Raw genomic sequence first — 107,903 nt, forward strand, 5'->3', positions numbered from 1 at the left:
TACGATCTTTCCAAAATATTCCCGGTGTTTATTTTCATTAGTACAGTAAAAGGCGCAATCCCTCACGTCTGTAAAAACAACGAACTGTTGATTTGCGACTATTTGAAACGGTTGCTCTATCGTTTGCTCTCTATCGATGTATCTCGCAGATAGGGTTAGAGTTCGAAGAACGAGCAAGCTTCGAAGTTGGAGTGTAGTGTTGGCAAATGAATCATTGTTTTCTTTAAAGTATTACGAGAACATTTCTCATGTTGGAAGTTGATATAGGTGACGGCCGTCAACATGTTATGCAACTTCTGGATTTTGCTGACTGATGTCTGTTGTGGTTTTGGGGTTTCCGTTTCCGTAAAAGTAAACCAATTCCGCCTAAAACAGGCGGGGCTGCTTAATAATTGCCAGCTTGGGAATGGCCTTTCTCCACGTACTGCCAATCCTACTAAATAGACACAGTACAACTATTGTACCGGACGGAAATATTACATGACAATGGATTTATTAGATCAAACCGCAGAACACAAAAGAAGAAAGTCAGCAAACGTTTGCAATTGCTACAGTATATTGAACCATTTAGCTGGAAAACTTGTAAAAAAGGGACTTACCATATCATAATCGTTCGAACAAAGTCACGAATGGAAAATTTCAATTTTTCCAAAGTTATCGTGGAATTCCCAAATCTTTTATGTGCAAAGGTCAATGCAGAACAACAACATTACAATTTTGGCCGACAACTACGGAAGGTTTAATTTTTAATTCCATTCTTTAAGCGTTGACCTTTATACGCAAAGTAATTGGGTCAAGTGTTAGAAGGGGTTGACTTAAATCTACAAACATCATCAAGGAAACTTCACCCATGCGTCATCTTACGTAACGTGATGATGATGGTTGAAAATACTTACAGCTATAACCTGCTGAATTACGAGCTACTTAACATAATGAGCGTCATTCAACATACCACTTGATCCGTCGCGAAATTCCAATAACAGCAGAACAAAAAACGTTCCTAACGATTTTCGCAATCAACATGTCTTACCATTTGAAGAAAACAACTTTTTCTTGAATCATTCACGAATTGAAGGGGTTAAGTCTTTGGTAAATATTTTTTCGACCTTGAGCTACCAGCAAACAAGGTATAAGTCCTACACTAAGGCGGGTAGCTTACTTTTTTGTCGAACAGATGTAAAGACTGTGATTATTCGCGCCGTAGCGGAATTACAAAATTTCTAGACAAATAACCGAATTATTTACCTAACGTCTTCGTGACATTTTACACACTGGAAGATTTATTGCTACGACAATACACGTTGGACGTTGGTACCTGAAAGAAAGCATAGAGCTACCAAGCGTTGACTCAAGGATTAAGATGTATTATTATTGATTTAGCTGGAAACGGGAGCAAAAACAGTTTGTTCTGTAGAAACAAACTTACACACGGAGATTGGAAAAAATGGTACTTATGCTTTCTGTCAAGTGAGCATTAACAATTCCGTTATCTGTAACTAACAGCTCTTCCATTAAATATCGTTTAAGACAGGTCAATAATTCCCGAGTGTATGATTAAAATACATCCAAATATGCTGACGTATTATGCCTATAAAGGATACAAAATCAGATGTGTAATTGTCGATGTCGTGAACACTATGAAAAGGTCACAACAATTATGATTTCACAGACTTGCGCCAGAGCTACAGCGACTAGGACAACTTGTAGTAAATACCGAAATACGATACAGTAGAAAATGGTATGTAGTCTGAGTAAATTCCTAAGTATCTGTCCATAGTACATCAAAGCATTCTGGTAGATAACGAAACATTGACACTTTCCGGCGCTTGGAAAAGCTGGATAATAACTCAAAGTTGTTTACCGCCGTTTGGAAACCGGCTCTGTTACAGTACTGACGTCACACGAGAAGGGTAACAATGGAAAAACGAGAAGCGCGAGACACCAATACAAAACTGGGCGACAAGGAGTTTGAAGAATCCAGTGTAAGGCGATACGGTAACAAGCACACATCCCTCAGTAGCAGGACGGCGCAATTTGAATTCGAGGACAACTTTGATATCTGTGATAATACCGATAGCGCACCTGCTTCGTCAGATCAAGAAAACGAAGCCAAGATGACCAAAGACGTGATGGAAGATAAATTGAAAAGCAGCAAGCCAATTAATATACCGAGAGTTAAGGTAAATTTTAAAAGCAGAGTTAGAAGATTTTTGTTTCACCGACAATTTCTTTATTTTAAACTGTTAAAATTAAGTTACGCATAACATGGAAGGTGTATGAAGGACATTCGTTTCTGTCTAAGTGGATTTTATGTTTAACAACAGTATGTTCTTGTGGTGAAACAATGTTTAGAATTAGGATGACATGACAAAATAACGTCGTCAAAACTTTTATAGCAGGCATTAGCGAGCTAGTTACGAATATTTATAGATATCACGATTTCAAATCAATTTTAAGCCTTATACACTTTTTCACGCACAGCAGATAACAAACGTGGATGCACATACGGACGAAAGAAAACCAATCCGGTTCCCAAACCGATTCACCCCGAGCCCGCCAAGTTCTCTAGGAGACACCGTATACGACTCTCCGACTCTTCCCCGTCCGTCAAACGACTTCAACCACGTGATGATAAAGTTACGTCGACGAGGCGATATTGACCGGGTGAGGAGTTGTGAGACTGTTGACGACAGCAGTGATGGAGAGTCCTGCATCAGTTCATTTAGAGCCACTCCTATCTCAATGTCAGTTCCCGAACGCTCAGGACAGAAAGGACGAAGAACGGTGAGAAATCGAACGTATTTTCTGATAATAAATATATTTATAACTAAACTTGGCATCAAAGGTTTCAAATGTTAAATTTAAAGAAAGTTTTCAACTTTTTGTTCGTTACATAAAAGTGTAAGCCTTAGCTTATAACAATTGTTTTTTTTTTCAGGTCCATTTTGATGAAACCACGATTACATTAACTGCAGAACTGGGCGAATCAGCGGCAAGATTTCGATCTCAATGGCGCAAGAAACGAGCGACGAACAATAGCACTCGATTTGGCGAGAGCAAAAACATTAGCATATATCACGACGACAATGAAATGCCTTCGCCTGAACCAGAAAGGGCTAACACTTCAAATGGCAAATCGATTTTTGACATATGTAATTATTCATCATACGGGAGATATACGTAAAATAGCGTATAACCAATGTTCACCTCAGCTTCCCAAAATGGGTTCCAGGAGCAAAGATACATAGATAACTTTAAAAACAGCTGCCATACGTTCGTGATTTGCCAAGAAAACGTCGCAGGTAAGCACTGCATATGGCTATAGCAGGGCTCTGAAGAACTGGCCATGTGTGTTTTAGAAAAACGGCTTCATTTTGAAGTAAATTCTGAATCTCGCACGAAATACAGCTTTATATGGCCACTTTGATGTAGTGTATATTGTTATTTTATCTTTTAGTACGTTGATGTCTGTTAACTACATCGTGTTTTTTACTTTTGCATCATACTGTATTGCGGAGGCATAATTCTGAAGAGCAACAATTTTAGACTCGACAATATCGTTACGAAACGATTACTTGATGAGATTATATCATGCTGCAATTGTATCATCATTGCCCTAACAACCTCATAACGTCCTTTAAAAATCGTTTAAAGCGATTTTAAAAGCTTTCGAAAAGCGCTATTAACGTGTGACTTATAAGTAGCAAATGTCTATTGTGTGTTGCAGTGCAATCCTGCATTTAAGTGTTTAAAAAGTGTTTCATTATTCATTTATCTTCATTTTTCTTATTTTTAACTACCGAAGGCCTTTATTGAAATTAAAATCCTCAACCCTACTTCTATTGATCCAGTCTTGGAGATAGCCAGATCAATTTTAACTGTTCATAACAAAAAAACTACAAAGTTACAGAGTAAATTTCTTACAGGTAAATGAAATTGTTCGTGGTGCTAGTTGAGTTTGACAGGTGCTTCGTCGGAAGGAATTATAAATATATGGTGAACAATAGCAGTGCTTTTACGTCAAAATAAGCAGCGACCATTCAATAAATTCGTTTTTATCCTCTTGGGATTGAAGAGAAAGCGTTTGTATGCAGGAAATTTATAAGCGGGCCCCACAAAACTTACTTCTGTATAAAATCAAGACTCAAGAGCAAATATTAAACGTATTTACAAAACTTTTCTAAGACTTTGCACATAGATTTCATTCGAGCATCCTGAAAAAAGTTGTAGGTGGCTTCATTGTCGGCCGACGCTGGTCTGCGAAGGCTTTGTTGTCCACTCGCTCGCGTGGCGTGCCATATAAAGAAAAGTACAGAGTCTTGTAAATGTGGTTTCTACATGTTGCTTGCGATGTCCGTCAACAGAAGAATGGCCTGTTTCTCGGTGATTGTGCTTATCAGAGTTGTTGAACAGGTTGTTGCAGCGCTGCAAATTGATTACGAGTTGCATCACACTGTGACAATTTGTCAACGCATTCCGACAAAAAGCTTGAGCAATTCGTCCACGTGTAAGGTGTGATGGAGGGTTAATGAAGTTCTACTAGACGGTAGATCTGTCCTGCATCATTTAAAAAACTGGAACATAAAGTCCTTGCCTGACAGCTCGACGTAGTGGTAGAAATGTTCTTCAATGAACGTGAAAACGAGTGTTTTAAGGAGAATTTGGAAAAATCCATCTTGACAGGAGTTGTACACAGCTTGTTGGAAATCAGGTCGACGCGTTTGCAGCGTATGTGACATTTCCTGTCTTTCCGTTCCCACGTTAAACTCCTGGTTGGTTAAAGGAAATATGGTTCCAGCCTGTCTATTGAGACCAATTTCATTGATCCCTTAACCAATTCATTTACAAATCTTGGGTCGTCATATCACCCCCTTCAGAATTTCAACTACTCTGAGCTGCACCTATTGCTGTCACTGAATTAAACAGTGCTGACACTTAAGTAGTAATTTTTCTACTGCAGCTTACATAGGGTTGCAAAAGCCTAAGCGCAAGAGTTTCTTTGCTGAAAGTACCTCCGGTCGGTTCGACATGAAGATCTAACGAACTGTTTTACTTGAAATCACCAGTGTGCCAACTCGGCTGTGAGGTGACATAGTTGATACATAGTTGACATAGTTGATCAATCAGTTGACATACTGATTGATAGAACTCATAACAGAGATGCTTTCGCATCGAGAATCGTATACAAGTGCTATGGTTTATGAACTATGTAAAACAGCAAAGTTCTGTTGCAGCTCTTTTGCCAATGTCTAGAAGATATAACGGTACAACTACGGCTATGATAACAATACGGTCATGTAAAATTCAAAACAAACGTTGTATACACACAGTAAAGCAATTTTTGCTATGATTTTTATTATTACGTTCCGTTTGTGCTTGAAAGTGACCAACAAAAATAAAACTGGCGTTTTTATTTTAAACTACATGTAATTTACATTTAAGCTATATTAAATCTACTAAAGCAAGCTGTGCGTATGCTTTTACTTAAATTAAAATACTTTGCCAGGAAATCCGCTTTTCATCAAACTGCATTTCACCTCATCTGATTAAGAAAAGTCAATTAATAGATTATCTAGTAAAACTGCTGTCATAATGTTAGCATATAATACAAGAATGTGAAATAAAAAGCTGAATAGAAATTTTAGATTGAATATTATGTCTAACAACCTGTAGGCAGCATATCAATGTGAAACGTTGAAATTACGATATAAGTCCAAAGAATCATTTTGAGAAGTAGCTGACCGAATTGAGTTATGCATGTAGTAACATTTTCTATCTGATTAGCAGGACCGATATAGCGAACCGTAATGTGACAAAACTCACTATTACGTAAATTTGCGGCAACATTAGAGATAGTTACAGAATTTGGAGCGATTTTGCAAGAAATAGATAAGTTTTGTTTAATAGGAGATACCTGATTAACTGGAAATATGAACATGTTTCTAAAAACATTTTTGAAATCTTACAACCTTGCGCTTTTAAACAGGACAGAGCGTGTTATGTAACGTTAATATTTTACTAGAAAAAGCCCAATAGTAATAGGGTTAAATGAACAGCGTTCCTGGTGTTCTGGTACGTTTTGACCTTTATACACAAGTTGCCGCTAAAGATCCAGTCGTACGGTACAAAGCTTGCACAGGCAGAACAAAGTCGTGGACAAGCCTGAGCAGAGCCGCTCCGCTGCCCTCCATCAACAAATTGCACTTTAACTTGCAATGGACATAGATTGACCGCAATCCTTTGTCATACATGAAGTTATTGTCTAAAGAATTAAGTGAAATGAGTTATAAAAATCCGGAATTTTAGCAATGTCTAAAACCAAGATAGTATTTTTAAACCACATACAGTATTTAATATAAATATTGGCGCACAGTCAGTAAAAATAACAAATTATTGGATATCACGTCATCGATATGCCAGCGAAAGTTTTAGACATTTGCGAGGTCACACTATAGTCTACGTGTGATGTATTTTGTGAACCTTACACGACAAAAAAGGCTCACAAAAGATAACTTTATCGATAAAAATATGAAAGTGAGAGGAACATCAATTGCGAATACCTTTACAAGCCGATTGTGATAACTTTTGCGATCTTAGTTCAAGCCATACCTGTCCTGGGGCATTTGAAACAGAAAACCAACTCAATACGGGCGATAAATTGTCAACAAAAATGATCATTCCCCGACTAAAGTTCAAAGTTAATTTCAGTACAAAATTCATATTTTGTCTATGAAGATTGAAACCAGACGCGCGTGTAAAACATCGCAAAAGCAGTTTGCTTCTGAATGAATGTAGTTGGAGAAGCAACAGATAATTAATTTAAAGCTTGGAACTGCTCACTCAAAAGACAGTATTACGGAGTGTACTTACGTTTTATCAGAAAGTGATCTGTTAAATTTCTCCAAACGTTTACCACCCGATATCATATTTCCTACTGGAACAAACAATAAAGTCGTGGTCTATGTAGCGCGTGAAGAAAAGCGATTGAAAAAGTTTTTACAAAACAGGTAAGAGTAGGCTACCAGTCAGTGTAACATTTGTAATGTGGGCAAGTTTGTTGGTACTTCGACCCAAAGAAGAATTCAATTGGTACGGTAATATCGTCAATAACAACGCAGATGACGTCATGCTTGAGGATGAACTTGAAGTTTAGCATTGTTACAATGTTAACCACGTTAGCATTCCAGCAGTTTGCAGTTTTCCTGTAGAATTGACCTGACTCTCTTAACATCTTTACCGATTTCACTTAATTGTGTTACAATTAATAGAAGCGTCGTACACAAAGTTAAGATTTTACAACTCACACGAGAGAAAAAGTGAACGATCTACGACCTGCCAATGCACACATACCTCGCATCTAAAAAAACACCATCTGGTACAAGAAATAGGTTGGATCTAATCGATACGTAAATTGCTTTTGGAGGTGAACTCAAAAACGTCAAGTAGGATGTGAAAGCGCTGATACATAAAAATGGTATGTCGAGGAAGAGAAAACCTTAAAATGTATACTTACAGCGAGATAATCCCACCACACAAAAGATAGCTAGTAAAGACAGCAAATTGTCGATGAATCCAAAATTTTTGTATGGCTTTGATAGTTTGGGTTAGCTTAGACATTAGTGTTAAACAACATAGAAAAATGTACCCAAAAGTTTTGATTTGAAGCTTGGATTATTCTGGAGTTGGGATTAAAGTAGAAACCCAGTAAGAGGTTTAAGCGATGATACTAAAAGAGTTATCGACGACGCCCAAACAAGCAAAGACTTGAATCGGTATATGATAAGCAACATGAAGAACGAACGTGAAAGCACATTTTTTCTGCTGATTTGATTTCAATAAAACTTGCTCTGCAGGACCAAAGATTATGTTTACCCAAACGTTCCTAGAGCCATTGCTGAACGCGTAACTATTATGCTACATTCGAGTAATGTCAACAGATAGGTTCGTGACTACAGAGAATTTGCAGAACGCTGGTGTCGGATAATGAGAATTCTGTTAATATTTAGCTAAACCACTCAAATGCGGAATCAGTTGGCTAAAGCGCTGAAAAAACTCACGGAAAATGTCACACTAGGTATAGGGTTGCAGATTGGTAGCTTTGCAAAATTGTGAAATGAGAAAGGAGTAATAAAAGATTAGTAACTGCAAACGCTGTAGTAGCTTGCATAATAAGATATTTAAGACAATTACTGCAATATAGATTTAAGTTAAAGCGGTAGTTAGAGCTTACAGCACAGAAAAAAATTGGAAAATTCGCATTTTGCAGGCAAGTCTCATGTAAAGCACTATGAATTAGTTAAACAAACAAATATTCAAACCTTCCCCTCCGCAAATATACGCGAGCAGTCTCATATCTGTCAGAGGAGATAAAATTGATAATAATGGAGGATATTCTAAAGCCATACATTCCTACTGGTCAGTAAAATAATCTCCAATTACTCATGATATAAACCAGTTAAGATTTGTCGATTTATGTCAAGGGTATTAAAGACAAAACATAATTGTGTATACACGTATTAACTATTCAAAGTTGATAGCTGCAATGCGATAATAACCTCAATAGCAAAATAAAAGCAAAAACAGAATATAGAGTAGCACAGGTATCAAAAGTTGATATTAATTTATTTACACAAGTTTTAAAAGATTGAGCTTGCTTCTTCAGGTATAACGTTGAATGTGGTAATATATACCGTACATAGCTACACCCGAAGAAGCCTATTCCAGCTCGAAAGAACCTTGTTAACAAATTAAAGTTAATCTTTGAGGTGCCAACTTATTCTGCTTTTGCTTTCATTGATACTGATTATAAGCGAGCATAGCATTTCTAGTTTGTTTATACTTTCGTATTGCAGAACTAAGTCAAGTTTAGAGGTACTGTTTTGAAATGTAGCTTTCTTTCTTCAAAGCGTGAAGATTGTGAAGATCGCGATATATCAGTCAATCTGTATGCAGCAACCACATTGAGACTGATCATGGCATCAAGAACAAATCGGAATTCGCAAATAAGTAACATTTTTGCTGGATGGATTCATGTCAAAACGTCCAATGCGGTAAGTGTAATTAACTGTAGTCAAATGCAACGAGTGTTTTTTTTTCAAAAACCTTCAGCATAGTTATAAAGCAATAACTGTTAAAAGCTATAACAGTAGAACTTATTGTTTATGATTACTTTTCACCAAAAAGTTGTAATCACAAAATACAATGAGGCAACGAAAAACTTCACACCTTGCTGTAAAACGTAATGAGGCAAAAATTGTATATCGAACTTTTAATGACGTTTTCATTACTATTTGATAACAACTGTATGTTACAGGACTACAAAAAGTTATTCGGTCAGTTGAAAGGCAAAGAAATTCGTCTTTTCACGAACGAAAACAGAGCAAAAACAGCAGGAAATGGCCAGGTAAGCTAACTCATGAAATTCAGACTTGGCCAAATAACTTAGATTTCGACGAGATTATATTGACCAAAACTCTAATTCTTGATTATTTAAAACCATCGTATTCTTTGGAGTAAATAAAGTTATTAACCAGTGTCAAACCGGTATAAAACCGTTTAAGTTGTTTTATAGCCTGATACTATTGTATCGTTAAGTGATGTTGCGAGTATTGAAAAGGTCTTAACTCAACGTGCAATAAACAAGCAAGCTGCTTTTCCTTCTATTGTCATCACATACAAGTAAGCATTTCTTCACAAGTTTTGGATATTCTAAGCAATTTAGTGATGTATAGTCGCTACAGCAATTAAGTAAGATCGACTCCTTTTATACAAGACAAAAGCTTTGTATCTTGACATAATGGAACAGTACAGATCGTATCGAACGACAAACTTAAACAAAGCGTCCTCGTTCTAAGATGCGAATGTCTTGCCTTTACGCTATAATTGGTCGCAATGTAACCAGAACCGTAAATCATAAAAAATTATTAGGACGAGCAAATGCTCGCAGGTGTGCTTGTTGCACACCTACATTAGTGTACAAAGCTCCCTTATTCCGGTTATTTATCAAAATGTACTTCATGACAGATTTCGTTTGAAAGTGAAGCTACTGTAAGCCCTTGAATGGTTAACAAGCGTAGTATAATGTAACAAGCTTTTGGATATATTGCCGAGTATACCCCAAATTTGACCATAAGTCAATAAAAATGATTACTATTTATTTAACCTTTTTTCAGTCGTGCTGTAGGAAAAAGCGACGTTAGAATACGAAGTCTGACTGCAGGCGACCAAGACAAGTGGTTCCTGTATCTGCAAGCAGTTGGTTTGGTAAGTGGCTAAGTATTGTGCCCTCATTATGACAAAACCGAAGGAACACTGATGGTAAAAATAACCTAAGCTAAGGCGTGCTACGGAGATTTCACTTTGTTAGCTAGTGGCAGCTAGCAATGAACAAAACTTGTAGAACTTAAAAACGTTATTTAGTACGTTACACATCAAAACATTTACATATTTCAGTTGAAAATTCCAGAAGACACAAGCAATTATTTACCCGGGCAGATCCAGGAACTGCGAGACATTATTAACGAACATCAACAGGTATAGCGCAATCATTAAGAGAATTATGTTTAATAAACTTCTCAACCAGAGGAGCAATGTTTGCGATATGTTTTCCTAATAACTGCGTTATCCCGGCTAATTGTAAAAAGATCTAACAAAACCGTGTTGAACTTTAGAAGGAAGTTGAAGGTATGTACTTGGAGTTAGATAATCACGATCCCGCAAGCCCAATAAGCCCTATAAGCCCAATAAGTCCAATAATGCCGTCAGCACCATCCAATGCATTTTCTAACAATAATTCAAGCTTTAATAAACAACTAATGGATCAGCTAAAGAAAAACTTCCGAGAACCATCTCAAGTTCAGATACCAACAAAGGTAGAAAAGAAAGTTTTCAGATACAAGATTTAATAACAAATCGGTTTAAAACATTGATATTATTATTATACATAATAATTATAATATTGTAAAAACACAAGAAAATATTATAAAACAAAAACGTCATCTACTTCTGACTTTTAATTAAGTTTATTCTGAGTAAATTTCTAACTGTTATCTTATTTTCTATCCACAGCCACCACCGCCTGTTCCCCTTGGAGTAAGAACAGATCAACCAAGGTGTGTTGAAATAGCATTTTCTATAGCATTAGCATTAGCATTCTATAGCATTTTAAAACATTGAATTGCAAAATTAGATTTTGAAGTTTGTCTTAAGCACGTCGTCTTCCAGACTATAGTTTAATGCGCTAAAATGTTATACAAACATTGCTTTACTAATGTTTTTAAGGCAAATGTTAAATTACAAGCATAGTTAGCACTTCAAGCTAAAACTAAAAACATTACTGTATCAGTATTTTTACCGCGTTTGTAATTTTACATTGTGTACTGCAGTTGGTTGTTTGACTCAACCGATGTGAGCCGTTTGGAGGCTGAAAGTATTTTGAAAGAAAATGTACAGTTTGGAAACTTGTTGGTTCGCAGGAGACCGAAGACGAAGAATGAACTCTGGGAATTCGCCGTGTCGATAAAAATCTCTGATCCGGACAAAGAAAATGAGTAAAACGTCTTTATCTTAATTTGATAGAGCTGGTGAATGTGTTAAAGTAAGCGTAGTGTAACTAGTAAAACGATGCTGTGTGTTTTAACGGCAATATTTCTTTTCTGTTTTTAATTGAACGAATTATGGACAGTAATAACATTTTGTCGCTTTAATCGGAATTCAAGCGAGTGACGTTGGTTTTGGCTACGTTTAGCTTCTAAATTAGTAATGAACACGTTTGGGATATGTCATTATTCAGAAAAATGCTATTTTTTTGAAAAAGAAAATAACTCGTGGTTTGGACTGACTGCACATTGAGATGTTTCATTTTAGATACAAGCATTTCCTTGTGAAAGAGGTAACCAAAGACGGCGCCAATAGTTCGGAATTTATCATTAACCTTGGTGGGAAAGGGCATCCTCCGCTGTACTCGTTAGAAGACGTAGTTGGTCATTTCGTTGATCAAAGTCAAAGCGGGTATGTGCCCCTGACTGGGACGTGTAACATGTACGACGATACCATAGCAAGTGAGTATTTGTAAGATTATCCCCATTGTTATAAAATGGTTAGCTATAGTTACGCCCGAGTGCCACAAGGAATTCATTCAATTCTTTGTTTTGCAAGAAAACAAAACCTTTTCTAAAGTACCCCGTTGTTCTGATTGTGTTACTTTTGCCCAACTGTTCATACCTAGACACTTGAGCTTTTTTAGTAAACAACAGAGTTCAATATATAAGTTCTACATTGCTAAATTTACTGCAAGTATAGATTTGACGTATAGCCAGCATGTGTGCATATAATCTATAAATAAATTTACTTACTTAGCTATAGTTCGAAATGGTTTCACGGAAAGGCTTGTTGCCATTAAGTCACTTCTGCATACAATGTCTATAGTATCATTAAGTATACGGTATGTTACACTCTCACAGCTATGTCACAAACAACGTAAACCTCGCATAATACAATTAACTGTTTGATTGCTTTTGGGTATAAAAAAGTCTATTACTACTCAAGTATATACACAAAAACATTTTTTATATATTAAATCTAAAATAACACGATACGTTCAGCGAGATATGCGTTAAACTAAAGGAGATTATTTTCTCAGGTGCACCACCTACTGGCGGTAATCCTGTTGTGGACCGCAGCTTAAAAAGAAAAAGTAAGTATGCAAGACAAAAACGTTTTAACACAAAACGTGATGAAAAATACGATACGTGGAATGGAAATGCTTAACAATTTGCAGCAATGTGCTCAATTAAATGCTCATAACGGCTATGTTATATAAAGCGCTGAATCAACCGAATTATCAAAATCATGGTCACGGCAAAGAATATTACAACGTCTCCCAGGACATTCAACAAGAAACGCCTGCCCATGGAGCTTCAAAAGCCAGCGGCAGGAGGCAAAACTATGGTAAAAATACAGTGTTGTGTAGCATACTAGCAGCGTTTGTTACTTTTCCTAGTTTGTAAAAAAGAGTGGGCTGTTGGTGGAGATAAAATTAAGCCTCGAGCGCAACTCCTCTGCATCCTCATCGGCAGCTATGCTTGAGGGTGGAACAAAAATTGAACTGTTTTCGAATTGCACACGTATTTGGCGAGCAATAACACAATGGAATAGGTCACGCTTGGGTTGGTACGAAAACAACAACCTCGCACGTACACAGAATACGCGTAATAGCCAACAGAAACAAAACGAATTGATAAACATAATGTAACATTGTGTATTGCACATAATTGAAGGGAAAAGCAGCAATATTAAACATAAAGGTTTACAAGTAGTTTAAATAATTCACTGACGATGTTTTGAAGCACATAAATTAGTGTGTAATTTGGAACAGTTAGACTAGTATCGTGGCTGGGATAAGCCGGGGAAGCGATCGCTTTTCCTGAGAGTATACTTTTACAAATTTGACGTCATTTTAACTAAACGCTTTCTCAGGTTTAATTCAAGAGTAAGATAAAAATTGATTTTTATTTGTTGTTAAATACGTAATAGCCATGTAAAAACTTTCTGCAGTGATTATTGTACTTCAATTTAAATTTTTCGCTTTGTGCTCGGTCTTCTGCTATGCGCTTGTACCAGCTGACCACGTAATAGGAAAACTACAGCAAAGGCTGACACTATAATTCTTTGCCACCGAACAGTTTCTTTTGTACGTCATACATATACCTAATATCAGCTATAAATCTCATTCATAATGAAATAGTTACTGAAATTTACAGAAGTGAAATACAAGGGAGCATATTGTAACTACAACTATAACTACTGTAAAGGATTTTACGAAACTATTTGTTGAAAGCTGTCCTTTCTCCAAGTCCAAGACCCAAGGCTGTCTCGAATATATTTGTTCCACAATACTGATATTGTGATTGTCTACTCCAGGGTTTCCCAAACGGGGGGCATGAGCAGATGACTCACTAGTGAGCTATAGCGTAGGAGGAAAAGCGGGATACAAGTTTCTCACATTTTGGTGATTGTGCTCGCTGTGCAAAATTAGCGGCACGAAGGCTACTGCACATGCAGTAGTGAAGTAAAAAGTGTTTTGCAATCAATAATAATCTACATTTTTTATTGATGAGCAGAGGGTCACGGATTCTGAGGGTCACTGGAAGGGGGCCACGAACCATGAAATGTTGAGCACTACTGGTCTACTCTATTATGACTGCACTTTTTTAGCATATAAAATTAGGGTGAATGTATTGCAATCATAGTTGCATATAACTGGCCTTTTCTGGGCATATTTTAGCGGAAGCCTCCAAGTAAAACATCGTTTAACTTATAAAATTTAAAATTTTAGTTAAATAAAACCAAACATAAATTATTTTGATGACCAACATATGGAAGAACGACTTGTTTAAACAAAAATTGGTCATCCAATGTCTTCTTTTTTGGCTTTTAATCAAAAAGGCTACAAAACTATTACGTTAAGTCCGCTTTAAAAATAGGCCCACATTATGGGCCATTCGGAAAAAAAACCGAATTTGAATTACAGTAGCTGTTATCCAAATTTCTGTCACTATTCGAAATGTGGGGTGGGTAGGTGGAACTTAAGTAAGGTTTGTAATCTTTGCCCTTTGGGCCAAAATTAAATTTGTACTTATCAGTGTATTACTCCCTCAAACAAAGAGCCCATTAGTAAACATCCCGGCTGTCCACCCAGAGTCTAGACGATGTTAATGATTAACTCTGCAATTCATACACCGTGTTTCAGATTTGCACATGCTGGGAAATCATAGCAGTTCGCAAGCAAACTCTGTTCCCAGACTTCCAGAAGAGCCGGGATACCAAGATTTCTCGTAGTGGTTATCATTTCAAATTTTAGAAGCCCCAACAGGAATAGATATGTCATGAATTCGATTCATGTACAAACTATAACTGAATAGTTCTGATTACTTTCGACTATATTACGTTGGACTTGCTATACATGAAAACTATACCTTAACTGTGTATTACAAAGCCAATAATGCAATCTAGTAAATTATCGGTAAAATTTGAATGGTTTTACCCAATGCATGATTACTGTTCTTTCTTTTTCTAATCACTGTAAACTTTGTACTGTATCACGAATTGTACTTTTTCATTTTGTTGCTTGCAAATTTTGATGCCGCATTAATAACTTTTGTTTATGACAGTGGCATATACATAAAAAAGTTCTGTTGTTTGGCTGTCAAACTTTGCGATATAGTTAACAATTCTAGCAAAACAACTTATTTCAATCTTAACTGCAATTAAAAACGGTAGGCTGTATCCTCAGCATTTTTGATCTTTTTTTTTAACATAGATAAAAACAACTGTCATTTTTAAGACAGCTTCATTTCAAACCAACCTAAAATATTATCACATTTATTTTCCAAAAACAACAGTAATGTACATAACAAAGTAAAATAACACCAGACTCGATTTGTATAATGTTTCGCATATACATTTCGCCTATACAGTTAGGCATCACTAGTCTGTCAAAATAAATAATATAATTTTAAAACGCGATGTTACAGGCCGCTGCTGAATATCCAGAGATCCAGTGTTTGTTTACCTGCTTATTGTATTATTAACAAATTCACGATAGACAAATTTTTGTGTTCCCTGGATCAATATTCGACAAACTTGAGAGAACAAGTTGGGACATGAAACGTCGCAAGCACCGGATAAATGCATTTTTCCAATCTACATCGTATGTGGAAGTCCATCGTTACGAAATCAACCGATCATCTATTACAATTGTTTATCATGGGGTTTTCAGACGCAACAAGAGCAAAACGTGCTTAGGGTAATGCTGTACGTTGAAATTACCAACGAAAAATATAAGGCTTATATTTACTTGGATAGAATTAGGCCTGATAAACATGATGAAGTAAAGATGAACACATCAAAACCACTATATGTTTAAAAATTGAAAACATTATACAACTGAGTTGACACTAAAGATAACGCAACCCAATCACCAAAAGTTATGGCAATTGTAAGTATATTATTCAATAACAAATTGTAAATATATCAAAGAACATGACGAGAATTAATTAATTGAAAAAACGTCTGCTCTGATCTACACAAATCACTTCAAGATGTGAAACCATGACCTTGAAACGAGCAGGGTTGGTCAATACTGCCACCAGAACGTGAGATTTGTACAACGTTCTGTTGCTGTTTCATAACAGCATTAAAAGTTGATAAGCACCCAGTTGACTAATGGCCTTTGATCAGATCAGGATCTAAGCTATATGCGTTAGCAAAAATCGTATTTTTTTATTTCAAGTATTAATTATGTTCTAATAAAGTTACTTGTTAGTTGCTTTTTAAGATCTTGACATAAAAGATTTGAAAATAGCAAGATTAAAATTTGAAAGTGGGTTGCCACTGTGAAAAAAGACAAGAAAAGGAATACTTGCAAAAATAACCAGTTAACTAAAGGTAATGATTAATTAGTTCAATATTATAACGCCGACAAAGACGAAATGCGGTTAACAGAATGAACATTTCTAAACAGAATAAAGCTAAAGACAGTAACTTTTGGAATGTTTACGGAAGGATTACTCATTAATACAGTCAACGCAAAGAGTTTAACCTTTTTCGACTAGAATTAACCTATCTTTAGCGCAGCGATGACTTTAACTGCACTTAGCACAATGATTTGATCGATAACTGGAAGCATTAATTTTGCATGTTAGGTTATAATTTTGATTTTGTTACCACATAACTGCGGATTTGGTTGAAACTTTCATAATAAAAATAAAAATTTTTTCCAAATTTATGAGAATTAGTTTACTTAAAACTTAGGAGAAATAAGAAACATCAGTATAACCAGTCAAAAGCATTGCAGGAACGACGCACAAACTTTGCAATGCAAAAAAAACGCGATAAAAAGACAAAATACATCTTTAGGCTTACGGAACTACTTTTCGGGAAATTTAAACGTCAAAATCAGAGGCGTGAGTATACAAAAAGATCTATTTTCTTGAACTAACTTTAAGTAGATGAAGAGTAATTAGTATTTTGTTGATGTAGCATTATACTGCATACAGTATTTCTTAAAGTTTATTACAGTGTATAATTAGGAATTAATTTTACTTAGACAAAACCAGCAAAGTATTACGTGCAACTGAAAGGTCAACAACTTTGGCTTTTCGAAGACGAAACTCATGCAAACTATGAGGAACCCAGCGTAAGTTTCTTTAGGAAAAGGAGACGATTCAAGATGATGAAAAATACGTATAAATATGCACTACATGTATTGGTATTCTCATAAATGCAAAAATTGCTTTATGAAGGTTGCCGAGAAAATTTCACTGGAAAATGTTCAATCGGTGACCAACACCACAAGAACAAGAGCAATTCCAACATTCACGTCTTCACAGCCACGAATAACAATCAAGTATAAGTAAGAACAACAATAGTATAAGTAGGAGCTTTTTTATTTTAAATACAATATTCTGCTTGGCAATAGATGAACAGTTAATAGCCTTCCTCTTATTAAGTATATACGACATAACAATAGTATGTGACAGGCCAGGCAGCCCTAACAACGAAACAAGCTTTTGGACAGAAACTGATCGTCATGAAACCTGGTATGCTTATATCCACACCGCGGCGCTAGTAAGTCTTTGAGTTAATTTTAAGACGTATCTCAAATATATGCAGGCATATAACACTTTTAACACGTATAATTGCTACAATGCAATTTCCAATATAAGTGGTGGGTCAGTTATTTTACTATGGCCCGTTTAACACTATACATTGCATTTAGCTCAAATTACCAGAGGATTTTCAATCGAAGAATTTTATGTATGGGCAAGTAAAGCTGCTAGATGACATGAGGACAGAAATTAGTACTATAAATGAAGTAAGCGTACTGAATTTATCACGAAGTTTCTACTGTTGACAAACATTCCGTGTGGCATAATGTAAAACGTTTTAAATGTGAAAATTTTTAACATCAGAAAATTCTTATGTTGTACAGATATCCTTGGATATTAGATCGATACAAGTAAAAGATGCAGTTACAACGACACCAGCTGAACCACCAAACGCTACTCTTAATACAGACTCGGTATAAAACACGTAGCATCTACAAAAGAGTTTACACAATATTTGATATATAACACTAACGCATTTCCAACAGTGGTACGCTTTTGTAACACCAACGAGTTGAAATCAGTTCGGGCTAGCAAATTGCTGGATTGTTACAAAACCACAAAAGTTGTTTTGATCCATCGTTTTGCAGGATGACCATTATACTCATATGAAGCCAATTACGCAAGATACAGACAACTCAGCACGAACGTCCGGAATCAAACTACAAAAGCAATTTTCATTGCCCAACTTGTCTCCAACAAATCGGTTATGGTTTGGTGACACTTAATCACGCGACAATTAATCACGCGACGCTTAATCACCGACACATAATCACTAGGACATTTAATCACGCGACATTTAATCACGCGACACATAATCACTAGGACATTTAATCACGCGACACATAATCACTAGGACATTTAATCACGCGACATTTAATCACACATTTACAATATTTTTTTACATTTACAATTTACAGCAATGTTATGCATGGGAAATGTAAGCAACTGCACGAAGATAGACTAAAATCTCGCTTGACAGATAAGGGCATTCTTCCAGAGTTCCAAAACCGACGCTCTGACACAGTTTCAAGTAGCATTGTATTTTACGGTGTAACGTTTTGATGGTACTTTGGTCAAGAGCTTCGGTGACAATACAGTAGAATAATGTTAGATATTACATAGGTTATACTTTCGGACAATATAACAATTAGACTTTATGAAGCTGGTGTTGATTTAAAGAAACATTATAGAGAAAGCCGGCGCAACGGAGTCAAAACAATTGTCGGGGAGTTCTAAAAGAAAGACCAAGGAAGCCTTTGGCAGTCGCATCCAAGTGATTATGTGTCGCGTGATTAAATGTCGCGTGATTAAGTATCCAAATCGCGTGATTAAATGTCCTAGTGATTATGTGTCGCGTGATTAAATGTCCTAGTGATTATGTGTCGCGTGATTAAATGTCCTAGTGATTATGTGTCGGTGATTAAATGTCGCGTGATTAAGTGTCGCGTGATTAAGTGTCGGTACACCATCGGTTATCACCTGACCAGGAGCCTTTTGAAATCCAACGCGGCACTAACAAACCACTTCCACCGCTTCCAGTCTCAGTAAGTTTAATTAGGAATACATTGTGTTCAATATATTCAGCACAAGCAGTTATGTGCTTGTTTTGCATCAAAGTATCGCAGTACACTTGTCAGTAACGTTGTTGCTGCTGAAGACATTGTTCTACGAAAAAACGTTACATACCGGTATTTGATAATTATCTGTCTTAAGTCTTGCGTCAGTTTCAAATGTAACAATAATGCTGAGCAGTTTCAAGAAAATGACAAACACCTCTCTTTTAAATTTTTATAGCAACCAAAAAGTCGAAAACAATCAGAAAGGTATCTAAAAAATTACGTTAAATAACGTTGCTTTTAGTCATTTTTTAGATATAGCAATTAACCTATTTGTGGCCTTACGCTATGTTAATATTCAATACGGTAGTCATAGGCTCTAACTCATTCAATCACATAGTAATAACAAAAATAATTTAAATTTCTAGAACATATCTATAATATACAAACCTTTAAGTAGCTTCAGCTGTCAATTAAATATTTCTATAGGCTGTTTTAAGTTAAACAATTCTCATGAGATTTTTAGAATACTGAAAACGTTTTGTATTCAAAAAGCGAATTTAAATGGTTGTTCGACGAACCGATGTCTAGAAAACAGTCGGAAGGAATTTTGGAAAATTCTCGACATCTCGGAAATATGTTGATCCGACAAAGTGTCAAAAATATTGGCACGTATGTGGTTTCTACGTTAGACGCAAGCAGAACGTGAGTAAAAATTTTACGCAAAAATTTAGCCAAAAGAACTTTATGGACAATGAATTTACCGGGATATTGTTATCAGTGCAGTATCACATTGCAAAATTCCATAATACATGACGGTATAGATTAAGCACTTTGCACAAATTACGGCAAAACCAAGTAAAGTTGTTGAATATAGTTTTAAACACTACCGGGTGGAAGAAGTCAGTAAAAATGGAAGCGAAGTGTATGTGGTGAAGCTAAAAAATGCAGAGCCATGTTTTAAGTCGTTGGAGGATTTAATGAAATATTTCGTCAGTGAGAGCCAAGGAACTTACCAATCAAATGATGACGAAAACACACATGCAACTGGTTCAAATGACGAAGATATATACAGCACACAAAGTGAAACTTTTGTAATTGTAGAAAACAATTTTTTTGATAGTGCAATATGGTTTTAAATCATTTAACACAGCAATAGTGCTTCTTCAATCATAATTCCTTCTTATACGAGGTATTTCAGCTTCAGTTAATACGTTAATAACAGCAAAAACCAAGTACAGTATGACTGTATGACTATAGCATACCGTCAAACTTCCTACGCTAAATGTAAAAGTGATCGATGTCTACTAATGCTTTCCTAGTTTATTTGTTGACCACGAAAGAAAAACATGGCAAGCCTCCTGTGGAAATCGACTTCTCTTGGCAAGTTTCTGCAGTGAGTTCAAAACGTTTTATGCTAACTAAGGTTTGTAAAGCTTCTAACTCCGATAACGCTGCATCCAGATAATAACTAACAAAGGCAATAAAATGGAAGTTTGCGGATGCGAAATTATCATTCCACAAGGAGCAGTGAGCCGTACTTTTTCGAAGATTTGCATGTTTTCCCTATATTTTGGGAAAGCACTTAATTTGGTTTGTATGGAGAGTATATTTTTATAAAAATAACAAAAACATTGCTGTCAAAATTGTCACATTTCACCAAAATGAACAATTGGACATATGTCTATCGAATGAATTAATTCCGTTCTTGTGTTTGACCTTTTTCAATACCCAAATTTTCAAGACATTACTATGGTAAACAGGACCAGAATACGCTCGCCGTTACACCTACTTTGCAATGCTCGCCTTCGCTGGAGTTTAACAAACCAATTACAATTAAGCTTCCAACTTGCTACACACAAACAAGACCTGGTGTTACGGCCACTGTTACGGTAACTGCAAATGTTTTATGAACACAGCAAAATATTAAGGCGATGGTATTAGCTTTAACATGAACCAGACAATAAATTATCAAACACATGTTTATCCATGAGTTATTTACTGTTTATGAAGGCCATAAGCAGCCTTGATGGAACAACATGGAAAAACTTGACCGAAATCAAACATAACAAGGAACAAGTCATCACATTCCAAACTGACTCTTTTGGCTGGTAAAATAATTTGTCTGATAATTTCTTATAAAAAAGTAGTGTGTTTTACGATTGTAGCTTTCTAGGCAATAGCGCACACCAGACATAATTATTAGGTTTTCTGTTACAGATTCAGAGTTACCACTGATATTTCCAATAGAGAAATATTAAAAAAGCAACTTTACTATGAATGCTATCGGAATCCAGATTCGAACAATGGTCCTTGTCTAGCGTGGAAGATCCAGGATAACGTCATGCGTCCTGAACAGGAGCAGGCTGAAAGGGCTTTTTTCGGGAAATTATTTCTGAAGTAAGACTTAAAAATTTACTGCTGTAAACTGTACTGTCCGAATCTAAGCAGAAAACATAGGTATGACAACAGAAAGTAGACAACGTTATTAAATAAACATTTTGGTCCTAGCCGATTTCGGTGTTAATAAGCGGTAGTTTTATTCATCGGCGCACCAAAACAACGAACGTTAATAGTAAAACTGATATCAATAAGTTTTTCAACATAGAAAACTTGGTTTTGTTAAAGTGAAAATGGTTTTCTAAGATAAAAATCATTTTCTGTTATCACAATTAACATCGGTAAACTATACCCATGTCTTTAATACGTTCGAAAACTGTCAGTTACGTGGGGATAAAGCCTTTGTTCGTTTACAAATAAACAGTTCAAACAAAATTCAATGTTATAATTTATGAAATAGAGTCAGGGCTTATTAACCAGGGATTTTTTAATATACTTTAGTTGGGAAAACGTTGTTCCAGGCTAATCTGATTAAACTGACAGATAGATTTATTGTAGTTTGGACTCTTTTTGTAGAAAAATGCAAGTTGTAGATTTAAAACTTGTTTTCCTCTGATACTTAAAAGCCGTTTCAAAGTTTATAGATGAGCATGGCTTTATCAAAAGAAATGTTCGCAGTACTTGTTGCATATTATTAGTAGGTTAATATAAAAAGATTATATTGAAAAATGCAGTTACTCCTGGTGAAAGATGCAATTAGGGATTTGATACAAAGCAAATAAACGTATTTTGTTGTCTCCAGGTGGGACAGAGATCTTTCTTTGAGAATTCGAAGCCAAGAATGTTCTGTCAGTCCCAAAAATGTGAATATCGAGGATGTGTTTGAGCAAGGTTTCCTATATTTAGCAAACTTCCAAGTTGAAACCACAGATGACAACAATCCAGAGGACGATTTCCGTTACGAAATAAGGTACAGTGACACAGAGGAAGCTATCCTTGTAAACACTTTCCAAATTCCTTCTGATCCACAAACAACATTCATGTAACTATCAAAACATTTCAACATACAAAAGAACTTGTTAACCGCTTTATTTCTCATTCGCAATAGCCGCGTTTATACGGACTATTACAATACTTTTGTGTTACAATCTTCGTACTAAAATTGCTGAATGTTTGTGCAGTAATGATGAATGTACAACCTTGCCAAAGTTAATTGCATGGAATATGATTTTGTTGTGTGCATTGTGATTACATTTATTTGAAGATTGTGCGCAGAAATTATAACAATGTGCGTTGCCATCTATCACTAAAAACGAAACTAGTTCAACATATTCAGAGCAAAGTACGCAATTAGCAAATATTATTAACAAAGTAGACCTATAAGTGAGGAGTTAAATGGAAATGAAAATTGAGATAAAATACGAGCTACCGGTAATAAGATGAGAGCAAACATTTTATAGATAAAAAATTTGCTGAAAACCGCATCTCTGCCAAATGGTGGCCAAAAAAATCAGAAAGCCTATCTAATGACTAGGGCAACCAAAAGTCAATATGGTCAATTTTTTTAACCTGCTCAGAATACTATCAAACAAGCACAAAACAAATTTCAGCTTTGTACGACGTGTGGTATAGAAGTTATTAGGTCAAATAAAGTCAAAATGTTACGTTAGGTCAAAATACGGTCAAATTGTTTCTTTAGGTCTTTTTTTTAGGTCAAAATCTATTAAACTTGTAATTTTGTAACCATTTTGTAATATTATTCTTCCGTTTTTCTCTTTTCTTGTACCGCAAACACTTCCAGTGCCCCAAATTATACTTAGAACCAAAGCCACAAAGAGAGGGAAGGCCTTTCAGTGCGTCTGGTGACGTCACGATGTGAAGGCATTGCATTAGAAACTGCAAGTTGTCAATCTTAATACGCAGAAACGAAAAAAAGTCAACACTAGAAACGCGTTTTGTCAATTTTAAATGCAGCTTTAGATTAGAAAGTTGCTGTAGACAGTGTAGAGACTATCAGTTTAGCGTTTTTCAAAATAAGGTCAAAATTTTAACTTGTTAGGTCAAAATAAGGTCAAAATTTAAACTTTTTGGGTCAAAATAAGGTCAACATTTGTAAATTTTAAGGTCAAAATTTAAAATTTTTAGGTTAAAAAACTGGTTGCCCTACTAATGACCAAACGTATGATGAGCAAATGTAACCCAATGATACAGCAATCTCAAAGTTTTAAAAACTGGTCATAATAATAAAGTAGCTCGCGTCGGTAGAGATCAATACTAAATCAAAAAAACTTTTCATGGCTATCACGCAAAAACTATTTTGACAATTTATCATCGTCATGATTTTTAACTTAGTTGTTATTAGCATGCGTAAATGTGTAGGGTGAAAGTGGCACATCGAAAGGAATCAAAACTTACACGAACATAAAAATGGTCATCTTGTTATCTTGCTTATAACAGCTAGTCTGAGGTAATGTTTAAGGAATGAATAAAGCAATAAGGTCACAAGACCAAGTATGCTTAAGGTAAAACCAACTGAATTTCACATTGCGCCAACCCAGATACTCAGGTCTCGCTGGCTCGTGTAAGTACTGTCCAATGTCCGATACAAAAACAAAATTTCATGACGCAACATCAGACAGTTGTAATAAATGCCGGCGAAATCATAGGATTGAAGAACCAACTGCTTTTACAAGCTACAATAGAAAGCATCATTTGTCAAGTTATGTTTACACACTAGAACTAGTATAGGTCGGGAGTGTGCTACGCAAGTTTCTCTCATACCACAGATATGCTTCAGTTTCAGGGCATACTACTGTTTTGATTGTAATGTAAGTGTATATCAGTGTGTCAGTCGCTATGGCCAATAGATAGGGCAGCACTGTGGAACATCAGCACAAAAAACAAAAACCTATCATAGCAGTTGGATACAAAATGCAAGTGGGCGAAGAATCTGCAAACTAGTTTGCGAACTAAAGCTGCTGTTTCCACAACCCTCTTGAGAGTACGGCTTCATAAGCAATTCACGGAAAAAAGCAATTACCTGTTTGGATTAGTAAAAGAGCACGGAATTGTGCAACGTGTCATAGCGTATTTGTGAACAAACAAATACAGTTTCGGTACAAGGTGCAAAAGTCACCTTAACAACATTGATAAAAGTTACTAAGGACCACCTAATAGCAAGCATAGCGAAACATTGTTGTGGCTTAATAGACAAGTGTGTTTTCACTTAGAAACGATCATATTAGTGATGTCAGTGAATAAAATGAATTAGCGATAATATACAGTGATTGCCAAAATTGCCTTCATTGCCATACCTGCTGCACATATTTACATGATGTTTATACGCGTATACTGTACATACCCTAATATGACATACATAACTGATATGAAACACGTGAACGTAGAATCAGTTGCCTATACTTAGGTATATATTGTAATGTTTTTAAAAACATGACATAAAATGTGACCTAACAAAGATTATTTTTTATAGATGTTCCACCTAGTCGTGGTAAGCCTATTCTGGGTTGCGGCTTAAAAAGAATAATGAAATAGTAAAAGTTTCTATGAAAAACATACGAACAAACCTAATATTTGCGGAAATACTTTACAATTTACAATAATGTGTTCAGCTGAAAACTGTTTACCAGAATAACTGTTTTTGTAACTTGCATCTTGTGCTTTTGTGCCCAAGTGATTGCTGCAGTAAAGGTCGAACGTATATGACATTGCTTTATAAAGTAATAACCTCATTTTTGCAGGATTAACTGTATAAATTCTGCTTGATTATAACGTCTAAACAACGGCGTTCATGCAAGAGCAAAGCTGATGCTTTGTGCTATATCTGCGGTGAATTAAGTTTAAATAAATACAGAAGAAATCTAAGCGATAATATCAAACGTTTGTATTATGCCTACTTTGGATTTGTAGATGGTGAACAAGACAAAGATTAGGCTCCACACTTTTGTTGCTTAGAATGCAGTAACAAAACTTAGTAAATGGTTAGCTGGAAAAATCGTTCCTCTTGGATTTGCTGTACCAATGGTATGGAGAGAACAGAAAGACCATATCATTTCTGCCTCACCAAAATAGAAGGGTATAACCACAAAATTATAAAGAGCATTGCATACCCTAATCTACCATCTGCTATTCGTTCTGTTTGCCATTCTGTGAAACTGCCGATACCAAAGCCTCCATCTAGTCTCCCAGTAATAAGCGATGAATCTGCTGAATATTCTGAGGACTCAAGCACTGACTGTGACCCTTGTGTGAATGAAAGAAGACCACATTTTATTACTGAAGAAGATTTGAATGATCTTGTGCATGACTTAAATATGTCCAAAGACAAAAGTGAGCTCTTGGCATCACGCTTACAGCAATGGAACTTACTTACCCTTGGAACAAAGGTTACATTGTACCGATAAAGATCTAAGGATTTATCAAATCTATTTTCTGCGGATGATAAATTGTGTTACTGCAACAGCATTCTTGGATTGCTTTGAAAGTATTGGAATAAACTATGACCCAAAGGACTCTTTGCACACAGTTTGAATGAAGGTATGAAAGCTGTGCTTCTGTATAACGGAAACATTTTTCCATCCGTGCCAGTAGCATACTCAAACACATTATATCCCTTTGCAGCTTATTTTGGACAGAATAAATTACAGCACCAATAAATGGTTGGTTTGCGCTGATTTGAAAGTAGTTGCTATAGTGACAGGGTTTAATTGGAGTATACAAAATACTGCTGTTTCTTGTGCTTGTGGGATTAGAGAGCTTGTAGCGAACATTACAAAAAGAAACACTGGCCCTTGCGAAAAGATATCGAGCTTGATCAGAATAATGTTACCATTAGTTCCACGGGAAACAATAATGATCCTTCACCCTTTGCACACCAAACTGGGGCTTTTCAAACAATTTGTAAAAGCTATAAATAAAAATACTCCAGTTTTCAACTTCTTACAAGCTACTTTTCTAAGTTTGTCAAATGCTAAAATCAAAGAAAGTGTATTCGTAGGGCCGAAAATACGAAGGCTTCTTCTCAACGATGAGCTTCCAAAAATGTTGAAGGGAGCTGAACAGGTTGCATGGGACTGTTTCAAAGAAATAAGCCAAAAGTTCTTAGATTTACATCGAGCTGAAAATTATGATGAAGTTGTGAGCAACTTGTTGAAGAGTTATAAAGTGCTAGGTTGTAAAATGTCCCTGAAAGTGCACGTTTTAGCCTCTACTTTACATTTTCTTCCAAGACATTTTAGGAGATGTTTCCGATGAGTACGGTGAAAGATTCAAGACATTGCTGTCATTGAGAAAAAGAGGTGGTCAGTGGGAATGCTAGCTAACTACTGTTGGTCAATACAGCAAGATAATTCTGAGCTGGAGCATAAGCGACGAAGACGCTGAGAGCAAGCAGTAATAGCAAGTTCATGTGCATAAGACAGTGTTTTGACAATCATGGTTGCTCATAGTAGAGGTTTATTATACAGTACTCTATATTCAGTATCTACTTCATATCACTTAGTGCATTTGCAATCCATACCAGGGCAGTGTTACTAAAATTTCGGGGGTAAATGGATAGCGGTGTTTTGCATATCGCTATCCATGTAAATAGTCGGGGAGAAAAAGGATAAAATGGTAATATTATAGTTGTGAAATGGATAAACTCAATATGGTTGCCAGGCGGAGGCCAGGCGGAGCGCCTCAGAAAGCGGCTGTCCTCTGCACCCGTAATGGGCAGCGGCGACAGGTAGTTTTACATGTATCACATCTGCAGTTTCAATTCTTCCCTTTATAGCAGCACATGAGCGTTTGGAAAGATAACCAAGTGATTTCATAAGTTTGGCTTTGAATTTTGTTGATCAGCCATGTGTGTAATGTTCATAGTGTTGGAATTTCAAGCATAATATCGGAAAAATTAAAAATGTTTTCCTTTCCAAAAAATTCTGACGTGAACGTAAAAAACAAGCCCATATTCGGAATCAGCGTCCCGGAATTTAAATAATACAAACCCACCAGCCCTTGGATTTTTTCGAAGTTTAAAATTTGTTACAGAATGGATCAGGAAGACATTAATTTACTAGAGTGGTGTCTGAGCTTAAAACTTATACAACCGCTGTACTGTAGAGAAATTAGTACAATGCGAACCTAATAGCACAAATAACGTTGAGTGATAAAACAGCCAACAAAGGCATAACAAATACAAACTGTCTTTTTAAAACAACTTTTCTTTAACTCATAATGTATAATATACTTCACTTGTACACGCGTTTCTCCCAACATACCACCTACCAAGCATCAGGCCCAAACAACTAGCGCTCCCTATTCCTTTCTCTGAGGTTGCATCACAAACAGCAATTGGGTTGTGTCAAGCAACGATATATTTACGCTCGTGGCATACGAATTTGATTACTTTAGAACGCTTGCTCAAACAAACAGTGATGAGGAGTCGGTATTACAATATTTACAGACCGGCATACGTGAAGTATTGAAAAGGAATTCAACAAAAAAGGCACAAGGTCAGGATTATTTAAGGCAAGGCATCCCCTTCTATTCAGGTTCCCATTGTTGTGGAGATATTAATCGTCAGCCTTTGGTGAACACTAATCGGACTGGCTCGTATATTTGACCGACACCAAATCCACATTTTAAGAGACATCAACGGGCATGAGTATACAAGCGGTTAGAAACAGAAGATTGAAACACCAACTGTTCATGTTACAAAGGGTAGAAAACATCAACTGTCAGACTATCTTTAAACTCTATTACTGGTTGGTTAGTCATGCACTGCGCAAGCTATTTTAACAAAAATGCAGAAGTGGGCTAAGTTCCTGTCATAACACAGATAAGCTTCAGTTTCAGGGTGTACTACTGTTTTAACTATAAAGTAAGTGTATTTGAGAGTGTCAGTCACCATGGCCAATAGATATGACCAGGACTGCGGAAAATCAACACAAAAAACAAAAACCTACCATAGCGGTTGGATACATGTCAAATTAACTGCTGAGGTAACAGCAAAGCAATTTTTAGTAAAATAATAAATTTACAGTAACGTAGGTAGTTGAGTTTATATTAAAATAAGATTAACTAAATCTGGTTAAAGGTAAACACGTCAAACTACTTGGCTAAATGTACATACAATAACACCACCTTTTTGCATTTGTACCTACGTTATACACAGCAGAGCTTAATCACTTATTATATGTTTACAGGACATATACTCGAAATATTTTGCCCAGATTAAAGGCGAAATACTTCATTTGTTCGAAAGTGAGGTGAAAGCAAGACAAGGAGTGTTGCATCGAGTGAGTATAATGAAGTTGTATGGATCAAAGTTGAATGTTTCAAAGTAGAAGATTTTTCAAAACATTTCAGAAACATGCCATTTCCCTGGACGATGTGTACGCAGTGAAAAAAGATATGACAAAGAAAGCGTTAAACAGAACACCATCCTACCCAACCATAGCTATCATTTACAATCCGTAAGAGCTTTATTTATTTCAGTCGACTTTTGCGAGACAAGATAAGCATATCTCAATGCGCAAAAATACTTTAGCGCGACATCCAGTATTTACAATGTACAACAGGTATAGTGCAGCTTTAAGTACGTTATAACGTTGTTAATCATCATTCCTGTGTCTTTTGAGTGCGGTTAGCATCGCAGACTGCAGTTAACATATAGTGACACTGACAGTTCATGTTTCTGTTGGAACAGGCAAAAAAGACAAAACAATGAAGTCAGAATAAGAGCGAGCGGGGCGCAAGAACAAGAACAATGGTTCCGGTATATCTACGTCGTGGCAATGGTAAAAACAAAATCACGTTTTTCTTTGAATTTACTCTTTACAATACTACCTTGCTTTAAAATCGATAAGTTGAGCCATGAAATCAATGTTAGTCGAACTCATAAAAGGGTTGTAAGCCTAAGCCTCATAAAAAAGGTGTTACGTCATTTTATAATTTATTGGGCAAATAATTCTGTTTATCAACAACATTAAGGGCGAATTACCTGGCAATCGGGACAACATGCTTCCGGGGCAAATCAAAGAGCTACGGGACATCATAGATGAACTTGAAAAGCACAATTACCTGGACATGAATCCGGAAACTGCCGTACCGCCAGAGAGAACAACTTCTCTGCCACAAACACGACAAAGGAAAAGTTCGTTGACTGGAATCGCAACGCAACCGCTGTCGAAACCCGCGCCCTTTAACAAAATGCACACAATGCCTATTATAAGAGTTGGTTTTCAGGGAAGTCAAACACAAGCGGATCACAGATCAGGACCTTCAAATCTGTCGCGACAAACACCACGACAGGTATAAAACAATCTTTTTTCACAAAAAAGATTAAATTGCGAAAAACAACATGGAAAACATTGCGCATATACCCATGCTTCATTAATCGACTAATGAATGTTTATCGTCATGTTTAACGTTTGCTTACCTATCCAGCTTCAAATTTTCAATGTAAAATTGGCTGATGATAGAAATGTCATCATTAGGTTTTGTTACGCTAGGAATAACAAACCCAATATCACGCAAGGTTTGACTTGCGCGGGTGAATAGAACGTCAAATACGCCAATCAATTTTCGGGGGCTATACGTTGGGGATATGTCCTCGCAATATTTTTGTTGTAGGGGACGTAATATAATTTAAGCAAAGTTTTTTACTTATCCACATTTTTATTTAAACATTTTCGTGTCTGTCCCCTCGAATAATAATTTGCACAGATTTTTGCAGCCGGTAACTTTGTAGATTACTGAGATATAAATTTCTGCGATATTGTTGTTTTCTTGAAGATATTAATTAGCCTGCTAGTGCTTAAAACGTACTTTGTAACACGGTTATTTCAAACTAATTTCGTAAACATTAGCTGAAAATTTACACAGGTAATAACAATCAACGCCTTGCATGGGTAGCAAACTGTAAATAAAATGACTTGTGTTGCATAATATAAACGTAAAGAGTTGAGTATAAAAATTTAATTTTTTTGTATTTAGCAGATTAAATTTTTTAAATTGTTGATAACTAATTGCTTTTTTATATTTCATAACTGACGCAAAAAATTCTGTTGTAGACATTGTCAAAACCTAACAATTAAAAACCAAATACATGTTTTCCGTATTTCGCAGGAAACAAAGCCTACTGAAGGAAATCCAGATTTTCATAGAAGGTATATGTAACTGTATAAACGTCACACCAGTATGTGTGTGGACTTTATCAAATTTTCAATCATTCAGTATTTTCTTATTTACCCAAATAATAAAGGATACATGTAGTATCCAACGGCAAATCAAAGACGACCAATAGCGAACCTAAAGACGTTGAAATATTTCCATAAAGAATAAATTACTTCGTGTTGACTCGATTGACTATGAAACCATCTGTGGTTATGTTTTTGTCAATGTGACGATTCTTCAAACGTGGTATCTATATTTATGATCTATAGCTGGTTAATTGACAAAGAAATCGGAAGGACCGAGGCAGAACAAATTTTAGAAACAAACCAAGAACATGGCAACTTGCTGATACGGAGACGACAATTGTCCAATCTTCATGACAACTGGGGTTATGCCATATCTGTTAAAGAGGCATCGGGGCAGTAAGTTCAAATTTTTATGCTATATACCACTGTAATTGTTTTGAAATTATGTTTATAATTTAAAACAGCGGTCTGTAATGTTTTTGCTGAAACGCCCCTCTGTCCGAAACCTTGGATTAAAATCGCCGTCTGTATAGCATCTTATAATTGTCTGCAGTTTTTTTGTTTTTGACAGAAAATAAACATACCGAAAGGCGATGATAAGCAATATTTAAAATCAAGTGATATTAAATGCGTAGATAGCTTAATGGATGCGCTTTGTGTCTAAAAGTGGTACGACAATAATTTTATAATTATTTTGTTTAGTTTTTTTTCAACAATCAATTTTTCTGCGTGGATAACTGCATACGAGTATATTTTCAGCAGGAAACGCCCCATTGAAAAAGTAAAACTGAACTCCCATTTCGGTATTGCCGACCAAGTCTCCTCTTCATAAAATAAGCCCGATCTCACTGAAGAACCATGTTCCATTTTCTGTTTAACTTAGTAAAACTTACTAATTTTTTATAAAACTCTTTGCATTACAAAACCTTCTTAGTAGGAATGCAAACTTTTCATCCCACCTTTGTACGTTACACATAACAATGCAGATCAAATTTTAAATATTTTTCAGTTTTTTATTTTTTTTGGAATATAAATAAATAATTCTGACAAAACATACAACCTAACTCTGACAGGTTTAAACACTACAAAGCTAAAAAGATTACAGACAGAAGTAGCACCAGGTATCAAATCGCGCTGCAGAGCGGCAACCAACCCATTGTTTCAAGTCTCGATGAAGTAGTAGATCATTTTGTGGCTGAAAGTCAACATTTTTACCGCCCTTTAAGCAACAGGCACCAACCAAAAGAAAGTTTGTACGAGGACACTATCTCACGTACGTAAAATAATTAACGATTGTAGATACTTTTTCCTAGAATATTAAAGTTTTTCAAAACAGTAACGTAACCTTGTTACTATGACGTAGTTTGCAATACAAATACTATTTTTTTTACATGCAGCTACTACAAATGCACAAACCACTAACAACGGAGGTAAGAAGGTTTAGCAGAAAACTATACTGTTGGTTTGAACGTACATGCGTAATAAGTATTGACAAGTATCTCTCAACATTTCGACAAAAGATTTCTTCTCGTTAAATACCCAAAAACATTTGTGGCGTCTCATACCACACATCAAAACAGGAAAATTACAGCCGATATTTGGTGTTTTAGATCACGTGTATGAAAATATCGGGATGGACGCAAGTTACTATAATGTACCAGAGAACTAGCAAATATTTACTTATGTGCAAAGTATCAACGAGGACCAAGTGGTATAGGAATTCTTGCTTCTTTTTGGAGAAAATGTAACTGAGCAGGAATTACCTTCCATGCAGCTGTGGTTACCTTCCATGCCTAAAGGTTTATATACAAAAGACGAAGGATTGCAATATATGCTTTTGCGTTATTTCTAAGAAAAAAATTAGCATCAATGGAATTGCAGACGTAAAATTTATATCACATTATGCCAAAGTAATTTGTTGGCTGGAGATATAAAATCGTTTATTCTGATGATTGTACAACATACATAGGCCTACTGCAATACATTGTAACTCGTTGCTGCAAAGTGTTAAACACATTGTGGCAGGACCGGATTTAGGGCGAGGTACAAGGGCTCCGGGCTCCCACCAATTTTTTGGCCAGCTACATTGTGTCAAAAATGAGCAAATATATACTGATGTATAATGCAAAAATATTCACCAAATTTAAAGTTTTGCCTAAATTTAACTTTAATTTTTCTGCTATAATAACCACTGCAATGCTGTATGTATATTAAGTACGATGCTATGACATAAAAGCTTCCGAGAGCATTGTAATAAAATAATGATCAAAGTCAAGAACACAATTGGCTGATCGTGAAACACGAAGGACTGCTTCTTGTTTTGCTTAGTTATCAAGTATCGAGAGAAAAGTTTCTAAAGAGCCTACTTCCAACAATGCAAATTGAGCATCGTAGTTCCTGATACGGGGTTGTTCACTGTTTGATCGAGTTGTAAAAACAGTAATAAGGTTATCCACGTTGTCCACAGTAGATGTGGAAACCGTTCAGAAAAACTTCAAAATCTTAAAAACATTTGTAGAGAGTATATCATTTACCCTCCTAAATACTATTTCATGCAGCTAGCACTAACGTATTTAGGGAGTGGGCATTGTTAGGGAGGGGACATGGGGCACCATAGGCCTTTTCACGTTTTCAGTCTTTTTCGTTTATTACATTTCCTTGTTTGCGACTATACTTGTCAGCTACAACCTTAACAGAAAAGCATATAAGATTAATAAGCGGGTTTACAGCGTTTTAAAATCGATTTTTACAACCTTACAAGTTGTACACGGCGTATCAAAAGTGAAAACAATAGTTTGGCTGCTATTCGTCGACATTTCTTATATATGAAAACACATTTCGTTTAAGGTGTTTTGAAGCGGTATTTGAGGCCCAAAAACACAAAGGTTTTGCGCATCACGCATTTTGGACGGGGTTGACAAGCTCGGGAATTTTAAAGCCAATTTTTAAAACTTTTTGGCTTCGCTGACCTCAACGCAACCCTAAATACGCAGTTACATGCCAACTATACATAGTTTTACTTGCTAGCGCAATATTACAGTGATGGTTATATCGGTGTTTTAATATTTCCACCCTGACACTGTTTTTTAAGTATAGGCTAGTTGCGCAATTCTTTAAACGATTGAACAATATCAGCAGCTGGCCAGACAAATTCGACCTACAAAATGATGTTGGAGTTCATAAAGTTAAACCTGGCACATAAGCGCTTGAATTATAATTTTATTAATGAAAGGACCTTCACTAATTCTAGGCCCCAGGGCTCTCCACCATGTAAATCTGGAGCGGGGTTATGGTGGTGTGTGCAAAGCTATGCCAAGTTCGGTTTCACTTACTCTTTTGTCATTTTCATTGGATGTTTAATTTACTGTTTTCAGATTGAGTTTATTTGACGTTTAGTCCACCTTTTTCGACATGCTCTTTTAAGCTTTCGGTCGTCGTCTGCGTTTCGCTCATGGCGTTCAACAGAGTAGGAAATATAAAAGAAGGAAGTTAATTGCGTCGGTACGTTTAGATTTCAAACCTATAATCTCGTAAATCCGAAGTTTTCATCTGAACTGAAACGGTGCCGAATCATCCATAGATCGATGCTGGTTAGAACACAAAACTGTCCCTAACTAACGCCAGGCCAACACAAAGCTTGAAAATACACAGCGAAACCAACATAGCTATAACCTCTATAACATGGAACGACGAACTTATAAGACTCACAGAACCCGACGTAAGTTAATTATTTAAAAACGAAGTCCCAAGTTCACAATCAATATTCTCATAATATACAGTGCTTCCCCATTCGTTGTTCACACTCACCTCAATAGTTCGACCAAAGAAAATCTCTTTCTTTTCTATAAATGTCCCACTGTCCGCTAAAAGTTCTCGCACTTCTCAGAAGTACAGCGTTTGCCCTTCAACAACGAAGCGTTATCACATTATTATAAGGTAAACGTCTATTGTTTATCCATATATTATGACGTTAACTTAGGTCCACGCATATAACATGCTATTACATTGTGATTTTGCAACAGCAACGTATAATTTTGAGGATTAACATACATTAGCTGCAAATGGAATCCAGTTTGCATGGCTTCCATAAAATATTAAATTACATGCGTCTTTGTAGTTATAAACAGCATGCACAAGCCTATTGTTATTTGCTTGTTTGAAAGGATAATTTAATTGAAATAGCATAAGATAAAGTTCATTGAAAACCTTCATGAATGGATTAATCATTAACTCCAGCATATTAAAATAGAAACACTATTCCAACGATTTCAACAATATTTAAGTTTATACAATTTACACAAGATTAAGGATTGTGTAAGCGGCCGGATGATGCGCACTGCGCAGTCACTTCATATTCCACTTTCAACTTTCAATTGAACACAGTTACGTGCAATTGAACAGGTGGTAACCAGACAAAATACACTAATACAGTGATATAAGTTACAAAGGTGTAATGACCTCACCTATGATTTAATAACAAAGGTGTTTTGATTGCATGAAGCGTGACTCTCGTCATTTGTTTGTCATGTATCGGTAAGCAGAATAGAGAAGCAGTGTAACCTATAAGGATCCGTTTGCACTGATTGCATTTATAGATATTAGTTACTGAGAGAAATACTTTAAGATTCTAAGGAATAGCACAGTTATAAGTTATACAATCTAGTCTTTTTCTTACATTCCTAGTTATTTTTTTAAAAAGGTCAAACGTAGCTTAGAAAAGTTGTCAAACACCTAGGAAGCTCAGGCATGCTTGTACTACCCAGGCAACTGCTGCACCATTATTTAATTCTCTAAAAAACTCCGTCATGAACACCTACGCCATATCAAGAAAATCGTCTTCAAAAGGTAAACTTTACTTCTTCGGATGGCTACACATTAAGTCGTCGAAAAGTTCAAAAACAAGTCTCTACAACAAGGTAAATTCAACCTTTGAAAGGCAAAGGAGATCCTTAGCCAATAAATTATAACCTTTGACAGTTTAAGGTTGGCAGCTGTAAAAGTAATCTTACACCGCAAATGAATCAAATATGGGCAGAAGTAAACGTACGTTTGTGTAACGTAGAATCAGTTTGAACACCGATACTACACACAATTGCGTGGGAATAATCTTGTTTTATTTACTAAAGAAAGTGATGCAGTTGGAGTCTCAAGTCATGTATGTATAATGTACTATAAACGTAACCATTGTAACATGTTTTTCATACCTTTGAACAATGATAGTGATAGCTCATGTTGTAATAATATTCAGCCTAATACGACTTACTTTATACATCACTCGTGTTTTAAAAGGTTGAGGACAAAATTCCCCTGAAACATGTAACGTCAGTGACGAATACGCTGAAAACGAGAACCCTTCCCATTCCTTCTACGACATCACCAAGAGCACAAATAGTTCTAGCATATGGGTAAGAACAATGAAGTGATTTTGATAGCTTGTCGTAGAGTTGTGTAATCTAAGGTGCGTGCCAACATCACACTTGGTATCCAGCGCTTTTTTCGTTTTTTGATAGGCCGGGAAATCCTTGGACTGAGGTCAAATTATGGGCAGACAGCAGTTATGAACAGGAAGAATGGTATAGATATATTCATACCACAGCGCTGGTGAGTAATCCAATCCAATACGTCCCAGTATAACTTATATTATAATACTACATCAAGACTTTAAAAACTTGACCTATTAAATATAAAAATGTACTTGTCAAACAGCTTCAAATTCCTAAAAACATTGATAACATCTTGCCCGGGCAAATTCAAGAATTAGAAGACATCATTCAAGAAATATCAAGGCCACAATCTTTACCAAACCTTTTACATCCAGATCTAGCAGAAGACGTAAGTGAAAGCACACTTGTTCATGCTAACTATAGGTTGCTTCATTGAATTGACAAAGAGTAAAGTGTCAGAACTCATAACCATTTAGTCTAATATAGAAATGATGTGATTTGAAATGCTGTTATCGTACGCAGATGTATGTCGCAATGAATGTAGCCAGCACTACGAAAGCGTCAGCGTCCAGGCGAATAAGTATGATTGATGGACAACCTCCACAAAGGCCATTGCGCGACGATCAGTCGTCGGACATTTACATGGACATGACTCGTCAGTCACATTCTCCACATAGGAGCGTTATTAGGAAAGGCCAAGCATCACCAAGAAGGCCGCCTAGTTTCCGAGATGCGGATAAGCCACTTCCATCGCTACCGGTTAACTCCACAGTAAGTCATACCTTTAACAAACACAAAGCATATTAAATCAAACGTACCTTCAACGCTAGCGTGATTGTATGTTTTCTAGAACTTTTAGGTTGTTTAATGGCATGAACAAACAGTATAACTGAAATTGTCATTCTAGTTTCATTTTCGTTTAAAAAGTAAATATCACCTACCTACGTGCCTAGCCAGTTGTTAGAAATAGTTTGAAAACTAATTAAACTTTGGCTGTATTTACTTTGACCTGCTATGTCTACTGTTTTTTTATTCAGAACATACAGGTACCAAAGAAGATTGAATCGTCAGCACCAAGGTCGCGTTGTATTAACTATATTTAATAGGTTTACGATATTGACTCTATGCAATTTCGTTGTCGATCGCATACACGAAAAATGGAGTATGATCGTTGAACATGTTCATTTTCTTCTTTCAGGTGGATGTACAACCAGGTCATGTCCCGAAGTGAGTCAGAAAGACTCTTAGACCAAAATCTACGTCTAGGGAATTTATTAGTGCGAAGAAGAACTATATCTGACCTAAACAACAACTGGCCTTACGCAGTGTCAATGAAACTGGAAAATGGAAAGCAAGTCCTATAAAACTGTCCGAGTACATAGTCAATAGTTAAACATGATACGCAGAATAGCGTTCGTTCGTATGACATACAATTAAATCTTTTATAATCAATATAATTTTCGTTTCAATAGTAACGTTAAAGCACACATTGATGGTAAAGGTGCTTAAAATAATTTTAGGCTTCTTTGTCACGGTTTCGACCGTTACTTAAGAATAAACTATAAATGAAGGATGGACTCGTGACGGGTCTTGTACTTTCAGGTTCAAGCACTTTCTTGTGAAAAAAGTCAGCGAAGGAGTACAGGAAGAATATATGATCCATCTAGGAGGAGACGTGCATCCACATCTCTATTCGTTGGAAGATGTAGTAAATTACTTTGTGGAAGAAAGCGAAGGAGTTTATAAACCACTTACTGAACACAGCAACCGTCCAGCGGATGAAACGGAGGATTTTTATAACACAAAAAGTAAACTTCAGTCTAGGACAATTTGAATTCGATACAACCTTCTTCCTTTATTGCCTTAACTACAGAACTATTGCCTGTTTCAGTTTCACTGCAATATGCAAGCCAAGATACCAGAAGCAGTGGAACTTTCAACGGTAAGCTAAGAAAAACATTTACAAACAATAGGTTTTTAGGTTACTTTTGATGCGCAAAACTGAAGACCGCTGCGATTGGATTTAAATTAAAATTTTATAAGTGCTTAAAAAGCACCGTTAACGCCACATGAACGAGTTATCCAACGGCGAACTTTCAAGTGTTATTATTGCAAATCAGAATTGTCTGGAAGTAAAACAACTTTAATCGTTTACAGGAAACTATACAACAACCCAATCGAGATTCAGTTCATCACCTGCACTCATGTCGTCACAAGTTAACCGCGACGCAACAATTTCAAAAAATGTCGAAATGTAAAGGAAGAAGAGCAAATATTTTTTTACTATACAACATCCATGCACACCTTCAGTTAATGCAGACCTGTAATGATGAAAGAATTGAACAAGTACCTTGCATAAAAACGACGTTTAAAGTGTTATTTTTTCGTTTTCACGAAGCAGAGTGTTAATTATTCTGATATTGAATAATCTCGATAAATAAATAATTATCTTTCATGCCAGTGACGGTTTCTGGTTATTTTACTGCTTTGTACAACAATGATTACCAGTGACAAAATAGCCTAGGAAAGCGGCATTAAAAGTTAATTTCGAAACGCAGGCTTCTCTATTCTCTCCAAATCTCAATTAATTTCAAAACCCTCATGAGTGCTGAGAGTTAACTTATAGTACTGTGAGACATGCTTGACAAGAAAAACACCAAATATCGTTCCACGTGGCAGAGCGCGGGCGCGTGGCGCAATGGATAACGCGTCTGACTACGGATCAGAAGATTCCAGGTTCGAATCCTGGCGTGCTCGCTTTATTTTTCTTACCGTTTACAAACGTTTAAAACTGAAGCTACAACATTATTATCACTTCAATAAGTTTGTAATCTGAATTTAGATACAAATAGCAAAATACATTGAGTAGTTAAAACATAAATTATACATTACAAGCTTGGCATCAACGTTTAAGGTAGATTTTAGCTGGTAGGCCCAATACATAACCAGAGTAAACTTATGACAGAACTGGCGCTTACATAGCATTGATTCACCTTAAGTGGATTCGACATAAAGATTTACCCGCACTCTATAAATACTTGAGTAATTAAAATTAAACCACAAGTACTTCTGTCGCAAAGACACCATGCCTATAACCAATCCATGCGATTATTTTATGAAGATATATTTTTTCGTTAAGTGACGCCCAGCAGCAATAAAACCAAACTTGCATTTCCAAGCGTAACGCGATAGTAGGTAAAAATGTATTGGCCTACGTCTACATGTCAGTTCACAGAAACCCAGCTAAATTTAGTTGAATATTTTTAAAATAGCTTTCAATATCATAATAGTATATGATCAAGTGTGAGGATTTTAGCTTGGTGAAATCTAAATTTCAGACTTTCAACAAACTGGAGCACTTTTGTCAGCAGCATGGAAAGGTTTATGATATGACTGCGATATCATTATTATTATTATTATTATTATTATTTGCCATTGAAAATTGATATACAAGATCGTTTGTTTTAGGATAAGATTTTTCACGGATAATTAGATAATAGTCACACAAATAAACTAGCAGATTACACGCACTAAATAAAGCAGGCTTATGACACCTGGAGTGGATTGTACTCCGGCTTAAAAGGCTTCTATGATCAGCTAATCCCAAACACAAATACGAAACATAGTAAAATTGAGAGAGTTGTAATCCAACGACACAAATCCGGAAGATCGTGCAGAAATGTTTCATATGAGAGAGAATACGTTTGCAGTGTCCCATTGCTGCCTCGAGCAGCGTTTGTGTAAATATAAATAGCGATTTATCATTTCTTTTCCTTACATGGCGAACAAATTCTATATTGACATGTCGTGCTGCGTCCCGACACGATTCAGAGTTCATCAAATATTTGTGTTTATAAGAAAACCTAAGTCGAACCGCTGATTACTAAGTGCAGATCGTCGGGAATTGGTCATGTCCGCTGCCTGTCAGATAGGACAACTTTCGCCCGATCGCTGCAGTTAACCATTTACGACATCGAGTGTAGCTGAGTTACCGGTTTTCTTTTTTCTTGCTTTCACCAGACGATATAGCTAAGACCGCAGTATCAGTTTCCCAGAACTAGTCAAACGACATAGAAGTACAGGATGAAAGCGTTGCAAAGTAGATGCACAGTAATGATGCCTAAATTTACAGCATAAGCAAATGAAAGGATTTTTCAGAAGAAAGTATCTGTTTGTCAAAACCTTTGTAATAAAATAACCTCGTGATACTGAGGAAACAAGGATTTGCGTAAGACCGTAAGTTAATCGCGTAAGCAAGTTTATACAAAATCAAATCCGCAATTATATAGAATGGTTAATTAAACCATATCCTCGTGAACTACTTTTACATAATCCGGCTTCTGTCAATAGAATGCGCATAAGTAGGAAGTTGGGTAAAACACCACATGCAACTTTCGATATTGCGTGAAGAGTATTATAGATATATCTTGCGTTAGCGATTAGCACAAGGAAGTTAAATTTTAACTTTTATTAACACAAACTTGTCTGCTTGAACAGTTTGTATAATTGCGCAAAAAATGTAAAGAACGTAAAAACAAACTTGCAACTGACGAGCGCCAAAGCAAAGTCATCCGTCCGCTGCCAACACGTTGTTAACATGGCTTAGTTCTTAGTGATACCGCAAGACCGAGTCGCGCAAAAGTGCACATTGTGGTAACTGATTGTCTAAATGAAGTTGCAAAGTACAGGGAATTTCGACGTATTCAAAAAGAGCAAAAAGTTATAAACTGAAAAAAGGAGCTTTTGGCAACATAAAAGGCGTCCAGGTTACAGATTGTTTTCACTTCCCGATTGTAAGGAAGCTTTTAGCAGAACATGCTGGTTTGTGCTATACACTGATGAATGGATAAGAACAAGATAACGCCTTTCACTGTTCGGCTGCTGTGAAAAACGTTTACACGTCTAGCACATATTGCTGGGTTTTGATTCAGGTGCTACTTTTATACAGAGCAATTTACTGAAGCAAACAGAAGTTGAAAGGATGCGGTTAACATGACAAACCCGATTAAGTAAACACTGGCCCATTGTAGTAGCCACTGTCAGACGATAACGAGGTCGAAATCTCCCACTCATCTTTTTATTTTGTCCACTGACCTTTGGGCATTTTAACCATTCAAGCGGTAATGTTCAATCAAAACAAAACTGTTTGTGCGTTTCGGAAGTCAATGTTCCTAATCTATAAGGCGCATGAGATGTTATTTAGTGTAACAGATACTATTGAAGTCGAGGTCTAATTTAGAATTTTTTTCAAATTTCTGAAATATTTATATACAGATTCCTGATAATTCGGCAGGAGTAAAATAGTGCAAATTGAACACTTGTATATACTGATTACCGCAAAAAAGGTACAAACTGCAGCGCAGCACACAAGGAGGAATCAAGTCCGGAAACTTAAATTCGATCCGAAAAGATGCTCCGTCACTTCTGCTTCTTCACAATTTGTGCCTTAATGTTTTTTGTGATTGACTCGGAGCAGTTTTCGGAGGCAGGATGCGCAGACATTAACCGCTGCTGCGGAGGCAAAAGTTCTTCCTGTAACTACGAGTACGGAGGACACGGAAGTCGTTACACAAGAACATGTTACTGTGACGAGTTCTGTCAGAAATCCGGAGATTGCTGCTCAGATTACGAGGAATTTTGTCTAAATCGAGGTAAGATTTTTCATAGAAATTGTAGTTCGAAATTCGAAAGTGTAAACCCGAGCTGTAGGTACCTACATAGGAATCAGTGATGATTATTATGTGTCTTTGCCAACATAAAAAATATAACAGCGTTTTATGGAAATCGTTTTTTGTGCAACCGTGAATCAATTTCAAGATTACATGGTCTGACAGTCATAACTAAAACTGCCGGTAGTGTGCAAACTTTACAAGATCTGAGATTAAAAGTTGCAATTTAAGAGAAACGTTTGCGGTGAAAGCCGATGAGCGTCTGATCGGAAAAGGATGTGTGATCTTTGATCCTTAAAGGATGATGCCATATTTGTATTTATGATTATATTTCCGCTATTATCGCATAAGCTGCATACGGTTGATAAAATTGAAAACAAAATGCTGCAAATACCATTTTATTGGTGTTAAAACATCAAACAACTGTATGAAATTGTAAAATATTTTTGTAAGCTCCAACCGCCAACATTTTGTTGTTTACAAATAGAGTTTAAATACAAACAAACTTTCGGCAAAAGATCTCAATAACCAAAAGAGTCTCGAAACAGCGACGTCTTGAACAATAGATTTCCGCTGAGCTAACAATTTCGAATATTCTTTATGTTCATTATTTACGTTTTACAAAAGCTGGTGAAGTGATCGGTGATAAAAGTTTTGTCTGTTTTCATTTGCGCGATAATTAATCGGCAAGTGTGCCGTGCAGTGAACCGGATTACTGTCAAATATACAAGGGGCAAAGTCGTGCCTAGATAAACAAAGCTCGATAGAAAAATTGGAAGGGCGACGCACCTGTCAGCTTTAGAGTGTTAAAGATTAAAACAATCTCTGCAGGTCGCAAAACTATATCAAACGAAATATAAAGAAAACATTCGAAAACCGCTTTTCAAAAGGTTGGGCAGGTTAAAAGTTGTCTTTCAAGTCATAAATTTTTAACAAGGTTTGGGATTGGGCAATTGCAACTATGTCCATCAGGATATCCTTTAGTTTACTGCGGCGACTCATGTAGACGTAGTATAACTCTAAGTTTAATTGCAACTTCGAGCTTTCAAGTTGCGAGGTTGTACAATATTGAACAACTCGAGAAACTGTTAAAAATATTGAGCAAATGTATGTAGTTTTACACTACTTACAGTAAATTTTGTAAGGGTTGCTGTTTTAGCGAGATTAAGGCAAACGTACAAGGTACACACTTGCGCTATCACCCGATCCCCAAAATATAGAATACAGTTTTTCCGTATGGTATTCAACACACACTGATTGGAAGGAGGAGTGTGTTGTGTATGAAACGCAGGCACCTTTATTCGTACAGTCAAAGCGGTTGGTACAGCAGCACGTTTTGCTGCGCGGAGTGCGACGCACACGAGTTTGGTCAATAATAATCAAATAGTGGGTTTGTACTAGGTTTATTATTAATACCATGGACTTGTGTCGGGTATATAACGCAATTGATAGGTACTCATTGCGTCTTAGCTGAATTGTTTAAGCAAATTACAAGTCATCCTTTGCAAACACACGGAATACGGATCGTCGTCTACAGTCGAAAGTTGCCCACGGTAGCTTCAATCCTAAGCAACTTTCGCTTAACCGCAACAGGATGAAAGTAACTTTAAAAATTTATTTTATTTCGGCGTTGCAGCTAACGCATGTTAGTCACCAAGCATTAGCTATACCTAACACGAATGCGTATTAACAACTATCTACGGCATCAGTCAGGTCAAAGTAGGTTTAGTTGAGGTTATCGTGGGCTTCCCGGTGCGCAAACATGGAAGCAATTGGTTGTCACGGAACGAGTGCATGCTTATGGGTAAACAGGACTTAGCTCCTTTAAGACGTGCTCAAGCCGTATGTGTCTGGCGTTCACTAGCTGGTCGACCATTAACGCGCCATTTGCCAAGTTATAAATCGTTTTAATATCGGTTTGTTTTATCGGCGTTGTTTAAATGCCAAGCCCGACGCATTAACCGCAGTGATATTTGCTCGAAATATGATTCCCTTTCACGGACGTTCTTGCTCCGCGGCCTTTTCGTGCAGGTTGACTGTAGCATAACGGAAAGTTTGACCCTTTTAGCTGAGGAAACATTAAATTTTCCGAACGGAGCTTGAAACAATGCCTTATTCGGACGTGAATAACCATAATAAAGTTTACAACAATGTTGGAAGGTCAGAAGTAAACAAACGACGTATGAGCATACCAACTGCCGTTACACTAATTCAGCCTGAAAGACATTTTAAACGACGTTTTACAACTAGAACGACCTTCATCGCCAGTTGTGTCCGAAAATTGATCACTTTTTTAAAATATCAAACTTGATGAGATATACAGCATCTTGTTTTAGTTATTGCGTTTAAGTCAGAACCAATTATGCCAGAGTTTTTACAAAGGGTTTGGAGCAACAAAAGTTGTAAACTCAATAATATGCACAGTAATATACGTATCGAGCTTCAAGTCCTGTTTAGGAAATTGACAAATGAGAAAAATGACATAAAAGAATGTCGGTCAGTAAATAATCATATGTGAGAAACATTCGTCAATATTCTATTATTGATCATTTGAAGAAAATTTCTATTCGCCATTTATTTAGATTCGTAAGCTTTAACACCGGTAAATAACCATACCACCAGGAGAAAAACATAGTATGGATTACCAGGTGCTGCAATAAAATTTAAAGAACTACATTGACCCGTGATCAAATGCGTCATGAATAAATACGATCGTAGTGTTTTTGCGATATCTAATCGCTTAAAAGCGAGGTTTGGTTTGACATAGTTGTCGATTAAGGTAGATGCGTATACATGCTATAAAGTATTGATGTTTAAATAACGACCGCTGAAACCAATATGTAACCTTTTTGAGATGCGGTCGGTTAGATACACCTGCAAATGTGACGAAATCCGTGATTCATTTATAGTGTTGTCCACTCTTAATATGCGTCATTAAAAACAACATTTATACTTAAGTGGACATCCTCATTTCAACAAGGATGACTTAGCTAATTATGTTTTCCTCTTAAAACGGTTAATCCGTTATTGTGGGAGTTAAAAATATACAATATCGTTATCGGTTTTTAAACAACTGTACGCTATGCCCTTGTAGCTTTTTGCTGACTAACCACGATATATACACGCTTTTAAACCTAACACATGATCAAAGAAGGAACACTGAGTAACATTAATACCATTTCCAATCCTTTGGTCGCATCTCTCATGAGAGCAGGGACACACTGCGCTGTTGTGGGTCCGTCAACATCACTTAATCGATGGTTTTAGACGGTCCTGTTCGAAATTAATAATGAAGCGAATTATCAGAGTATTTTCTACCTATAATCTTCATTATTTCTCAAAAAACTCTTTCGTAAAGGAATGGAGAGTAGCAAATTTCACCCGACATGTGTTGGGAAATTTCAAAACGTCTTACAAGGGGTCGATGTCTTACACTGCTATCGATGTCTAAAAAAATGCATACTTGTTCTTGAAATAATACGGTAACATAGGCGTTGGTTTGTAAAATGGGATAGTCACATTAAGAGGATTTGTTGGCAAGCGTTATGCTTTAGCTGTGCTGAAACGAATAAATCTTAATCTAACGTAGCAAAGCCTCAATACATGATGATGCGATAGCTGCTTTAAATAATTAACAGTCACTTCATCTCAATATCCTGCAAGTTGTGGATATATAATTACCTAGACATGAATATGGCCTTTGTGATATGCCGTAAACCGTATACACGTTAATTATTGCACAGTAAAGTCCATTATTGAATACGGTTACATCGTATTCATATGTTATTGGTACGGATAGCATTAAATAGGAGAAGCATTTTCTTATAACACGGATTAAACCTGCGCATTTGTTCAATGGACATTACCGTAACTCGTATGGTGAAGCCCCTGAATTGCACAAAAAAAATCTAACTAAAGTAAGTAGTAACCTATTCGTTGCAAACCAATACACTTAGCATGACCGTTCTATAAGTCGACAAGATAATTTTGTAAAGTGGACGCTATTCTTTTTGGAGCATGTTGGGTGCATTTAACCTTATCAACTATATGGTGATTGAGCTTTCGGCACCCTTAATGTGTACATGATAACATGCTGTTCATGTGTTTAGCAATACTCTATTGGTGTCAGTCAAAATCGAGTAAACTCCCTTCTACACTGAGAAGCCACATTTCTTAATACCTCGTAAGAAAAATGGTTTTATCTAAGAGCAATAAATTACGCACAAAAATTTATCTTGCACCAAACAGTTTCGTGTAAACTTACGTTATAATTGATTGAACTTTAATCCTGTATAAGACAGGAAGGATTTTAAGATAAATCCAATACAACGCACAACTCAGCTCGGTCGTGGGTCATGATATTCTTAATAAATATTGAGTATAAGGATCGCGCCCAAAACGGTATCTTAAGCGAGGGGCGAATACGATTAAGGGTGCATGAAAGAGGAGCCGCAAAACCGGACACCCACGCACTTTTTCTCAAACTGCAAAAAAACAACGCAAACGAAAGCTTTTTCACATTTCAAATTGAAAACAAGCTGTTTTTAGAATCCATATACGACACTATTATTGGTCCCAACCTAAAATGGTTGTGACTTATATCCTAAGAATTTTCGTTTACATTTGAAGTATAACATGCGGTACGTTTTAAGTAAAAGTTGGTAGGACGTCAGCGGTGGAAAAACGTTCAACTCAGTCATGTTCAGTTGTTCACGTCTTTGTACATTTAACCACCGCGACAAATTTTAGCTGCTCTTACTTCGGCTTCGTTGGTACTCGACCTAAAATGGAATCAAATAGGACAGAAATCGTTTACAGCGACATCGGGTCAGTGACTTGTCCAATTTCGTGACAGCCGTGAAAGTAGTATTTTGACCTAATATAGACAAACATTTAAGCGTATGCCAAGTTCAAAGAATTTAATACGAAGATAGAGTTATACCGGTGCTGGCATATCGTAGCTAAGTGGGGTTCAGCAAACCAATGGGGTCTTAATGCAAACGAGCGTGAAAACTTGGCCCCAACAAAGTCCATACGGAGAGTTGCTTCGTTGTTGCGGTTTTATGCCATATGCTGAGCAAATATTTTTAGTCCTTGTCTGGGCTTGGCTTTTCTCAAAGTCTTCGAAAACCAAGTGATAAAAGATCTTGAAGTTTCTAATCCAAACGATTAGCATCTCGTAGATAAGGTTGTCTTAAGGTTGGATCTTGGGAATTGGTGACCGACAACATACGGCAATATTTGGTCAACCACGTAATGCTATAATTGGAATTCGCGTGGGTCCTTTGGCATAGGAATAGCAAGCATTCCATAGCATAGGACGTAATGATCAAACGTTGGGCGTGCTCTTTTATATACATGCGTATCGCATAACGGCATAGCAAGCAGGATAGCGTGTCAAGGCAGGCGTTACAAATTTATATCAGCATCAATCCACTCCCGGGACAGTCGCGTAGTAAACGCACTAACAACGGCTATCGGTTTCCGGGCAAAAACATGAAACGATTCCCGGTCAAACCTGATGTGTTCATCCGATGGCAAATGAAACGACACTACACGACGAAGCAAACACGCGTCGTTATCCGCAATTATTGACACTTCAAAGGCAAATATGACAACCTACGGCACGAGATATAAAGAAAACATTTACGATTATATCACTTTGGGATGACACAAAGTTTCAACGTTAGTTAGTTGCTGGAACCAATATACTGCCTATACCTCATTTGGTTAAACCCAGCAAGGTTGAGCTATGCATCCACATGCAGTGTATTATGAATTGTAAAACACTTGAGTTGATGGAACTTCAAGATTTTAATTTCCTTACCTATCCAAAAAAATAAGAAATTTTCGGTCTTGCTTAAAAACAGTGACAGCGGCTCGCCATTACTAATAAATGTGTGAAGTAGCCGTTGTAAAACCTATTCACTTGCTTCTGTAAATAAAACGATTGCTTTACGTGATGTAGTATGACTAATGCCACAGAAAACAAGCAAGTCTTTTCTTAACGAACTTATACCGTATAGAAAGATGAAAGGCTTATTTTGACGACCTTTAAAACGTCACCGGTGTAAATAGCATCGTGCTTAAGTTTAATAAAGATAACTTTGAGAGAGCCACAATGACAACGTCTTGTATAGCGTTTAAAGCAGTTTTATGCGTAATGCTGAATACAATGACCTTTTTGAGAAAGATTTGGGAGAGCCAAACGTAATAGCGAAAACTACATCTTTTGTTACGATGACGTAGCCAACTGTGGTGAGAACCGATCTACTTTTTGCCCAATTGTTGTTGTTTGCCCAATTGAGTAAAACCGCCTAACTTTGCCGTTAAAACATGTTAATTCAATCAACAAGTTAATTTTGGGAGTAATAACACAGCCGTTTCAATATTTTTGTAAAAGCGCTGAGATGGAAAAAAGAGTTAGTTATAGTCGTTGACTGCCGTCTCCTAAGAAGATTAATCAGAAGTGGTTAGTGCAAAAAACAGCGTGATTTCTACTTTTCTAGGTTCTTAAAACCGAGTTTGTGTTCTCTAATTAATCTTTTTGTGATAGCAAAGCGTCGTTATATATCCGATCCGCTATCTATCCCGCTATATACAAATAAAACAGCGATTGCTATAATTTGAACACAATTATATTCGGGCAGGAAAATTGTTTTTCACCTACACGCATAATAATCGACGCGAGTACTTGTCTCAAGCAAACGCTATTATCTAATCATAGCCCGAATTTCACAATTTTTGTTGATTCACAAAAAACATTCGGTTCATTTGTGTGGTGTAAAATTTACCACTTCAAAAGATAGCATATACTGTAGTTCGACGATTTGCCGCAAGTGTCAAAACGTTCGTTCGCACCGGCTGTGTATATATACTAGCGCCGTGGGTGGCCAATTAATTAATAAAGAAACACAAAGGCAGAAATTCCTGTGTTTTCAGCCTACATAAACCAATTCGTCACAATGTTGAGCTAGAAATAACATGAACGGACGATCCCGCATACGTTAAAGAAAACATGCTGAGAAAGTTTCGATACAAAACTAACTGAAAGGTCTCGGTGTAAGATTTGCAAAGAAGCTGTGTACCAAGTAAAAGTATAATCGTAAGATACTGCAGGAAAATGGTGAAGTTCGAACGTTTTCGTACCCACTAAAGTATTACGCAAACATTTAGCTTTGTGAACGCTTTAGTTGTAAAACCCCTGGTAAAACTATAGAACCTTTGAAGCAAAATGAAAGGAAATCCCATACCGCATCACCTCACGTTTAACCTTCATCGTTTTCACCAACACAAGAATAGAAAAAAGTAAACCATTAACGTGCACTTTCTCATTTTAACATAAGGTCATTTTCACATGGTCATTTATTGTTTGTGACAATATTAGTCATAGAAGGAAAAGCAAACTTCGATGTTGAAACGGGGCGCGGCCGGAAAACAGGAAGAAAATTAGACCAATTCAATGCTATGTTCAGCGATACGTCACTCACTGCTTTTCTTGTAGTTATACCTACGTTATGGTCACGTGATTTCTCTATGATGTTTTAGATTTTACTGAAGGTTGTTTACTGTATAATCGTTACCGTATGGTGCGTGTTGTTGACGAAATATGAACAAAATGTCCGCGTTTGTAATGTCGGCATTGACCTAGGTGTAATGTGATACCCTGACATAGAATGTCTTCAATTTCACGAAGCCCGTCATAGAAATGAAAAGGTAAATCTAATTTAAATATAAGAATAGGTTACGGAGCATCCGATCAACGCAATGTCGCTACAGATTAGAATCCTATTCGTTTGAAGGTTAGTTGTTTGAATAGATGTCCTGCTGTTATAAACTACGGGGAATTGCGTAGGCTTAAACGATTGTCAAGTATAAAACAGCGTTGTGAAAATGTCTTTCTATTATGCGGCGAATCATTTCAATGGTAAGTTCCCTGGCCTCATCTGTCTTGTTTCGTTGTCGTTTACTTGGCGGTAAAATCTTTACACGGTCGCCTGTAGGCTGATAAAACCCACCTTGATGCGTGATCAGTCTAGTGCAATACATCAAGTTTGATTTGAAAAACGGTCTTACAGTAAAAATGGTTGTCAAATGCTTCCGAAACGTATACGAATGATTCGGCATAAATTTGCGGTGTTCCAAACGCTCGTTTTACAGGATTTTAATTGTAGTATAGCGTGTGTTTCTACACCACAGTGACTATCCTGTCATCTGTATAGCAATTGTCTACAATTTAAAGTCTGTGTTTAAATAACCTCAAAAAGACTTTATTCTTCATATGTCATATTATGAAAAACTCTTACGCTGGAAAAGTACGTCAGAAAAGACAATCACATAGACACGTGACAAAGTTGCACTTACAAATCTCATTATTTTGAAGCACAAGACTGCATTATGACGTACTGGAGTCACTGGAGCCATTGCACAGCCCGATGTGGACGAGGAACTCGCGAAAGAAGAAGACAGATCCACATCCAGCCATCCGGAGGAGGAAAACCATGCGGGTCAAGGAGACAGAGAAAAGCGTGTTATCACACTGACAGAAGATGTAGAAACAGTGGTAAGTTTAACAGAAAGTGGTGACAATGCAAAGAGTTTCCAAATTCCTAGGAAAGTGTAGCAAATAATGTGTATTTGAATTATAAGTGACCAGCGTATTATGTAAAGTAAGTTGATCTAACATTACGTTAAAGACGTATAATATTTGCTTCAGTATATTATGAATCATCTGGATGTGCTTCAGAAAATTCGCCCTTTAAAAATTTATAAAGACAGCGCTCAATATTTATAAAAGATAAGATAAGTTGCCAACAATTATAGCAAGTTCATTTGATGTTTACTCTTGCAGAGATTGCGCAGTTACTGCCTGCAAACTTGAACAGAAAGCGAAACGAACCGGACAAGTGGGAGAGGCCAAGCGTAATGAAAAAGATAGCTGCTAGAAAGAAAAGGTAATTTAATTATCCAATAAAAAACTGAGTCACAGCCCTTTATTAAACGTCCAATGTATTTATACACTCTTTGAACTGTACGCTTACTCGGTGAGTTAACTCAACTTTGACTTTCAAGCGTTTTGAAAATTACATTGTGAATGACATTTGGCACATGGCGACACTTATACTTAACTATATAAACCTTCTGTATTTCCATTATAATTCGCCTAGCCGGTTTTGGCATGATTTGAGTGATGCATTTTTTTGATTCTTTTCAAACACTTGAAAATTATCTTATCAGTTTACGTGGTTTATGCAATGTCACGCTGCTAAAATCAAAGAAAATGTTGTTACAGTGTACATTGTTGTAATCACCAGCTATGTTCGTCTCACTTTCTGATCATTTTGTAGCTATTGCATACACTACCGGATAACATACGTGGCGTGGTACTGCCGCTATGCGTCGCCCTATCACGTACTCAAGCCTGGTTCGGAAGTCTGCGCTGAATGTCACGATACAGCGATGAACAAAGAAGGACATTGCCAAGGTAAGTGTAATTGTTCAGAACGGTTGGAGAAATTTCTTTTTTGGCATTATCTGAAAACTATTTTCAAAAAGAATGGAGACACAAATTTCATTTAAATAAGCTTGTCAGACAATAGTTAGGCCTATAGAGTCTGGAATAGATATAGGTCGTTATAATCCTCAAGATTAAAAATACATGTGAACCCCGTTGGCACGTAAGAAAGTTATGATAACCATAACATTACTCACGTTACTGTAAGAACCCAAAAATCTCCAAATTAAACCTTACAGCAGCAACGGAGGTAAAGCTCCCGCTTACAGCATTCTTATATTGTGTTTTAATTACAGGCGCGACGGTGGGCATGGTAAGCCGTTGGAGGGCGATGTTGGGTCGATCTTGCTACGGATCTTGGGAGAGTATTGGAGAGGTGGAAGAAAATTGCACGTGCGGAGAAACGCAAGGAAAAGATTTTATTTTTGTTTGAGAAAAGGATTTTTTTGCAGTTTGTTCCTATTTTCTGTACGAAAAATGTGTTGTTCTCATCCGGAGGTCCTTTGCTTAAGTGTTAGACGAAATTTTTCATGATAAAAACTTTGCGAATTCAGATGAAAATCAAGTACAGTTATAATTGCTTTATACCTTTTTTGGAATTTATAATTTTGGAAAAATTTATACTTTTAACGGCATACAAGCTAATGAAACCCACAGGCGGGAAGCACATATCTTATCAATTTCTACCTCTATCATTCTAGTCTGCCTTAAACTTGTAGCATTAGCACAAAGCAATAACATTGTTGCGCGACATTGTTGTCGACACGAGTGATAAAAAAAGTCTTGAATCATCCCGAAATTCGTTTGCATTGGTGTTTTTCCAATAAGGTGTAGGCGATATGTGAACGTGTGTCAAGCCCTACTTCGGTTTTTAAAGGAAAGTTTGGATACCGCTACAACAGTGACAACCACGACTGGCGATATCGTACTTCTGATGTTATTGAGTGTTGCTGAGCTTTTTCGTCATTTTTTGTTTTTTTGTTAGTATAATATCGTTACAACCGATATAAGAAACAAGTTACGCTTTAAACATTATATCTTTATCGCAGTGTATTGTTTCTCTATACTTTATACATTTTGCATCCCTTTCATATACTTTCGTACGAAGAATATAGCTTAAATGGCTGGACCGAATCCACCAGTTTCCCATCACCCTATCGTACAAACTCTGTTTGATTTCGTTGTTGCTGTGCATTGTTTGTCCATACCATCAGCATACTATTATATTACTTTTGCCTTTTTCTGTTTATTCAGTAAACGTTTGCCTGTTTTTCTTAGAGAGTGCCTGTATTTTATAAGCTGACATATTGCTTGCTGTAAGTTGAGATCGCTAAAAGCGTCACCAGCAATTCAAAATATTTGGTCAGTTTTCAAATTAATGTTAAAGGAGATTTCTCCATGTTGTATAGTTGCAATTTGCTGATACCAATGTCCTATGGGATAAATTAGTTTCGTAAAATAAAACAAACAGCCTTCATTCGGTCAACCTGGCGTCTGCATTTATCAATAAAACAAAATACAAGGAAAATTCGTGTTTTGTTCAATCAAGAGAGAAAACACAATCATAACAATCAGAATTATGCATGATATGTGGATTGATTTATAGATTGATTGATGTCAGCTATGACAAATCAAAGCAATTAAACGAATTCTAGTTTAGATTTGATTTGCAGTAATCAATCAACAGAGATAAATACAATTAACAGAACAATTAGTAATGCTAGTGCTACAACGTGGTCTGCTCGTTTAGGTTTTATAAATTTCGTCGAATAAATCCACCAAGAAATTGTCGATTATTCCATCGCTAGGCACGACAGACAGCATTCCGTAAATTGCCGAATTGCCTTGCTTTGTATCAGTGCCATGAGCCTACAAGTCAAAGAAATCGTGTTTTAAGTTCGATTGGAGAGAAAGGAAAATGTATTCGATACGACTAACGTCAGAAAAAAGGCACATGCCCCAAGCACACTTCCAAAAACAATCGATTTGTACAAAAATGTCATAATACCCCAAATTCACAGTCAAAACTGTCACACAAATGCTGTATACAAAGCACCAAAACCATCACCATATAAAATACGGTTTTCATCTCGGTTTCGACTTCTATCGTATACATTTTTGCGCCAACTAACGCCTAATATAAATCTCTTTTTCTCAAAATGTTAAGTGAAGAGACAAATGGTGAGTGAAATAGACATACCCGGATGTAGTCGACCGCTTCTTTCAAATCTGTTAACCACTGACTGGCGCTCTTGATATGTCCAGGAAGAATAGTGCAATGGACTGAGTCAGGATTACGTTGCACCTCCAGTTTCCAGCCTAACAACAGTCAGGCGTTACAAATGAGCTTCAGTGGGATGTTGTGTCACATTTTATACAGAATATTCTATTTTTCTATTTCAATAATTTCCTTTAAGTTTAAATAGCTCATTGGTGTATAGAAAACAAGGCAAAAGAGACAGTTGCCCTGATGGCCAAAATAAAGCGAATGTTTGAATTGGGGCCATCTTTTGCTGGTGACATACTTTCATTATTGGTGACATACAAATATAAAAGCAATTTTTCAAATTTTGTTAGTTAATATTTTGGTATACAGGTGTCTATTTGTAACGTAGTCTAATAAATACACGACAACAGGATAGTAGCTTGCTAATGGCATGTGATACAAAAATGCCCGAGATTTGCGAAATAAACGCAATTAACAAACTGAGAGACAGCAGATGGGTCGGGGCAGAGTACAATTACCATGTATACGAGCAGTGGTGCATTTTTGTGTCAATGGAGAATCATCGATTCAGACCAATTACAAGAAAATATCGTAAAATTTATGCTTTACTTATGAGTTATGACAAAACACTGTTGTTTCAAAAATTGTCGTTTGCATCAAAACAACATATCAATTATACAGTTTGTTAGCATGAAAACAACATATCATTGCTGTGCAAGACGCAACAGCACGTCAATGAGCTGCAAAACGTGCAACTAAATTCCGGATCTACGTAAAATCCGATAAATAATCGAAAATGTTTCTACCTTGCGGTTGTTTACCGTTTTCTTATTGCAAGTTTTAGCAAAAATTGCCAAGTTGTAGACGTCAAAAACTGTCTCCGAAATCTCTGTTGTTAGTGTAATTTTTGCAGCCATCAAACTAACATTTTGTAAAAGTCATAAGCGTGGATCTATGTACGGCAGGCCACTATTCGTTCAACAAACATACAAATAGGATACAAAATCTGTTTAGCGCGTTCTATCCAGTAAACTTCCATAGACAGGAGATAAATAATAACGCGGTTAAAAATGGCTCCGTAAACTATGTGGATTGGAAAGACCGTACATTTATCAGAGTTTAACGACACTAGCTTTGATGAGAATATAGATAATATGTTTGGCAGAGAGCTCAGTAGTATAGTAGTATAGTAGTAATATAGTATTCAGTAATATTACTCAAATATCGCCAAACGCGCAGGTTACCTTAGGTTCGACAAATTATCTAGGGCCAATAGCAAACAAACAAAAAAGTTTGGGTGAAGTTTAGAAACTTTAGATAATCCCAAGTGCTGACGAATGACAATTATACATATAATTCTTCCGCGATAACCATACAGTTTCAAGAAAAGCAGCTAGTTAATTAATGCGGTATAGTTGCGTGAAAAGAGTAAACAAAGCAACATCAAACTATCGTTTCGTAGAATGGTCTCGGGGAACTAGGCAAGGAAATTTGATCCACCCTACAAGAAATAAATTAGGAAATTGTGTGTGTTCGTTACATCCTGCTGACTGTTTGCTACTACTGTAGATGCTATAGGTGCTAAGCAAGCTATAAGGGCTTTGCCCTAATCAACAAGCAAAAGTGGACATATAGTAGTAGAAACGTATATGATGCAAATATAAGACTGGTATCACAATAATACAGAGATACTGAATTCGCAACGCAGAAATGCTAACGTTTTTGTTACTCAATTTAAACGTGTAGACAGCGCTAACGAAGAAAAACCTCGCAAAGGTGCATTTTCGGCATCAACATTAGAGGTAGCAGAAATATCGCCAAAAGGCAAATATTATATATAACACAGCAAGGCCTTAAAAAGTTACCATTGAATTTTTAATATTTCAAAGAAAATAATGGTCGCCCGTTAAACCACTGTGAAGATTATAACAAAGCAAACGATAATGTTTCAGAAACAACTGAGCACGCAGTCGGAAGAGTAAACAGCTAGGTTGGAGTCTTCAACAAGACACGATAGCGAAGAAAGGTAACGACAGGTGCCAAGAGACTTAAAAGGTATTGCAGCCTACAGGCGGAGCAGAAACAGTTTCGAAGTGACTAAAGTTAATTTTAAATGTTAACATTGAATTCAAATATTTTGCACTTTTTTCAAATACTATAACTATAATAATCTTGTTCTTCATAAGTTATTCTATCAGCAGTAGGCAAAGATATATGGTAGGGACATGCTCATATTGCCATTAGTAATAATTCATGTCGCTACAGCGAGTTGTTTTTCTTTCAATGCGACTTCGAGTAAACCTAAGAGTTCAGCGACACAAACCAAAGAAGTCGTGATGGAAAATCCGAAACTTCTCACTGAAGGAAACAAGACGAAAAACAACAGGAAAATAAGTACGTGTCTGCGGTGGGGCGATGAATGTTTGTTATACCACGTAGGCGTGTTACCATTCATAAAAAAAGTTGTTTTGCTCAAAACAATTGGAAATTAGGGAATAATTCCAAACCACCTTTTTGCAGAGAAAATCTGGATTGAGTCAGTTATGCTAAGACATATACTACATTGGGATCCTGTTTCACCTTCAAGTCGTTACACTGTACTTTATCGAAAGAAGTAAATACTTGGTTGGGTACATGCATAGCGCCTTCCTAACAGCAAGTGTCATGGCTGAGTATTATTGTAGGGTATTTAACAAAAGAAAATTATTATTCGCACATAAAACGCGAAGCGACAAGGCCGCCTATCATTTAAAACGGCTCTGCACTTGCACACAAACGCATTTTTCGTCGGTTGCAACTTGGTATATAAGCTTGCTTCTTGTTAGATTTGGTCAGACGAAAAATTGGGAAGAGGCACCGACCTGTTCTAAGATCAAACAAACTACCTGCGATCTCAGCAGTTATCTGCAGACTCCATTGGAGTATATCATCGGGGTTACCACTGAACCGTTTAAAGAACAATACGTTGGAAACATTTCGTTTTGGACAGAACGTGACAGTAAGTAATGGCAAAAGGTAGTGGACCATTGCATCTGATGCAGTGACTTTTCGGTAACAGATTACGGAGTACAATATTCGTTTCAGCAATCTTGATACCACCGACGTTTAGTGCTATTCGTCGGGAGAGCAAAATACTTCTTCGAATGGATTCTCCACGAAACCATGGAAAGAATGGAAGCATAGCAAAAGATCTAGCGACGCTGAATTTCCAGGTAAACTGAAGCATAAAAACGATCCAGAATACCTTTTCTGTCTGCTGATTAAAATAATTGTTTTCGTCAGGTGGATTACTGGCCCGGTAATGATACAAGCAAGACAAGAACTCAATACTTGCAAGTTAAACAATTAGAGGAAAGGGCGGAGTTTGTTTTGACGGTATTAGACATTAAGTAAAATGGCTGCATAAGAACGGCCTATTAGCAATCATAGTTTTAACACAAACTGCAAGGGATCATTGTTAATGAATCGCATTACAAACGCGACAGAATCTCTCTAAATGGTCGGAATACTGCATAAAATCGCGGCTGGTCGAGTTGTCGTTCATGAGGTTAAACCAAACAACCGGGAAGAGCAACTGGACAAAAGTTTTGTGCCTAAAACCGATAGAATTTTTAACGTCAACATCTAACAACAAACAAGTTGTGCTGCTAACGATTGTATCTTTAGCTGCTATTTGCGTAGCCCTTGTTGTACTTTTCCTAGCTTATAAAAGCTGGAAAATGTATAAATTTATTCACATGGTGGATGACATACCAGAAGAACTGGTGAGTAAACAATAATGCATCAATCTTTATAAAACTAAGTGTTTAGCTGTTTTTTCACAAAGCGATTAATAGCGTTTAACAAACTGAACAGGAGCGAGCTCTGCATGAAATGGAGTGCAGCAACGAAGGTGAAGATTCTTTGAAAAATACAAGTCCAATTTCGGAGAGAGTAGATGAAATATTGCACAGCGACGTTGAAAACCTGACATTGGAAGAGAAAGAGTTTGTGCGGGCATCATGTTTTTGCAAATGCGAAACTGCGTGCAAAGCGCAAGACACTGGTAAGATATACGTTACTTCTTTAGGACAATGGCCAGGGTATTTAAATGTAAATTGCAATACACCTGCAAACATCGTTGAATCTTCATTGTAATTCCTCAGACGCAAGGGTCTTAGAAAATTCAGTTGACACCAAAAAACATGATTTTATTAATAAATTACGACGACAAAGAAGTAGAAGCCGAGGATATCACAGCGCATCTTCCGAGAGCACACTGAGCAGTTTTTCGAGCGAAACCGACTTCGAAAATCATCTTTTCATCTCATCTCAACAAGCTGAAACCAGCGTCACCTCAGAGATTAGTCGAGAGAAACCAATGGCCACAGAAGTCAGATACGTACAAGAATTATCCTTCCACGTCTCAGATGATGATGAAGATCAGGGTGCTTGGAGTAGTGCTCCTTCATTTCCAAGCGCAGAAGAACAAGATTTTCCTCCACTTCCCGACGACGTGTATGTCACGGAAAGCGACTTGCCAAATTACGTTCAGGCTGGGGAGAAACTGTTACACCAAACCGACATTTTATCAACGTCTGTGATAACGAGTGACCCAAATCGTAGAGGGGTGCAGTTTCTCAACTCAGCAAACTTTTACGTGCTTTCCGACATACCGAGGCGCAAATTTCAATAACTTAATATATGTTGGCTTTTTTCAAACACTAATTTTACAAGCTCTTTTTAAAAAACATCATACATTTCTTTACCGCCTTTCGATTATAAGTTGTGCTTTGCTGTACATTGCATTGTACTACTGTACATATATACTGAAAATATATAGCATGTTCAATACAAGTTGACATTTCGTCGAGAAAATTGCGGTGAAGTTACAACATTCAAACTGACATAAAGTGTACGGGATGGGCAATTACATAGAAAATAAGCAAACCTATACCAAGAGAATTAGATTATTTTGCGCCTGGTTGATGTTTTGTCTACACTACAGCAACTGTCATTTTCAGTTCAGCTATAATGTATACGTGACTTTGCAGCAGCCAGATCGACATAATTAACCATTTCCTCCAGGTAAAATACTGCGCTTGCGCAAATATCTCATCGGCTAATGGTTTTCATGGTTGTCGAAAACAGAAAATAAAATAAGCCAGAACAACCCGCCGAACAACAAAAAACTTGAAAAACTTCAAACGTAAAGGGTCCTAATTTAGTGAATCAGAAATTCGTGGAAACCGAGCGGAAACATAAGCCCAAGACACTTGAGTAACGGTTGCAGTGAGTTTAGCATGTTGAAACAACTATCCGAAGCACGAACGCGATGGTTAGTAAGCCGCAAACGAGAAAAATTATAATCGCTCAAAGACAAAATCGGAAAACAAACAGGAAACTGCAAGACAAGTAACAAGATATGGGTCATTTATTAGACTGTGGGTTGAGTTGAGGTCGATTTGACAATTTTTACGTGTCTGCAGCAATGTAATTAATGCTCAGTGTCAATGGCTTCACTTGCAGTATAGAGATATTTTTAATCGGAATTGCGATTGTGCTGTTGAACAGCAGATCAAAAATATCTGACTCGAAACGTGTTCGTGTCATTGTTTTTGATAAGCAAAACTCAATTCTCTCCTGTTCACTTCGAAATTTGAACGAGAGAACACAACATCTACTTCAACGAAACTTCTAAAAATAAAATCACATTCAGTGAATTTCATCGTGTGGTTTTTGTATTGCAATAGCTCTGTCATAATAATGAGTAGGTATAACAACATCGCAAGCATATGAACAACAAACAACGCGATACTAACGCAACGCCAAAACCTTTAAGCTACAAAACGAGCCAATCAAGGCAAGGAATACCGTCCCAACTGTAAAAACACCAACGTTTCTGCAAAATGACTTTTGTTGCAAGAATAGTTTTCTACGTATTTAAGAGTGAACGTTGCATGTGCTATAAGCTACTAGGGAATATAAGTCCACCGTTCTTATAATCTTTCTGAAGCTAACACGGTGAAATTGAACTTCATTTTGGGTAGTATATTGCAGACGACAAAGCAGCATATTTACAAGGTTTACACAAATATCGAAAAACTTGTTAGTAAGTATCACAGTATCGAAAATTAAAAAAAAAAAACAAAACCGGAAACACACGGAATGATATGAGATGGTATTTGCATTGAAGATCAAACGCAAGCAAACAAGAGCCAATTTACCTGTTGAAGCATAACATAACGCCATAACGTTGAAAACAGGAAATATGTCAAACGCGAGCTCTGTGTCACAATAAAACGACAATTTGCTAGCAGGCTATGACGATTTTCAACAGAATATCTGGTTCTGAGCTAATTGATACCTCCGACTCAGATTATAGCCTACACACATACTCTCGCAAAAATTCAAGGTGAACGTTTATTAGTTGCTATTCCTATGCATTCATGCCTCGCACTCAAAGTACGCTTTGGATATTTGAACTGGATTTTACTCGGAGCAGTGAAATCGGTTTATTGTTAACATTGATAAAGTTTACATAACACGGTGACATCACGGAAACGCTTCCACTACAAACACAACATCTTTGACGTTGCGCAAGATTTTTGACATCGTTACATATGCGATGAAAAACCACTTGACAGGAAACTAGAGGCCATGTTTTTGTCTAAAGTTACGCGGTGAGGTGCATAGTAGTTAGCAAAGTTCATGCTACTGTATAGCGATGAAATGGCAGAACGTCGTCTTTTACCGTCACAAATGAATTAACGCTTAAACTGTACGCGTGACAAGAATAATGACATTATCCGTCTTAACGAATCGGAATTAGCAGCAGGAAAACGTCTTCTCATTTTACGTGCGATACGTTCCCTGCAGTTGTTTTTATAGCATTATAAGCAGCTAAAAGTAATCGTACATATCTAAACCGGAGTCTGGAGAGTTGGGCGCACGAACATAGTCTGCTGTAAATTCGTACTGAAGAGGAATTTTAACCATCATCTGCGGCTTGCAGGGAGCGGACCTCATTTGCACGTACGATGTGCTCGGATCAGGCTTGAGTATTTTATCCTCAGTTTCGCGCCCATCATTTACTACCCTATCTCCTAAGGCAAGCCTATGATCTTCTTTCGTTCTTGCATTAGCAGAGAGTTTCATCACATCCACATCTTTGTCTTCCACTCCGAGATCAATCAATTCCGCATGTTTTGCCAGATCATTTAAACTCCTTATTTCATAATTGCAAGAGTACACGTTACTGGACTGTCTAAGGACGTTGTCCTTGCCTAACGGTTTGTCAATTGTCAACTGAAAACATTCGAAATTTTATAAACATGACATGAGTAATACTGGTTATTTTAGGTTATAAGTCTACTGTAGCAAAACAATGTCAGGTTTACCAAAGAAATGGGAACGATGCTGTCATTCTTTCCTTTGAAGTAATTCACCAAACGTTTGACCAATTTCAAGGTTATTGCTAAAAACGCCAGGAATGATAAAACTCCAATGGTTGCCAAAGTGGCATAAAGCAAAACTGGTATTGTTGATGAATCCGTGACGGCGGAATCTGCGCAAACAACACGTCATAATTTACGTCGATTTCATTCTTTCCTGGAATATCAAAGTAATTAAAGTAAACCATCTGGTTTGCAACCAAGAAGTTAGATCTTAACACGATCTTCCAACACGACTAACAAGCGACACTTTTAACGGCAACAAAAACGTTTGTCGCGTAGTATGACTAAAGAGTAGGTTGATAGTAGGAGAAGCCGAAAACACAAATACCTTGAACACAAGTGGGTGTAGACCATTCACATGGGTCCAGTGAATTTGAAAGGAGACGCGTTTGCACACAAATTGAATCCGTAGGTTCGGCGACGACTGGAAAACTAATTCCATCTGCAATCGATTCATAATTCTTCACAAGCTTTTCCGATGTGGGGTGAGTTTTGTTCTAATAAGAAATATGAATATAGAAATAAAAGCAGCAGCATCACAAGAAAGTATCCCTCAAACCAATATATGCATGTCGATATAACATTCCTTCGATTGCTTACTTGGATCCAATATTTGGCCTGATAGCCTAAGTCGCCTTCCAAAGCATCAATGAGTAACTCTGACGACCAATACGCATGCGGAGGGTCAATGGATAGCCTGACATAACTTCCATTGTAACTAACTGTAAAGTTAGGCGCTCTAAACAAACCTAAAAATATACGAAAATATATAGAACTATAATAGCTCAAACTATTATAGTTATGAGTTATGATCAATTGAATAACATAACGCAAAATATCATAAACATTTCTTGCCTTACCGTGGATATAAGGTACAAAGTCGTACACAGCATTCTCATCGTAAGCGCTGATATGGTCATCAATTTGTGACAAAACGGTAAAAAAGTTCGACTCAAATGCGGAATTTGAAGTCTTTAAAATGCGACAGTAACGGTGGGTGATGTTGGTGCAGTGCGGCATATGTTTCCAACTAAAGTGGTAGAAAAGCAAATGAGTCAAACACTAATGTGCATTTTTGATAAAATGTGATATCCTACAAAATAACTCGTGGAAAGTATCCAAACGTGAAACAAAGAAACTTTTCCTGCAGTATAATGTATATATTAAACACCTTTGGTTCAATAGACAACCATAACACAAATACGCAATACTGCCTTGTTAAACTTCTAAACGAGCTGCATACTAATTTACAAGTCAGAAGAAGATCATTTAAACTAAAGCATGTAATCTCAAAATGTAGTGTGTATACTCATACCAGTACACGTGAGATAGTGATTAATTATTATTTGATCATATAAGGCAATAGGGAGTGTCAAATGTGTTTCCTTGAGAGGAGTAACTCACATGTAAGCTTAATACAATATAGGAAATAACCGATGTGAACGATAATTAATTAGAAGTATGGCAAATTACTGTATATGAAACGACCTACTAAAACGGTTGGTCAAGTAGCCGAAGTTACACCATCCTTTGGTAACACGTTTCCTCGGGCAATGTAAGCTATGATGACATTGACAGCCTATAAATTATTATCAAAAGTTGAACGCGCTTAGACCAAATGCTTTTAACCAGGGGTAAATTTATCAACTGGGGCTAAAATTAAGGGGTAAAAATTCCGATTTAGAAGTTAAAAACGGCATTTCCAATTATGAAAATAAGTGTCTTCATTTGATTTTTTTTTCTCTTGCCTTAAACATCACAATAATGACGTTAATTTTGATTTACTTAAATGTTTATGTTGTTTTATCGAATTTATCCGTATGCATTCATCATAAATTTAGTGTCTGAGAGTAGCACGAGGGCTGAGGGTAATGATAAAAAAATGCTAATGATCTAGGCCAACTATCAAACTAATAATATAAATCCACTGGCATCTGCCTATCTAATACATTGCTATGTGTTATCTAAAACGATGCCCTTCAACCTATAGTTTTAAATGAACTCTGACATTTTAAATTCAAAACAAACCATTTCAAACACATTGTATTACATGACAGACATACGGGCTGGCTCTTTCCAGAACTTAGCTATAGGCGTTACCTTTAGCTACTAAAACGTTTATTTGGGAACAACTAAAACACATTTCATAAGTTATTCAACCGCATAATATGTCAAAAACAATTAATGGTTATATATTTATGTAATACTATTTATAATGTGTTAAAGCTTACTTCCAAACTTCGTCATCGTCATCCATTGCCCAGTAAAGGAAACGATAACGAATCACTTTTCCGTTGTATACGTCAACCCCGCCCCTTACGCGGCTGCCGTTTGGCGCATTCCACGCAAAAATTGTGTTCATGTTGTAGGATTCAACCAAGTGAAGATTCTGTGGGGGCGGGACATCTAGAACAAAAAGCTTTTTTATGTACACCAGCCAACATCAGACTAAATGAATTGCAAAGATATTTCCTATTTCGATAAACAATTGCCTACCTTGCTCGTGGAGCAGTTCAGTTGTGTTGTCCAGAAAAGCAGAGACAACCAAACAGAAACAAGTCGAAAAACATGAGAAGCAAAACAGCTTTCTGGACGACATTTTACATTAGATCAAAATACAACGAATAGGTAAATTCCTGAGACAATTAAGCGGTATCGTCAGAGGTGAATATTAGGGAACATATTTTATCTGTAGCCTAGGCCCTAGAGCAAAGAATGCTAAATGGACAGTAGCCTATATCATATTCACAAAGCCACTAATTTCGTTTCCACTGAACCTAGACTCAACATAATTGTATCTGTATCTGCCGTTATCTGTAAAACTTTTGCAGTCGCTATAGAAATCTGAAAAGTTTTCATATCAGTCAGACTCACAAATTTAGCGGAAAGATTGTAAATATTCTTCAGTTTCTGACTTCTGGGAACAGCTCAAGAACAAATACAGCAATGATAGCTGTCGGTATGCTTCTTCAAAAAGCTGACGAAAACCGCTTGCAATGAAGGCTAATGCTAAAGATATATTTTAAGACTATTTTCTGTTGATTTCTGCGAAGGCGCGACTGACTGCTTTTTCTAAAACGACTGTAATTACTATGACGTTTCCTGAACTGGGTAACGCGATCCCCTTCAAGCGTCATGCAAAGACAATTTCGGAAAAACGAAATTTATCATCAACAATAGGAACTATAGCAAAACGCCTGTGACGGATGGGGCGTTCTAGCCCAAACTAAATTCGAATTTGTGAGGTAATAATACTTCAAACACGCGTCAATTCTTTCCGGGTGGCTTGTAACTATACAATGGTTGCCTGCATACGGAGATCACCTTGCACAACACAAACCCGCTAACAGGTCCACTAAACAATCAAACCGCTACTTTCCCGGTTCTTATGATGTTAGACGCCGTATTACCAGACTTTTCTGCCCGCTGCAGCAGTGGCAAAGCGAAAACAACCGTATATTGCTTGTTGAACATTTCAGAAGCTTATTAAACCACTTCCGGTGTGGGCTTCTGAAAGTGTGCAAATATACTTAAGTGCTTAAGAATGGTTTAAACTTTAAGGGATATATAATATCTAACAATGTTACAGATGTTGTACAAACCTGCTATAATAAACCTAAACGGCAATAGGAAGAAAAATAGTAAAACTTCCTTCATATAGCAACCTAATTACATCAATATTTTCAGCAATATTCTAATTTTGTTCAGAAAATATTTAAACTATATGATACCAAACGAGTGTGGTAGTGCAAAATAACGAAATTAACCCGACACGCTGATTATTTTATAGCATCCGCTTTGCCGCTGCGAATAACACGGTAGCAGCATCAAAACATCTTATTATGATATGCAATTTTGTATGTTTATCGCAATTTGCGTAACACATGTAAATAAGGTAGAGAAAATACCTTTCTTTTCCATGACGTCAGCCACACCAAATATGCTAACGTCTTTGTCATTTGAGGCAAACGCGAAAGCTGACATAAGTGGTTTGCCTAACACTTGCAAACCCTGCAAAATATACAGTTAGTGTGATACGTATTCTTATGGTACTGTTTGACAAATTACATAACCAAGGTATTAATTGAATGCATTTATTTTAAATGATTTACAATTACATTGTCGACTACAGTATTGCTAATGTAAGTGCAACATATTGTGATGGAAAAATTTAAGTTTACAGCTAGACAACTCGTTGAAAGAAACACGTTCATATTGCTGGACAATCTGTACAGCTAAACAAAGTACCTGGATACGATTTATGCCGTCTTTCATTTTATTCGCAGTGTCCATAAGTTGTCGAGCCATATCTATAAAACCGTCCTGTCCCATAGCACGTAACGCCGCCCAAGCGCCCGCTAGATGGCCACCTAGAAAGGAGGTAAGTTTATGTGAATTTAGACAGCGCTTAGCTAGTACAATTTATCCAGAACCTGCTTACTTAATCAGAATGATCATAAACTAAAATTTAATAGAATTGAACACTGATACATTTTACTGCGTCGATAGTGCTTATATTTACTGCATTTTTATCTATTTACCTATTTATATGTTTATTATTTTCTTGGCTTGATGTACCTGGTCTAGTTCCAGCCATGGTCGGAGAAACAAACAGACCACCTGACCAACCGGAGAAGGCAAAAAACTGGTGCTTTCGAATGCTGCTATTTCTGTAACACACTGCACTGGCACCTTTGGTAGCAAAACCGTATTTATGAAGATCAGCAGATATTGAAGTAACACCGGGAAGTCTAAAATCCCACTTCGGGATTTTTACGCCCAATTTCTCAACCCTAAGAAAACACAACGATGTTTGTTGAAATTAATTGCTATGGTTGCTACATCAGTCTTTTTTGGGCTCGGTAAAGACATGGAGCCCTGCAACTCTGCAAGGTATCATGCATTTATGAAAGCTTTCTTCCAAACTCGAAAATATACATTGTACACATAGTGTGTGCGTCCTAATCTCAGCAGAACTTTAGAAACAGACTTAACGAATCATACCATGGTAACATAAAGCCTCCGAAGCATGCATCGACGTGTAACGGCAAGTTGTGGCGCTCGGCAACGCGTGATATTTCTTCTACGGGATCGAGGATAGCCTAAAACGTCAAGATCACTTCAAATTACACAAGTTTGCCATGGAGTATTAAAAATTGGTAAGTAAGTGTCAATGTGAGGAGCCTACAGAAATAAGAAAGTCAAACTACAAAACTTGTAACTCTCTAGCGCCTACGCGCGAGACCAAGGGCTCAAATAGCCCTTACATGGTGGAAGCATGAAAAAGTTTTCAAACTCGCCTGTGGGTATGATGGCGCAGATGCCAAGAGAAGGATTGTATTTGAGTCAATTTTCTTTTCATACTCTGCGACGTCACAGATCAAAGTTTGTTTATTAACTGGGACATGTTTCATTGTCATGTTGAAGTAGTGAGCAGCTTTTTCAAATGCAGGGTGTATTGAAGCTGGAGCAATCTGATTAAAAATGAAATCTTTCATATAGCCATTAAAAAATAACGATCAACTAAAAGATATAAGCTAATCGAAACGGACAGGATCTGATTAAAGCACTTCACCACGTTAGGCTGTGTTATTTTCGGCTTCAAGGATCTGGCTCTATCCCGATGTGTCTTCATCGCCATCAGTATGCTTTCTGTACCGCCCGATGTTATGCTTCCAACAACCTTGCTATCTCCGTTTAACATGTTTGCTGTCATCGACACAACTTCGTTCTCAAACTTCCTGTAAAAGATTATGCAAATTCAACCAGAGCGTTTTAGACCGGAAAAGAGACGTTAGCACATGCTGTACAGGCAGCAAATTATATACTGTGATTAACTAATTAAGTTATATTAAATGTAACAAGTACAGCAATCGTGCTTATTGCTTGGGCGCCTCCGCCGAATCTGTTTGCAGTGCTCGGAGAGCTCGCTGTTTCTCGTGCTCATTTGCTACCAAAACTTTTAGTTATATGGCAGACCATTGATATTTGCACAACTTCACTTTTATTAACCCCGCAATCAATGTTAAAATTGACAAGGCTGCTTACTTATGAGTACTTTATGCGCGATAATATAATGGTTCCTGCCACAATAAGCATTAGTTAGAGGTTACTAGAGATACACACCTTTTTCTTAGCAAAAACTAAAAATTGCATCAGTGAGAAACAAGATAAAAACCACTGCTTCAAGTATTACCTCAGCGAAGGGAAAACCATAGGATTGAGAGCATTGTCGTGCATAAACGCCTCCACATAAGCATTAACAATGCCAGCGTGTTCACTGTTCGCATCACTCAGCGTCATGTTAGTAAACATGCTAAAAGCTTCTTTCTGTAAATCGATAAGGTTGAATTAGTATGATAGCATTTAGCAACATCATTACTGACAACATCGCTGAAACACATGCAGACGTTTAACAAGAAAACAAAGCGCCTTATCGCCAATCATTACAGGGTTAGGTTTTGATTTCGAGTTTCACAAATCCCTGGCATACTTTATACATATTTAGTATTGCAAACTGCCATTAACACAACCTAACCGCAAGCGATTTGCACCTATCAGTGTCAATAGATGTAATTTTATGTTAATATTTCGCAGACTGCTGTAAATAACCGGTAAGTTGACCGTGCACACATTTTTCAGATCATCAGAAGTACTATGGCAAAAATGAGAACGCTGCAACCCTTAAGCGGGTATTTTTGTAGAGCAACACCTATATACACAAAGGCGGTAAATAATAAGTTGAAAAATGCGGCGAAGACTTACTAGCTTTCATTGGAAGAAAGAAAATGTTGGTTTTTTGCGTTTAGTGCTATACTACAAATACACTAACCTGCAACTCCATGCGCGGACCCTCGGTGGTATAGACGTAAGCAAAGAGTCTCCCATCCTCGACTTGTGTACCGTCACCTGCTTTCAGAGCCACCAACTCTTGTCTGAGTTCATCGATTGCTATCCCTGTACAATTTCACACACGGGATAACCAACTAGTCAAGCATTACATCATAGTCTCGTAGACTCATTGGGTTATTTCAGTTCCAAAGCTTCACAGCAGTAAGCACACAGTCATACACAATGCACATGCTCAATTAAAACTTTAATGCTTGCTTCCTTTTTCATTCAAACAACAAAAAATGACGCTACAAAAACCTCGAAACTGGCGGTTACTGCTTTGGGTTTTACAATAACTGCCAAATAATGGAAATTAATATAAATCGCTATCTGACTCTTAAGAATGATTAGAAGGTTGCAAATTCTGTCTAGAAACTCCTAAACTTCAGTTGAATAGCTTATATAATTTTAAACGCTGAAATTCTGATTAATATAGATTTTAATATTATTCATTATTACTTCAAACAAACACTAAAATTACAACAATATTATTATTATACAGAAAAGGTTTTAAGAATTATTTAACAATAAAGGCGCATCACACTACATTTCATATCGACTTAAAGAATTATTCACAGAGTTATTACGATCTATAATCTATATCTTCTCATTAATTGAACTTTAAAACTCTAATTGTATACTGAAGAACTAATATTTAGACAACTAGAACCAATCTAATACTGATTCTGAATGCCTCATTACATAGCATGCAACGGTAGATTTATACCCTGAAAAAGATAATAAAGAAAGAAATTCAACTTGAAGAGCAATGCGTTTTTCAATGACAGGAAATGATTTGGACTTTTTAAACTCGAAGTTTACGCTCAGGTGATAATTACAATCTGGCAATTTTCAATTAAGGGAAACAAATTTCAATCAATATGGTCTATTTTTATATTAACAGTGTTGTTAATACAAGGTCAATCGTGCAGTTAAACATTTTTACCGATTAAGTTGTCAATCTCATAGGGTAATTTCGCATTTTGCAAACTCATAATGCAATGTGAATAATGTAACATGTTTGCAAAACATAATGACAAATATGGAGTTATCATATTTTGCAAAAAGTTCAAAGGTGCAATGCAGATAGCATGTTTACGGAACTGATTGTCAATCAACTATTCTTCGATAAGTTTGTAATTATACCGTGAACTTAGATTGAACTTATGGCAAGCATGACGTTACGTAATAGCGCGGTAAATATCAGAAATTTAATTATAATGATACAACTTGGAAGACAATGGAAACAGTGTCTTCCAAAACCAATACAAAACCGTTTTTACAGATTTCTTTGGTACAAGTGCAACACGTAAGCTGAGATTTAATGATTAGTGCCCTCTATGCTGCTGTGATAGCCTGCAGCCCTGCACTTGCAGTTGCAAACGGAAAAGACAAAACATTTAGCCTTTACACTAGAGACCACCGTAAGGCAAAGTATACAACAATCATGCATGCAAGCTTACAGCATATTGACCATTAATACATATTTGACTTGATAATTTACCTTTTTGAGGGATGGTGACTACGTCTGCTGCTTTCTGCGTATTCTTTTCAAAGGTGTTTGACATAAAACCATCTACTTCTCTTTTAGTAAAAGCCCTAACAAGTCGGTCAACTCCGGGCAGGCATATTATGAACTTAGCTAAAGCTTTCAGCACTCCACTAAACCCATTTCTCATAAACACATCCACCAAGTGGACTGCAACAAAAGCTGTTACAACGTAAGGTATCCAGAAAACTGCTTGACATTCCATTGCACTTTATTAAAGCTTTTTATTACGTTCACTTGTTTTAATCGCGGCGTAACACAATAAGTAGCAGCCGGCAAACTTGCGTTTTGCGAGTAATCGATGTTTACTCAAGCAAGACGGGTTCGTTAAGGTCCACTGCTTTTTTCACCTCTCTGGGTTGGTAACTTGGTATATGTCATATTGTGCAAACAACATCAACTTGTTTTGCGTACATCGGTGTCTGGATTAACGACCACTGCATGTAAAATGAGCAAGACATTACCTTGCTTGTGAAATTGTGATAGTTTGTGAAATCTTCATAAATAACTGCAAAACTTGCAATTGTGATGAGTGGTATTAAAATCTTATTATTTCCGAACCGAGGAATGTCTTTGCAGTTTGCACGACTTAAACTCGGCGCCGCTTGAATGCCGGTTACTGAATTTAACTTTGTCCAAGTTCCGATAGCAACATACTGTTTTATTTATGCACTTTAAACTGTACGTATGAATTTTAACTGTATCACAGAACAAGGGCATAAAAACCGTACTCCTAATAGGTATGGAACCCGGATTGTATTATTGCGAGACCAGTGTTTTAATCGCACCGCCACCGAGGGTTGTTGCATGCGCTTTTCTTAGTACCCGAAAACTGTATTGTAATGTAGTGCAACTTTGCACAAGTACGCAAAATTGCAGATGGTGCTATCTTAATTTCGGATCATAAACCATGATATCAATGCCAATTTTCCTGTGATTATAAAATATATAGAAAGTAATTGTTGCATAAATATCATCTGCAGTTTTGCATCCTTATCATTACTTTCAGGCACGCAAACAAGGTACAAATAAATTATATCCATCAATATCCGCCTGTGTTTGGTTCACAAAATACGGTTGTGGTCGCTCGTGGGTTGTAACGATATGGGACTTTGGACAAAACTTTAGGCTATACCTTATTATCTTCACCAAATAAATACCTACGCAGAGTACAGTACGCAGAAGATAGCATTGAAAAATTACAAATTTTGTCGGTAGATCCGAAATTATACAATAATAATTTAAAAGTTTGATTTTGTTTTGGGAATAAAAGCAAATAAAGCTCAAGAAACAACCACAAATCATGTTGTTAGGATTATTATTATCATTAAATGTTTTTAGATTATGTCGATCTGGGTTGAGTAATGTTATTGGTTATAGGCACCTGATGTTATTAATGTCTTGGCATAAACTTTTTCTTTCTATATAATACACTTTCCGCTGCAATCTGGAAGGTTTAAGTTGTAAAACTTTCAACACCAATGTTTATTTGCGAGAATTTAGGCCATATAATGTTTATTTCTTTAAGAAAATGAAAACTTAAGTTCTGTGATAGCAGCATTTGCAACGCCTAACTACGATAAGGTTTTATGTGGAAGGTGAGATGTGATATGCCAGATTTCTTCTCAAAAATTAACAACAGAAACCAGCAAAACAACGTCTATAAAAAATTAACTTGCGTCAAGTAGCAACGCACATAAACATATTCACTCGTCCGCGATAAGGGGTTATTTAAAAACCAAGATAAAAGCGATAACCTGTTTTGGCCTGTCTAGTGTTGCTAAGGATACTTCAAATACTAACGAATGGCAATCAATGGCTAGAATGGGTAGAGTTTTCCTCAAACTTGTGATGCTTCATTTCATATTGCCCGCAAGATTCAGGAAGTCTTTGAGAAGACCGCTTTCTAGATTTGGTCTTAAAGCAAAGTTTCAGTGAAACTGCATGCATATTTGATAACCTATTCACATGCTGAACAGTGTGATAAAAATAGGGCACTAGCATTTTGCAAAACGTGGTTAATACTGCATGATTAATTTGGCATGAAAAGATTCATTTTATTTTTGATTATGATGTATACCACATTTGTAAGAGAAATCAGACCAACGCGTGTTGAAATTCTCCCACAATTGAAAAAGAGAACAGTCCAAAAAAAGTAGTAATGAAGGTAGTGCAAAACAGGACGCTTTTATTTAAGCTTATTGGTCTACTGAGATTCTTTCTTTGAAATTTGTGTACGTTCGGATACTACGTTGTAGGCCTACCTTTTATTCCATAAACTTGGCCGCACTGGTAAATCGCTGTGTTCCTGTGTCGGTTACCATAGCGAAAAAACCGCAACGCTAGATAGGCTTTACTCTGTTCAATTTTATGAATCACGCGCTACACGGTAGCTAGCCAAATCTATCGTGTTGTAACACACTGCGCTAGACTTTTAGTGTTTCTTTAAACGCATAATAATGACAAGGTCTCTGCGTGAAATATGCGTGTGTACAATTTGAAAGTTGTTCTTTCCGATTATAATTTAATTGATCAAGCTGGGTATATTGTGGTTTCAAACGCTTAGGTTGAAGTAACAGATTCATCACTGTCAATTTAACTGTGAGTTGTTTACTCAATGGTTCTTTAATTAGTTTTATCAGTTATTTCATCAATTCTTTAAATGTCGTTTTATAAGCTTATAGGCTAGTTGGCTGACTCGATCAAAGTTTGACTTCATGTACAGTAATAATGTTGGATATAGTGTTTGTCTTAATTTGACGTTTCTCGCATACAGATATAGGTATCAGCGCAAATGCGCAATACAGGTAGTAGCCTACACTACATTTACAATTGCAGGTACAATACAGGTAATGAGTCAAAACATATGGCCATGGTTATTATGAATTTTCTCTGTGACTGCGTGTTGGGTACACCAACAGTACAAAGTAATAGTTCGCAAGGTATATTTTTAGAACGACGGAATGCTCTTTCGGTTTCATATTACAGTGCCGTCGTTTGCGCAAACAGATTTCATAAGTTTAAAGTGTCATGTAGTTTTTTATTGAAGATCTAATTACAAGCTGTCGCAAGCGGAACTAACGATGTTTACCCCTAGCTAAGGTCATTGTATAGATTAATTGAAAAGATGCGTGGAGCGTAGTGGGTCAGGCAATTGTTAATTTGCTAGGATCTAAGACTTCTAAGCAGTCGGTATTAAAATTTGTGGAGGCAATACGGCGTCTGACTTTACAACACTTGAGAGTAGTTTCTGTACAAAATCGATCATTGAGTTATATACTGTAATGGATTACAATATCATTTCAGAATCCTCGGCAATATAGGCCATTTATTATCTGACAATAATAATGGCTGAAACAGCTGGTGATAAACGATACGAATTCGTGTCCGAGTACGTGCTCCGGACACTGAAGCTAAAAAATGATAAATGGCAAAAATGTATTGGAGTCGAAGATAACAAAATTTTAATCCAGGAGTTTTTCGACAAGGGTGACAACATCGCCCTCGTTGTTGGGGCAAATGCTGCCGGAATTCTAACTCCGACCTACGAGTTTCCTCTTTCCGGAAAAACCAAGGCCGTTTATTTCATCAAGAGAAGCAGGGAATCTTTGCTCCCGGATACCATCCAGAATCAAGTTATTTTTGGAGATTTATCTTACGCTCCATTGGATCAAATGTCATCCCTTGTAGATGATGTAAGTTATTTTTTGTTATACATTTGCAATTCAGGGTTTATGTATCAGTTTCGTAAGTTTATCAGCAACCGTTATCCAACTCTCATGTTAAATTTAGTGTGATTTATATTTGGAAAAATTTCTTTCACGCAAAAACTGTATCAACTAGCTAAGTTTAAAGCTCGTCTTTGTTTGCGTTAGCTCAAACTAATAGAATAGAAAATAAAACGCAAGAAAATAATGATTGAACGCCTGAGGTTTTCCAAGGAAAGCGGCTTTCTTTGCTATTGTTATCGAACAATAAATTTTCTCAATAATGAGTCTAGACTTTAGACTTAGTAGGTAAAAGCTTTATGCGACTATTCCTCTTTCGAACAGTACAAACGGCATTATACTGTATAGCTATACTGGTGTTTATCTGCCAACGGAACTGAAGCTTAATAAAATATTTCCGGTTTTCGTAATCACTATACATACATGGTGACGTCTGGAATGGTTTTCATGAAGTTTTGGGGCATAATTATTTTGAATGTTGCTGTAGTCTTTGCAGTCGCTATCGGTATGTTGGTTTAAGTGCTGTTTGGTAAACCGTGCATGCGTCAGTTTTTCGGGCAGGGCGTAAGTTTTTAGGGCATGAACTGCGAATAAAAGCTCGAAACACCTCTTTTATAACGTGAGCACTCCGACGAAAATAAATGTCATGTTCAGTCAATAAAATCGGCTACCGTGCACCTAATAATTTAATCAATTCCCCACTTTGTATTTGATCTATGCCTAAAGTTTACTGAAGCTCATTCCCTGACGTCATTTGGACTGTGACTGACCGGTAAATCAGTTCAAGGCGCGTCGTTTAACACGGCAGGTTTATTTACTTTTGTTAGGCAAGTACCTCCTTCGTTTACTTTCATACCCCCCATGTTTGGTCAGTAATCGAAATGCTTCTTAATTCTTTGCGCAACTATAGCAACTTCATCGGCTGAAGAGTTGATTAAATAATTTTTATCGTGTTCTAAGTACAAGTTTGTTTGGTCTCATAAAGTTAACGCCGGAATACACACTATTATTGAAGCATTCAAATTACTTACGCAGAGTTGACATACGAACTTTTTGAGTTATGCCTTGGTACTGCTACCTCAATACAGTATAAACTGACATGTTTAAACGCACCCAGCGCAGTAGCTCTAGAACAGGGGTGTTCAAATGATTTCTGCCATGATCCACCACAACCAAACCTGACAACATGATGATCCACTAAATATGAATAGTAAATATATTGGACATGCTTTAATTTTTATGGTGCTTTATTCATGAAAAAGTACCCTACAACATATTAATAACTTTGTAATAGTCAAAAGTGAAGTGTGCTACAGCTCCAAGATTATTTCAGTGAGAAAAATGATGAGTTGGTTTAGATCTCACAATAGCGTCGAATCGGGGCTTTCTGTCACTTACTGATATCCTCATAAGCTCATGAAGATGAGCATTTGTGAGTCTCGTTCTATGCTTGTTTTTTACAAAATTCATTGATGAAAACAACGACTCACAAAGGTACGTAGAAGCGAAGCAAGTAAGGATCCTTCTAGCCAGCCTGGTTATAACTGGGTACCTTTCCAAGGTTACAAGTGATAACCAAAACACATTTGGATCTGCGATACAAATCTCATCTCCTTTAAGATTACAAAGTTCTACCTGCATTTTAGACACCAGCAATGCATATTCAGTGGAAAGTTGTGTTTTCCAAGTGCCATTAACATCAGCAGACAGTGGATGTGAAATTAGTTCTATAACTGAACTGATTTCATAAAATTCCTTGAACCTGTTACAGAACTCAGTGTCCAAATTTTGCAGAAATTCGACAAAGCATGACCAATCATTATCACAGCTAACTTCTTGTAGAGTCACTTTTAAGCATGGAAAGTGGAGCATGTCTTTGGTGATATCTGAAACGAATAGCAACAGCTGTTGCTTGAAAGATTTCACTGCTGACCACAGCTGAATGATAGTGTGCCCCTTGCCCTGGAGCTTCAAGTTCAGAGTATTTAGATGGGTAAAACAGTCAGCAAGAAAAGCCAAGTTACATAGATTGGTACCTTCAAGCAGAGTACTAGTTTGACCCTTTTCATTCAAAAACATGACCAAATCTTTACGAAGGTCCCACAGCCTTTTCAAAGCATTGCCCTTACTTAGCCATCTCACGTTATTATGCGTGAGTAAGTCACAAAATTCAGCATTATGCTGATCTAGAAAGTTCCTTAGTTGCCGGTGCTTTTGCTTCACAGTTGTGTTTCGCCAAATTAAAACAAAAAATTGCTGCAATTACGAGACTAATGAATGCTCGTTAATGATTAACAGTATTTCGTATTTTGTTTCAGATTGTAGTGCCTTTGCTTTCAAACGGTAGAAATCATGACACTTGGCCTTACGTTGTATCTGGTGACGTACTTCGTCACGTGCATAAATTAAAGAGTAACGTCTTCGTTGTATCGGGACAGGTTAATAACTATTTATTTTTTTAATAGATAAAATCACATAAAATGACTAAATAACAGGTAAAGTAAGATTTTCTCTTAAATGTTTTATTTCTCTTTTGTAACACACTTTATGAATTTCACATAGCACATAACAGGTAATGATGACCTTCTTACGTGAATCCAGCTTTAAATTGCTTTTGAAACTCGTAGGTTAAAGGCAAAACATTACTTCCACTTCCACCAGGAACAGACAGGATTCCTGAGGAAGCCCAAGAAGATGTAGAACTGAAGTAAGCTGTCAGTTTTGCTTCAAAAAAACTTGTTTAGCAACAATCATTTATGGTTCAGACTCTTTCAAAAGTCTGCAACTTTACATTTGTTTTCATTTTTTAATGCTCAGAGATGAACTTATTGACCGTCAGATTTTGCACACTCTCGAATCTGTGGTCATTGAATGGAGTCATCAAGTCCGAGACGTTTTGAAAAGAGATTCGTCAGAGTCTTTGTTACAGGGGCATAATCCTCTACCCAATGCAGAACTTACATTCTGGGCCGATCGCTATCAAAATCTGAAGTGCATTTACGATCAGGTACACTAAATATGTTTGCGTAAGCCTACCAATTATTAGTTTTTTTACATGCTTTGGTCCATGCAAGTTCTATTTAGTTATGTATTAATCTCCTTTTAAATAGTTGAAAATGCCCAAAGTAAAAACAATGTCGGAAGTACTGAAGAAAGTTCAGAGCAGTTATTATCCAGCTTTCCAACAGATGTTTAAAGATGTTGTTGCGGGTAAGGATCTGTTATATATGGCTATGTACGATGGATTCGTAACTGTTACGATGGATGTTTAATTGTTCAAATTTATCCTTTCTTAAGGACTGACAGAATCTCAAGACATCCACACCCACCTGAAAGCAATAAAATGGATCATTGAAGATCTGGAAGAGAAAGAATTTCACGAGTACTCCATGTACATCAGACCTCTTTTTACAACTATCTGCAAGATATGGGCACATAGCAAATATTATAGCGCTCCCACGAGACTAATTGTTCTTCTGCAGGAAATCAGTAATCTTGTGATTAACCAGGTAAATGTAGTATGTTTGAAAACTTATAGAAACTTTTGGAAAACAGTTAAAAAACACAGCATAACATCGATGCTGGTCGAAGTCAATCACATGCGAAATATTTTTTATAACCTTTTTTATTTTAAATGTTTTCGCAGTGTCGGAACTATTTGAAACCAGAAGACTTGTTTAAAGGAGAGGTAGATGAAGTTATTGAACAAGTTTCTACGGCAATCAAAGTACTAAAAGAATACAGGTAGGCCTAATACCTTCAAAACAGAAATATTTGAACTACTTCACAAACATTTGTTTAGTTTGTCAACACAGGTTGTACATTTCAAAATTACTTTATCAATATCACAGAGATTCTTACCAAGAGCACAAGGATAAGCTGGAAACGTTCTTTGAGGGTATGAGTAGAGAACCTGTACTGTGGGATTTTGACAACAGCCTAGTGTTCGCGAGAACAGATAGATTTCTGCAACGCCTTGAGAATATCAAAGTATAATATAGGATTTACATTGCAATCTACAATGTCATATTTCGTCAATGTTTGGGATTTACTATAACTAACGTTCTTTTATCGCGCAGAGTTTGTTTGTTGACGCAAGGGACATGTTGAAGTTGGAAAAGATAGAGTTTGGTGGGGTAAAAGGATCGGCTCTCAGTGGACAAGTCGTGGTGCTATTTGAAGAGTTCAATAATCTATTTAAAATATTTGGTGAACTCAAATACGATCCCTTGGATCCTGTGGATGAGGTAGAATAAAGTTGGTCAATTTAAACTAATTTTGTTTCTACAAGTTGCCTTTTATGATGTGATGTATAAGCCCTGCAAACTTAAAATCTAATAAACGTTGTTTTAGAGTTTCAACAATGACTTGGAGAACTTCCGTGAACACATAACTGACATTGATCGTCGGTTAGGCGCCATTGTAGCTCAATCGTTTGATGACTGCCCTTCCACTGAATCCGCGTTTAAGCTGGTGGCAATGTTTGGTTCTTTGTTAGAAAGGTGATGCTGCTACTTTAACTATTTTCTTCTGTGCTGATATCTTGATGAACTTGTAGTAGCTCTGCTTGTTAACTTTACGGCGTTTCTATATCATAGACCTTTGATTCTTGAAGACATGTGGCCGCGATACCCCATTTTGCTGGCAATGTTTCACAAGGAACTTGACGAAGCAAAAGCCATCTATGACAAACAAATGCAAGCAGGAAAAGAAAACGAAGGTAGATTACTATATACTAAGTTATAGTAGTATATTTATTATAGTAGTTCTATACTTCTAATTGAGAACTTCTGAAATTTCTCGGAAAGTTCAAGATTGTCGAAATAGTTTCATATGTTTCATATATTTTTTTTTCAGGATACTATCCAGTTAACAAAAACATGCCCATGGTAGCCGGAGCAATCAGATGGTCGAAAGAACTTTGTCAAAGAATACAAAACCCTTATGGCAACTTCAGACATATTCAGCATCCGTAAGTGTTCAGATTTGCTTAATAAAATCGTTTTCAGGATTATCAATTTTTCGCAGTACTTGAAGATGCCCCTCATGTACTGAATGCCTTTAAATTCCGACCAACTTTTTTATGTATTCAGGATAATGGAATCGGACGAAGGCAATCGAATGGAAAAGAAATACGCCGAAATGATGCAACTTTTGAAGAGGTTAGCTTTAAAAAACCGCAAAATGTTAATTCCTGTATGGTTTTGTTTTGAATTACTATAAAAGCTAACCCGGACTGGGATTGCGCATATGTTCTGACAAAAGAATACAAATTAAAATTGTTATTTTATACAGCTTTGAGGAGAGTATTTACGCGCAATGGACCACATCGGTTGATGAGAGATCCCAATACAATCTCAACCAGCCTCTGATCACTAGACATCCTGACACCAATCTAATTTCTGTCAACTTTAATCCACAGGTAAAACGTTAACTGCACAACTCTTTCATGAATGTGTATCCATATGTCCTGTATCGGGTTTAATTGTATGGTATGGTGTAACAGCTTGTCTCTGTTCTGCGAGAAGTGAAATATCTGGAAAGCGAAGAGACAACAGGCATCCCCGACGAAGCAGCAAAGATATTCTCAGCAAAGGAATCCTTCAGGCAGTTTGTTGCCAACGTGGACCTTACTCAGCAATGGTACAATAAGGTATGGTATTGAATGTCATCTAATTGTTTCATCACTGGAACTAGATAGCATACCAGCACGCAGTTTTCGCGTGATCGATTGATTCCTTTTATTGAATCAAAGGAAGATTGTTGTACTAGCTTTTCATAAACATCTAAAGGGCAAATGTCAAAAGTGTGAGATCAACGCTTTTTTAAAGTGATCTTTCATTGTCGTTTAGATTTCGATGTTTTGTCATCAATTATGAAAGAGATTCGGGCTTGTCTCGTAACTTAATCATTGAAATTTAAAATCTTTTCTTTGGCTAACCGTTTGTTTGGAGATTACCAAAGCGTCGTCCAACTCTTACATAAGTACCTAAATCTAAAAATAACAAACGAAGAAAATAGCCCTTTTATAGTGCACAAAGATATTGCAAATGGATATTTTACCCCCCATCGTTATAGAGATCAGTTGATCTTGCGAAAACCTTTCCAATTGGAAATTTATTTTGGAATTACTCCTTACGCCGAATACTTGCGCGACAAATGACGCCAAACACATCCCCTTAACAAACACGTTGCATTTTGATATATATCACAGAGATTCATGTTTGCCATCTACTACTATATAGTTTACCTTATGTTTACCTTAAGCTTATGTTACTGAGAATTACTTCCTTAGTTTGGTATGAGTCTGTCGTTGAGAAGGCGGCAATATGCGCGCGCTGATCATTGCGTTTTCAGTATCCTAAATGTTACAGAGATGAGGAATTTACAAAATCTTTTTATTTGTGCAATCAAACCATGACCGCGATTTGCTGATTTTCTTGAGGTATTTCATGTTCTCACGAACTTATTTTCATTTCATGTTTAACACACTTTCAAGGTTCGCAATACAATCCTTGAAGTCGAATATCCGTTAATTGAGGGCCAGCTGGTAGCAATCGACAACCAGCTTCAGAAAGCTGAAAAGGATTTAAGCTGGAAAAGTGAAGGTGGGATCTACTGTATAGTACGATTTACAAAATTTTAACTTTTTTAAATAATTACACAGAAGTTTTTTTTTCCTCAAAAGTAAGACTGCTGGTGTCTTTTGCAGTGGGTACTTGGGTACAGTTTTAAACCCTCACGAATGTTGTTAATTACACAGGTGTCTGGGAATATATTCAGGAGACAAGGGATCAGGTATTTGATCTCGAGCAGCGCGTACAAAAAGCAAAGGACAATGTCGACCTTATAAACAAAACAATGACTACGTGGATCTTACCACTTTTTGAAAGAAAAGATAACAAGAAGGTAAAATGTTTACTGTACAACGACCAAAGACCGAAACAAAAACGGCTAAAATAATAAGCAAAAGTTGTGTTTCTGGGCAACAAATAATAAACATTGACCCAATGTTGTCAAGTTCACGGCATTTAATCTTTTTTACCTTGTGGCAGGAAACATTGCTTAACTTGGATGACAGAGAAGACAAGTTGACGAAGAGGTACGCCATGATCAAAGAAAGCGCTGTCAAAATTCACCAACTGCTCGAAGTAAATTGAAAATGGCATTCAACTGAATTGAAAGTCACCGAGGCGATTATAATTCTTCCATTAGATGGAATAATTTTACAAAATTAACGCATTTGATACACGACAAAGGAAAACACAACCAACAACGTGCCCTTATAGGTTGTGTTGTCGATAATTTACAGGATAATAAGACGTTGTTCAAAGCATCTGAAGATTCCGAAACCTGGAAAGCGTACATGCTGTATATCGATGACATGGTCATAGATGGATGCTTTAATGCCATCGAGTGCTCCATGAAGTTTCTTTTGGAGCAGACAGACTCCCGCCATGCGGTGACTCCACTGTTCCAAGCTCAACTTGAACTGCATGCTCCAGATATGGTGTTCAAGTACGTTTTATAAAATCAGCTTTACACACTGTAAATTACACGCCTTATTTTTATGACAAGGGTTAAAGTCTTTAACTTATATTTCTTCACTTCAGGCCTTCACTTGATTATGGAATGGGAGAAAGTGGCTTCTTTGAGCTCATAGAGGACTTGCTTAACGACATGTACAACATGTCGTCCTTGATACCCCGCCTTACCAAAGAAGGTGGCGCCGAGCATTACCAGGTGGGAAACGGTATAATTATATTATTAGTGCATGAAGCTGCAACAGGCGTTACCTGGCCTTGCCGTTCCTTAATAGGCTGACATGGAAGACATGGCCGATTTGAGTGACATGAAGAATGAACTCTTGGAACGTGTGCAAACAGTAATGGACAAGGCATGCGAATACAGAAACAGGTAAGCGTGCGATGCGCCAACGTTAAAGCAAACATTTCAGAAAGCTTCCTTGTGTTGTTATTGCCGCTTTGTGTACTTTTTGTGCTTGATACGATTGGTATACTCCTAGCTTCGATAACTACGCTTACTTGTGGGTTGACGATCGAAACGAGTTTATGAAACAATTCCTTACTTACGGTCACGTGCTCACCACCGAAGAAATTGAAGCTCACGCTGAAGAAGGCGTCCCTGAAAATCCTCCAACGTTGGATATGTTCAAAGAGCAGGTATTTTATGAAAATTAACTAAGCGATATATGCTTACTTTTCTTTCCGTGTTTTTTATGCTCTTGATAACAGCAAGAGTCGACTAATTTGAAAATAAGACGAAGATGTGAACGTGACAGGTCATGTATAGCCCTCCTCTCTAAATTAGTTGTTTCTCTGCAGGTGGACCAGTATGAGAAGATATACTGTGAAGTGGAGGAGATTAATCCTGTGGCTGTTTTCGACAACTGGTTTAGAGTCGACGCCAAGCCATTCAAGCAAGCACTCCTCAACATCATCAAGCGATGGAGTTTTATGTTTAAGCAGCATCTTATCGATCATGTGACAAACAGGTTAGCAAAAGTTGTATCTAGGGACATGTATACACTTTTTGGGTGCTTTATTTCACAATGATGACGTAGTTTAATGGCTCTATACAACTGTCATTTTAGCTTGTCAGACTTGGATAAATTCATCAAAGTGGTGGATAGGGGAATGAGCACTGAAATCACCGACAACCTTGGTTATGATGAACTAGTTACTGTTATTGGCTATCTGAGGGTAAACTACACTTAAGAGTCTAAAATTTACGATCATGCTCACAAGCTGACAACACAGATTCATGATCGTGCTTTTAAAAATAGGATGTCAAATCGCGTCAAACCACGACAGATGAAATGTTTGAACCTCTCAAGCAAACCATTGAGCTGCTGAAAACGTATGACCAGGAAATGCCTGAAGATACCCACAAGCAACTTGAGGTATGAGTGGTACAACAAAAAACAATTTGTAAAACTAATTTATCTTGAGTAGTTTACTAGTTATCATATGTTATAACCATCTTTGGTTTTGATTTTTGATGTGAAATTGTTTCTTGTGTAGCAACTTCCAGAAAAATGGAACAACACCAAGAAAACGGCGGCAACGGTTAAACAAGCGGTTGCTCCCCTCCAGTCAAACGAAGTTGCAATATTACGCAGAAAGTGCAGCACATTTGACGTAGGTTTTTGGCGGAATATACCTTACAAAGGTGTTAGCCTATCAGATGTAATCGGAAAAGTCATGTGTTCATTGACTGCAACAGTATCGTCAAGTATATTGACTTTTTTCGTGTTTCGGTGTGTAGGTGCAGCAACATCAGTTCAGAGAGAGATTCCGCAAAGACGCGCCTTTCCGTTTCATCTCCGAACGGCCATACACCATGCTTGACAGGTGTCATGGCCAAATCACTCAGATGGAGGATGAAATGCACGAACTGTTTGAGGCTGCGGCTATCTTTGAAATTAATGTTCCCGATTTCAAGCAAATGAAGCAATGTCGACGTGAGGTGAGACGCATACACTTTGCTGTGTAAGGTTGTATGTACTGTAATAACGCTAATCCTAGAAAGAGTATATTTCCCAAACGGGTTTTCTTTTTAGTTGCCCATATACAGCTTAGTCTAGTCATGCATAATGAAAGCCTAGCCATTGTGACAGTGACGAACCATACTTTTAAAGGTTATCCTTCTCAAATCGTTGTGGGATATGATAACTTTGGTTAAAACTAGCATTGAAGACTGGAAGAAGACAAAGTGGGCAAACATTAACGTTGAGCAGATGGAACTGGATGCAAAGAAGTTTGCCAAAGACATCAGGGCGCTCGACAAAGAGGTAACACGCAACGGATTAGCATCATTGCAGTTGCAAAACTAACGTTACTTGCAAAAGTTATGAGTTCAAGCTTTAGCAAAATCCTTTCTATAACATGTCTACGCAACTATTGAATAGATGCGCGCCTGGGATTCTTTCTCTGGTCTTGATTCTCTTGTGAAAAACATTTTGACATCGTTACGAGCTGTTAGCGAACTACAAAACCCAGCTATTCGCGACCGCCACTGGCAGCAGCTCATGCAGGCCACCCAGGTAAATTCGTACAAGTGGAAGACAAGCACTGCATAGTATGGCGAGAACTTCTATATTGACCGTACAGTTATGTCGGTATAGGTGAAGTTTGTCATGGATGACGAAACTACATTAGCTGACCTCCTGAAGCTTAACCTTCACAATTTCGAGGATGAAGTGAGAGGCATTGTGGACAAAGCTGTCAAAGAAATGGGAATGGAAAAGGCATGTTTAAGTCTATATTCAACAACAGTCACTGCAATAATCCTAAGTTTTGTATTTGAGGTATGTCAAAAATTCTTGTTAGTTTAATGATTTCAATCTTGTTGTAGATCCTTAAGGAACTTGACGTTACATGGAGTGCAATGGAGTTCAAATACGATGTTCATGGAAGGACGAAACTTCCTCTTCTTCAGTCAGATGAGGAACTCATTGAAACTCTGGAAGAAAATCAAGTAATATTTTATCAAGTTAAAAACAACATCATAAATTCTAAACCTGAATACTTATTATTCTAAATTCTGCTAGATACTGTAAACTGATATAGGATATTGCAGCAGAAAATTACAAATTTATGCTATTTAGGTCCAACTGCAAAACTTGATGACTTCAAAATACATTGCCTATTTCTTGGATCAAGTTTCAGGCTGGCAGAAGAGTTTGTCTACAGCAGACTCCGTGATCACGATTTGGTTTGAAGTGCAAAGGACTTGGTCGTACTTAGAAGCAATCTTTATTGGCTCAGAAGACATCAGATCACAGCTGCCCGAGGACTCAAAACGCTTTGAAGGAATCGATGCGGATTTTAAGGTAGGTGTTAATCTACAGCCTTCAAAACGTCCTATTGCATTTAACAGGCTACCCATCTTGTATTTAAAGGAACTTGTGGCCGGGATGGAAGCCACGCCTAACGTGGTAAAAGCCACTAACAAACCTGGTCTCTTCGAACAACTGGAAGAATTGCAAGGAAGGCTCGCTTTGTGCGAAAAAGCTCTAGCAGAATACCTTGACACAAAACGTCTTGCTTTTCCACGTTTCTATTTCGTTTCGTCTGCCGATTTGCTTGATATTCTGTCAAACGGTAATTTCTGTTATAATCCCAGTTATTAGTTTCCAATAAGCTGCAACTTCAACGCATGTTAGAGACTATTACAAAGGCTGAATCAAAAGTAGTTCCTTTTTCTGGGTCGGAAATGCTTGCAGAAAAAAATTGCCTAGCTATTTGACTTTTAACTGTCAATTTACGTAGGCACAAACCCTGTGGCTGTATCTCGCCATCTCGCAAAACTCTTTGATAACATGGCGCAGCTGAAATTCAAACAGGACGATGCTGGTAACCCAACAAAAACTGCACTCGGCATGTTCAGTAAAGAAAAAGAGTAAGATTTCCTACCTTGAATATTACTAGTTTCGTAGTATCAAAGCAACAATATCTATTGTCTATTACATTATCCCCTTTCTGATGCTCGTTCATTGCGATTGCAGATACGTGGAGTTTGACTCAGTATGTGAATGCGTCGGACCAGTAGAACTCTGGTTGAATAAACTCATGGAAGTTATGAGATCAACCGTTCGCCAGCAGATGACTGAGGGCATTGTAACGTATGAAGAAAAGCCTCGCGAGCAGTGGATTTTCGACTACCCCGCTCAGGTAAAGAGAGCATATGGTTCATACACATGCATGTTGTGCTGTACTGCATGATGTGCTAAAACGCGTTTTGATGTGTCTTTGAAGAACACAATAAGATAGCTATGTTTAATCAACCTTTGTCAGAAGCATGTCGTTAAGTGATCAAAATACATGTAATTTTACTGTGAAATCTGATGTGTTTTTAGGTCTCATTATTGGGCACTCAGATCTGGTGGACCACTGAAGTCAACATTTCATTTGCACGGCTGGAAGAAGGCTATGAAAACGCCATGAAGGATTATTACAAAAAACAGGTGCCGGATTCAGTCTCCAAAATAAGAAAAGTAAAACGATAGCCCTTTAGATTTAACTGCAACTCAAATTTTACTTTTCAGATTAACCAACTCAACACACTGATCGGGCTTCTGATCGGAGATCTGACCAAAAACGACAGACAGAACATCATGACCATTTGTACCATTGATGTCCACGCCAAGGATGTAGTTGGAAAGTTGATAGAGCAAAAGGTAAAATACGAAAATGATTTGTTTCTAAATATACATCACAATTAACACAAACCTGTGGTAAATTTTATTGGCAGATTGACAGTTCGCAAGCTTTTCTATGGCTCTCGCAGTTACGTTTGAGATGGGATGAAAAACTGAGCCACGTGTTTGCTAACATTTGTGATGCCCAGTTTAAGTACTCATATGAGTATCTTGGCTGCACTCCTCGTCTTGTGATTACACCACTCACAGATAGGTAAAAATTTTTATTGATTCAGAGACCACTAAATTTTAAATTACGACGTAACATTTTTGTGGTTTAATTAACCAGTTGATAGAAAAGTGCCCTTTTGTGTGTTATGCAGGTGCTATATTACATTGACTCAATCGCTCCATCTAACAATGAGCGGGGCACCAGCAGGTCCGGCGGGAACCGGAAAGACCGAAACTACAAAAGATTTGGGTCGAGCCCTTGGTATCATGGTCTATGTGTTTAATTGTTCAGAACAGATGGATTACAAGTCGATTGGAAACATTTACAAGGTGAAGCAGTTGAAGCCATACTCTATCGCTACGGGTCTATAACTTTGATCTTGAATTTACGTGTAAACCATTGTTCCTTTTACCTTAAACTATTCTCGTTTTGTAATAGGGTCTGGCTCAAACTGGAGCATGGGGTTGCTTTGATGAGTTTAACAGGATCTCAGTGGAAGTGCTGTCTGTGGTCGCCGTACAAGTGCGTTGCAATTGTTACTGCTACCATCGCCAAGTTAAACTAATGTGACTCCAAATCTTCATGTTACAAAACATTGATTAATTGTTATGAATGGAACTTAGCTTACTCATATGGAACACATTTGCAGGTTAAAACGATCCAGGATTCTATACGGGAAGATCGAAAGATGTTTGACTTCCTTGGAGAAAATATTCGTCTTGTGAAGACAGTTGGACTCTTCATCACGATGAACCCTGGTTATGCCGGTCGTACAGAACTTCCAGAAAATCTAAAAGCATTGTTTAGGTGAAACTAAACCCTTGTGTAGAATCTTATATACTAGCTTGCTTTCTGAATTGTTATCAAAAGAAGGTTTTTGGTTTTAAAATAATTATTTTTTCTTTGCTTAGACCCTGCGCCATGGTGGTACCGGACTTTGCGATGATCTGCGAAATCATGTTGGTAGCTGAAGGTTTCATTGACAATCGTTTGCTTGCGCGAAAATTCATCACACTGTACACACTGTGTCGAGAGCTTTTGTCTAAACAAGATCACTACGACTGGGGTCTGCGTGCCATTAAGTCTGTCCTGGTAGTTGCTGGTGCTCTCAAGAGAAGCGATCCAGGAAGAGCTGAAGATCAGGTAATAAGAAGTTATATTTAGTATGATCTTTTCGTTGCTTACGACGTTATTTACATCTATGAACCTTGTAGCCTACTAACTTTATTGCTTCAAGTTTAAAGGTAACCACTTGCTTTCTTTAATGACGCTTACAGGTCCTTATGAGAGCTTTGAGAGATTTCAACATTCCTAAAATTGTAACGGATGATTTACCTGTTTTCATGGGATTGATTGGAGACTTGTTCCCTGCATTAGATGTACCTAGGAAACGTGATCCTGAATTTGAAAAAATCGTCAAGGTAAGGAAAGCATATCACCGAAATGTTGCTTTGAACAAACCATAACAATTTTAAAACAACTCCAGCAACGAATTTTCAATGAACTTCTTGTACAGGAGTCTATTCTGAACTTGAAGTTGCAGCCAGAAGACAACTTTCTCCTGAAGATTGTGCAGCTGGAAGAACTGCTCAGTGTAAGGCACTCTGTCTTTGTTATTGGGAATGCGGGAACGGGTAAATCTCAGGTAAGCGTTAATTGTTTTTTATAGTAACTTCTGTCAGCTATTTCGATACTTTGAAGTTCTTTTTCGTTAAATAATTATATCCTGCTTTACAGATCCTGAAATCCTTAAACAAGACTTATCAAAATCAGAAACGAAAGCCAATTTGGGTAGATCTCAATCCGAAAGCCGTAACCAACAACGAACTTTACGGTAATTAAAGTATAGACTCAGTCTATAGAGGCTCAGTATACTATAGAGGCTTCATGCGCTACGCACTAACGCAGATTTGCTTACGACGAAAGAATTTCATTTCGGTTATTTTTTTTATCTCAAAAGGCGTCATTAATCCGGCAACTCGAGAGTGGAAAGACGGTTTGTTTTCCACAATAATGAGAGATCTTTCCAACGTCCAGCACGATGGCCCAAAGTGGATTGTTCTAGATGGTGACATCGATCCCATGTGGATTGAATCACTTAATACCGTTATGGATGACAACAAGGTAATTTCATGTTATTGATAACAGGTTGATGTTTAGCTTGTCAGGTATTGCATATGACTTTATCGACAAACTCGGGCGTATGATATTTAAAGTAGATTTTTGTTTTAAGGTGTTAACATTAGCAAGTAATGAACGCATTCCACTGACACCATCTATGCGGATGCTTTTTGAAATCAGTCATCTTAAAGCGGCCACCCCTGCAACTGTATCCAGGTAACAAAACTGCAGTTTCAAGTCAGTTGGTAAATAGGCCTTTGCAGTCATTGCTACCAGTAATCATTTGCGAGAGACTAAAATGCATTGTTAAAAACAGAGCGGGCATTCTTTTTGTAAACCCCGCGGACTTGGGATGGAATCCTCCGGTTTCAAGCTGGATAGATCAAAGGGAAGTGCAGTCCGAACGTGCCAATCTCACCATCCTGTTTGATAAATACGTTCCTCCAATACTGGACGCCCTCAAGACCAGGTAATAAAGCAATTAAAACATTTTTCGAGATACGGTTTTGCAACGGCAATGACCTTCCAGTTAGACCCCAGGCAAAGAAACGAGGGATATTGTGTGGTGCAATGTTATAAAAGGTAGAAATATTCAGGAATTTTTAAATTTTAGGTTCAAGACTATTATCCCCATTCCTGAACAGAGCATGATACAGATGCTGTGTTATTTGCTTGAGGTACTTCTTACTCCCGAGAATACTCCTCCTGACTGTCCAAAGGATCTCTATGAGCTTTATTTTGTATTTGCTTGCATATGGGCGTTTGGAGGATCCCTGTTTCAGGATCAGGTTTGAATCGATTTCATCTTTATATGATGACAAGATTCATAATTTTTCCGTTCTAAAATACAAGAAAATCTTAAGCATTGTAAGCAGGTAGTTGTTCTGGTTTCAGTTTTTGTTCCTTTACTATCAACGTATATTTCAGCTTGTGGATCATCGAGTTGAGTTTAGCAAATGGTGGACAACTGAATTTAAGACAATCAAGTTCCCAAGCCATGGTACTGTTTTTGAATACTGCATCGATCCAAGTACGAAGAAGTTCCAATCGTGGAGTGAATTAGTGCCCAAATTTGAACTTGATGCTGAGATTCCGTTGCAGGTACTGCAATATGCTTCCCTCTTGGTTACGTTCACTCTTCCACTTCCATTAGTTCTTATGCGTATATTACTTGGTAGTTGATACGTCTGATAAGTTAGGAATAAGGTAATCTAGTTACTTTCACAAAAAAATTTCATATTCAAAATATTCGGAGTGCGATTAGAAATTCACATTTTGCTTCAAAGCGTGAAAAGTCCACTTCCTTAACATATTTGTTACATGCAGGCTGTGTTGGTTCACAATTCTGAAACAGTCAGTGTTAAGTATTTCATGGATCTCCTCATGGCCCAACTTCGCCCTGTCATGCTTGTGGGTAACGCTGGTACTGGCAAGTCGGTGTTGGTCAACAACAAGCTGTCCAATCTGGACGAGGAGGATTTTGTCGTGGCAAATGTGCCGTTTAACTATTACACCACCTCACAGATGTTGCAAAGTAAGAAGATACAGGGCAGTACCAGTATCTTTTTCGGGGCTTGGTGCAGTAATGATATTACAAATGCATCTGCACAAAGCAAGATATGTTGGCTATAAGAAGATTTATGTGCTGTGTATGATATATTTTTTGACCTGCCGTACTTTCTAGCTGTCCTCGAGAAACCACTTGAGAAGAAAGCTGGACGCAACTACGGTCCACCGGGTACCAAAAAATTGGTCTACTTTATTGACGATATCAACATGCCAGAAGTCGACAAGTATGGCACCGTACAACCCCACACGCTCATTCGACAACACATGGATTACAAGCATTGGTATGCAAACTCAATTCAACCTCATATCAACTCTCAGTTCTCAGTTTTGTAGCCCAGTAGTAAGTATATCACTGCTGATTTTTGTTAAACTCAATAAAAAATGTACACTTGTATACAGGTACGATCGTCAAAAATTGAGCTTAAAAGAAATTCACAACGTTCAGTACGTGGCTTGCATGAATCCAACAGCTGGTTCGTTTACTATCAGCTCGCGTTTGCAGGTGATCTGAAACGAGGTCATTTTCCTCGTTTAAATTGTCCTATTGACTATTAGCATGTTTGGTTTTTTTATATTTTATTTATTTAACAGCGTCACTTCTGCGTTTTCGCTCTGAGTTTCCCTGGAAAAGAAGCTCTGAAAACGATCTACAACAGTATCTACACACAGCACCTGAAGATCAACAAGTTCGGCATGGCAGTACAGAAAAGTGCAGGTGTCTTGATCGATGCAGCTCTTGCTCTTCATCAGCGAATTTCTCAAGTCTTCCTTCCAACCGCTATCAAGTTTCACTACGTTTTTAATCTTCGCGATTTGTCGAATATTTTCCAGGTTGGTGCTATACGCAGTACGCACAATTCTTTTATATGTTGTCTAGACTCTAGGCTACTTTTACCTATCTGTTTTCTCTCAATCTATCTATTCTATATGGTATCCTGTATATATTTCATCGACATACGTCTGCAATTATCTGCAAGGTAGCTTAAATGCAAGTTATTAGTTGCTATTTTTAAGTTTTCGGTATTAATTTAAATGTCACAGATAAAGAGTTGGTTGATGTTGTTTTACAGGGTGTTCTCTATGCCACTTCAGACTGCATAAAATCTGTGACAGATTCGGTCAAGTTATGGCTGCACGAGGCTGCCCGAGTTTACAAAGACAAATTCGTCGATGACAAAGACATGTCAACATATGATGAAATGTCAACGGATATCGCCAAGAAGTTTTTTGATGTAGGATTTATTGTTTGGCAATATGACGAGCGCTATATTTTTAACACGCCTTGCAAAACTTAATGGTATTAAGTCGAGTTCCGTTAATGCCTTTGTCCTTTTGTTTGTGATAGTTTTAATCAACTGTTTGAACTATTCGAAGGATATTGCTGAAGACCAAATAAAACCGGATCCACACATTTACTGCCATTTTGCAACTGGAATCGGTGAACCGAAATACTTTCCAATCCCATCTTGGGATGCATTGAACAAGTTATTGGTTGAGGCACTGGACAATTATAATGAAATGAACGCTGTCATGAGCCTTGTGCTATTCGGCGATGCTATGGCTCACATGTACGTTCTGCAACGCTTTTATTTTGTAGCTGCGCTTATTTATAGTTGTGCATTTAAAATGTTTTGGAACATTGTTGATGTAGCTGTCGAATCAATCGCATCTTCGAAAGTCCACGCGGAAACGCACTGTTGGTTGGTGTCGGCGGTTCAGGAAAACAGAGTTTGTCCCGATTAGCTGCCTTTATAAGCAACCTTGATGTCTTCCAGATTACGCTAAGGAAAGGATACGGAATTCCTGATTTAAAGGTAAACATAAAAACTTCTTTCTGCCTTAACCAAGTCTTTCTGTGGGTGCTTGGTGTTTTGCTTATTACTTAGTTTTTCCTTTTACGAATCGGTTGAGCCAGAAATTGGTATATTTAAAAGGTCGACTTGGGAGCGCTATTTGTCAAAGCTGGCGTGAAAAATCTGGGAGTCTTGTTTCTTCTTACAGATGCCCAGGTGAAGAATAAGCTGAAATTAGCTCTAACTATTGCATGTGGTATCGTGTTAGTCAAAGTCAAACGTATATACATACTATAAGCACGGCGTCTAAGCACCATTTTTTTGGTAGGTGGCAGACGAACGTTTTTTGGTCTTGGTGAATGACATGCTGTCAACCGGAGAAATCGCCGACTTGTTTCCAGATGACGAAATTGAAAATATTATTAACGGCGTAAGAAATGAAGTAAAAGGAGCAGGGCTAGTCGATACTAGAGAAACCTGCTGGAAGTTCTTTATCGAAAGAGTTCGTAGAAATCTTAAGGTAAAACTAGAGAATGGTTATTAAACCAACGTACATGAACAACCAATATGTGGTTTTGGCCTAAACTTTATTATGGCCTTTCTGCAGGTTGCATTATGCTTTTCACCTGTCGGCAACACGCTCAGAGTAAGGGCACGCAAATTTCCTGGTGTCGTCAATTGTACGGCAATTGACTGGTTCCACGAGTGGCCTAAAGATGCTTTAGAGTCCGTCAGCATGAGATTCTTATCGGAAATCGAGAATATTGAAGTAAATTTGTATTCTTACACTGGAATCAAACAACATTCTCTCTAATTAATAAACAAATGCATTGATGCTGGTCATTAACTCTGTCATCTTTATCACAGGAAGAAGAAAGGGAATCAATCAGCCAGTTCATGTCATACGTTCACATGAGTGTCAACGAACAAGGAAAAGATTATCTGGTTAATGAAAGGTAAGACAGAAATTTATCCGGTTTAGGCAATACCAAAATCTACATCGAATCAATGTCAATACCTGGCTACATGGGTAGTACAAGAAATTTTTTAATTTTAGGCGGTATAATTATACAACACCAAAGAGCTTTTTGGAACAAATTAAGCTGTACGAAACACTTTTGGCTAAAAAGAACGCAGAGCTGCAAGCTTCGGTTGAACGTCTTGAAAACGGTTTGCAAAAGCTACGAAGCACAGCTGCGCAGGTATAGACAATATCTGCGAATGAAACATAATTCTACTTAAGAAATATTCTGTTTCTTTAAAATGTCTCTTTATTTCTATCAAAGGTCGACGACTTAAAGGCAAAACTTGCGGCTCAGGAGATAGAACTGAAGCAAAAGAACGAAGATGCAGACAAGCTTATTCAGGTCTGCTTTTATTCCTTGCATGAAAGGCAGTTTGAATTACTGTGAACATAACGTCGCAAACTATACAGTTTACCAATATTGGTATACATGGCTTCAGGTTGTTGGCGTTGAGACGGAAAAAGTAAGCAAAGAGAAGGCAATCGCTGATATCGAGGAAGAAAAGGTCACTGCGATTGAGATAGAGGTTACCAAGAAGAAAGAGGATTGTACCGCCGATCTCGCCAAAGCTGAACCTGCTTTACTCGCGGCACAAGATGCGCTGAATACTCTGAATAAAGTAGGCTACGCCTAAAGAACTTTCACAAACCATTGCTTTTTTCAGCGTTATTTTCTTCGATATTTGACTAACTTTGGCAACATAGTTTGCTTGGTAGTTTTTACAGAAGTCTTTCTCTTACAGAACAACTTGACTGAATTGAAATCATTTGGTGCACCGCCAGGTCCCGTTGTAAATGTCGTATCAGCGGTGATGGTGCTCATGGCTCCACAAGGAAAAATACCTAAAGATAAAAGCTGGAAAGCATGCAAAATTATGATGGCAAAGGTATAAGATCCTATAAATTCGAATGCAAGTATTTTGTTCACATGATAAAACTTTTGATCTTTGGTAGGTTGATCAGTTTTTGGATGCTCTGATTACTTATGACAAAGAAAATATCCACGAAAACTGCCTGAAGGCTATTCGGCCGTACTTAGAAAATCCTGAGTTCGATGCCGAATTTATTCAGGGAAAGGTGAAAATTTACAACAAATCGCAACACCAAGCATAAATGTAAGTATTTACAACTGTCGGCGGATTGACTTTTGTGTTTTTTTGTTCCAGTCGTTTGCTGCAGCTGGCTTGTGCGCTTGGACTGTAAACATCGTTCGTTTCTATGAAATTTTCTGCGATGTCGAACCAAAACGTCAAGCTTTGGCTAAGGCTACCGCGGACTTGCAAGCAGCCCAGGATAAATTGGCCATTATTAAGAACAAGATTGCCGTAAGTAACTCGTATATTCGAGCAGTTTACTTTATGTTTACATTTGCGTCGTTCACTTCACACAGTTTGTTTTTTTTTCTGTAGGTTCTGAATGCCAACTTGGCAGAATTAACTGCTCAGTTTGAAGAAGCAACTGCTGCAAAACTCAAATGTCAACAAGAAGCAGAAGCCACTCAGCTGACAATTTCTCTTGCCAATAGGTAAATCTGTTGTCTAATTCAAATTTGTTTGTTGCAAAAATCTACTTTCGAGAGGTTGCAAGCTTGCTTTCAAACCTAAAACAATATTTAACAAAATGTCACCTCGACGTGTTTAGACTGGTTGGTGGACTAACCAGCGAGAATGTGCGTTGGGCCCAAGCTGTTCAGGACTTTAGAGAACAGGAGAAAAAGCTCACTGGAAATACGTTGGTCGTTACAGGTAACTATAGGACGGAGTGGAATCTGCACGGATTTTTTTCATTAATAACCTGCTAGATATGCGTTGGAGTATTACCTGCTGATAATGCTTTCATTTCAACATAAATGTTCTTTACAATTTCAGCTTTTGTATCATACGTGGGATATTTTACTAAACCCTACCGGCTGCGACTGATGGACGAGTTATGGCTTCCTTTTCTCAAGTCTCTTAAAGTAAGTATTAAGGATTAGTATTAAGTATTAAGTACAGTATTGAGGAAAGCTATTTTTATGTTTTCCGAAGCTTTGTTTAAAAATAGATACAATCGTTTTGTATCTATTGGTGTTACAAATTTTTGGCGTCCAAAAATATAATATAGACAACCTTATTCCGAAGCAGTAACTATATATTAAACACACTAGACCCCTATTCCAACAACTGATGATATGGACTTTGTAACGATGCTTACCGACGAGGCTGATATAGCGGGATGGAATAACGAGGGCTTGCCATCTGACAGAATGTCGACGGAAAATGCGACGATTCTGGCAAGTTTTCAAATATTTTTTATAACTGAAAAGACACAAAACGTGCAGTGAGTAGATTCGTATTTTGTTTATGACGCTGAACTTTTATTTTTTAGACTAACTGTCAACGTTGGCCGCTCATGGTTGATCCGCAACTGCAGGGTATTAAATGGATCAAGAAAAAATACGGAAGCGACTTGAAAGTGATCAGGATTGGTCAGAGAGGGTAAAAAAGAGACATCTGAAACAACATTTTATCAAATTCTTGGAAATCTCTTTTATGACCTCGTTATTGGCCTGTTACTACTTACTAAAAATCTTCTCCCGTTTTTTAGGTACTTGGACACCATTGAAAATGCCTTGGCTGTGGGAGACGCCGTGCTTATTGAGAATATTGAAGAATCTGTTGATCCTGTCTTAGGCCCGCTTCTGGGACGAGAAACCATTAAAAAAGGAAGGTACAACAGTCTCATATTGCCGAAGATCATTATTTTGGATTTCTTAAATGCATTAAAAAAATGAAATGGTAAACCACGTTACAAACCACGACTGTAACCAATAAATTCTAGCATACGTGTTTTTTAATTAGATATATAAAGATTGGAGACAAAGAATGCGAGTATAATCAAGCTTTCCGGTTGATCCTGCATACTAAACTTGCCAATCCACATTACCAGCCTGAAATGCAGGCTCAATGTACACTTATCAACTTTACTGTCACCCGAGAAGGTTTGGAAGACCAACTTTTGGCAAATGTCGTGGGAATGGAACGTCCGGATTTGGAAGCTCTCAAGGTAAACTCGCGCAGCACAAATTTAACTAAACTTATTAACAGTTTATTAAATTTTAGTCTAGTTTAGTAAATAAATTGTTTTGCAGCTGATCTTTCAAATAGGCAGGGTTCATACTCTATATAGTATCAACATTTTTTTGTGTTTTTAGTTGGATCTCACAAAACAACAAAATGACTTCAAGATCACCTTAAAGAGGCTGGAGGATGACCTCCTTGCACGGTTGTCAGCTGCGTCCGGTGACTTCCTGAGTGACACCTCTCTTGTTGAGAATTTGGAAAATACAAAGAAAACTGGTACGTTGATACTAAGAAAACTGGTACTGGTACGGAAAGCTATACGTAAAATCTTTTAAAAAAAGTTAGAACTAGTTAATGCCTGACGTTGTCTTACATACGAACCGTAAAACCGATTATTATGATATTGCCGCTTGTTAACTGATTTGTAGCTCATGAGGTTGAGGAGAAAGTGAAGGAAGCAAAGACGACAGAAATTCAAATTAATGAAGCGAGAGAGCACTATAGACCTGCTGCGGCCCGTGCATCTCTCTTGTACTTTATCTTGAACGATTTGAACAAAATCCATCCCATGTATCAATTCTCGCTGAAGGTAAAACACTTCCTACTTCTATGGTCAGAACATGATTCTGCGTGAGTGCTGTGCTATCGCGGCTCTTCAGCGGACTATGGTCTTCATTTTGAATAATAAAGCTGAGTTAGTATTTATTTAGATTTATCTATTTATCAATGAACTAAACGAAATGGTTTGATTTTCAGTCGTTTAGCATTGTATTCGAGAAAGCTGTTCAGAAAGCTGAGGCTGACGACAACTTGAAGAACAGGGTAAAGAATTTGATAAATTCCATCACACATTCCGCCTTCCTTTACACGTCGAGAGGCTTGTTTGAAAAGCATAAGATTATCTTCACTGCTCAAGTAGCATTCCAGGTAATGCCTCTATGGTGTTGCTAAAGGATTAAATTTTGCTGTCAGCTTATACTTTCAAAAAGTAAAGGGATTCGTAAAATCCTATGGTGTTGAGCGCGTATATTGTAATATATATTGTTGGGATTCACGTGTAATATGTCTTTTTGTCTATAGGTACTTCTTGTCCAACGCCTCATCAATCCTATAGAATTGGATTTCCTGCTGCGTTTCCCATCGCAAGTCAATGTCACCAGTCCAGTTGATTTTCTCAGCAATGCTTCTTGGGGATCAATTAAGGTTGATCCCTCAACAATTAAATTTTGAATAACATTCAACTGATTATCACATAAATAGCGATATATTGGTTGCTTACGGCATTAAGTTTACTTCGTTTCTATCAGATACAAATTAATAATGTACCGTATGATTTGTGTGAACATACAGCTCCTCTCGGAAATGGAGGAATTTAGAAATTTGGATCGTGACATCGAAGGCTCCGCAAAACGCTGGAAGAAGCTGGCGGAGAGTGAAGCTCCCGAGAAGGAGAAACTTCCGCAGGAATGGAAGAACAAAAACGCTCTTCAGAAGCTTTGCATTATGAGAGCGCTTCGTGCAGACAGAATGACCTACGCAGTTAGGTAGGATTGTTATCCTAGATTTTTACATCATCATGACACAGCACTTTCGTTTGTTTTCTCTTTTAAAAATATATCGCGTGCAGGGATTTTGTTGAAGAAAAACTGGGTTCAGAATACGCCGAAACAAGAGGAATTCCTTTTGAGAAATCCTATGAAGAAACTGGCCCACAAACACCAACATTCTTTATTCTATCGCCAGGTTAAAGCAAATTCAACGAAGCACAGCAAATTCGAGATTTCTTTTCACCCCGTGCATTAAATGGATTGACCGAGTTTTTCGTTGCAGGTGTGGATCCTCTCAAGGACGTCGAAAAGCTGGGCAAGAAGCTTGGATTCACGCTGGACAACAAAAAATTCCACAATGTTTCATTAGGGCAAGGTCAGGAGGTGGTTGCCGAAGCGGCATTAGATGTAGCAGCTAAACAGGGCCATTGGGTTGTACTGCAGGTAAATGAATGGGATGGAAGACATATGATCAATAAAATTAATAAATAACAAACGGATAATGGTATGGGAAATGCCTCCATTACAATTAATATTGTTCAGGTTTCTAAGGTTTGTAAGGTAACAATAGTGAAATTTTAAATATTATGTGATACTCTATACAGAACATTCACTTGGTGGCAAAATGGTTGATGACGTTGCAAAATAAACTGGAGAAACATAGCGTGGGAAGCCATAACGATTTCCGCGTTTTCGTGAGCGCTGAGCCAGCGTCCACAGCAGACAGCCATATAATACCGCAAGGAATTTTAGAAAATTCGATCAAGATTACTAATGAACCGCCGACAGGAATGCATTCTAATTTGCATAAGGCTCTAGACAATTTTAACCAAGTCAGTATAACAATAGACAATTTTTTTTCAAATTGTTACACTGAGCACTGTGGCATGGAAATCTCATGCACTATATGTAGTAAATGAGAAGAAAACAAAGGAGAGTTAAAAAAAACTTCAAAATTTTTTTCTTATTTCGGTAGGACACTTTGGAAATGTGTGCCAGAGAAGTAGAGTTTAAGAGCATTCTCTTTGCTTTGTGTTACTTCCACGCGGTGGTGTCGGAGAGGCGAAAGTTTGGCCCCCAAGGATGGAATAGAGTTTACCCCTTTAATACGGGAGACCTTACTATTTCAATGAACGTCCTTTACAATTATTTGGAGGCGAATCAGAAGGTAAATCAATCTCTTTGGGCATCAATGTGACAGCAAGCCCATTGCGCTAAACCTATTACACGTTGCTCGCATTCTAGCAGTATGTTTTCTTCATTGGTTAGGTGCCATGGGACGACTTGCGATACTTGTTCGGAGAGATCATGTACGGCGGTCACATCACTGATGACTGGGATCGTCACTTGTGCCGTACTTACCTGAAAGAGTACATGAACCAAGATATGTTTGATAATGTTATCTACCTGGCACCCGGATTCCCATTGCCACCTGCTTTAGATTATGATGGTAAAATTCCGTTCACATTTTTTTTTGCAAATTTTGTCCTTGATACGATATTCCTGTATACGTATGATAAAGCTTAAAATCAATGCTGCTTTTAGCAGTCAAGTCAGACTGATATACGTTTTTCCTGCAGGGTATCATTCGTACATTGACGATGCTTTGCCACCGGAAAGTCCATACCTATACGGATTGCATCCAAATGCAGAAATCGACTTCTTGACCACAACCTCGGATGTTCTTTTCAAAACCATCTTGGAACTTATGCCTCGTGATTCGAGCTCTGGCGCCGGATCTGGCCCGACACGAGAGGAAAAGGTCATAATCACACAGATTCAGTTTTGCTTAAGACGCTTAAGTGCGATGTTAAAGGGTTTTTGCTAGAAAAAACAAACACCTTCAGCTCTTTATGAGTCAGTGTATAAAACTAATTGCAACTTTTGCGCATTATTTAGATCAAACAAACGTTAGATGAGATTCTTGAAAAGCTTCCCGAGGCATTTAACATGACTGAACTTATGTCTAAAGTGGAACCGGCCGACCGCACTCCATACGTAGTTGTTGCTTTCCAGGAATGCGAACGAATGAACACTCTCACAAACGAACTCAGGTAAGTCTTACAAACCATTTTTGTCACCCACCAACTTGCGCAAATTTTTGACCTTAAAATGAAAAATAAGCGTTAATTGTAAAAACTGGTTCTGATCAATTTACTGAACGTACGTACATATTACGTAACGTACGTAACATATTACTGTAAAAACTGGTTGACTTTTGGTTGACTGGACGGTTGGTTGACTGAATGGTTGGCTGAACGTACGTATACGTATGCTGCGGCAAAGTTTTGTTGTAATAGCATGACTTAACCTTAATAGATCATCATTGAAAACATTGGATCTCGGCCTGAAAGGTGAACTTACAATTACCGCTGCTATGGAAGCTTTGGGCAATTCTCTGTTTTTGGACTCGGTACCGGAATCTTGGGCCCTAAAAGCCTATCCATCCATGGCCGGTTTGACAATCTGGTACGCATCAACGCGGAACTGTTATACTTGGTGTTACATCAGTTACTTTATTCAACTTACAAACAATCGAAATCATTGCAGGTATGTCGATCTTTTGCTGCGTATTAAAGAACTTGAAAACTGGACTTCAGACTTCCAGTTGCCAGCAGCGATCTGGCTTGGAGGCTTCTTTAACCCACAGAGTTTTCTTACTGCTATTATGCAGGTCAGAAAATTGTTCGATTCTGAAACATGAGCAGAGTTGTTAGCGTAGCATAAATATAGGCTTACAAAATTAACTATTAGCCTATTCACTTTTTAAACAAAATTTGCTAAACATTTCAATAATTTTTTGAAGTCACTTACATCGTTAACAGGAGTGAAAGTGTAGTTTCTTTGACCATTGTGTGTTTGTTCTGCAGGCAATGGCACGTAAAAACGAGTGGCCTCTCGACAAAATGTGCCTACAATGTGATGTTACAAAGAAAAATAAGGAAGATTTTAGCAGCTCCCCACGTGAAGGTGCCTACGTTCATAGTCTGTACATGGAAGGTACGTGCATGTGAAAAACTTGCTGAATGACATTTTCTATTCAATGGCAAATGACAACTACAGCAAAACGCTTATTGTTTTGCAAAGTTTCTCTTGATTCATGTAATATTTCTAATAGGTGCACGCTGGGACACACAAACTTCGTTGATTTCAGAAGGAATTCTGAAAGATTTAACTCCCACGATGCCAGTTATCTTTATCAAGGTACCGTTATCAGTTTTCAAACATTGTGGTAGATTTTATGTTTCTGCCGCTTTCACTCACATATGTACCAAAAAAACTTATGTATTTAATATACTATGGATGCCACCAGGCATACTAATCATAAAATACAAGGTACTACTGATGAATATAGAACTTTATTGTATGCCGACGTTTCATTAACTCATTTAGGTTAACTTCATCAGGGCAAAGGGCTGACGCTATTGCCAAATTCTGTATTCACCAGTAGCGCCTTTTGTTTGATGGTTATGTATTTAATGCTACAGGCGATACCGGTTGACAAGCAAGAAACAAGAAACATATACGCTTGCCCGGTGTACAAAACAAAAATGCGTGGGCCTACCTTCGTGTGGACTTTCAATTTGAAAACAAAAGAAAAACCGGCTAAGTGGACTCTTGGGGGAGTGGCCATTTTGCTGATGGTTTAAAGTGCTTTGAATAATTTAATTCCAACTAAGTTAATATTTACCATAAGAATTTCCCTTATACTATTTTTTAACTCAAGACAAATGTGTTTTATTACACTTTTCTTCCTTGTATAGAGACGAAAAAGGTTACCCTTATATATCTTTAAAACTTTTCAAATAGAGATAAAAACTTTACATATTCTCTTGAGAAACCTTTACGCAACTTTAAATTTTGCTTGTTTTACGAGCGATGCATTTGATGCACATATGTATTTTAATAGCTTAGTTTAAAAATGTATTTGTTTTATTATTTAATTTCGCTTTCCGCAGTTAGATGCATTTTCTACATATTTTATTACTTTAGTAAGGAGATAAATATTAATCAAGTTCTTACATATCAGAAAATAAATTTTAATTTTGTATACATCCTGTATCGTCCATTGTCTTGAGTAAGTTGTTGGTTACACACTTGCTTCAGCAAACATTCAGCTTAGTGCGGTTGTTATGATTGTTAACAAATCTACTCTTTTCGGAAACAGTCTGAATAATTATACAGATGAGAGCAAGTATATCAACAAATGTTATGGAAAAACGAAGTGCAAACAAACATACAAACGAAAGTTGTAATATTGTAGCAATCGCGGTATTAAGAGGGCGATACAAGTGAACGTGAAAGTGAATAAAGAGATTTAATTTTCCTTGTATTTATTTTTTTTCTACGCCCCGGATTTGAACAAGCCTATAAGAGCCTAATGGCGCAGAGCTTCAGTCTTTCGATATAAGCGTGATGTAAAAGTTTAGTAAAACCAGGTTTCTGGAAACAAAGGCCACAAAGTGTATGTAGCCTATATACAAAATCCTTGCATTACAGTTTTAAACTTTGAGGTTGTTGACATAAAATACAATACCAGTTTGGTGCCTATTTAAAACGTTTATATCATAATGCACTTTGTAATAATTTAAAGTGCTGCAATGTCATATACTGTGTGTTTGGCAGTGCAGGTTTTTGTTTATGTAGCCTATAGCGTGGGATCAAAACAGCATTTTTTATTGAACCAGTGAGCGAGCAATTCTAGTACTGTCTTAGAAATTTCATGTTACTTTTGCTTAAACAAACCCTTCGATACATTAATATAATTTAATTGTTGCTTTTTAAAGACTTCCCTTCTAGTTATCTAGTACATGATCTAAGAATGATGAGAAAGTTAAGTGATGTATGATATAAATGATATTTGGAACAACTTCAGACTTGTGATTCAAAGCGGGAATAATGCAGCCAAAACATTTGTGAACTTATAGTTGTAGCATGTAAGAAACTTAATCTCGACCTTTAGGTTACTTTCAAAAACATTTTCTGAGAACATTAATACTTTTGGGTTAATTGCACAAAAGTCCAACGTTCGCATAACATAAATCAAAGAGTACAAGTCGGCCTCTTAAAAACACTTGAAAGCGGTGATGCTTGTGTCGAGCTTTCGGGCTTAGGTTCGTGTTCGGCAGATCTCTTGTATAAACATATATGTGTCAAATAGTTCTGAACCAGCCTATAAACACACGCTACTTGCCACTTCAAAAAAGTGCTCGCGAATTTGTCTAGAAAAAAGCCGGGCCATGTATATTAGCGGAGAACCCACGGAACGATGACTCTGACTTAATTTAAAAACCAAATCTAATCGAACATAAAAATAGCCAATACGACTTACCTGTGTTAAAGCATGTAATGTTGCCCCATCGGTTTTTACCACCCCAAGGCACACCAAGATCTTGCTGACGCCATCACCTACTGAATTCTACCGCTGATAGCCTACGGCAATACAAAACAAACTACAGCGAGACATTTTCACGCGTCAAGCTTATTATCAACAACAAAACGATGTTACTAAAAGCGTAATGTTGAAGGGTGGTAAAACAAAACGGAGGACAATATTTTTCGTAATTATTCTGGTTGCATCAATCTTAGTAATGCTGCTGAAGAATGAAGAAATGTACGACGTAGAATCAATGTCAAAGTTTGCAAACTCTTTTGTTGAAAACCACGCAAGGTATCAGTATAGTGAAAAGCAAGACATGAAGAATTTTTCGACTTATTGGAAGAGTCCAGACATTTTAAGGAAATTAGCTGGCAAAATCCATTCCACGGCAACCTCAACAGCATTACAAGGTATTTTTGAAGACAACCAATCAACGACTGAGACATTAAACAACGCAAACTCAGGTACCATATAAGCGTTACCCAAAACCACTAAGTCTTAAAGTGCAGTTAATGATTTAATAATTATGGAGGCAAAAATTATTTCACATATAGCAGGCGATGCCGGCAGCGGATTATATGATAGATTCAGTAAACGTTGATAAGTCAAACTTTACTTTCGCAAGTTTTTTCCTGTAACTTATTTATCGTTCACAGATAACATCATGAATAAATAACTTATAACAAATCCAATTGTTGGTTGCATCACATTGTTCACTACGCACAAGTTAATAAGACGGTTTGCGACAAAGTTAACAAGATGGGATTCACTAATATAATCTTCAATATGCATGCAAATTTTTTTTAAACTCGTCAGGAAAAACGCCTTTATCATACAGGCTACCTTTATTTGTTTTCTGTGAACTGTACCAGATTTTTGTGTGGATTATGCTCTACAAGTTGTTTTGGCCATGACACCGGGTTTTGCTTCGACTTAGTCCAACTTTCTTTTGCTGCGGCAGGTGCATTTACTGATCTTGCAGACGACTTTAATTCGGACAACATAAAAACCCTTACTAAAAAAAGACTTGAAGAAAGAGAAGCAAAAATAGAAGAAATATATGACTTCAGAAAGACACACCTTTCGGTAAGCACAAACAATATCCGAGAAAGGCTATAAAGTAAATTAGAAGTGATAAAATAAATATATCTTACCTATTTCCGACTTTTAAAATCAACAACCAAAACTAAATTTGGTTGAATTTTGACGAATATAAAGTCAGTTTGCTCAGCCTACACTCAGCCAGAGCTGGGCAGCAGTCGTTCAAAAATAGCACAGCCCACGTTAGCCCTCTTCTATGAAAAATCGAGCGCCGCTTGCACTCACGCTCTTGACAAAAAAATGAGCGTAATCGCGTTCATGACAGTAAATGAAAGCTTCTCTTTTCTTTCACCTCTTTTCTATGCATTTTCGAAAATCGATTGCATTTGCATGTTGTACTGTAAAACTTGTTCCCAATCGCAAGTTATTAACTATCATAAGGCTACTTCCTGGTGGTTTGAGATTTCCAGGGCAGTGAATTATTGTGGCTGATACAGTATAGTGAATCGTCTTACACAGGGTATTCGAATTATTTTTTTGAAATCAAGCACTCCATTCCTGAGTTAATCAAAATGTTTATGCATTTGCAGGTTCTGTACACAGTATATAGATTAAAATTTACTTTGTATAACTTACTTGACTATATATAAGAAAAGGACAGATAGAATATTACATAAATACATACAGTATATAATCAAAAAATGTTATGCTCTCAATTATTTGTTTGTCGCAGTTAACACATCTTCCCAAAGTCATTGGCATTGGCGTAAAGAAATGTGGTACCGGTGGCCTTATAACGTTTCTAGCAAAACATCCTTTAATCAGAATTCCCAAGATTTATTCAGGAGAGACGTCTTTCTTTGTAAGCGAGCAATACAAAAAAGGACCTCGTGCTTACAGGTTATGATTGCTTACTTTTATTGAAAAATGTTATTTGTCAACGCTCATTTCGAAAGAATAATAAAACATTATTTAAATAAACGCTAAATACGCACTTTCGATCGAATGCAAATATCTTCGTTAAGTTTTGGTTTAAAATACAAGGGAAAAACATCGCTATTTGACGTTTCTTACTGACACCAGGTATTTCGCTTTAAAACCGCTTTCCTTGGTTAACAGGAGCTATTTTCCACCAACCAATGAAATGGAGTTTGGAATGGAAAAGACACCGATTTATTTCGACAGTTCAAACATCAATTTAGCTTCAACCATGAAGAAAATGGTACCTAAAGCTAAGATACTGTTAATGGTGTGTGACCCAACAATGAGAAGTTTCTCCGATTACAATTACGAGGTGAAAGTGACCTATACAGCGATTAAATTGCATTAGCGTATGCTTAAGATGTAATATTTCAGGCAATAATGTTGAACCAGAGTGAAGATAGTTACCGGTTTCATTGGTTATATAGCTACTTATATATTCAGTTGTTTAGCCGAAACGTAAAGCTCATTATTGATTTCCCGGTTACTCATTGGCAGTTGAAGCTACGGTTACCAGTTCCGTGGTTACTTATGTTCAGTTAGCCTACTTATTCAAAACGTATGTACCTACACACTGGTTTAATTAAATGGTACTCAATTAATCAAAATGCATATGAAATAATGATGTTAGCAGGGGCCGATTTCCATAAACCCTTTAATCGTCCAAAACCAACCAACACCAACTATGCGGGAAACGCCACCGAGGCCAAATACCGATTATTTACTGCTTACGATTAACAGTATATATAAACCACAAGAAATTATACCTAATATAAAATACTAGTGGCAGCAAATCTTTATCGTAATTTATTTTAATTTTTATAAACATTATTTTGTTTCATACAAATTGATTCAAAATTACTGGAGTTTATCTTAATTTTTTTAAATTTATTGTGATATTTTATAGTTTATTGAATTAACATAAATGCAAATGAACAATAATAAATTAATATATCAATTTAGTTGAATTCACCACAACTTTTTATATTTTATTTTAAATCGTAGCTTTTACAACAAGTATAAGAAAGTATTTTTATGTGTACAACATTTAACTGCGAACAAGTAGGTTAACCGAACAAGTAACCTGCAGACAACTGGTAACCAGCGTCACGCCTGCTAAAGTTCATGTTTTTATAGAAGGACCAACATCCTGATTCTCCTGCCGGAATTGTGGCCAGACAAAACACTTTTGAAGAATTCATCGACACATACGTGCCAAAAATGCAACTGTTGCTGCAACAAAGCCATGATAATCGCACAAGCTATGCAGATGATTACAAAACAAAAATAATGCTACGTGGCCTCCGCAAAACAATTCCGGCAGCAAACTTAATAACCACTGGTCTTTATATTTATCATATCCAAACCTGGAAAACGTTCTACGACAAGTCAAATTTCTTAATTGTCGATGGGGAAGAGTTTATAAGAAACACCGGAGCCGTAATAGAACAAATACAGGAGTTTCTTGGGATTCCTAAACTCGTTTGGAAGGAGGACTTCGTTAAACATCCTGATACCGGATTCTATTGCTATAGAAAACTGACTGAAAAACATTTAAATAGTTCATACGTAGAAACTGACGACGAATTAAGGACTTCGTTAAAATGTCTGGGCAAAACCAAAGGTCATACTCGAAATGGAGCAAAACATGCATCGCCTGAAGCTTTAGGAAAATTAAGCCAGTTTTATGAACTTTACAATAGAGCTTTTTATCAAGAAACGGGTAAAACCTATAACTGGCTATAATCACAAAACTCAATTATAATTATATGTCCAATTACATTGTAAATAGAACATGCGAAGTTATTTATTTTCAGTACAATGAAATTTTTTTTAAATTTGCTGCAGATAAACTCATTAAGCCACCTCTTCTGTTGTGTGCTGGTTAAATTTGCGTTATGCTGATCGGTTTCAATGCATTCAATTAAAACCATATATAACCGACACACCGAACGCCGTAAAGTGCAGCATAACAAAAATAAAATTTTGTTTACGTTCTTGAAATATATACGGATGGATTTGCGATGAATCTAAAGTTAGCAAACTGTAATGGAAAAAAGATCTATTGTTCACTTTCTTCTGTCGTCTTTTCAAAGAATATACAGTAAATGGGCAACTTTTTAGATAAATATACCTCCACAAACCTTTTTCAACATAAGCTAAAATTTGATGAGTAGGAGTTTCATTTAGAGCAATAGCAAAATTCATGCCAGACTTTAACAACTGAAGTTGGTTTCCAGTTAACTTTTCATCAAATTGATTAACGACCCATCTGTTCTTGGACGTAGTAGGATTTGATCGATGCGTTCGAACTTGCGCCGTCATAAGTTTATCAAGCTAATCTTTAAGCAGGCTTATCAATTTACATGTCATATTGTCATCTTTCATATTAGAATAACTATTTATTTTCATCATCATACCTTCCGAAACCGTATTCTCCAAGTTGACTATGAACGAATTTTGCAAGACAGCACATTCCGCAATACGTTTATGTGAGAATCGGATCCGAAGTTTTAAACAATAAACCCAAAACGTTGAGCTAAAAGCCTACCTTCGTGGGACTTTACCGGACATTTGATTTTCAGACTTTTTGAAAGAACTTTTCGTCTTAAGCATTCGTGGTTAAAGAATAGATGGCTTCGATGTCGGATGATGGCTGCACCCAATGACAAGTACTTCCGTAAATCTCTTAGCACTTGAGAGCCATACAGCTCACTTACTTTAATAAATATACTATGGTTGCTACCAGGCATAGTAATCATCAAATATAAGGCTTAAATGGTTAAAAACAGAACTTTATTTTTTGCCGACTTTTGATTAAGCCTTTTAAGTTTGTAGCCGGGGAAAAATTTTACCGAGGCATATATGCTAAGTACGTCCCCCATTAAGTATGTTGTTAAATGAATACTTTATCATCATAAATGTTTTGTGCCAGAATCCCAGAAAATTTATGAAAGTAAATGCCTCATTTCGTGAAATAAACCGGGGTTAATCTTGCATAATAGAATTTAAACATGTTACCGACTAAGTTTTACCTAAAAGTGTCGCCTCACTTTACTTCACTTTGTCGCTTTGAACAACAATGGTCTTTATATAGGCAAGGTCTGGCTTTATTATTGCTTTAAATGGACCACTATCATGAACGGTCACATCAAATGCAGATTGGAAATTCTCATTATTCTTTCATTATATTATTGTCGCTAGAGTGCGCAGCGCCGCCAAAGTGAACATAATTGGCATATCCAGACATGTTTGTTTGGGGGGAATGGGCTGTAACGGTTCCCAAAGTTGCCCGCTGGATTTTATGTGTTAATAGGTCTATATACTTTGATTAAAATCAATGTAATTACAGCACTTAGGCCTACTCACAAATCTAGCATTGCATTACAATTAAAAAACATTAACTTAATTTTGAGAAAAGGTTTTTGTCTTCGGTAGCCAAAACTGCAATTTAATTAAGATATTAAAATTTAGCAACGGTCTTCATCTACAAATGTACCTACAGTCTGCAAATGCATTTATACAATCCAAATCTTTCAAAATGTTTACACTTCAAATAAAAATCATTCCTGTGTTATTGATATCGGTGAATTAATCTACCCACCTTTGGATTTGGCCACGTTCTACGTAAAGTATATTTACGGTATACGATTGCTCACGAGCCAGTAAATAGTTGACCTATAACGTTTTCACATACAATGAGTCTTATACGTCGCCTATCTATATTATTTGTAAAAACGGTAGAAGAGAGTGAATGCGCTTTT

At 37.0% G+C, this 107,903-nt stretch overlaps 10 protein-coding genes, 1 long non-coding RNA gene and 1 other non-coding gene across 20 annotated transcripts; 11 read left to right on the forward strand and 1 right to left on the reverse strand.

Moving 5' to 3' along the window:
• The first annotated feature begins 1,642 nt into the window (after positions 1-1,642).
• On the forward strand, positions 1,643-3,836 carry LOC143446976 (uncharacterized). Of its 2 annotated transcripts, none has more exons than XM_076946863.1 (3): positions 1,643-2,180; positions 2,485-2,784; positions 2,939-3,836. In XM_076946863.1, exons 1-3 carry the CDS (start codon positions 1,917-1,919, stop codon positions 3,182-3,184), a joined length of 810 nt encoding a protein of 269 aa, XP_076802978.1. In that variant the 5' UTR covers positions 1,643-1,916; the 3' UTR covers positions 3,185-3,836. The 2 variants fall into 2 exon arrangements, with proteins under 2 accessions (XP_076802978.1, XP_076802977.1); XM_076946862.1 differs by having other exon boundaries at positions 1,647-2,180; positions 2,482-2,784.
• Positions 3,837-8,056: 4,220 nt separating this feature from the next.
• LOC143447178 (uncharacterized) lies at positions 8,057-15,197 on the forward strand. Of its 3 annotated transcripts, none has more exons than XM_076947139.1 (13): positions 8,057-8,415; positions 8,907-9,050; positions 9,314-9,403; positions 9,572-9,678; positions 10,173-10,263; positions 10,453-10,533; positions 10,671-10,871; positions 11,068-11,111; positions 11,385-11,549; positions 11,866-12,059; positions 12,641-12,694; positions 12,823-12,948; positions 14,750-15,197. In XM_076947139.1, the coding sequence occupies exons 2-13, from the start codon at positions 8,973-8,975 to the stop codon at positions 14,836-14,838; spliced, it is 1,320 nt and encodes a 439-aa protein (XP_076803254.1). In that variant the 5' UTR covers positions 8,057-8,415; positions 8,907-8,972; the 3' UTR covers positions 14,839-15,197. The 3 variants fall into 3 exon arrangements, with proteins under 3 accessions (XP_076803254.1, XP_076803255.1, XP_076803256.1); XM_076947140.1 differs by lacking the exon at positions 8,057-8,415 and adding an exon at positions 8,656-8,765; XM_076947141.1 differs by lacking the exon at positions 8,057-8,415 and having other exon boundaries at positions 8,857-9,050; positions 10,674-10,871.
• Positions 15,198-17,087: 1,890 nt separating this feature from the next.
• On the forward strand, positions 17,088-19,134 carry LOC143447292 (uncharacterized). Its single transcript, XR_013114063.1, has 6 exons — positions 17,088-17,197; positions 17,304-17,413; positions 17,541-17,628; positions 17,780-17,875; positions 17,993-18,082; positions 18,257-19,134. It is a non-coding gene; the product is annotated as an uncharacterized LOC143447292 (long non-coding RNA).
• A 10-nt stretch (positions 19,135-19,144) lies between these two features.
• On the forward strand, positions 19,145-22,848 carry LOC143447291 (uncharacterized). Its single transcript, XM_076947318.1, has 10 exons — positions 19,145-19,213; positions 19,464-19,492; positions 19,781-19,930; positions 20,103-20,308; positions 20,548-20,621; positions 20,690-20,818; positions 20,989-21,117; positions 21,239-21,336; positions 21,446-21,625; positions 22,368-22,848. Coding segments are annotated over exons 3-9 (759 nt in total). The 5' UTR covers positions 19,145-19,213; positions 19,464-19,492; positions 19,781-19,808; the 3' UTR covers positions 21,447-21,625; positions 22,368-22,848.
• A 5,260-nt stretch (positions 22,849-28,108) lies between these two features.
• Positions 28,109-33,067, forward strand: LOC143447283 (uncharacterized). 2 transcript variants are annotated; one of them, XM_076947308.1, is made up of 10 exons: positions 28,109-28,566; positions 28,771-28,863; positions 28,934-29,040; positions 29,283-29,364; positions 29,558-29,878; positions 30,695-30,735; positions 31,012-31,164; positions 31,842-32,041; positions 32,166-32,198; positions 32,379-33,067. In XM_076947308.1, exons 1-10 carry the CDS (start codon positions 28,474-28,476, stop codon positions 32,435-32,437), a joined length of 1,182 nt encoding a protein of 393 aa, XP_076803423.1. In that variant the 5' UTR covers positions 28,109-28,473; the 3' UTR covers positions 32,438-33,067. The 2 variants fall into 2 exon arrangements, with proteins under 2 accessions (XP_076803423.1, XP_076803422.1); XM_076947307.1 differs by having other exon boundaries at positions 28,110-28,566; positions 29,274-29,364.
• A 2,290-nt stretch (positions 33,068-35,357) lies between these two features.
• LOC143447290 (uncharacterized) lies at positions 35,358-38,672 on the forward strand. Its single transcript, XM_076947317.1, has 11 exons — positions 35,358-35,684; positions 35,831-35,923; positions 36,058-36,173; positions 36,279-36,369; positions 36,475-36,600; positions 36,735-36,983; positions 37,250-37,290; positions 37,411-37,563; positions 37,815-38,020; positions 38,104-38,154; positions 38,370-38,672. Exons 1-11 carry the CDS (start codon positions 35,574-35,576, stop codon positions 38,468-38,470), a joined length of 1,338 nt encoding a protein of 445 aa, XP_076803432.1. The 5' UTR covers positions 35,358-35,573; the 3' UTR covers positions 38,471-38,672.
• Positions 38,673-38,896: 224 nt separating this feature from the next.
• Positions 38,897-38,969, forward strand: Trnar-acg (transfer RNA arginine (anticodon ACG)). Its single transcript has one exon. It is a non-coding gene; the product is annotated as a tRNA-Arg (tRNA).
• A 2,521-nt stretch (positions 38,970-41,490) lies between these two features.
• On the forward strand, positions 41,491-52,674 carry LOC143447527 (somatomedin-B and thrombospondin type-1 domain-containing protein-like). Its single transcript, XM_076947712.1, has 5 exons — positions 41,491-41,863; positions 50,265-50,444; positions 50,733-50,835; positions 51,229-51,365; positions 51,692-52,674. The coding sequence occupies exons 1-5, from the start codon at positions 41,623-41,625 to the stop codon at positions 51,826-51,828; spliced, it is 798 nt and encodes a 265-aa protein (XP_076803827.1). The 5' UTR covers positions 41,491-41,622; the 3' UTR covers positions 51,829-52,674.
• Positions 52,675-52,912: 238 nt separating this feature from the next.
• On the reverse strand, positions 52,913-69,778 carry LOC143447526 (uncharacterized). 4 transcript variants are annotated; one of them, XR_013114106.1, is made up of 12 exons: positions 69,454-69,778; positions 67,891-68,015; positions 67,255-67,388; positions 66,634-66,799; positions 66,359-66,532; positions 66,063-66,160; positions 65,637-65,851; positions 65,307-65,428; positions 64,967-65,069; positions 63,555-63,646; positions 63,290-63,464; positions 61,948-62,088 (listed from the first exon to the last, which is right to left on the reverse strand). XR_013114106.1 is itself a non-coding variant. In XM_076947709.1 (11 exons), the coding sequence occupies exons 1-11, from the start codon at positions 69,701-69,703 to the stop codon at positions 53,142-53,144; spliced, it is 1,629 nt and encodes a 542-aa protein (XP_076803824.1). In that variant the 5' UTR covers positions 69,704-69,778; the 3' UTR covers positions 52,913-53,141. The 4 variants fall into 4 exon arrangements, 3 of the variants coding, with proteins under 3 accessions (XP_076803824.1, XP_076803826.1, XP_076803825.1); XM_076947709.1 differs by lacking the exons at positions 61,948-62,088; positions 63,290-63,464; positions 63,555-63,646 and adding exons at positions 52,913-53,264; positions 53,596-53,714; XM_076947710.1 differs by lacking the exons at positions 61,948-62,088; positions 63,290-63,464; positions 63,555-63,646 and adding an exon at positions 63,653-64,723.
• LOC143447525 (uncharacterized) lies at positions 55,469-58,479 on the forward strand. The gene is made up of 8 exons (XM_076947708.1): positions 55,469-56,016; positions 56,143-56,236; positions 56,448-56,620; positions 56,707-56,834; positions 56,905-56,997; positions 57,108-57,386; positions 57,478-57,667; positions 57,768-58,479. The coding sequence occupies exons 1-8, from the start codon at positions 55,848-55,850 to the stop codon at positions 58,295-58,297; spliced, it is 1,656 nt and encodes a 551-aa protein (XP_076803823.1). The 5' UTR covers positions 55,469-55,847; the 3' UTR covers positions 58,298-58,479.
• A 3,001-nt stretch (positions 69,779-72,779) lies between the features above and the next one.
• LOC143445460 (dynein beta chain, ciliary-like) lies at positions 72,780-100,790 on the forward strand. Its single transcript, XM_076944576.1, has 91 exons — positions 72,780-73,193; positions 75,545-75,664; positions 75,854-75,933; positions 76,044-76,233; positions 76,337-76,436; positions 76,524-76,735; positions 76,873-76,970; positions 77,078-77,216; positions 77,306-77,473; positions 77,580-77,728; positions 77,825-77,946; positions 78,084-78,198; positions 78,320-78,388; positions 78,522-78,648; positions 78,733-78,879; positions 79,726-79,834; positions 79,990-80,135; positions 80,282-80,377; positions 80,539-80,744; positions 80,840-80,969; positions 81,046-81,143; positions 81,253-81,409; positions 81,572-81,741; positions 81,841-81,949; positions 82,033-82,149; positions 82,271-82,387; positions 82,515-82,715; positions 82,888-83,040; positions 83,158-83,292; positions 83,374-83,496; positions 83,604-83,726; positions 83,857-84,081; positions 84,151-84,352; positions 84,521-84,650; positions 84,757-84,922; positions 85,108-85,215; positions 85,297-85,428; positions 85,503-85,663; positions 85,773-85,950; positions 86,060-86,143; positions 86,271-86,428; positions 86,533-86,764; positions 86,899-87,042; positions 87,138-87,266; positions 87,359-87,455; positions 87,582-87,745; positions 87,855-87,958; positions 88,059-88,211; positions 88,356-88,530; positions 88,670-88,843; positions 89,069-89,276; positions 89,427-89,592; positions 89,711-89,813; positions 89,903-90,142; positions 90,382-90,543; positions 90,686-90,879; positions 90,963-91,125; positions 91,246-91,320; positions 91,433-91,624; positions 91,712-91,873; positions 91,972-92,060; positions 92,162-92,306; positions 92,391-92,471; positions 92,569-92,748; positions 92,872-93,015; positions 93,083-93,205; positions 93,295-93,453; positions 93,538-93,653; positions 93,770-93,873; positions 93,997-94,085; positions 94,275-94,400; positions 94,496-94,605; positions 94,715-94,837; positions 94,969-95,173; positions 95,322-95,466; positions 95,619-95,779; positions 95,947-96,117; positions 96,271-96,393; positions 96,541-96,734; positions 96,818-96,933; positions 97,021-97,181; positions 97,343-97,570; positions 97,714-97,905; positions 98,007-98,187; positions 98,318-98,499; positions 98,637-98,791; positions 99,057-99,206; positions 99,288-99,411; positions 99,608-99,737; positions 99,856-99,941; positions 100,226-100,790. Exons 1-91 carry the CDS (start codon positions 72,846-72,848, stop codon positions 100,385-100,387), a joined length of 13,410 nt encoding a protein of 4,469 aa, XP_076800691.1. The 5' UTR covers positions 72,780-72,845; the 3' UTR covers positions 100,388-100,790.
• Positions 100,791-102,111: 1,321 nt separating this feature from the next.
• Positions 102,112-106,083, forward strand: LOC143445521 (heparan sulfate glucosamine 3-O-sulfotransferase 6-like). Of its 2 annotated transcripts, none has more exons than XM_076944678.1 (5): positions 102,112-102,527; positions 103,079-103,203; positions 103,892-104,058; positions 104,278-104,452; positions 105,277-106,083. In XM_076944678.1, exons 1-5 carry the CDS (start codon positions 102,257-102,259, stop codon positions 105,883-105,885), a joined length of 1,347 nt encoding a protein of 448 aa, XP_076800793.1. In that variant the 5' UTR covers positions 102,112-102,256; the 3' UTR covers positions 105,886-106,083. The 2 variants fall into 2 exon arrangements, with proteins under 2 accessions (XP_076800793.1, XP_076800792.1); XM_076944677.1 differs by having other exon boundaries at positions 102,120-102,581.
• The last annotated feature ends 1,820 nt before the right edge of the window (positions 106,084-107,903 follow it).

The sequence above is a fragment of the Clavelina lepadiformis genome, chromosome 2, assembly GCF_947623445.1.
Source record: "Clavelina lepadiformis chromosome 2, kaClaLepa1.1, whole genome shotgun sequence".
Taxonomy (NCBI): Eukaryota; Metazoa; Chordata; class Ascidiacea; order Aplousobranchia; family Clavelinidae; genus Clavelina; species Clavelina lepadiformis.

Coding starts and splice junctions, on each gene's coding strand:
- LOC143446976 (XM_076946862.1), top strand. CDS start 1,917: ATGGAAAAACGAGAAGCGCGAGACACCAATACAAAACTGGGCGACAAG. Junction 2,181..2,481: donor TTAATATACCGAGAGTTAAG/GTAAATTTTAAA, acceptor TTTCACGCACAG/CAGATAACAAACGTGGATGC. Junction 2,785..2,938: donor GACAGAAAGGACGAAGAACG/GTGAGAAATCGA, acceptor TTTTTTTTTCAG/GTCCATTTTGATGAAACCAC.
- LOC143447178 (XM_076947139.1), top strand. CDS start 8,973: ATGGCATCAAGAACAAATCGGAATTCGCAAATAAGTAACATTTTTGCT. Junction 10,872..11,067: donor AAGTTCAGATACCAACAAAG/GTAGAAAAGAAA, acceptor TTCTATCCACAG/CCACCACCGCCTGTTCCCCT. Junction 11,550..11,865: donor GATCCGGACAAAGAAAATGA/GTAAAACGTCTT, acceptor GTTTCATTTTAG/ATACAAGCATTTCCTTGTGA.
- LOC143447291 (XM_076947318.1), top strand. CDS start 19,809: ATGTCTAGAAAACAGTCGGAAGGAATTTTGGAAAATTCTCGACATCTC. Junction 20,622..20,689: donor TCTCTTGGCAAGTTTCTGCA/GTGAGTTCAAAA, acceptor CGCTGCATCCAG/ATAATAACTAACAAAGGCAA. Junction 20,819..20,988: donor TTGGGAAAGCACTTAATTTG/GTTTGTATGGAG, acceptor TATGGTAAACAG/GACCAGAATACGCTCGCCGT.
- LOC143447283 (XM_076947307.1), top strand. CDS start 28,474: ATGGCCAATAGATATGACCAGGACTGCGGAAAATCAACACAAAAAACA. Junction 28,567..28,770: donor ATGTCAAATTAACTGCTGAG/GTAACAGCAAAG, acceptor ATATGTTTACAG/GACATATACTCGAAATATTT. Junction 32,042..32,165: donor GTACGAGGACACTATCTCAC/GTACGTAAAATA, acceptor TTTTACATGCAG/CTACTACAAATGCACAAACC.
- LOC143447290 (XM_076947317.1), top strand. CDS start 35,574: ATGAACACCTACGCCATATCAAGAAAATCGTCTTCAAAAGGTAAACTT. Junction 36,370..36,474: donor ATATTCATACCACAGCGCTG/GTGAGTAATCCA, acceptor CTTGTCAAACAG/CTTCAAATTCCTAAAAACAT. Junction 36,601..36,734: donor ATCCAGATCTAGCAGAAGAC/GTAAGTGAAAGC, acceptor TATCGTACGCAG/ATGTATGTCGCAATGAATGT.
- LOC143447527 (XM_076947712.1), top strand. CDS start 41,623: ATGCTCCGTCACTTCTGCTTCTTCACAATTTGTGCCTTAATGTTTTTT. Junction 41,864..50,264: donor GGAATTTTGTCTAAATCGAG/GTAAGATTTTTC, acceptor ATTATTTTGAAG/CACAAGACTGCATTATGACG. Junction 50,836..51,228: donor ATAGCTGCTAGAAAGAAAAG/GTAATTTAATTA, acceptor ATCATTTTGTAG/CTATTGCATACACTACCGGA.
- LOC143447525 (XM_076947708.1), top strand. CDS start 55,848: ATGCTCATATTGCCATTAGTAATAATTCATGTCGCTACAGCGAGTTGT. Junction 56,835..56,904: donor TAGCGACGCTGAATTTCCAG/GTAAACTGAAGC, acceptor TGTTTTCGTCAG/GTGGATTACTGGCCCGGTAA. Junction 57,668..57,767: donor GTGCAAAGCGCAAGACACTG/GTAAGATATACG, acceptor GTAATTCCTCAG/ACGCAAGGGTCTTAGAAAAT.
- LOC143447526 (XM_076947709.1), bottom strand. CDS start 69,703: ATGGAATGTCAAGCAGTTTTCTGGATACCTTACGTTGTAACAGCTTTT. Junction 66,533..66,633: donor AAATAACACAGCCTAACGTG/GTGAAGTGCTTT, acceptor ATTTTTAATCAG/ATTGCTCCAGCTTCAATACA. Junction 53,265..53,595: donor AAGCGGTCGACTACATCCGG/GTATGTCTATTT, acceptor TTTGACTTGTAG/GCTCATGGCACTGATACAAA.
- LOC143445460 (XM_076944576.1), top strand. CDS start 72,846: ATGGCTGAAACAGCTGGTGATAAACGATACGAATTCGTGTCCGAGTAC. Junction 95,467..95,618: donor GGAAAATACAAAGAAAACTG/GTACGTTGATAC, acceptor ACTGATTTGTAG/CTCATGAGGTTGAGGAGAAA. Junction 96,735..96,817: donor AGAATGACCTACGCAGTTAG/GTAGGATTGTTA, acceptor TATCGCGTGCAG/GGATTTTGTTGAAGAAAAAC.
- LOC143445521 (XM_076944677.1), top strand. CDS start 102,257: ATGTTGAAGGGTGGTAAAACAAAACGGAGGACAATATTTTTCGTAATT. Junction 102,582..103,078: donor ATTAAACAACGCAAACTCAG/GTACCATATAAG, acceptor TTGCTGCGGCAG/GTGCATTTACTGATCTTGCA. Junction 104,453..105,276: donor TCTCCGATTACAATTACGAG/GTGAAAGTGACC, acceptor ATGTTTTTATAG/AAGGACCAACATCCTGATTC.